Raw genomic sequence first — 144,179 nt, forward strand, 5'->3', positions numbered from 1 at the left:
ATTTACAGAAGTCACTTCAAATTCAGCTCTTTCATCTGTAAATGGAGGGTTATAAAACCTCCATGTTGATTTGTGGAAGAATTAGAGACAGTGCTTAGTGGAAGGCCTGGCAGCTGTTAGGTCCTTCATCAATAGTAGCTTCGACCTTTATAATTTCTATCGTTATTTAGTCTTTTGTATGAGCACCCATTTTCAGTGTGAGGAGGTGGGGTTCCCCCATACCTCCAACAAGCAGTGCTCTAACACCAGCTTCCCTGCCATACACAGCTGGAAGCCCAGGTTATCACCTCTGCTTCTGACCTACTGGCTACAAGTGAGTTTCCGGCAACCTCCTTCTTGAGTGTGATTAATTGGTAGAGCAGCTCACAGAACTCAGAGAAACATTTTATTTACTGGATCACTAGTTCATTATAAAAGGATGTAACTCAGAAACAGCCATATGGAAGAGATGCTAGGGGCAAGGTACGGGGAAAGGGCATGGAGGGTCTGTGCTGTCTTCAGATGAGCTGCTCTCCCCAGTTTCCACTGTTTACCAACCAGAAGCTCTCTGAACCCGTTTCCTTTTCAGTTTTTATGTGGGCTTCATTACATAAGCACAACTGATTTAATGATTGACCATTGGTGACTGATCTCAATCACCAGGCCTTCTCTACTCCCTGGAGGTTGAAGGGGTGGTACTGAAAGTTCCAACCCTCTAATCACCGGTTGCCTCCCCTGCCAACCAGCCCCCATCTTTAGGGCTTTCCAAAAGTCACCTCATTCACATAAGAAAGACGTTTTTTTCACTTTCATCACTTAGGAAATTCCAAGAGTTTTAGCTCTGTGCCTGAAATGGGGAGGAAGATCAAATATATGTTTATTAAAAATTACAATATCACATTTTTCCACTTAATTAACAAATAATTATTGGGTGCTTCCTCTATGCCAGATTTTGGCAAAAGGTCTAAAAGTAAAGTGGTGAAGGAAAACAGACAGTTATTTTCCTGGGAAATTGGTCATCCTGTAGATGAGACAAATATTCATCAATATTCATAATCATTGCACAGATCTATAGAAAGTATGTCTATAATAAGTGCTATGAATGGCAGGGATACAAAGCTGCGAGTGTGTATGACAGCAAATACGGTCTAATCTGGGAGGGAGTCAGGTATCACAGATTTCCTGAGAAGGTGCCATCTGAACTGATGTCTGAAAGATAAATAGAAGTTGAATAGGCAGGAGGAAAGCAAATCAAAGTTTTTCCGAACAGCTTGTGCAAAAGTCCTGTGGCAAATCTGAACATCAAGGGATCAAAAATGTCAGTGAATACTGTGTTCAAAAAGTGAAGGAGAGTATAGTTCAAGATTAATTTAGAGAGAAAGATAAGCGACAGAAATACGAAAGTCATGCTATTTTGTTGGTGGTGGTGTTATTGGTGGTGGTGGTGGTGGTGGTGGTGGTGGCAGTGTGTATGCTTGTTTGGTAAATATATTCCATTACAAATTTTCTCTTCCTGCCTTGAGGAATTTTGTCAAGATTAATGTCTAGCCACATATACCATGAAGAGAATGCTGAGAGACATGAGGCTGCCCTGGTTACACCCTGAGTCCATCCTGTCCATGGCACTGTGGGAAGCTTCATCTATTTGTGGAGCAAAGGAGTGGCCCCAGTGTGGTGGGGTCCATGGCCATGAGGTCATACACCTTTTTCATTTCCTGTCTCTTGTGGGTTTCAACAGTGCACTTGGAGGTTGAATTAACAAATCACTTTGCTGGCCATTCTCTAGCTGAGGCTGTGTCCTGAAAAACTCTGAATCTGGTAGAAAGATGAATTAAACCCTCTTTGTTTTCCATACAAAGTTCTGAAGGTATTTACGTATTTGGCCCCTGGTCCTTCCAGCATCTGCAGAGACTGGTATTGCTGGCATGTTTTTTACCTAGATCATTTTTATTGCCAGTGTCCACTGTTGCTGGAAGACTTTCTAGGATTCTGCATGCATATGGCTTTTGACGGAAAAATGTCTCCCTTGGCACCTCCTCATAGGAACTACATATATCAAAACCAAGCTCCCAGACCACCCTTCCAGCCAAACATTCATAAATGTCCAGGAGGGAAAGAAGTTATGCAGGAAGACTATATCTCTTAATAAAATCTTGAAAGAGTTTCCATTTCATTTCTCATAAATCCTCTGTGAGTGAGTGTCGTACGATACTTTCTTAAAAGGCAAAATTGCCTCCAAATCTTTTCCTGGATCAGGACTACAGAATCATTTGTACCCTTCCAACACATCATAATCCATCTTTGGCTTGACAGTAGGAGACATGATTTTTTTATTTCGTGTATTATATTATTATTCAAGCTCATTTTTAATAAATAGGCTTTCATTGAACACAGCTTCTTCTTAAAATAAAAGCCTAATAAAGTTTAGCATAGATGTCATAACTTCTCCTTATAGTAGAACTTGTTTTAGGAGCCTCTATTCTACATTTTTGCACCCTAGAAAGAGGTGGACATTTGGGAGAGTTGGCATAGCATTATGGGTAGGAAAGTAAACTCTGGAATTAAACACACCCAGGTTCAGATCCAAACATCTCTACGTAATCTAGAGCAAATAACTTTACCTCTCTGAGCATGCCTTTGTTTCCTCATCTGTAGAATGGGGATGTAAGAGATCACTGTAAGCATTTAAAGAAATGATCTAAAAGCTTTATGCAGTGTCTGGCACATCATATTCACTCATTAAGTTGTATTTCATTATTTCCTCATACCGTCTGATCTAATAATAGCCTCAGGTCCTTCTATCTAATTGCAGTAATAGTTACTTTTTTGAGCATGTACTATATGCTATGAACCGCCAAATACTTTACATGAATTATCTCATTCAATGTTTTCAATAACTTTGGAAGATAGGTGTTATTATCATTGCCATTTCACAGATGAGGAAATTGAAAGGCAGAGATATTAAGTTCCTTCTACAGGTCACATGGCTGGTGAGCGGCGGAATTGCAGAATCCTTTAATGCCTGCTCCACATTGCAGGGAGAGGCAGAGCTGCGAGGCTGTCTAAAGTGCCTGTATTAAGGATTGAGCCGCATATGCTAATCCCAAACTCATAATTTTTTCCACCCCCCCTTATATAGAATAGATAAACAATAAGGTCCTACTGTATAGCACAGGGAACTATATTCAATAGCTTGTAATAATCTATAATGAAAAAGAATGTGTGTGTGTATGTGTGTATATATATAACTGAGTCACTATGTGTACACCAGAAACTAATATAACATAAGAAATCAGCTATACTTCAATTGAAAAAAATGTTACTCTGGAAAAAAAAAGAGAAAAGAATGGAGCTGGAAGACCTTTTTCAATGTTCTCTGATTTCCCTCAAGGGCATGTATCGCATCTCAGACTTTGGAGCTAGGGCTTGGCCACTAGACCAGGGCTGCCCCTGGAGGGTCATTTGACCATCCAGTGAAACGCTGGAAAGTGCCTGGAATTTTGACTCTGTCAAATCTGCACTCAGATAGGCTGAAGGGGTGCATGACCTCGTTCAATTGTTTTACACGTTCTGACCTTCAGTTTCTTTATTTGTAAAATGGCAAAAGGAATGCTAACTAGTTCTCAGGGACCTGCTGTGGAGGCTATCCTGTGTTGCCATTTAAGCTCACAGGTTCTGGAATTCGGCCGCCTGACGCTCACACAGGACCACACTGCACTAGCTGTGTGACTTTGGGGAAGTGACTGGCTCTTTCTCAGCCTCAGTTACTTGAGCAGTACCTCTACTCTTACCACCACTAGGGAACCAATGACATTGTTACAGTAACATCAGCAATAAATCAGAATGGTATGACGGTCATATTTTTGCGTATTTTCCCTATGTGAGAAATTCTTCAGTGTGCCCCAGTTACCATGTTTCAGCGAATTTCATTTAAATGGCCGAAGTACATCGTTAGTTATGATGATCTTAAGTGACAATCAGTGAGTCATCTGAAGCTCTGGCATCACACGTGACAGCTTCAGTTAGGAGGTAGGAGTGCCAGGCGGTGGTGATGCAGAAGAAGAGGCTTTTGGGTCGAGGGGGGGGGGGGGGTCCAGCACAGCCCCCAAGTGAAGCGGTTTAGGATTCAGCCTGTGACACTTCTCAGAAGCCTTCCGTTTATTCTCTACTCACTTGGGCTGGCAAACTTGTTCTGTAAAGGGCCAAATAGTACCTACTTTAGGCTTTGTGGACTGTGAGTGTCTTCATCTTTTTGGACAACTGTTCCCACCCACCCAGCCTGACAAAAACAGGCAGCAGCTGGGATTCGGTCTGTGGGTATAGTCTGCAACCCCTGTTCCAGAGCATGGTGGTTGAGAGCGTGGATTCCTAGGACAGATCACCCAAGTTTGTAGTCTGCATTTGTTCATTTGAACCAGGTGACCCTGTGCAAGTTATTGAAATTCTCTGTGCCTTAGTTTCCCTGTCTGTGTAAAGGGGACAAAGATGTCACAGGGCTTCTGGGGGTTAAATGAATAAATACATGTTAAGCACTTAGGGTCGTGTTTTACATGCAGTAAGTGCTCAGTGTTTCTCTGTATGGTGACAATCATCCTCCAGTGTTTCCCATTTCCCCAATTTTGAACACATCCAGCATCAGCCATTCCTTACTTTGTAGCATTCTATTTCTCCATAGTCCTATGACGGCGTTTCTCTGTATGTACTTCCATTATTCTCTTGTGTCCAAACCACCTGAGGAGCTTGTTACAAATGCAGATTCATGGGCCCTTCTCCAGACTTGATGAATCTTGACCTCTGGAGGTGAGTCTTGAAGATACACGTTTAATGTACTTCAGTTGTGGTTGCTCTGAATGTGAAGTGTAGGGTCTACTGACCTCAGAGTTCCCCATATCCTGCTGACCAAGATCCCAGATTGGAGGATAGATAGAAAGGAGGAATACCAACCACTGAATTAACCTCAGCTCCAATCCATCAGCAGTCTTGCTTGAGGCCCAAAACCCAGTGGTTGAATACACAATTTCCAATTTCCTCCAAGACCAGAAGGGAAAGAAGTAACAGATGATTGCGAAAACCAAGCGTGTTCCTGTCCAGAATGTGTGGTTGGACCCAGGGGAGCTAATTCCCTGCAGAAAATGAACTCAGTTGAACCTTGTGGATTTGGAAATCAGCATGGAAAGGCTAACCTTTCCTGGAGACCTGGAGTGGCCCAGGTCTCCTTCCAGAACAGTAGGTCTGAGAGACACATGAGCACCTCTGGACTTCCCCAACCTTCACAATGAAAAGCAAGTACCCCAGTATCCCTTAGAGTTTATTTTTCCTGAGTGCAACTATTGTCATTCATTTTTTAATTTATGCAACAAAAGTAAATGTGTTGGGGTAGATGACTAGTTTTTTTTTTAAGGTAAAAACTTAAAAAATTATCAGTCTGTATAAGGTAAAATTTAAAAGCGTTCTTCTATACTCAGTCCCTCTCACCAAAAATAATCACCATTATTATTTTCTTCTGTGTCCTTCTAGAAATGTCTTAAGCATATGCATAGAAACTTGCTGGATATGTTTGCTAGAGATACATTTTGTTTGCACTAATAGAATCATACAATATTTACTCTAGGCAACTAGCTCTTTTGTCTTAAGTTATATCCTTGGCCAAATGTCCATTTTTTAACTCCCAAGATCCACTGCTATCACTTTTAGGCTTTCCAGTGTACCCGTTCCTTCTTCTTTACATTCTGTAATGTTATGTGTGTTACTTTGAAATTAGGCTAATGGACATTATCATCATCCAAATAAGAATGAATGTCTATAGATAGAGATCTCTTAAAATGCAACAAATGCATAGGCAGAGCTCTCCACCCACTCTGTAAATCAGTCCAGTGCTCTCCTGGACTCTCATCAAACACCGTACTGCTTCCCACCCCTATTTCCCTCTTGCTGTAGGGGCAGCTTCCAGAATGGGTGACATGTGTGTTGGAGCAACAGCAGTATTTGGAGGCACAGGGATCTGGACTTGTGTTCAGACTGTGATGCTTACCACCTGTGTGATCTTGTTCAAGAAGCGTGCTTGTGGAGCCTTATTGTCTCCGTCTGAAGAATGGGAGTAAAGTGACAGTCCTTCAGGACATTGCAATGTGTGATGCAGCCCTGACGACCAGATGAATGAAGACCTGAAGGAGTGCAGGGTAGCAAGACTTGAGTGAGATCCAGAAGGTGGGAGGATTGCCCTCTGATAAATACGGCTCTGAGGGACTTGGACACAAACTCATGAGGTCACCCTGAAGTGGGTACATCTTTCCTCCTTCCTCTCATGAAGGCCTGGCTTTTCCCTGTCCCTTACAACCAGAGTGATCCATCAATTCATGGACTTCCTTAAGAGATGCCGTGATCCCGTTTAGCAGAAACTGGACCATGGAGACACGTGCCCCATCTGCCAGCAGCACTTTGACCTTGGCATCTGTCATCCCCCAGTGCCAGCATCCCAGGATTCTGAGCCCCTGGATTTCTCTAGTCTCCCAGTATCTTATTATTGGCAGAGTCATGATGACATGTCCAGCTCCCACAGCGGAGTCCAGCTTTCACCCAGTTGCATCACTAAGAATAGCTCTAAGGAGTCAAGCGGAGGTTGCCAGGAGAAGGTCATACATACGAACACGAGGTACATCCAGCTCCCCTCCCCAGTGAGTGTGCCACACCAGGTTGGACGAGACGTGGTCCTCACCACAGGACGTTTCCCAAATGCACCCCAGAACAGGATGGGGGCAGCGCTCAGCTCGACTTACCATGTTCCAACAGCTTCCTACCTACCAGGCTGCCATATGTTCAGGATCGTTCGATTGCCAGATGTATGTCAAAGTTTTCCTTTTTAAAATGTAATTTTCCCCAGAATTTATTGGCATCCTACAATGCTGCTTCTTGGCTGCAGAAGTGGCTTTTCTGCCATTTGGGCCCAAAATAGAAACCACACGCAACCTTGACAGTAATCATGACCAAGGAGAGAGAACGCACATCTATTTATAAGGCGCCTGAAGGTGAGTTCTTTTGTGCTACTGCTTTGAAGATAAGGTCAACAAAGCTGGAAATATCATCCTTATTGACCGTGTAATTTTATTAAAAATGGATACAATCACAAATATATAGTAAATACTAAAATATTAGATATTATGGATAAAGCTTATTACTTCGAGTTTTTTTTAGATAACATTATTCTGTGTTTTGTCTTATCCTTCATTTTTTGCAAGATGAGCTCTTAGCATCTCCTGATCTGATGTACACTGCAGTCTGCAGGCATGGGTTCATATGGGTGAGCACACTGCATAGATAAATGGTGGAAAAACTCTCAAGAATTTTATTCAGCCAAAACACCAACGTATGTTTTTGGCATCTGTAAAGCGCTTCTTGGAATGGAAATCACATTCATGTTTAAAAATTCTTACTCACTTTCATTTGAAGAGTTTGGACAAGTAATCAATATTTTTGTTTTCCTTTTCAAATCCTAGAAGTTGAGATGGCAGCCTTAATGGGCCCATCAGGTAACTGGCACCTCAGCTCTGAGAATAAGGGTGTCCACGTGTCTCAGAATACTGATGTTCACTTCCATCCCACCGTTTCTCAAAGCTGGTCTCTTCTTTTCTTTCTGCTACCAGTCTAAGGCTGCTGCATTCCTGGGTCATTTCTTTGTTACCTGGCTTATTTGCTCAAGTACTGATGGCTGGAAAGACATGCTGCCTATCCAAATCTGCGAGGGAAAAAAAATACTGCTGGAGTACCCCGGGGTAGCCACTGGAAAATTCACTACTCTGGAGCTTTATTAATGCAAACTCAATTGTATTTAAGAAAGAACATGCGTCTAGTGATGTTTTGGACCTTATGATAATGTCAGCCCCATTCACTCTTATGCTGCCTCTGCTGAGGATGTTGCTGGAGACTAATTCAGGGGCTCTTGGGCAGGGTCTGGCTGCCAGCTGGTGTTGAGATGGAGTTCTCCCTCCAGAGTTATCAATTATTGTTTCCCAAGATGAGCTTTGGAATGCTGCCAGCACGGTGGGTTGAAGAATCTCAGAGCTGGAACTCTTTCGCAGACGCGGAGGTCATCTCACGTACGTGTGGTGATGGTGAACCAGAGAGGCAGGGAGAAGAAATGGCGACTGTCGAAAGTAGGTCTTAAGTAAAGAAAAGTTATGAAACAGGTAGCAGTGGTATTACACAGATTGCACATAAATTGTTGTTAGCTGGGTGATGCTGAAGAAATCAGAGACAGATTTTCAGGGACCAGTGGAAGGAATGGATCTTAGGTGTAATCTGATCCAGTTCCCTAATTAATAGGCAACTGCTTCAATGGAGAAACTTTTATGTGCAAAACACTACATCACTGCAGAAAAATACAAAGATAACAAGACTCTTTCCTTAAAGAATTTACAAGTCTGGAGTAACATTAGAAGGAACTATAATATATTAATAAATAGTAATAAAACAAGGTAATATATAATAATCATAACGGGTTTTTTGTTTTTTGAGTACTTAACATGGGTCAAATACTTTGCTAACACTTTACACACACAATTTCCATTAATTGCTTTTTAAAAAGCTGCAATTATATTAAAGAATTATTTAGAAAATAGGTAGACACTATTAAGATCCCCACTTTACAGATGAAGAAACTAAGATTCAGAGCAGGGTTAGAATTAGGTGAAGCGAGCGAGGCACTTGCCCTCAGTGTAAAATTAAAGGAGAACCTTCCCCTAAAAGTCAATAATCAAACTTTTAAAGAATCATAAGTAATTTTAAAGAATTCACAATGAACAAAATATCAAAATTTTAGAGAGAGGATCAGTACTGATGACTTTCCCATTGCCTCAGGCTCCAGTCTGGTGTGGGGCAGGGCTGGTTCACAGCATTGGTTAGAAGACTGTCCAAAGCTCATAAGGCATGTGGTGCATTTGGCCTCAGAGATTTGGTTTTCCAGCTTGAATTTTCAACTACTGCTCTGTAAGTGGGAAGGTCAAATGTCTAGCCTTTGCTCATGCGGGTCCTAGGCAGGAGCTGTCAGGGGAAGCCTCCCTTGCCCAGATCTGCAAGTGGATTAAGACAGAGCAGGTGTGCAAAGTCAGAAGAAAAACGGCAGTGGGCCAAGTCCCATGCACTGGAGAGGAAAATCCAGCTGGACTTGGGGAAACTGATTGTGAAACACTGAGATTGAAAGGCTTTTGTAGGGAGCAGAACAGCAGCTGTGCAGGCAAATGGGAGTCAGGACTGGATACATCGCTGAGTTAGGAAAGGGCTTTTATGAATTTCAAGAACAATGATGTGCCAGCAGCTCCATGAAAGGGCCCAAGAATGGAGTAGATGAGCATCTTGGACCACAGGGCTTGGGCTCAAGATTGGCAATCTATAAAGCCAGGGCTCGCAACTTAATGACCACACCATGCTTTCCTGTCTCCAGAGAAAGGGTGATTGCCTTATTCACTTATGTCATTTTGCCCACACCCCTGCCCCAACAAATATTTGACCCCTGGAATAGGACAGGGTAGGTCAATAGCTCCCTGGAGCCAGGGTGGATCCTGGCGTATAGACACAGAGAGATTCCTTTCTGCTGAACCTCTGAAAGCTTGGTAAGAGCATTTCACTAACTGGGGCTCCTTACCTACTTGTCCATTTGTTTTTAACAGCCTTAATCATTCATTGGTGCTCAACCAATTGGGCTTGTCTTCAGAGGGGCAAATGTTATTGCTCAGACTCCAACGATAGCCACAGCAAGGGGTTGCAGGTGGGGAATGAGGGTAGGAGATGGATTTCCAATCAGGGAAATATGGAATTTCACTTACAAACTAATGGAATGCAAAAGCTGTTGGAATTCCACACCAGAGAACACCCCAAGGAACCCTTCCCAAGTGTCCTCACATTACTGCCTGTTGTGGAAATATCCAGGTTAATGCAAGAGCTGTCTCCCCAGATACCCAGGTAATCTAGAAAACATGTTACCCTGATTTCAAGGGGGAGTCACCTAATAGGCCTGGACACATGAAGCTCCAATTTCCTGCTTTTCTCACCATTGCACTAGCCTTCACAAAATAAGTGACTTCAATGAGAAGTATTCCCTTTTATTTTGTATCAGCAGACTTCACAGCCCTCAGTACTGCATGAAGCACTGGGACCTCTCTCCCTCTGGCTCCACCTCCCACACGAAAAAGCTTAGGCATGGAGCCAGCTATCTTGCTTGGCTATTGGCACCTTGAAGTGGAAGTAAATCCCTAATCTTCTGATTTATCATTTCCTGTTCTTCAAAAAGAAGGGAAGACAGCAATGCTTGAAGTATTTAGGCAGTTAGTCACTGTACAAATCCATCTCATCTCACCCCCAATTCAGGGGAATAATATTTTTTTCCCTGAGTTACATAAGGCATGATAGAAAGCATTTCAGAACCTTCTCTGCCTTGGGACCAACGTCTTGCAGTAAATCTCTGGAAAATCTTTCACTGTTTTGAAAATCAGTGCTCGAGCTTTGGAAATAGGTCCTCTAGTACGAGCAAGCTCTAGTTCACACATGTGTTAACCTTGCCATCACTTCTTCTCTCTCCATCGTCTCTCTGCGTTCAGTTCCTGTGTGGTTCCATCCAAATCACAGGTGAACAGCTGTTTGGGTTTGTGTAAGTAGAGCCATGGTTAAGACCTGGGGATGTTTGATATTAAAGCTCAATGTTAAGTTCAAAAAAATACCATAGGAATGAGGTTAAATTTAATATGAACTGGACAATGTCACTGTTAGCCAGGGGACTGAGATCATTACCAACTACAATTTCCCGAATACATGTTGTCCTGATTGAACAAGGCAGCTGGTAACGATGTTAATCCCTTGAGGTTCCCCCATCCCTGTGTTGCTGTGTACGTTCACGCTGGCACTAAATGACAAGATGTACACAGGAACCAAGGCCAGGCGGCACACCTGTAACTTAACCCTGCTAGTGGTTATACAGCGCAGGCCCAACATTTGTTAAGGCTAAGGCGGTCTTTGTTCTTGGGGTAAAAGCCTGATAGCTCTTGGCTTCCATCAGTTGTTTGGGGGCGGGAACCATGGTCCATCAGGGTGCAACAGTAGGGATAGCTGGAGCTGGCCCTGAGCATCTTCCTCTCTGCCCTTTCTCTTCGCCCTTTCTCTTCTCTCATTTGGCCCTTAAACAACTCTTTATTCATGTCCAGTTTTAAATTCATCTCTTTTCCACAAGCTCATCTCTTGACATAGCTTTGGTCTCTGGGTCTCAGAACCCAAAGCCACAGTTGCTGGCTGGTGGCTCACTAATTTTCCACACTTCATCTCTTAATATGACCAACTTTCAATGGCCATTTTGGCTGTCAGCTTCTGGTCTTGTCTCAGATCTGCTTCTTGCTTTGGGGAATGCCAATTCCTGTCATAAAAAAATCCAGTTGTCCCTAATTGGTGACTGTTCAACTTCTAAGTACCCACATGTATTAATAAGTAGTAGAAAGTGATACAGTAGTCCCACTGTACACACGCACATACACACTGACTCTGGCTCGTAAATGGGACATATCTGGACAGTGACTGACTGAGACATATTGGCCTCTGGAGGTAAATCTGGAGGTCTAGCCCCCAGGCTTGTAAGTCAACATCTTCTAATCCTGGCAGTGAAATACCCAGTTCTAGTCATATGGTTCATTTTTGCCTCCAAGTCTAGAATCAATCAAATTCCAAAGCTGTTGAGATCCTGTGTTACCATTTGAATTGCATTCAAGTTCAAGTTCATCTTGAATCCCTTTCTCAGGCAGGTCATCTACTGCCTGGCCTTTAATGGACAGCTTGGGATTCCAGAGACCCACTACTGTACTTCTGATTATACCTCTGCCAGTAGCCTGTCTGCCTTTCTAGATGTCCCAGACCCCATGTGTTAATTTGACTTTCCACTTCTGAGCTTGGATTTTACTAGCATGATCCTAGCCTTGCTGAGGGCCTGTCATTATCAAGAATTGACTTCTCTAGGGCAGTTGGAAGAGGATCAACATGTTCCAGCCTTAAAAGGAAGAGAGGGAATAAACAAAGGATGATATATTGGCTATTATCCTCTCTCTTTCCCTTCCATCATCTCTCTCCCTCCATCCTTCCCCCTCCCTTCCTATCTCCCTTTGTTTCCTCCCTTCCTTCCTTTCTTCCTTCTTCCCTTATTTTTATTCAATAAACATAGTATGTTAATTACATACTGTGTAGGAACCTGTAAATCTAATTGGAAAGAACTTCCCCTACCTCGAGTTTTGGTCACACACACACACACACACACACACACAGAAAAACAATTAAAGGGAATATTAAGCACCAAAATGAATGATACAAATAGAAACAGTTCTAATAGTTGAAAGGAAAGCAAAATAGCATCTAAATGAATCTTAGACTAAAAATTAATAACATATGTCATACTGTCTCTTATTTATTGAGCATTTCTACATCTGTATAAGACCAGGAATTTCTCTATAGCAATCACTGCTCAGGTATTTTCAGTTCACCATATGGTTGCTGTCCCCAAGGAGGGTGTGTGTGTGTGTGTGTGTGTGTGTGTGTGTGTGAATACCTAGAGAGGGTTCTTAAGATTTCTAAAACGCACATCTCTATGAGGTAGAAATCATCTTCAGTTCGCCAAAGAAAAACCAAGGCTTAGAGAAATAAAGTAAATTTTATAACCAGTAAATGGCAGGGCTGAGTTTGCTACTCTGAGGAAACAATGAGTGGTAAGACTTAGAAGGTAAGCCCAGAGTCATCTGTGAAAGTTCATGAATGCTGGAATGAAGAACTCGAACTAGAATCAAAGACAATAAGGAGTCCCATTAATTGTTTGGTAGAGAAGCAAGTCAGTGACCTCAGTTCTAAGAGGATTAATTCAGCCAAAAGAACTAGATGCACTGGGATAGAGAGAGCAAAAAGATATTTAGCAACAGACAGATGGCATCCTTTCTACCAATAAGATCCTCTCCCTTCACAATTCCAACCATTTAGAAACAGAGCACATGACCTTGGTAACCTGTCATGGAAAATACTCCCCATGTGCATTTCTAAGAAAAGTGGGTTTTTGTTTGTTTCTTCAGTCATTTGTCCTTAGATCAATGCCCCAAAATGGTAACTTCTCTCTAATTTTAACTACTAACTGTGTAATTCAACTCCAAATTTTTATTAAGAAAGAAAAGAAAAGGAAGGAAGGAAGAAAAGAAAGAAAGAGAGAAAGGAAAGAAAAAGAAAGAAGGAAGGAAGGAAAGAAAAAAGAAAAAGAAAGGAAGAAAGGAAGGAAGAAAGAAAGGAGGGAGGGACGGAAGGAGGGAAAGAAGGAAGGGAGGGAGGGAGGAGTCATCAAATCAAAATAGAAGTTCTCTCTGATCTCACACTATTTCTCATGAATCAGTATGGGGTAAGAAACTGTACTAACAGACCTGAAACATACTAAAAATTTCACCAACAGCAAATGGAATTTTGCCAGGAGCTGCTAATGATTGAGATGGCTTAGCATTTGTTACTTGATGGAGAGAGTCCCAGGGGAGACTTCAACTAAGCTGTGGGAAAGCTCCCTTTCTGCTCAGGCTGTTTGCTAGGTTATAGGATGGGGTTTCAAAGGACATAGAATGAGTGGGCTTGTCCCCACGGAGGCTTGTGCCTTTCCCAGAAGAGTTAAGCCCAATGGTTTCTTCAGGAAAAGGACACAGAGGAGTCGGGGATGGGTGGGCATGCTGACTAATCTATAAAACCAGTGCCCCACGAGGGGCAGAAGTAGAAACCATTTATTTATAATTAGAGATGCAGTCGGCTGTGTGACTTGAAATTTCACGATTCAACGTTCTTGGTGAACAAGCTCAATAATAATTGAGAAAACAATCAAAAGTTTAGGCAAGAAATATTTGAATGTATATCAGGTACCCCTCTTCTTAACAGCAAGACCAGTACAGGTCTTCTGGCAAGTCACCACTTTGAATTTTAACATTAAACATAACTTTTAAATTCCCCCTTCAGGGCCCCCTGTGTCACTGGGGTTGGTACTATTTAGGGCAAGAGGCTCCCTGGCCAGGGTGGGACACAGGGAGGCAGGTCTGACTTCTCAGGACTTCCTGTCAGAATTGACTTCTGAAAAATATCCCGCATGGGATTCCAGAATCTGGCAACAAATGTAACTGACATTATCCCCCACAACAAGAATTGGAGACCCATGTTTACCATTAGAAAGCATTTGAAGACTTTTCACCTAAAATTCACTGAAACCAAGACACAAGAAAGCGTTCTTATAATAAGCATGCTTACAATATGATGTCAAGTGGGGGAAGAAATCAGAATGCGAACCTCCTGATTTCAAATATAGATGCAGGTGGACAGGACTAGGATAGAATTTGCAAACAGGAAAATAATTTAGGTTTAAGACTTTTAAGACACTAAGAGAAGATGTTTTGTCCAGTGACATTGTGTTACTGATGTATTGATTTTACATTTTTAAGTGGATTGGAAATCCATCCATTTTATAGAATCGAGTTATCATCAGTAGATTGATTTGAAAGAGCTGGGTGTGATCCTCATCCCCCAAAAATTGTTATGAAAAATAAGTAAGTTAACAAAGGACAGCAACTAGCATAGTGCCTGGCACATAGTGGGCCATCTTGTCATTTTCATTAACATTATTATTAGTACTCATCTCAGGTGGAGCCCAAGCTGACCACATCCCCTAAGCTTCTATACTTGATTTGGTTTCCTCAGTGGTAGTCAACTTCAGCGCTGGGTGCTTCCTCCTCTCATTGCTAACATCCCACTCTGGTTTGCCTGAGCCTCCCTGAGTGAATTTTGACGACCCGATCCCTCCTGCTGCTATATGTGCGGCAAGATGTAGTTAATGTAAGCTGTCTTGTTGAATGACACTGTGAATGCATTAGAAAAAGAGAAATGTGCTGAGAGAACATGCCTGCCACAAGATGCCCACCTTTGCCACCACTCCATTTGTTCAAAACATCTGGAGGAGTTTTCTGTTGGCTGACATCTGTGATGTCTGCTATTCTGGAGAGGTCCGTCCGAGTGTTCCAACCTCCAAAGCAAGTGAACATTTACAGCTCCCATTTGACATCTTTTATAGGGCTTTTTTCTATGTCAAAAAAAGTCCTCAGTGGAAGGTCCAAATTCATCAGTAAATATTTTCCATACACCCCAGGACCTTTTACTGTGAAGACCATCTATTCAATTAAAATGAATGTTTTATTCTTTCCTGCCCACTCCAGAGGGCAGGCATTTCACTGAAGATGGCTAGCAACCAGGAGTCAGAGCACGCAGTCTCTTATTAGGAAGAAGTTTCCTGCTGCTGGAGACTGCCTCAGAAGAGGCCAGAGTCCATTCAATATCTACAAAGAAGCAAAATCCCAGCTGCTCCCAAGCCTTCTCATCATTAAGGTCACTTAGGGCGCTGTAAATGCATTCAATCAGCTCCCTGATACTGGTACCCTAGGGGGGACTCTGCAGTGTGAACTTCAAAACGGAAGTGTCATCCACCTTTCATTAATGCAACACATCTTTATTGATCATTACTGCAATTTATTGACTCTAAGACACAATTGTTGTTGTGTTTGTCTCACATTTAAACATTTTTGAAGTCAGGTGTTCAGGGAAACCAGGCAGCCGATGGACATACTTATTATTGCTTGTGTGTGGCCATCAACATATTCAGAGTGTCAGTGGCTTGAAGGAAAATCCCAAGGACAAGAGCTGAGCCTCTTTTAAGACATATTTCTTCATCAATATACCTGAAAACCCAGAAGACGATACTGTGTGAGAAAAACCCAGACAACAGAGATTTGAGGCTGAGACAGAGTGATTCACAAGACACAGACTCAAGTATAAAATATTCTAAGGACACCTTAACCAATTTATAATGCAATTTCTGTTTTTTCAATATGTGCACAGGCATAGTATCTGGAAAATATCTATATCTAAATAAGTCTAAAAGTGTACTTACAAGAAATCATAACTATGTTTTAAAAATAAAAATACCTAGTTTAAAAATAAGAAAAACTGTTTTTAGAACAAAGCCTATTCTATTTTCCACCTGTGGGATATAGTCTGTTCTCAGGCATGAAACAACGATGTGTGTATTACATTTGGTTAATTATCCAGAGGACATTAGATTGGTCAATGCAGTGGTCTTCCTGTAAGTGCCCCTACACCTTGGCAGGGTTGACTGTGATTCCATGGTCTGATGAGTCTTCCACCTCGGTTGAGAGTAGCAGCTTCCTGTGGAATGAATTTTGGAGCAACACAATTTGAATAGGCTACTAACAAAAATGCATTCAAAACGCACTGATTATAAGAAAAATATCACATTTATTGAAAATGTGGTAGATGTTGTGCTAGAAATCGTGTATGCATTAGCTCATTCAGTCCCAACAAGAAATCTGTGAGGCAGATATCCATATCTGTAAATTACAGATGGAAAAAATTGACCAGAAGAGTTTTCTACTTGCTCCAAGTTACACAACTGGTAAAGTACAAATATGGGGTTTGAACTCCAAACACTAGGTTCTTTATTATATATTCTTAATACAAAGTATTGAATTATCCCTTAATCAATCTACGCCAAGAATCATCCCACACACAAACACACAAACTAAATTGCTAAACCCACAAACTAAGAGCAAGTAATGAAATGTTTATATAAGTCAAAAGAAATATTGAGCCAAGTAATCACTTATTTCATCAGAGAATGCATTAAAACATAAAATGATTGATGATGATGTAAAAGAAAGTGATCAGCGGACCTCGGGATCTTGACATTGTGTGATACATGAGCCAAACTTGTTATGGAAAGTCCTGAAATTGTTTAACCTGTGTGAGTGAGGGTGGGAGGTCATGCTTTTCAGGTTGGTGACAAATTTTTCTATTTAAGAGAAAAACCACTTCTATATATGTTGTACTCCCCTCCTTAGCATAAGCTCAAGATTCACAGGGAGAGAAATACTTTCAGAGTGTTCATTAAACTTCAATGAGAATGAATTCTGATCATAAGGTTTCTGAACTTGAAATAGGTTTTGTTTAGAATGGCTCCCATTTTAAAGACCAGGTACAATTACTGCTTCACGAGAAGCTGACCTCAACCACAATTTTAGACCCAGTAGGTAAGAGCAGACATTTGAATAAATGATGCTATTTAAAAAGGAATATTAAAAATACTCAGTCTTGATACCTTCAATGAGGAAGCATTAAACTGCAAAAGTAAGGTTATTAATACACAGTGCAGATAAGGATATGGTGAAGCTTATGTGGACCTATTTTAAGTGAAAGAATATAAATCATATTCTTTAGAAATATTGATGTTAAGACTGAAACGTAGACTTCCTAGTCTGATGCCATCTCCATCACAACATGCTGCCTCTCTGAAACACTGAAGAACCTTCTTTTGTACCTGGACATAGCCAACGGTGTACTATGCATTAACTAAAACCAGTGTAACAAACTCAGGCTTGGTTCAGACTGGTGTGAACCAAGAGAGAAGGTCAAATCTATGAAAGAGGAAAAACAACACAGATCTAGGTAAATGCACCGAATTGAAGTTAGCTGGGAAACAGCTCAGTGGACCCAGAGATAGATCCATGGCGCCAGGATTTCATTCTGTGGCTTCAGGTATATACAAACCTGTGCAGATTCTCTAGGAAGGAGGTTGTAAAGAACAGGTAGAGAGGCTCGGAGGAGAATTAAGTGGGCTTTGCCTCAAGAAACTCAGAAGGGAAATAGAATGCTGAGCAGGGAACACATTCAGCAGTCCAACTGCAGGGCTTGGGGGTGGGAAATGAAGTGTTGTAGAAAAGGGCTCAGATAAACCCGTATGTTGTCTTCCAGGCTGGTGGCAGAAGGACTCACTCTAAACCTCTAGGTGCCCTTGCAAAGATAAGCACCCTGTTGATCTGAGGTTGTAGTAGGGAGTCTCAGTTGCTCCAAATGAGAACCATGTTGTTGGACTGTTCTGAATTAAACTGTCCCAGACATAGTCCTTTAACTTTATGCACCTTCTAGAATTTCAGCCCTTTGCTCTTTTTGTCCTTGGCTGATCTCCAGTGGGTTAGAGGAGGAACATACCAGGCAAGAGCACAATGGGGGATTGCCTATGCCGTGTGCTTTGAGCAAGGAAGGGAGACTCCCTTTGCTTTCAGATCCCTACCACTGGTGTGTTAGTATCTGGAATTTCATTATCTTTTGGGGTTATTGTTACTTTCCAAAGATCTTCTTATATCTTTTATTTATCTGTTTTTCTGCCTACCTTTTGTGTTGTCAGATCCATCTTAACTTGCAGTAATGTCATAGAAGGATGACTCCTTTAGCCAACATATATGATTTTCAGCTTCCACAGAAATAGTGTATCAAATGAGAAAAAGTAGATAGGTACATTTTTTTAAATAGAAGAGGAGAGAGTTTGAAAGTATGAGAATCTGGAATGAAGGGGTATGGAGAGAGAGAAAAAAAGAGAGAGAAGGCGGGGAGAGAGAGAGAAATGGCTGTGTTATGTGGGTTATATGGAAGAGTTGCAGGAACATTGGAAAACTAGTGCAGCCTCTGTCCTTTCGGCATAGCTATTATGTGCCCGGCACTGTGCCAACGGCTTTGTATGTTGCGTTTCATGGACAACTCTCTCAAGTAGTTGTGGTTTTCTCCATTTTAAAGATGAGGGATTTGAGGATCTGAGAGCCAAAGACTAGTTTGTCTGTTAGTGAAAAACAGAGGTAAGGTTCTAACTGAGCTCTATTTTCACTGCTCCAAAATTCTTTCTCCTCCCTTTATGTTGGTCTCTCTACAAAACATCTCCAAAGACTCACCGTGCCTCATGGAATCACAAATGGCAGCTCTGAAAGAAATGTGTGATCCCTGCAACCCAGCCCTCCCAAGGAAGCAGTATAAGTTGCACACTGAGCAAGGGCCTGAGGGGGGCAAGAAACCCAGTCTTCTCTCTTTACTTCCACTTGAGAGTCTTCTTACTGGGCGTCAAGGGAAGAGTCAAGGCCACAACTGAGGGAGACTTGTAACTCAGGGCTGTCCTCCTCCTGCTGTGGTGTGCACAGCTTAGACTGTTGACTTTAGAAACATGACACCCAGCCATTGTCTAAGTCATTTCTTTTTGCTGTCTTCTTTAACACTGCACTCGTTTGTAGAAAAATACCATTTTCTATTTTTTAATCATGATTTTATAAAATAATTGAATAAATATTGAATTTATAAAAAATGTAACAACAATATCCAAAGAAATCGTTTGGCTTACGTCTGTTGCTGTTGTCTCCTTGCTCTTAAGTTCGTGTTCTCTCTAACCCACCAGTATTTTTAAACTCAAAAAAATTAGTTTTTTTTCCCAGCTTAAAAGTTTACTCACAAGTGCTCTGAATATGTTTACCAGGAAAAAATTTAAATGAAAATCATTGTTCAGATGTCACTCATATCAATCATTTCTCTGTAACAGCCATAGAGTATAAATAATTGCAATTGTGTGCCCTGTACTTGAAGGAGGAAAAAAAAAAAGATTACTTTAACAAGAGTCTGGAAGTGTCTAGCATTTTCAAAGACCATTTTCTGCCCATCCACTTCTACAAAAATCCCAATGACTACTCCTCCAACAATGTTTCCAATTACACAGCACCCACATCCCTAGTAATCATCCCCTCCCATCATCCCCATAAGCGTACTCACAAAAGCCCACTCATAGCTCATTTTACCAACTCCCTCCTCATGCCAGACATCCCTCCTGGCAGAAGGACCAGGATGAATCAATGGGGGTGAAGCAGTGGCAAGACCAATCCAGTCCCAGATTTGAACTACACCAAGGCCAGTGGGTAATGTGGGGCTAACTTGCCATAACCACATGAAATTTGAAAGTTTTGTGCCCAGTGAATTCTCCCCACACAGACTTTGCTCATACAAACTATAAGGTCCACAAGAAGAAATTAACAAAGAGTATAAAGAAAATAGCTAAGAGATAGATGGCTTTTATGGGACTCCAATCATGAGTTTTTGCCCCAGGTTGAGAAAACTGATGTCTAGCCATCTAGAAGAATAAGCTCAAAACTTGTGTTAGCTTCGGGACCCTGTCACCTACTGTAGCACTCAGGGCTGTGAAGACTGTCTTCTCTGACTACGAAGTCATTCTATTGGTAACCCTTTGCCCACCTACAAAAGAAAACCTCCCATCCTTCCTCTCTTCTTCATCTCCTCCCTGCACCCAAGAACTTGAAGAGCACCAAGAAGCTCAAAATCCTTACCCTTGTTCAGCTGTACTCTTTCCCTGCAAGGGAAGAAGTGTTTTGTGGTATGTGAGTATGAATTTGGGAAGGTTAGTATTAGACTTTGCATTGGGGCTCAGTTTTACATTTTATGTCACTGGCTGCAAGGTGATTCAATAATCTGAACCTGTTGCTTCTCTAACAGGACCAGGTACTAGGTGACATTTTTTTTACATATGTTTATAAAAACAATTTTAACAATGCCCCATTTTATGAATGAAGAAAGTATCTCAGAGAGTGTACTAAGGTGTAAATAAATTATTTAATCATCTACTTCTTTGATGCTTACTAGAAGTTTGGAGATGTTCTACCCAGACCCCTTGTTAAAGAAAGACTTGCTGTCCAGCTGCAGGGAATGCAGTCCGCAGAGAGCTTTCAGCTTTGGGTTCCTTCAAGGTCGTCTTCCATTGCAGCGTGCTGCCTGGCCCCAGCCCCAGGGTGGCCTGAACCTGTGACTGGGCAAGGCTGGAGTATAGACTTGGCCATTTTGGTCCAATACATTGCACGCTGATGGACAGTACTCACTCCAGAGCTCTCTGCTGGGTTGGCCAAGGCTTGGTCAAGTCTACATTGGTAGTTTGACTTTTCCCTCTGCTCCATCCTGTAACCTTCTTTTCTTTCTTATTACTCTCGAATAAACATCTTGCATGCCAACCTCTATCTTGATGTCTGCTTCTGCGTGACCCCATTGCTAACCCTTACACAACTATTTAACCTCTCTCTCTTTACCCAGATCCAGCCTAGACTCTGTGAATTATCTTGGCCTTGACAAAGAACATACAGATAGTACATAGGTGAAACATTATCATATCCAGCTGCAGATTGTACTACTCAAAGTCCAGGGTCCCAGATCCCTGGGCACAGCCTTCTAACCCAGAAAGTGAATGCCAGATTTTCAGTGACTCGACTCTACTGAATTCCCAGCTTCTAAACTCAGATTTCCCCCAAACTGATTCTCCAGTATCTAATCTAAGATGGTGTTTATGGTGCTCATTATCTTTTATCAGAGGTCTTAAACTCAAATGCCTGCTGAGGATTGTCCCATAAAATTATTAATTGAAGCTGGTCATGTACATGACAATGATTTTTTTGCAGTTAGGCATAACGCTTTCCTATTTGTGTTGCCCAATAAAGCACTGTGTGAGTGAGAACAAACACATCCTATGCACCACCATTGGGTTGCCTCTTGCTCTGATGTTTGCCAAATGGCTACTAGTAAACAACCTGAATTATTAACTGAGTGGATATTCACATCTTTTCTTCACCTCCTAGATGGACTGAGCTTCTGATTGCAGATGTTCTTTGAATATGCCTTATGTACCCACTCATGGAATACCTCGCTCAGGTCTTGCTCTCCTATCCTGTGACAGGAAGACATCAAATCTGTAAAGGAAAGGTTCCTAGTGATCAAGAAGGAACAGCACAAGAGATGAAAATCGGTGAAAATTGATTCAGATTATAACTCTGTATATAATATTCATAGTTGCTGCATATTTGATGGTAACCCAAACTCAGGTCCCCATTTCTCCTCAGCAATATGCTAACCCTTCAGCAATAAACACATTCCATGTTGAGTTTTGGGCTTCTGTCTATAGCTCACTTTTTTTCCCACAGATAGAAAAAGGTTGATAACCATTCCCTGAACAACAGTCTCTTGTTTTCAATTCTTCCAATAACTGTTGTTCAGTGAGTCATTAATTCATGGCATCATGAACAAACAGTAATTCATAACCAACTTGTGTTCTCTAGTTGAGTTCTCTTAACTGAGCTACCTGCTATCTGATTCCCATGCCACCCCTTCCTATGAAAATTTCACATCAGACATAATAGATTTTTACCTTTTTAACTTTTAACTTTCAACTTTCAACCATGTCTTTTCCATTTCGTTAGAAGGATCACATTCACTTAGTTGCTCAAGCCAGACACTTATGTTCTCATCGTTCATTGCTCCCTCTTCTTTATTATCCATGCATCCATTTATCCATCCCAAGATCTTCCAATCATACCATTAGATCTCTTTTAAATCGTGTTCTTTTCTCCAGCCCTGAACTTACCACCCTAGGTCAAGTCACAATATATCTCACTATTATAATAAAATCTATTCTGAAAGCCTTGTTTCTCCTCTTGTCCTCCTCAAATCCATTCTCTACTGAGTAAGCAGACAGAGTGATCAGCTTAAAACCTAAATCAATTTATAAAGCTTTGCAGTTTAATTCAGTGTAATGCCATCTAGTAGCACTTAAAGCAAAATCCCAAATCTGTGCCATGGTCTACACAGTCCTGAGTGATCTAAGTCTTGTCTACCTCTCCTGTCAATCCCAGCCCCCTTCATTCAGTCCTCTACAGGCACGGGGACCTTCTTCTTGTTTCTCAAACTAGCCAAGCACTTTCCAGCTTCAGTGCCTTCGTGTTTGCTGTTCTCCCCACTGGGACCGTCCTTTCCCTGAATATTTCACATTCTTCAGATACCAGCTTAAATGCCACCTTCTCAGAGAGCTTTCGCCAACCACCTTTTCTAAAACAGGCCACTTACTCCCTGTTATCCATTACTACGCTACCTGTTGCTCTATTTCGTAGAATTTCTTCCCATTCATGATTAATGAATGTGTTTGCTTATTCAGTCTCTTTCTCCTCCACGAGACCGTGAGTTCCACAGGGCCAGAAGCATCTTTCTTATTCAACACATATTACTGGGACTTAGCACAGTGTCTTGCCCATAATTTTTTGAATGAATGAACCTTCTTTCTCCTCAGCCCCCTTCTCCGGGCTGGCCATCAGATTTCATGGTGCCACCATTTGTATGTAATCTTCTCCCCAGTCAGTGCAACTCCAGGTGCTTAACACTGCTGCTCTCAGTCCCTTCTGTCCGTCCCCTGCACTACTGCCTTCATTCAGACACTTGTCATTCCACACCCAGACAACTACAGTACTCTGCTACTGGCTCTGCTTTTTCCCTCTCTAGCCTCCACACCCAGACAACTACAGTACTCTGCTACTGGCTCTGCTTTTTCCCTCTCTAGCCTCCAAACCCTGTCAGAGTGACCTTTCCAATATGCAAATCACTTTCAGGCTTAAAACCTTTAAATGGCTCCCTGTTGCTCACAGGATAAAGTTCAGACTTCTTAGCATGGCACACAGGGCACTCTGAGCTCTCACCCTGCCCTCCCCTCTGGCTTAGTCTCTCAGTCTTCTCTGCCAACCCGTCTTCTCTGACAAGCCCTGTCTCCACCATCTCTGAACATTCTTTCCGTCTCCCACCATCCTATCCATTCTACAGTCTGAATACTCTCCTGATGTATTCATTTTTCTGTATCTCCACACTTACCAAACTCACTTATTCCTGGCCTAGATGACCACGCCCATCTCCCTAACTGCACAGCACCCTGACCAATCCATTTCTAAACAGCAATGAGTGAGCTTTTACACACTCAGCATAACCATGGAAACATCTGCTATCTCTCCTCCTTGCTTTAAATTCATCCCTGGACAGAGGTTAACAGGTCCTGCAAGAACTAGTCTCTGGGTATTCTTCTAACCCTTCCCTCACTCTCTGTACTCAGACCCATTGTCATGTTCCTTCCTGCCCCAGGACCCTTGCTCCTCCTTTCTTCATCTACCTAAAATACTCAGGACACTTTCTCCCTGTGGCTTACTACCCCTTTCATCTTATAGCTCAATATTTTCCCTAGGCTAGGCCAAGATTTTCTGAGTATCATCTCATTATTCACTGCATTTTTCAAAAGCTCTTATCTACCCACAGAGGTTTAGGATATAAGAGAAAGGGCAGGTTCTCAGAAAGGGGACAATGAATTTCAGACCATAAATTTGGGAAAGAGTAGAAGGACTTGAGTCACTGGATGCAGTTCTTTGGAAGTTGTTCTGTTGGCTGTGTGTGCTCTGTGTTCCCCAGGAGGTACTCCAGAGGTTTAAAAATCATTGTTATGTATGTTTTCATTTTTTTAAGGATTTGATGTAACAGAGGGAGGCTGCAACATGTACTCAGTTCAAAGCCTGGGAAGAATTAAAATCATGGGATTTTGTTTGTTTAGATTTTATTTTTAAATGTTTTCAGTATGTATTTCTTCACCTTGTTCTTTGGCCTATTAGTCAAATTGATTTCCCATTGACTCCCTAACCTATTCATTCAATATTCATTTATTCATTCACTCAGCAAACACTCGTTGGATGCTGCATCCTTTCCTAGGAGGTAACAATGGTCTTAGACTCCTTTGACTGAGGAGCACAGAGGAAAAAATGACTTCTTTTGCCTTCTATGTTTCAGGGAAATAAGCAAGTAAATGAAAGCCAGGTTTTTCAAGTCCAGGGCAATGATAACAAATAAGAGTCCCATCGGAAGGGGAGAGTGAAGCAGGTACAGAAGAGGCAAAGCCAAGAGTCCTGGGGCAGAACCATTCAGCTGGAGAGAGCCTCCTACAGCTGTTTCAGCCAAGTCAGTGGTTGGAAAAGTATCTCTTTGAGGGCTGGCAGGTTCCTATAAACAAATGCATGAGATCACTAGGCAGTGTCATCTGGCTCCAGATGAATATTATATTCTCAGCCGAATTCAAGTAAGTAGCCAAGACTATTGGCAACCAACATTGTCCCAAGAATATTGGGGCAATTGTTGAGAGAGAATATGGACAAGGGCTGGGAGGAAGTTTAGGAACCCTAAAAAATTCTACCTATGATAAAAGTACTAGACAGGGACACTGGGCAGATTCCCAGCCCTACGGACTTAACCATCAGGGCGCTTGTGTACGAGTAATGTCTAAGACTCATCCAAAAACTGCATCTGTTGTCATGTGGATTCTGAGTACCAGACACAAGCAAGCTGAGACTGCGGATTAGACACACAGCCCTAAGCAGCCCTAGCTCCAGCTGAGGCGGGTGAGGCTACAGATGGAAGGGCAGGGGACACGGGGTGGACACTGTGCACGTCCCACTGCCACCTCGCTCTCCTGTCTTCCTGCAGAATCCCCAGGGGGGAAATCATCTCTGTGAGCCAGGGCCTACTGCCTCCATTTGTTCAGACCTTCCTTCTGTCCTTTTTAAATATCACTGTTAATACCCCCTCGTGGCACTGTCTTGGTCCTTTACCTTTTCATCCAGATATTATTAAAAACTAGTGTCAAAGATGGAATTCTCCGAAGACCTTGTAAAAGTCAGCTGTGAGGCCATGCTCTATAAGAACCACTTCCTAAGTCGTGTTTCTGCAGCTCACACTTTCACTTCTCAGCCCCATGATGGAAACCCTGGAGCTCGCTCCCCTCCCACCCGCTCACACTGCAGTCAGCCTGGGCTTGAAACCATTCTTGGAATTCCAGTCTTTTTTTCCAGCCTCCTATACAATTCAGACTTAGTCCTTCTCTCTTTTTATTCATAACATCCTCCTACTCTCACTCCACCCTCACCCGCACCCCCACCGTATTCTTTTCTACGGACGTTTTTGGAACATCAGGATGTGCCCTGCCCTGGAACTCCGATGATGGCCCCTAAGATATTTTGGTGCACAGATCAGAGTGTTTTGAAGGAGGAGTTTTAACTCAGCAGTTCTGATATGGAAGCAAAATGTATAAATAGTGTTATATAGACAGATAGTGTGCTGTAGTGTCACAAATTTAATCCACAGTAGCCAGGCACAAAGGATAATTACATTGTTTTCCAAATTAAATTAAACCTAGTTTCAATGTGTTGAAAAGAAAAGTTAGCCTGTTATGTTTAGTGACACTTCCATCTCCCCAAGTTCATAAAATAATAATAATAATAATATATAATTTTTAATAATTTAATAATTATAACATTATTTAAATTATTAAATATCATATAAATTAAATAATTATAGTAATATTAAATAATTAAAGTAATATTATTATTTTATCATAATTAAATATGATAAACATGTAGCCCTTTAGAGAAGTATTACAGATAATAAATGAAGGTAGAATGATAAAATCTCACCATTTCACAAGCCCTAGTGAATTAATACATCTAAACAATGATCATGAGTGGCTGTCAATGTCGCCAAAAAGAGGTAGCCAGGCATTCCTTCTGTACACACACACACACACACACACACACCCCAAGCCTGAATCTGATTGAGTCTCTAAATCGGTGCTGTTTCATACAGCAGTCACTAGCCACACATGGTGCCTGGGCACTTGAAATAACCCTAATCAAGATCTGTTATAAGTGTAAAATACACGCCAGACCTGTAAGATTTAGCACCAGAAAAAAAAAAAAAGTAAAATATCTCAATCATCATATTGATTACATATTGAAATGATACCATTTTAGACATACTGGGTTAAATAAATACATGATTAAAACAAAGAAAAATTGCATCTGTAAACCTCATCCCATGCTTTCCTTCTGTCTGATCCTAGAGCCTAATCACTTTCAGAAGCCTTGGTATGGCTCGTAGTGCTAAGAAATAAAAGCCAGAATTGGGGTAAAACTTGGCAACAGGTGAAGTTCAGCATTGGAGACAGTTTTTGTTTTTGGTTTTTGTTTTTTTTTTTAACTCAATAATGTATCCGGAGGTGGGGAAAGATATAGCTCAGGTGGTAGAGTGCATGCTTAGCATGCACAAGGTCCTAGTTCAATCCCCAGTGCCTCCTTTAAATAAACAAACCAACCTAATCCCCCTCAAAAATGTATCAGGTTCTATCAAAATTCCCCTGCTTCAAAGTAGGAATGCACAAATACCACGTACTCAGGGGTAGTGTGATAAATAGGAAGTGGAGACAGAAGGAGGAATCTTCCAGAAGTGCCCCACGGTACTAAGAAAAGGCCAATAGGAATGGTCTGGACTGCTGAGGCTGTACTGACATCCAGGCTTCCTGTTGGCTCCCGTGGGCTTTGGCCTTGAGTTCCTTGTTGGAATTTCATCTTCCCACTTCGCAGCTGAGTTCTGGGCCTCCGCCTTATCCCCACCTCTGCAATAGGGAACATGCTTGGGTATTTGTTCCAAGATAGTTGCAAAATTCAGAAAAAACCGAAAGAAAATTCTTACTTGGAGTGAACATCACACGAGCAGTGGAGCTCAGTGCTGGGTTCAGGTCTCTGTTCCGTTCTCGGCCGGGATAGCACGGCATGGTGGGTGTCCGGCCGCGGCCTGGCCCTGGATTCCTGCTCTATCACTTCCCGATTGTCCAAGTCAAGCCTCAGCTTTCCGAGACTTGTGCACAGGGTGAGTCAAGATAATATTTGCAGGGTGCCTTCCACCTTGCCTGGCTTAGAGGTGACTTTGCTATTATAATGCTCATGAAACTTACAGCCTCCTGGAAGTTCAAGTGCAGCAGCCTCTTCCAAGGCCCTGGGAGGGGCCTGAGCAAGTTCATTAATACCTATTTATTCTCTTTCTTAGGGGAGCTTCAAAAATGTGCTTAAGCTCAGGTTCCACCAAACATGGATCAACCCCTGCTTTGGCCCATTTTAGCTCAACAAATATGTCCATCTATCCTGCCCTCCTTCATAATCTCTTCCCCTTCCCCTATTTCCCTTCCTTCCACTGCTGCAGGGTCAAACAGTACTGACTCTTCCCATTTTCCCATTTTCCACTTTTCCTAGGCCCTTTTATGTATGTGGTAGACAGAATAATGGCCTCTCAGAGACACCCACAGCTTAATCCCTGTACCCTATGACTATGTGAACTAATTTAGCAGAGAGGCTTTGTAGATGTGCTTAAGGTTATGGACCTTGAGACGGAAGCTTATCCTGGATTACTTAAGTAGACCCGTCAAATCACATGAGTCTCTAAAAGCATAAAATCTTTCCTGGCTGAGATCAAAGAGAGATGCACCATTGTTGACTTTGAGGATGTAGGAGGTGGCCACAAGCCAAGGAATGCAGGCAAGCCACTAGAGGCTGGAAAAGCAAGAAAATGGATTGTCTTCTGAAGCCTCCAGAAGGAACACAGTCCTGCTAACACCTTGATTTTAGACCTCTGACCTCCAGAGCTATAAAATAACAATGTATGTTTTTTAAAGTAGCTACGCTCATGGTACTTTCTCATGGCAGTGTTAGATAACAAATACGATGTTAAGACCTGTTTTCTCTTTATTCTTTTGGGGCCTTGTCCTTTGTTTATTGGCCTGTGCTGTCTCTTACTTTGCTTTCTTGCCTCCTAATAATGATCTCTTTTCTCTTTGAGCCACATATGGTGGGAACAGGGCTTCCCCCCTACACTGCCCCCTCCTTATGATTTATAGGAGTCCTCTTCTGACATGGGTTTGCTGGAATTCCAATCTAACTAGATTAAGCACCCTACTATATTAGAAATCCATTACAGTGAGGCAGCTATTGTTTAAGGGACTATACCCTGAAGTCAGTGAGATCAAGATTTCAGTCTCAGATTTTCCATCTTCTACCCGTGTGACCTTTGGCAACCTCACTAACCTTTCTGAGCATTGTTTTCTCTCCCAGAGTGGGAGATCGTCAGGGTATTCCTTTCCATTCCGTTGATTGTGAGTTCTGTGAAGATACCCACTGCCGTTATAAAAAGGGACATTTTACAAGATCCCGAGTTTAAAATTGGCTTTATCTTATTTATATCTTGCTTTACAACTCTTATCTTAATTGTGCTTGTAAGGCTTGTGCAGATGCTAATGGCGAGCAATGCGGTGGTGGGGGTCACTGCCTTTTTAGTAAAGCCTATTTCCCTAGAAGCTCTGGAAAGAATCTAATTGAAGTTTGACACCTCACAGTGGTGGTGACCTGAGGGTTAGATCACGGTGCCTGTGTCACCAAGTTGTTGCAAAATCAAGTCGGATAACTCATGGGAATGCCGGGTCTTGCACACAGGAGGCGTCCGATGATGAAATTCCAACTTAAGAAGTAAGCCTGTCACTCTTCCTTTTGTCAGAAATTTGAATGTATTTGAACACTTGAAAAATAACCTCCTGGCCTTTGCATTTGCAAACTGATTATCTGAATCCTTTTAGTGGATCCTCTAAATGAGCATCTGTATGCAAAAGCTCTTTGGGAAGGTAACAAATGCCAGCTGTTACTGTAAATTTGATGTTCTAATTATATGTATATGTATATATATATGTGTATGTATATATGTATATGTATATATATGTGTGTGTGTGTGTGTGTGTGTGTGTGTATGTATTCATCTTTGCTAATCTTTTATTCCTAGAATAGAAGCACCTTGTTAGTAAGTATGATATGACCCGTTGGGAAGAAAATAAACATTTTCATTTTTGTTGATCAGTTTCTCCTCCCACCATATCAGAAATTCACCTATAGGATGCTAGGAAAGCTTAAGGGAAAAGTTCAACTGAACTTGCTTCTGTTTTTGTCTTCCTAGACAAAAAGGAGGTAATGTTGAGTTTTAGTTTTCTTTCTTTTTTTTTCTTTGACGCATCAGTCACTGTTGCAGAGTTAGTGGTGGGCTCTTGTGGATTTTGACACCAGGCTGAACTGAGATCAAACCCCAGACCTATCTCTTAACCACTTTAGAGTTCAGCTTTCCTTAATGTAAAGTGGAAATGATAATCATAGATTTTCAAAAGATGTTTTGAGAGTGAAATGAAATAATTCCTGGGAAAAAGGGTAGCATGGTGCCTGCCCAGGGGTGTTCCATAGGCTTTACTTTCCTCTTTGTTTGGACTTCTCTAGTCAGATTATTCGAAACAGTAAATTATTTGCTAAGCATTATAGAGATGGGGGTGAAAGGTGACAGCACAGTTCCTCCAACCAGTACTGTTAACAAGCTCAACGTCGAGTGGGAGAAATGACGAGTAAACCAACACTTACAATCTGGTAACATAAATGCTTGGCTCTTATGATCAGAAAAACACCAAGCACAGAGGGAACATGTAAGCAAGACATCTTGATCACATATGAGGGATCAGAGAAGGATCTCTGGAGGAAATAACATCTTACCTAACAGCTCTGAAGGATGTGTCTGAGCACTGGATAAGAGATTTTGTGAAGGTATGGATCCCAGGCAGAGGGGTCATATGTGGATGTCAAGGGCCCAGACATAGGAAGACAAAGTGCTTACAGAAAATCTGAGATCTTCATGTAAGGTGGAGGGAATGCACGGAGGGAAACATTAGAATGCAAGGTGGGTAGGTGGGTTGGGAAAAGTACTGAAAGGTCGGTAGATCATGAATAACCTTGTAATTAGACTTAGACTTTTAGGATTCATTCAAACTGGAGGCTCTGCACAATTGTACATACAAGAAAGACATGATTAGATTTTCCCTTCAGAAAGTCACTTTGGCTGCCCTGGAGGGTCAGGACTAGAGGCAGGGAGAGCAGTTAGGAGGCCACGGTAATAAGCCAGGTGAGAAGTGGTGGTGGTTAAATTAAGATAATGATAATGGCATTGGTAAGAAATAGGTAGATTCGTGTAATAATAAAGCCAATAATAAAGTAAGTAGATTTGATGAGATGTTACCTATGTGGGGAAGAAGTTGTCAGTGGTGATACCTGGATTTCTCAGTTAGGCAACTGAGTGAAAGGTGATTCCTTTTGTTGTGATATTGAAAAGTGACCAACAGAAAATGTCTCTTATATGAGGTTGGATCCCAGGATGTAGAGCTGAACAGGAAATTAATGTAGCCAAACAATTACAAAGTGAGAGTTGGCTACATTTGAAATACACCAACATTTAAGGCACTATATGATTAAGAGACCGTCCAAATGAGGCTGAGAAGGAATGGACAGAAGAATGGGAATAAAATCAGAAGTGTGAGGGCTTGGAAGATGTATTAGTCAAGAATTAAATTTGCAAGCAACAGAATCCAACCGTGGTTGATGTGAGAAAACAAACGAACTTATTGAAAAACCACTGGATAACTCAGGGAATCACCAGGAAATCTTGAAAATTGGGCTGAGAAACACAGATGGAGTTCAGATGCTAGGGAACCCCCAAATAAATCAGTGTGTATTACAAAAGCCCTGAAATCAGACTGCTCTAAGGAGGGCCAACATTAACAAACAGTTTTGAAAGATCAATTAAAAAAAAACTGCTTTAGCACAAAACTGTGCCAGTAGATTTGGTGGAGGCTGAAGCCAGATTTCAAATGGTTGAACCCCAGGAATGTCATGTAGACAATAGATTCCATACCGCTTTTGTTAATTTGTGTGGTGTTTCCAAGCACTGCTTCTCACTTTCACGATTTGATTTGAGGCTTCATGTGTTATGTTCCCTAGGAGATGATTTCCTAGGGAGAGGGGACAAGGGGGATCAGCAGAGGAGACCAGGGAATCTGGTTCCTCTACAAAAACTGTGAAGACATGAGGGGTACCATCTCTATGCTGATTTCTCTCTGATTTTAGCATCATAATCCTTCTTAAAAATTTAAAATAAATCAAAGATAAGAGAGGCAGTTGTCTTCCTCAAAAAAGACACCATTCCTTGAATAATGATTTCTCAAATTTTGTTGTACAATTGCTTCTCTTAAGGAGTTGTGTTATAAATACACTTCCTTGGGCACCAGTGCTAAAGATCTGAGTCAGTAGTTTGAGGTGGTACCTGGCACTCATATTTCTAACATGCTTCCTGAGTGGTATTGATGCATAAGAAAGTTTGAGAGCCTCTCTGCCGTCTTATGCAAAGCAGAGGGATTAGGAATTTTCCCAGTGTTCACTGGCGTTGAAATAAGCATCTGTGAGAAAGTATGCTTTACCTTTGTCAAGCAGGTAACTAAGGTTACTTTTGCTAAGTAGCCTTGTATTTTGCTTTAGGCTATAAAGACTCCCCAACTTTGTTCATGGTTCTCCAGATTTATGAAAGTTTCCCCAGCTGCGTTACAGTTTCTGCAGGGACGTGGGATGTTACACAGAGCTGTGTACGTTTCCCTGGTTGTATGCAAAGTCCTGCAGGTGCCTGTGGCTTTCCCCAGATGTGGGTAAGCTTCCCCACCACCTGAGCAGGTCTGCAGCTGGCCTGCACTTTCTCATCAGAGGTCTCCCGCACTTGAACTCAGGAACTCATGCACAAGGTTTCCCTTTTATCCTTGCTGTGTTGCCTAACCTGCATTTCCCTGCCTGGTGCGTGTCCTCTCCTGAAAGCAGCTGTAATTCACACCCATTTCCTCCAGAAAGTTAAAACAAATCCACTGCCTTGCCCTGTCTTCATTGCAAATAAATTCAGTGCTGAATTTCCCTGAGGATGCTGTTTTTAGATTGTTGTGTGCGAAAAACAGAAAGAGAAGCTCTGAAATGAAGAGAAGTCTTTGCCCTGCTCTGAAATGAAGTCTTTGCCCTGCCTGCACTGGAGCTGTTTGGGCTGGTCTCAACCCACAGCAAGTGGGAAAGTGAAGTCCTGGCTGGATCTGGGACACCTCTGCTCCCTGGCTTGTGGAGAGAGCAGAACGACCCATCTTGCCACTCAACTAGCGTGATCAGGAAAGCTTTCTGGCCATTCATCTGACAATAGATCAATGCCCTCTCCCCGCCCCACTGGCCAAGATCACCAGAGCTTCCTTAAAACCGCGTGGCCTGCCAGTGACTGAAATAGACAGTCTTCTAACTGGAACGGGAGAATCTAGGATTAGGAAAAAAATAACTAACTGTAAGAAATTAAAGCCAGAATAAATGGACAAACCCTCAACAGACTGGGATCTGATGTTGGAGCATCATTTCCCCTGCCCTCCTGAGGACTCCTGGCTCTTTCAGGAGTAATATTGAACAAAGCAGGCAAAGCTGAGCTCTCCCCAAGGAATCTGAGAGACGGGGAGACATGAGAACAGAAGAGGAAAGCCATGGCCACCCTCTGCAGCGACCTGCAAGCAGAGTCACAGGACACAGTCAGAGCAGGCTCTGCTCGGCGCTGAGAACCCACAGGGACAGTGAAGGGTTTAAATCATGGATGCCACTTGGCTTTTGTAGGCAGGGCCTTTAGCTTTCATCCCAGGATTTCAAAGCATCTCACAGCCATTAATTAGTTGTAAGCAATTCAGGCCTGTCAACTTTTCACACCTAATCAAGGGCTGATGTATGTCACCCCCAGGGATCTAATCAATAATTCCTGGGCACTCTCTCCCTCCCTTTACCCTTCTCCCAAGTCAGTTTTTATTTCAAGCCCACCCCCTTTTTTCCCCTCTTTCAGTATCTGATTCCTTTGCCCTTTTCTCACTTCCTTTTACTCTTTTCTCTTCCAAAGATTCCTTTCCTTCTCATCTCCCAATACGGAATTAGGGGGGATTTGCAAACCAAGGGATTTGAGGTTGGGATACAGAAGTCCATACACCCCTGGCTTTCACAATGAAAGGCCCAAGTGAAGATGAGGTCATGATTTTCCATTTCTCAAGGATGATATTTACCTGTGAGTCATTTGTTTGTAAATCCTATTCACCAGTCAGCTAAACCACTGCAGATGTTCAGGCAGGTCCCTGATTATGAAGGAAGGTAAAAATACAGCTCTGTGTCTTTAAACTGGCTCAAGCCCTTTTCATCCCCTCAGTAAAGGCAAAGCTCCATTCCATGAGAGTAAATCACTTAGACCAGGAATAATAAATCCACTGCGTGAATTGTCACTCATCTCCACACTCATACAGACATCACTAATCAAGCATCGACTTTCCCCTTGAAACCAACCTCAGAGCCAGAATTTCTCTCAAAAGGAAATATGAACCTTCCTTGTAACTAGTAGAAGAATCTTAGAGTTCAGTTCAGCCATTGCCCTCTCAGCTTAAACACTGCCCTTACCCACTGTTTAAACCTTGTGCTTTTAAACACACAAATTAAACATCAGTTCATTAGTAGTGTATGAAGATAATCATTGTTTATATTTACATGCATATTTATCACTTTATTTGTTCACTATTACATCTTACTTCAAAGATAGTTCTCAGGAATATTTTTTTTCTTAAAGTACATTCTTTATCATTTCCCTTGGTCTTGGTCTGTCAGTGGTAAACTTCCTCAGTTGTCCGTGAATGTGTGTGTGTTGTGTGTGTGTTCTTGAAAGTGCCTTATTTCATATTCATCAGTAGTCTGAGGGAAATGCAAACACATGGTCCAATTCTAAAGGCAAAAATCAAGGCAGAGCTTGATATTTAAACAAGAGAATAAGGTACAATAAAAAATAATGCAATTTTAAATAAGAAGACAGGGGTTAGATTTAAGTTCTTCTTTTGGCCTTGGATAAATTATTCAGTAATATTCATTAATTTATGTGTGAAATAAACATATGGTGTACGTCTGCTAATTGCTTGGCTCTGTCCTAGGTGTTCATGATTAAAAACAGAAAGCATGGTTTCTGGCTACAATGAGCTCAGTCTATAAGGAGAGTCAATCACATTAATCAGATAGATAAAAGATTTTTTTTTTGTATGTGGAGAAATAGGAATATCTATTTATAGTGTCATGAAAATATCCGTGGGGGACATTGGATTTGCAGTGGAGAGAGTTGGTGAGGGTTGGCTTCTTGGAGGCCATGTGAGTAGGGGTATGAAAGGTATTCCTGGAAGAGGAAGAAAAGAGAGGAAAAAGGGAAAAAGAAGAGGGAAAAGGCATAGTGACAAAAATTAGAATGACATGGATGGTTAACTAATAACATGAAAGGGGGGCGTAAGCTTGAGGAAGGAAGCCACTGGACACAAGGGTGGATGTTTAAGCATGGACCAGGTCATGAAGGGCTATCACTGCTGTGCTGAAGTACTTAGACTTTATCTTGTGGGTCATGAAGGCTCATTACTGAAGTGAAAGGTAGTGACAGGTCATATTTGTGTTTCAGATGACTGACTCCAGCGAGTGCAAAGAGTCCAGAAGGGGGCTGGGGAGGCAAGACTGGTGTCCCATCCAGCTCTGAAACCATTTGACAACCCAGGCAAGAGCTGCCGAAGACTTTAAGGGAATCAGTGATAATACTGATGGATAAAAAATAATGAAGAAACAAAACCCTACAGACAGTGGTGCTAAAACCGCATGAGTGGTGCATAAAGGGGAGAAGAATGAACAATACCCATTGACTTCTAGCTCTGGTGTTGGGTAGACAGTGTAATCACTAACTCACCAACTAAGATAATTTAGAAAGAAATGCAGCCTTAAAACAAAGGAGTAGAGTTCAGTTTGGAATACCTTGAGTTTCAGATGCCAGGGGACATTAAAGTTGAAAACCTTGAATCTGAAACTCTAGTCTCCAAGATTTAGTTTTCTAACACCGGAAGCCAAAATATTAACCAATCCCATGGCACACCAACAGCATATGATTGTAAGAGAATACTGGAGCCATAAATTCTTGGTAGAATATTCCCCTTGATAGGCTCCAGGGTGGCAAAAGCCAAGGCTTAGGCTCCCTGAACTCTTCAAACCAGCAGAACAAAGAGGGAGGTATTTTGTCAGCCAACACAGTTGTAGTATTTTTTCTCTCATAGTCTCTTGTCTCTGAGAGTTAAAGCTCATCTGGCTTAGATGGCCCAGTTTAAAGTCACTGAGGGCTAAAGTCATGCATGCTTTCTAAGGTGGTTGTACAGGCAGAAATTTCACCTACAGCCACTAACGGTCACACTTCATGATGGAGCTTTACCTATACGCTTGAGAATTGTATATGGTCTATAAAACATAAGACAAGAAATTGTTCCAAATGCCTTCTTTGATATTCCTTGCAATGCCTATGGTCCCTTATCCAGAACAACTTAAGCCATTTTCTCTGATACATAGAATATATTCAGTTAATCAATGAATGTATCCCCCCATTCATGCACATATTAGAAGTTACCCAGAACCCCTTTTTGTAATATTGTCTGTAAGCTTATCAAACTTTACCTGAAATCCTTCCTCCCTCCAGAATTTCTTCCCATTGAGTTATCCCAGACTAAAAAAAAAAAAAAAAAAAAAAAATGGGACTCTCTCTCTTCCCTCAGTAGCAGAAATCCGAGTGCATCTCCTGTGGGTCTTCACTATGATTGAAACACTGCCTCTGAGAAAATCTCTGTGTGCCATCCTTAACCTTCTGGAAACCAGAGCAATGCAATAGGGATGGAAATTTTGATGTCCCAACCGATGTTTAATCAGCCCAGCCTCCCAGCAAGGATTTATCCACTTAAATATTGTGCTTTGATAAAAGTTCTGCTGAGAATCTGTGATTATTGGAGTTTTTTTTAACAGGGTACTTCATAAGCCATTACATAAAACACTAATTATCCAATATTTCTACCAGCAGGGTCTCTTGTACTAATTAAATTCACACGGAAAACTGCTAACATCATTGATTAAGAGTCTAAAGTGCTGTATATCAGTAACAATTAGGACACCTTCATTTTGGGCAAAAATTCAATCTGCTCTTCTTTTATCCCAGGAGATTGATTATCATCTTTTTCTAGTAACCAGGGTTCTCACCTGGGAAGAGGGACTTCTGTGACGTGTCCCTGTTTGGGTTCCCGTTGTGGAGCCTGGTTTAGAGATGGCAGTCTTCAGTTTCAGATCTGGCTTCAGATTTGGTCGAACGTGTTCAAGCCTCAGCCCTGCCACTTAGCAGATGTACAATCCTGAGCAAAGAAAGACCTTCTATTGGGCTCAGTTTCCTTTCCTATGATATGAAAAGAGTCCCTATCTTAAGGGTGGTGATAATCACCAAATGAGGAAAGTCCTGTAGAAGAGTTAGTTCTGAGCCTGGCTCATGAAAAGGGCTGAGTAAATGGTGGTTTGTTATCATTATCAGCTGTGTTTCTCCTTCTTTCATGCTAATGATCTAAGACAGTTCCAATATTTCTTCCCAAAGCCTTAAAGTTGGAAGGGAGGCCTTAGAGGATTGCCTTAACTAATCTTTAACTTTTATTGAAAAGCAGAAGTGCTGACATTACTATGACCCAAGAGAGACTCAAGTGGTGGACCATTGTACCTGGATACTTCTCTTTCTATGAAATCTTTGTGGAGAACATTGAACCACAAATGACTATGGAGCATCAAGGGGCAAGAATTCCCAGAGCTGCTGTAGAAAAGGAGAAAAAAAGCATGGAGGTCACTTCCAGCCCAGTCACTCTGGACAATCCTCATGCTCCTTTGACTTTGGCTCACAAATATAGAGACTCCTTGGAGATGTTCTGGAGAAGTTGTTACTGAGAATTATTCTCATAACAACAATTTTTTTTAAAAAAGCTTCAGTTTAATTGATTACCCTTTTTGTGCCAGTCATTGCAATAAGCGTAACTGCATTACTGCATTTCATCTCCGCATGAAGTATTTAAAATTATCTCCAAGGAAATGTGATTATACCTATTCTACAGATGAGTAAACAGACTCAAAGAAGGTAAGAGGGTAATGATTCCTCCAGGGTCACCCAGCTAGCACAGGATCAAGATAGGATTTAAATCCATGCCATCCAGACTCCGGAATTCAGCCCCTTCACCACTGTGCACACCACCTCCATGTGTGAAAACCCTTCTTCTTCCTCTCGGCATCCCTGGAAAAACCCACACCCAGGAGTTCCCGAGTACCAGTCCCTGGCTGCCCTGATGCTCAGGGTCTTTGATGAGATTCAGTCACTCTTCGATGAGTTTGGGACTTGTCACCAAATCCCCAGCAGCCCCATTGCAAAACAACACAAATGACAACATAAAACATCATTAAACTCTTCAATTTACCCTTGTCCTTCATTCCTCTTGGAATTTGCTTATGAGAAGACAGGGTCTGGTACCTAGATGCTTACAAATTACTAAGTCCCCCTGTCGCCCCCTTCTATTCTTTCAGGGACCCACCTCTTCCCTGCTCCCCCTTATGTCTTCATCTGAAGCTTCCTTTCTAATTCTTTTTCCACCAGAAGTTCTAAGACTCTTTTTCAAATCCAGCCTTTCCCAAACTGACCTACCCCTGTGAGCCCCCAATCCTCTCCTTCACTCCAATTCTCCCCCTAACTCCTTCTCAGGGTCCACCTTCTTCAGTTTCCCTTCCCCCAGCACCCACATTCCAGGCTCCCTCTCCCGCTCAGCCTCCCTTTCTCTGCTTCTCTGCCCACCCCTCCCACATGCTCAGGCCCTAGAATTTAAGCACTCCATCTAATGGACCTTCTTACTCAGCCTCAATATTTGCTTTCCGATACATTGGATTTATAGAGTGTTTGCCTGAATTAAAATGAGAAATTTTAGAGCAAACTGAGGCTTCTCAGCTGCTAAGCTCCATCATGTACTTTAAATAAAGAAAGGGGAGAGAGTGTGTGTGGAGGGGTGCCTGATGCATCCACCTCCCCCTGAATTACCGCTGCATCCCAGGCTCTTCCCCTTCAAGCCCAGCTGGCGCCTACCTGGCCCGGCTGCCCCCCCGCCCCAGCTAAGTTAACAAAGCAGTTACAGCTCATCCGCAGAGCTCCCTCTAATCGACTCCCAGTGAAATAATATTTGCTTTCCATGCCTACTTTGAATCCCACTCACTTTGTTAAAAGATTGCCTCTGGCTGTCTCTGCTGGCCTAATCTAATAGTTTCTAGTTTGTACAAGCAAAGTGTTTTCAACCACCTATATAAATAACTTAAGCAGAAGAGGACACTTGTGCGGCCCCAGCGCAGGGCTGTAGGACATGACAGAGCCCCAAAATGATGCCTCAGCCAAGCTCCTCAGCGGAGGCCCCCAGCTGAGTGGAGGCAATTACCATATTGCATCAGGCTGGAAGGACAGTCTGTGTTCCTATAGAAAGGCTGTTGGGGAAAGACATTCCTGTCTGGTTTCTCCAATGCAGGAGACCATCCTAAGTGCCTGGGCCCTCTCTGCCTCTCCACACTGCCAGCATCCACATAGCAGAGGGAGCCAGGGCAGAGTAGGGAGAGGTGAGAGGAAATAGTCAAGCTGTTTTTTTTTTTTTTTTTTCCTGTAAAATATCTAATGCAATCAACTTGACTTTTTTTTTTTTAAACTGTGGTAAAATACATATTACAGAAAATTTACCATCTTAACCATTTTGAAGGGTACAGTTGAGTAGTGCTAAGTACAGTTCACATTGTTGTGCGCCCAATCGCCAGAACTCTTTCGCCCTGCAAAACAGAAACTCTACCCATTAAATAGCAACTAACCTGCCCACCCTATCTGCGCCTCCCCCAAGCCCGGCAGCCACCATTCTAATTTCCGTTTCTGTGAATTTTACTGCTCTAGATGTCTCATGAAAGTGCAATTGTACAGTATTCGTCCTTTTGGGAGTGGCTTATTTCGCTTAGCATCATGTCTTCAGGGTTGATCCATCTTGTAGCATATATCAGGGTGTCCTTCCATGTGGAGGATGGCTATATTCCATTGCATGTGTATACCATCTATTGTTTATCCATTCACCCTTCGATGGACACTTGGATTACTGTCACTTTTTGGCTATTGTGAATAACACTGCTAATGAACATGGGTCTACAAACAGCTCTTTGAGACTTAGCTTTTAATTATTTGGGATATATGCCCAGAAATAGAACTTCTGAGTCAAATGGGAATTCTACTTTTTTATTTTTACTGTCATACTGTTTTCTATAGTGGCTGCGCCATTTTCCATTTCTACCAACAGTACACAGGAGTTCCAGTTTCTCTACATCCTCACTAACACTTGTTCGTTTCTGTTTGTTTGTTTTGATACAGCAGCGCTGATGAGTGTGATCAAGATGTTTTCTTAAAAATCTTTTTTTTTTTTTTTTGGATGAAATAAGAAAACTCAAAAGCAAGTCAGGTTGCAGAAAGGGTTTCTGATAGAAGTGAAGGGACAGCTCTTCCTTTGAACAGAGTCATCTTCCAAAACAGAGGTTGGCAAACTATAGTCACAGCAGCCGATTTTGGTAAATCAAATTTTATTAGAACACAGCCATACTCATTTGTTTACCTATTGTCTATGACTCTGTCCACACTACCAGGGCAGAGTGAGGGAGTTGAAGCAGAGATCGTATATGGTGCACAAACCGAAAAATATTTAATATCTGGTCCTTGACAGGAAGTTTGCCAGCCCCGGTTCTGGAACAAATAGAATCACATGATAAACACCATATCAGAACTCCCATAATTTCCTGTTGTCAGAGGATTAAGACTAAATTACAACATCAGCAGGATGGAGCCCTCAAATCAACATTCATATGTGTGTGTGTGTGAGGGGTGGGGGTCTCCCCGAGAGCATCACTGAATCCGGCTGAAAATGGGGGAAATAGATTCAGAGATCTTTGCAGATGCTGGTAAGAGGAAATCAATTTTGGATTGAAGGGGTAGCAAAGGATTCTTGGGGAGCTGGAGCAAGGGATCCAGAGCTTGGGCTGAGCTGAGAAAAGTATTGGGATTAGGTGGGCAGAGGGAAGCAGGGTATGTTCTTCAGGGTGGGGGCTAAGCACCTTGCCCAAAGTCACATTTTAGTTAGTGAAAGACTAGGGATTTAAATCTTTGGTTTTTCTACTGTCTACATGTCTCACTTCCTCCAGGTACAAGGGAAAGAAGAGGTTGCTTCAAGGTTTAGGAGCAGACCTTCATTTGCTGTGGCTGTCATTTGGGACCCTTCAGTTGCAAACACCAAGATCTCTTATTCTCTGTGTCTGACTCACATTTCTACTCACTCTCACCAATACAGGAGTGAGTATGTCAACTCTCCAATGGGACTTAATAGCAATAATTTGCAGCATCTTTTTTGTTTTCTAATTTCCCTTTAAAAAATCAATAAATGGTTAGTGATGCCGTTAATAGAGTGAAAGCGGATTTCTCTTTATTAGGAGAGTTGATATTTGTAGCATTTATCACATGTACACACACATGAGAAATGACTGAGTTTGTAAACCCTAAACACTTGCGTTTAAGTGCCTGTAGCCAAAAGGGAAGGTAATGCAGTAAAGAGAGGGGATGTCCAGGGGAGGACCCAGCTTTTGCTTGTTCACAGTCCTTCAGCTCTAACTTAGTTTATCGGCTTTATTTTATCATTAACTGAAATTATACCGTTTTTTTTTTTTTTTTTGCCTACATACTTAGTTGTCTGTCTCCTCTAGTCAATGTAGATGCCACAGAAGAGTGACCTTATTTCACTCATTTGCTCTGGAATCAGGTGCAAACTTTATCTTCTGTGCTTAGGACAATGCCTGACACCAAGAAGGTGCTCAGTGAGCACATGTTGAATGAATAAGTGAACTAATAAAAGAGTTAACATGATCTATGCCATTACAGAGACTAACTCTGCTGAAACTAAATCATTAGTGCGGATGGTTTCTCAGAGCAAACAACATTTGATCAGGAAGACTGAGAGTTTTCCAGCTAAAAAGCATACCAGGCAGAGGAGGGAGCGTGAGGGAAAACATGCGGTTGTGCCTGTGTCATAGGAGACAACCCAGGATGGGCAACTTTGCTCCCAGTCACCCTGGCAGATGCTGCTGAAACCCTATGCCTGGTCTGGGAGTTCACAGAAAAAATAACACCCCAAATTTATGACTCTGTCTAGTCCTCTTTAGTCTTCCAGAAGCGGAGGACCAGCCCTCATTTGCATATAAATGGTCATAATTTTTTAATCTTAGATAAATGCCTTTCTGTTTGCTTGTCCTTGTGCCTCCCTTGCTGGAGAAACAAGAGTGACTTACAATTCATGTGTAACAGCAATTAAAACACATATACACTCAGCACTCCCTTGCTTCTTGTATCTCTCTCTCTCTTAAGTTCTCTCTCCATTTCTCCTTCTCCCACCCTTGAGTGATGAGCGGCAGAGAGAATGCCATGTTGACTGAGCGGAAGTGGTTAAAAGTAAGGCCTCTGGATTCAAAAGGTTTGCTTTCAAATCTCAGGTCTTCCACTTACTTTCTGCGCAGTTTTGGGCAAGTCACTTCACATCTCTGTACCAGCTTGATCATTTGTAATGTGGGCAAAATATAAAATCACATCGGTTTGCTGATTTGATTGAAAGAAGGGATGCACTTAAAGTACTAACATAAAGCAAGCCCTCAAAGTGGAAATTATTATTATCATTTCATCGGTGTTATTACTATACTGGATGGAGAAATATATTTATAATATATTATAATATTATATATATATATATTATATATATATATATATATGTATATGTGTGTGTGTGTGTATATATATATATATAAAACTCCAGGTACAAAGGAAAGAAGAGGTTGCTTAAAGGTTTAAGAGCAGGCCTTTATTTGCTGTGGCTCATTTGTGACCCTTCAACTGCAAACACCAAGATCTCTTATTCATATTATATATATAAAACTCAATTCAAACCAGCAAGAGAAGTCAAAAATCTTGCTCTCTTACCAGAGAAGAGCAAGAAATGAAGCCACCATATTGGAAGGTTGATACAGATTGGACCTCAATGACACTCATATTGAGGAAATCCATAATTCAGCCCTGGAGAAATCTTTATTTGGAAAATGGCCTGACTACAACTCAAGAGAAGACCTGGTCCCTGAATCTCACCGACAGTTGACTCCGAGAACTGGACCAGAAAAAGAGAAATCAGCCATCAGTGGACAGAGATCTCTCTGATGCTCATTTTAAAGGAAACTGTTTCTGTTTTAGCCCTTTGTTCTGAGATAATCTGTAGAAGAGAGGGGTGGAGTGTGGGTGGGGGTGGAATAGACACATACGAGTCCCTCCTGCAGATGTTTTTCTTGCTTTATCTCATCTCTTTCTCACACAACCCTATGAGGCAAGAGTTATTATTCTAATTTGCAGAGGAGGAGTTTGAGGCTTAACAAGGTTGAGTAATTTGCTCCCAGCTGACGCAGGAGACCCAGGTTGAAGTCAGCCTGCCCGAGCACTTTCGTTTGTAGTGTGTTTCCTGTTTTTCATGGAGACAGAAGGTGTGGGACTATTTGTAGACCCCGCTTATGGATATCTTTTTGCCAGAAATTATCTCCTAAGAATCTGAAAGCATTTATGTGACTGCATACTGGCCCTCTGCTGATGCAAGTCCTAGCACCAAGAGCTCAACATGTGCAGAACTAAACCCAGCCCCTCCCCACTCCCCCATCCCCACCCACCCTCTAACCATAGACCTGTTCCTTTTAGATTGTTAACAAACTGTCTGCCACCACGAGTCACCCTAGAATCCTCCCTTCACTCACCTCCCAACACCCATAAGTCTTACCCACTCCCCTTTTGAAGGTGTTTAGATTTGCCCCTGCTCCGGTTCCACCATCAAGCCCATTATTTCTCACCTGAAGCAGGTGGCTGCAGTATTTGCCACCTGGGTATTTGCCACCTTGGGTATTTGCCCTCTAATGCATCCTTTTTACTCTGCCAGGATTATTGTCATAAAAGCAAATGTAACCATGCCATAGCCCACTGTCTACATGTTAAAGATCAAATGCCTTAGCAAGGCATCTCTAATATAACTCAACATTTCAACATTATACTCCCATCTTGTCTCGTCTCCCTCCCATCACAGAAATTTCTAACGATTTCTCTAAAACGTGATGCCTTTTCATTCTCCCATGTTTTTCCCACTTAAAAAAATTCCTTCGTCACTATCTTGTCTTTTGACTCCTAGTTAATCTCCAAGCCCACATTAAATGTTATGACTATCTCATGCAACTTCCTCAGACAGATTCTGCTCAGCATTTCACACATACACCATCACTGCCCTTACACCACAGTAACTCTTGCACATACCTCTCTCCCTCAGTGTAACCTGAGCCAGGGGCTTCTTAGAGATAAACATCTTTTCTATTCTTCTTCGTCTCCTTAGCACCTAGCGTGAGAGTTTTTAGACAGAATCATAATGCAGATACCACTTTGCATGCTCACATTAAACATATCAAGCACATTTCAGCCAAGCTATGCAGTCTTCCTAATTAGCTTTTTAATTGCTGCATAATATTTCCTCCTATTGATGTGCCATAATTACTTAAACATTCAATTCAAGTCATTAAATTCAACAAACATTTGCCAAGTAACTAACACATATCAGGTACTGTGCTAAATGCTGGAAACACCGAGAGGAGGAGGATATGGTCTCTGTCCCCAAAGATGTCACATTCTGTTGCAGACAACTTCAGGTGATGGGTGCTGTAAGACAGGTATGTCACCAATGGGCTGAGAACACCAGATAAAGAAGGACTTTTTGTTTCCTGAAGAGGTTGAGGGAAATGACATAGGTGACAATTTGAGTTTTAAAAGTTGAATAGATATCTAAGAGAAAAGTTGAAAAAGAAATTATTTAAAACCTCACAGCTCGCATAGAGCAGAGCCAGGATTTCACGCAAATGATCTGATTGTAAGACCCCACTGTCATCTCTTTTCTGCGGGTGAACCCCCTATTTGCCCAGCAAGGCAAGACTTGGCTTTAGCCAGCTCTGAATCCTTCGTTCATCTGAGTTCTTTTTATTCCGCATTTATGCACTTCACGGAGCTGAGCTGCACTAGCAAATTTTCTTCAACCCACCTTTTACTCAAATTTAATAACTGGGGCTTTGCAAAGTATGAATTTTTTTAAGTTTTAAAAAATGAGTTCCCTAACATGATGCATTCTCATCCTTTGTTCCTGTTTTCTACTGTTTTCTGTAAGAATTGCAATGCTACCAAGGAAACATGATTCTAGAACAAATTCCTGGTAGATACTAGGCTCTCAAAAGGTATTGAATGACTAAATGATCAACTGCAGGCTAAATGTATGAGTTAAGCATGTGAGAAGGAGAGAAGAATCAGTAGAAGGTGAAAAGCAGTGGCAGGTAACGTTATTACATTTGCCGAAGTTAAAAAAACATATATATATATATATATATATATATATATATACCCAAATTAGTCTCTTGGTACCACGCCAGATGCTTTGCTGCTTACGGGATCAATGAACCAAGTTTGTCAAGAGCTATGAAATCAACCCTATCCCTTGACTCACCACTTAATCTAAGAAACTCATTCAAAATGGAAAAAACAACCAATTCTGTATGCACCATTTTCTATATTAGTAAAAGTCTGGAAACAATCTAAATGTCCACCAATAGGGAGTGGTTAAATAAATTACAATACGTGAACTGGAAGGAGTATTATGAAGTCATTAAAATGGTAATTAGAAAGATTATGTAGCCGCATGGAAAAACATTTACTATATAATATTAAGTGGGGGGGAGGGAAGCGGAATACAAAATTGAATCTAGGCCATCACTGCAATTATGTAAAAATGTGAGCACATGAATCAAGACATTGGGGAAGAGGCATGCATGTGATCAGCTGTTTTAACTGGTATCTTTTTCTGTTTAAAATATCCTTCAATTTGAGGTGTGTATTCTCTAGTCCAGCCTATGCTCTCCTACCTCTAGGGGGCGCTCAGGTCTTCCCCTACTGGGGCCTCCTCTACCCACAAAGGGAAGATAGAGAAGGTCTCCGAGGAGAGCCAGCTGCACAATGAAGTGTCAGGGGCTGGGCGGCTGGTGGATGACTGAGAGGGGTTATGAATAGAACTGAACTGGAGCAAACCCTCCCTGGGCCTTTTTCCTCTTGGTTGTTTCTGTTCACAGCTCCTGGTCCCTCTTTCGGAATCATTTACTCCCTTGACTTTTTCCTCTTCTGGGCATGTACCTGTTTCTCTTGCTTGTCTCTTTTGGCCACTGCGTTAAGAGGTATCTGGAGTGTCTTTCATCTGGGAAGCAAATACCATCCATACCTCCTTTAAAAAAAAAAAAAAGCAGAAATTATCCTATAGAAATATTTGCACAAGCAAGAAGTACATTGTGGTCCTATAATTTTTTGAAAAAGGGATATGGCTTTATAATTAAATACTAGGCAGTTATTTAAAAAAAATAAAACAAGCCTATGTGTTGATAAAATTCTGCAAAATACAATATTCAGTAGGAGCAAAAAAGCAAGACACAGTAATGTCTGTTGGTGCATGTATGTGTGTATGCAAATTACCCAGCTGATCGCGAGAAGCATTTGTCTGTATGTGCTGGAGTGAATAAGCACTGAATATGTGAGAAATTGATAGTCATAGTCACCTATGGGGAATAGAAGTTGAGAAAGACAGAAACTGTTACTTTTTACTTATATTCTTTTATATTGTTTAACTTATTTGCCCTGTATGCATATTAATTTTTGATTTATCTTCTTAACATGGGTTTAGGGTAGGACCTAAGGATCCAGAGGCTGGGATGCGTGATTTAGAATCAACGGATTCTATGCTATTCTGTGCATCTATACTAAGGAGCTTTCATATCTTCAACATATATTCTAGTCCAGCTCACTACAATAAGACACCAGCTAGGGCTTTGGATCCCCAGTTGCACAAACCCACCACCGCAGCTACTACTATTCTTATTACAACCAATAGTGCTGTTACTAATAATGATAATAATAAATGCCATAGCAATACATACATTGAAGATAGAACATTTAGTAATAATGCAATAATAATAATTGGATGGAAAGCCAAAGAAACAAAATAACTGTAAATATTTAAAGTTCAGTACTTAAAACTGTATAAGATAGTCTAGTTTTTTAAAAAATTAGGACAGGAGAAATTTCACAAACAATTCCATTTTAATCAAGTCACATTTAGTCCAGGACAAAGGAAATAGAAAGTCCATTTTAAATAGGACAGGGCTAGTCCCCGCTTGTGGTTTCAAGTTGACTTCCTAATAAACTGACTAAATGGGCTTTCACTGGCTTTGAACTTCAAAATTTGCTTTTCTCAAATGTCCCTTGCTCCTTTTTGAGCCTCTTTTTTGCTTCTTCTGCTCTCCATGAGGTTTCCAAGTTTATCAGTTCTGCTGTTTTCAATGATGGCTCTGGTAGGGGTGCTGGAGAGAGAGGACTGACGGTGGAAGCCGAGGCTCAGGGACAAGCGCAGCTTCATTATGGTCAAGGCCAGAGTCCTGATGTGGCCTTGTCCTCGAGTGGTGCCAAGCCTGATCTCTTGTCCGTGTGTAGCCTCATTAAAGACCTCTGGCTTCTCGGGCTGTCTGGGGGAGGAGGCCCTCCACTGATGACCCAAAGCCTATTCCTCCAGCAGAGCTCTCTTTTCAGAAGAAAACAGAAATGTGAAAAGCACCTAGTGTACTGACCGGGGTGCTTTGTGAAGGCAGTCACCGCCAAAAGGAGTCACATCTTCACAGCAGTTCCTCTCCTGGCACGTGGCCCAGCACTTGCTCCTCAGTGCGGCCCCTGGGGAAGAACATGGCATGGGACCCAAGCTCATCTGGGCCTCTCGTTCCTTCATTGCCTACAGATTCCTTCCCTAACCAAGCCTGAGACAGCATCTCATTGACACATGGTTCAATGTAGAGTGAATGATGCCTGACCTCCTTCACCATAGGGTCAGTATCTGAATCGAATTGGTTTAAAAAAAAAAAAAAAAGTTGATTCTAGCCAGTACACAAGAAGTCTTCATCCTTCAATGTCTCTTTTTTGGAATTCAAAGCATCTCGCTCCATAAAAGCACTATTACAGAAGGATGGTTAGAACTACAGTATAACTCAGAAAAGCATTTTGCGTTACCTTATTATATAAATGCATAGTTATGCATGAACTGCAAGCCTGTGACCACATCGCCAGCTTTGATGTCTAATAATCAGGGTGATCTGGAACGAAATATTGAATTTCCGTGTTCTTTTCTGCAAACGTGGGGTTAGTAACATTGACCCTCTGAGGCCACTGAGGAAATTACAGAAGCTGATGTGCGTGATGGTGCCCGAGCGCGTGCTAGGTAGATGTGCTCACACGTGTTCCCCCACGGCTGTATCTTCCAAGTATTCTTGAGGCACTGGCGGAATGTCAGAGATAACCCTAACTCTAGCTATTTCAGAGCTTCCTAAATCATCAACAAAATGTCAGCATTAAGAACAAATTTGTTTGTGTTTGAACCAAGTTTGCCATAAGGACTGTCTTGCAAGCACCCAGTGCCAACTGACTTGTCGCTGAGCTCACCCCCAGGTGAAAGTATGCAAAATATCCATTTATAAAATGAATAAATTTATTCATCCAGCTAACTTATTTTGGAAAGCAACTCCATTTGTCTTCAAATAAATATTTTGTGAGCAATTGCTATATTTCCATTTCCATTACTCTATAATTCTATAACCAAAATACAATGTGCAAACCTGTTACTTACCTATTATATATATGTTAGAACTGGATAGCATACTTGCTCCAGATGTTACTAGCTCTGTAATCTTGGACAATTTCACCAACCTTTCTGATGATTCAGTTTCCATATATGAGTAATAAGGGTAATCCTATTTTCTACAAAGCTTTGTTAACAGGGTAAATTATATGCTATCTACGCGTGCCCAGATAGCAGTTGTTAGTGTTGTTGTTATTGGGTTTTTAAAAATTATCTGTTTCTTTATGAGCCTTTTTTAATATTTTCAGCATTATGAAGGGTGTGACTCTTCCCTCTATTTGATCATTTTTCTTTGCCATTCATACCACAATTAATAGAATAATAAATTATGAACATTTAAGATAGATCTTTAAAACCAGCACGGTATCTAGCATAGAGCATTGAATGTAGTGGACTTACTGAATATTTGCTGATAGGGTGAATAAATGATGAAGTCCAATCACCCAATCTGTATTTTGAATGCTCTCTAGAACATCCTTGGAAAGTGGTTGTGAGACCTATGTTTGGACACCCCTAGCCTCCAGGAATTTGAAGCCACCTTAATTGCATCTCTAATAGGTTTAGCAGATATGTGATTTGTGAAGCCACTTTCTTACACCCATGACAGTCTGCAAACATCAATCAAGGCACCAAGACGGGCCCCAGAATCCTTAGCTCCAGCTAGATTATCAACAAATTAGAAAGCTCTTCAAAACTCCGAACTTTAGAGAAGTCTGCTTTCCACTGAGTATCTCCAACCTCTCTCTTTTCTCTTTCTGTCTCTCTGCTTCTTGTTTGTGATCCTAAGAGCCAGATGTTAAAAGCCTGATTGCTTTCCTGTATGAGGTGGTTTCTGAAATCTGCAGGCAGTAATCAGTTTTTCAAATCCACCCTCAGTAGGAAACATGGTTGATCCTTGAACCACATGGGTTTGAACTGCTCAGGTACATGATATTTTTTTCCAGCAGTAAACACTGCAGTACTACAGGATCAGCAGTTGGTTGAATCCACAGATGTGGAACTGGAAGTACAGAGGAATGGCTATATGGAGACCCTACTGTAAAGGTATATTCAGATTTTTGACTGTGCAGGGGTCATTCCCCCTAAGCCCGGTGTCATTCAAGAGTCAACTGTACTACTTTGCAAACACCACACACAGACTCCAGAGATGTTAGAAACAGAGGAATTTCTCATGATTTGTTCATGAAGAGGAAAGAAGAGAGGTCTCTTGATCTCAGAAAAGAACTATATAATATTTATATAACAGCTATATAATAGCTCTTATCACAAGAGCTATTATAAAATAAATATGATTGGCTAAAAGGCCAGAACAGTTTGGGGACCACTCAAGCCAATGACACTTCCCCAGCTGCACCATATCATCCCTAACTGGATATTCCAACACTCTCTGTGGCATTTCATAGAAGTGTTTCCAGACCAAGTGATAGAGTGTTCACACAAGCATATCACAGGTGTTCCCTCCAGATGGTTCTGAGGAAACACCAACAAAACAGCAAAGGACTTTTCTTTCCTCCAGTCCCAGATTGGTTATTTTCTCCCAAGTCTGTCTGTCTGTCTGTGTGTCTGTCTCTCTTTGGATGGGAACACAGGAAGGTTTTGCTGGATCTCAGAATCATGAAACCACCATTTGAAATAGCTGCCGTTCAGGGTGTAAGTGTCAAATCCAGAGGGCCCTGCTTCAGTTTGCTTTGGATTGAACACCTCCCCTGAGAGGCATAAAATTCCGGAGGTCATTTTTTTGTAACTTTGCTTCAAGCTCAGTCAGGATTTATTGTAAAAGGTGACACAAAAGTTGAGCTTGAACGTTTTCAGAAACTCGGGGTAGAAAGTGTCTCAGGACTTCTGAAAGATGAGCTCTGCTGCTATCTGTAAAGTCATAGTCCCAGAAAGATGTTATATTTATTTGATTTTGCTAAAACACAAAAGGCCTTTTTATGAAATTACTGGGGAGAAAAAAGGTGCTTAAATGTTTGGTTTCTGTCAACCTGTTCATTCTGTTCTGGGAGCCCTAACCTTCTCGCCCACCAGAGAGAAATGATCCATTACAGTCGCTGTTCCGTCAGCCTCTCTGAGCTCTTTAAGGCAATAGATAGCCAGTAGTTAGAACCACTTTCCCCACATACTCAAAACACATACAGCCCAGCAGCCAGGGCAGGGCTCTACAAAGATGCTGTATTCATTTTCTATTCATGTTATAACAAGTTAGTGCAAACTTAGTGGCTTAAAGCAACTCAAGTGTATTATCTCACAGTTCTGGAGGTCACAAGTCTGAAATGGGTTTTGCAGGGCTAAAATCAAGGTGTCGGCAGGGCTGTGTTCCTTCTGGAGGCTCTCAGGGAAGACCCATTCCCTTGCCTTTTCCAGCTTCTGGAGGCTACCTACATTCCTTGACTGGTGGCTCCTTTCTTCATCTTCTAGGCCAACAGTATATCATCTCCAAATCTTTCTGTGTGACCTTTTTCTTCCGCTTATTAAAAACCCTCACATGATTGCATCGGACCCACCCAGATAATCCAGGGTCATCTTCCATCTAAAGATCCTTCACTTAAATCACATTTGCAAAGTCTCTCTTGCCGTGTCAGGTATTATACTCACAGACTTTGGAGATTCAGATATCATTGCAGGGCCATTATTCTTCCTACCACAGATGTTAAGACAAAATTATGATCTGGGTTTAGATCTAGGAAATGAGCAGAGCAGTGAAGGAGAGGGCTCTCAACGTTGATGGACAGCTTGCTTTTTTGCCAGGCCGATTATGTTGTCATCATACAAGCCAAGGGACAAGATGGGGAGGTGTCCCATTTTCAAGATATGGGACTGAGACTCAGAGAGCTTGCATGGTCTTTCCAAAACACACAGTCACCCTAAAGAGAGAAAATCCAAGCTCTTTCCACAGCACCAAGCCGCTGGTTTACTATGAGCATTAAATGGCAGGTGTGTTTAGCAAGGTTTTATGATTCAGAGTCAGGGCTGTGCACTAGTATTAACTTACAGTTGGTGACTTCTCAAAGCTAAAGGTTGACATTTTTGATGTTATTCCTCAAAGGTGAGACTTACTTCGCGAAATCGTTTTTCTCTGTAGTGGGAAGTTAAGTGAAAACATTCCTGTATTTTTGGCTGAGCCAAAAGAAATGCTGTTTTCAAAGAGTAAGTAGTTTTCACCTGTGAATACTGTATTACATTTCAGTGCTTTAGACGGTGTTTTAAGGAATATCCAAAAATATCAAAAGGTAAAACATTTCTATATGGAAAATTATTTTTAAATAAAAGGTTAATCAGGGGTGAGAGAAGCAGGGTAGAATTAAATAACTGGTATCCTGTTCCCCCAGCCTTCTATTTCTGAGCCAAATTGTATTGAATTTTTGAAGAAAGAGACTTGGCATTTCCACGAAATTTGGAAGAGAGGAAAAAACATCTCATAGAAATGCTGCAGAAATAAATCATGCTTTGGGGCTCCTGGCCAGAGCGCACAGCCCTTTCTGTTCACCCCACATCAGGCTACGAGGTTTTCTTTGAAATAATATGGACCTTTGAAATTCTGAATTATTAGAGTAACTCAAATTACACATTTAGAATTCCGAGGAAAGCCAACAAGAGTTTCAGTCTTCCCCCCCCCCCCCATTTTTCTATCATACGATACGGTCTCCTACGTGGTTCTGGGAAGAGGCATGATGGACAACATTTTATAAAGACACATTTTGCTTTAGAAGCTTTACATTTTGTTTCAATGCCAAATGTAGGTTTGAGCTTGTGAGAAAAGCACCTCACTTCTGGAAGTTATTGCTGATGTTACAAATAAGTCAATAATTCACTGATTTCAATAATAAGGCTGAAAGCTTAATTACCATGCTGCCCATTTGCTATATTAACCAGAATGTTCAGCTTATCCAAGGGCCAAACACAAATCTCAGAAATAAAGGAGGACGCATTACTTTAGGTGAGCTATTGTAGTCCAGAATAAATGTAAGAGGGCGTCAGAAAGACTAAGCCTGGCGGCGGGTGGTTATGATCTCAACCTACAATGGGAAAGATGGGGGAGAAATTAATAATTTTTAAAGTATCTTCTCATTGCCCTTATCATTTATGTGATCCTCATAATCACTGTTTGAAACAGGTATAGTAACCCTTTTAACATATACAGAAACTGAGATTCAGAAAGCTTAAGTGACTTTTTCAAGAACATGTTATTAGAAAATAGTCAACCAGGTCTTTGAGACACAACAGATGTTTTTACTGCCTCCAGTGTGAATCTATTTACTGTAGTCTAATAAAAGCGAGGTAAGGTTAAAATTCATAAAAGCACATGGAGGTTTTACTAAGCTTCTTTACTTGCTACACTGAATTATTCCGTTTGGATCAGAAGCATTTCCAGCCTGGGCATGAAGACAAATCGTCCTAATATTTGATGAGGCACAGGTCACATTTACAGAGACACGGTATTCAGCTGATGGTTGATTTGTTCTAACTCTCAAATCTCATGCGGCTATTGCACACACATCCCAGGGCTTCTCCAGTATTCTTGGACTCTCCGTCTCTGGCATTTGAACTAAAATGTTTGAGTTCATTGAGCACATGTGATGTTCAACTTAGCTGATATGAGAACATCAGCTAAGAGGCTATTTCAGTCCAGAGCTGGGGTCCATCTTGCTGCATGCTGATCAAAACAGGGAGGGTCCATCTGTAGACGGGAATACAGAGCCCAGACCTGGACATCAGGGACGTGTTGGCCTACATATATATATAATGACTAATACATACATTCATACATACATACATATATATGTATATTTATATAGTCGTACAGGCTATATATACGTGTATGTATTATTACTTAGTTACATAAACCAGTTAGCCTATATAAAGGGTAGTTTATTACACATATATACATATCATATATATGCCTATATAAAGTTAGCCTCTATATATAAAGCCTATACATATGACATGTATATATGTTTAATATACTACCCTTTATATAGACTAGCTAGTGTAATGCCCTACCATAAAACTTACTCTGTGACACTAAATCTGCCGCCTGGTTGTTTCACTCAAAATGTCCCATGAGATGGGACTGATAATACCTATTTCACAGAACCGTTGTGGAGATTAAATAACCCGATGTATTTCAAACAAGCTGTGCTTGCTTTATTCCTAATACTTTTTTATGGTTCAGGTTCACCTGTCACCTCTTCCAGTAGCTTCTCGTGGTTCCTGCCCACTCCCCAGCCCTGCCAAACTGGGCAAGGCACTCTGCTGGTGTACTTCCCTCCTCAGTGCATACCCTGCATCACTCTTTAATTGTCTCATTAGACTGTGAGCTCTTTGAAAGCAGGAATAATGTGTCATTAATCTCTGGACCTTCAGCAACCATTCTTGTCTCTAACACACAGTCTGTGTTGAAATGAATAAATGCAAAATGCCTTGCACACTACCTAGAACGTAATATTAATGCTGTCCTATTTTATGTTCAGAAAGCACTAAAAATGCAGTGAGCATTAACTACTAAAAAATGTTTTAGTTATAATTCAAGTTATGGAAGGTTTTAAAATGATTAAAACAGTGGGTGTGAAGAATCTTATGTTTCACTTTTATAATGACTTGTTATTTTTGAAATTCACAGCTTGGATAGTAAAAGCAATGAAAGAGTTTGAGTTCCAGTACTTTCCATGCTCCACCACAACATTGTAGAATAAAGACTTCATTTCACTCAATTCTTTTTTTCAAGAGTTTTTATGACCTAACAGAGAAATATGTAAAGGTTATTTTCCCCTATTGTCACTACTTACTAGTCTTAGGGAAACATTAAACATTATTTTTGGAAATCTGAATGGGAAGTTTTGGCCCATGAAGTTAATGTCCACTGTCCAGCAGGACTGACTCCAGGTGAAGCCCATGTCTGTTCAAGTCAACAGTCAAAGCCCTGGAATATTCTCAGCCAGCAAAGGGCAGATGTGGGCACACCCTTGTAACAATCCTTGTCTTTTCATTGAAAAATCACTTTCATCTCTATTGACTTTTTCTTTGCCCATGAAGAGGTCCAAATCTTCCAAAGGAGTCTGATGGTCCCGAAGGATATAGTCCAGCCTGACTTTCCAGAAAGTTCCGTAGACTCACTCTTAATAGACCCACCCCGGGCAAATCAGGTAACTGACAGGCAGAAAATGTAATGAAGTTAGCATTTTTCCATTTGCAAATCTAGGAGCCCACATTCACAGAAACATTTCTGCAATTTGACAACGAAGAAACACACCTGCTACATTCACTGTGGAATTCTACAGCCTTAAAGGGCTGAAGGCAGTGGTTCTCAATATTGGCTTGACACCAGTATTGATGTCATCTAGGGAGGTTTGAAAAATATTGATACCACACTGGAGAGGAGATGCCTGTGTAATTGGTCTAGCAGCCTGGGCATCTGGACTTTTAAAACACCTCCAGGTGTTTCTCCTGTGCAGCTGAGGTTAAGAAGTGCTGCTTTGAGGTCTGCCGTGCGGTTCTCATCCCTGGGTGCATGTTGGAATTCGCGACACTTTGCAGACACCCCAGTCTTCACCACCTCCCTCTAAATCACTGATTCTGAAAATTCAGCGGACATCAGAATCACGCAGAGGGCTTCTTAAAGCACAGATTGGGGCCCCACGCCCAGAGTCGCTGACTCAGTTGGTCTGAACTGGGGTCTGTGAGTTTGCACGTCTAACAAGTTCCCCGATCGTGCTGTTCTTGCTGGCCCTGGAGCCCTCTTTGAAAAATCGCTGCCACGGGTATTATCACTTATTTGGTTCAGGGTATTTTATATTTCTAACCTGAGAAATATCTGAAATCCACACCAAAGAACTATCTCCCAGTCATTCCAGTTAGTCAAGATGCATTGTATGGAGATGCCCCACGACTCCAGTTGAGTAATTTCTTATAATCCCTCCTCTGCGGCTCTTGAAGGCAGTATGACAGAACGAAAGTAGCGCAAGACAAACCTGCTTTCACCTCCCGGCTGTGCCACGTAGTAGCAGGTGACCACGAGCACATCGTCAGCCTTAGAATGACCAATTCATGCCTGTTTTCCGAGGACTTTACCGATTTTAGCACTGAAAGTCTCCCATCCCAGGATATCCCTCAGCCAGATAAAACCAGGATGACTGGTCACACTCACTATACAGCGTCCGTTTTTTAACCGGTGGTAAGGAAAACCATGCTGACCTTGAAGAGTCTCCTCACGCATTTGAGATAGTTCCTGTAAAATGCCTTGCACAGTGCACTTGCTTCATAAAGAGTAATCACAATTATATCCATGAAATCTTTTAAGATGGATTTTGTGTGGGGGAGGGAAACGTCATGCTTAATTACATTTAGAGGGAAGATAATGCAAGACCAGCCTTACAGAACAGTGGATCTGAACCTTGGCTGCACAGTCAAATGACCTGGGGAGATTTTTAACCACCCTCTCCCTCAGTACCCAAATCAGACCCCGGGCGATTAAATTATAATCTCTGATTACATCAGTGGTTTTGAAAGCTCCTCAGGTGTCAATGTGCAGCCACGGTTGAGTACCACTGTTCCATGCAGTGCTTCTCAAAGTGTGCTTTCCTGACTGGCAGCACCCAATATGATCCAGGAACTTGCTAGACATGCAAGTTCTCAGCACTGTCTCTCTCTCTAGTGTATAATTAGAATCGTTGGGGTTGCGGCCCAGAAATCACTATTTTATCAAGCTCTCTCACGCATACTGAAGATCACGCTTTTGAGTAACACCAACATGGTATTTCCTTGTTGCGCTACTCATGTGCTTATAGTTATTGATTTGCTAATGTTACATCTTTCCAGCAGCCTTAGCGTAAGACATATTTTTATGGGATGTTCCTTTTTTAATGTACTATTAAATTCTGTTTGCAAGGATTTTACTTAAGATTTTTGCATCAATATTAAAAATGAATTTGATCTCTAGTTTTTATCCTGTGCAATCTTGCCCAGCTTTTAATGTGAGTGATATCCTACCTTGGTAAAATTCATTGAGAAACTTTTCTTCTTATTTTTTGTTTTGGGCCAGTTCACGTAACATTGAAATTATCAGTTCCTTGGCAATCTGACATTCACTAGTGAAAACATATATGACTCTGTCACCATTCTTGGAAGTCAATTTGTTACACCTTTTTTATTTTTATAGGTTTTGGTCCATAAAAACTATATTACCTCTGTTATTTTTCTTCATTTATATTATCTAGAAAAATCATCCACTTTGAAATATGGTTTTCAGAATTATCAGCCTAGATAAAAGTATAGTGTTTTAATTCTTTCAATACTTATATCTGAATGTTCAGTACATGAATGTGTGCTTTTCATTATTTAATATTTAAATGCTTAATTATATGAATTTTCCTCAGAGAATTCTTATGGCTGATATCCAAACATTTTGATAAATTCTTATATTATGAATTTCTGCTTATGGAAGGTGCCATGATAGATAATCAATTTTAAACGTTTTTTGAGCAATGAAAAATAAGATATTCCTTTGTTTTCACCACACAGGAGTATACATACATAATGTATATACATGTATCATATATATTAACTTACAAATGAATACAGGCATAGAGCCTGTAAGTAATGTTCTGATTGTACCTGCTATCATTTGTTGCAAATTTTATCAGTGTAAGAGAGTTTTGTAAAATTCTTAAACTACAAAAAACATAAAACAGTCCTCTTTTTTCCATAAAAATAACTTTGGTTGTTTATGTTGTGGAAACATTTGCTTTGTAAATTTTAATTTGCATCTGCCTAGCATGTTAAAGTAAAACATTATTCTTTACTATTTTAAAAATAATTATTTGTCTTTATTTTCAGATTTTATGCATGCTAAATGTTAAGATTTTTAGAAATATAAAAAAAATAAAAGCAAGAGATTTTAAAACATCATGAACCCAACCCATTGATAGTTACTACTTGGATAAACACTACATATTCTTTAATAATCTGATTCCCTCCTTTCAATTTAACAGTATATACAGCACAAGTTAGTATATCAAATACATTTCTGAAATTTATTTTAATATTAATTTAATAGGATATTAAGTCAACTTCTTATCACATAGTTTTTAGTGACTTCACAGCATTTTACATTACATATGTTTGCATTTTAACCTCACACATATCCTGGGCACTGTTTTTAATTTTTGATATTTTAAATAAAGCTTCAACTGATATTCTTAGATATCTATGTGTACATACATGATTGTTCTCTTGAAAGAAATGTTTAAAATAGAAAATTACTTGATTAATGAATGTGAAACACATGGCTAAGTTACTCCATTGAAATAACTTTATTTTAGCTATGTTTCTTTTGGGCAGCAAATAGTAGCAGTTTTATATTCACCCAAGTTGAAAAGCTTTTTTAAAAAGAAGTAGTTTGAGGGGGGAGGGTATAGCTCAGTAGTAGAGTGCATGCTTAGCATGCACAAGGTCCTGGGTTCAATCCCCGGCACCGCCATTAAAAATAAATAAATAAACCTAATTGCTCCCCCCCGAAATGAAAATAAAAAAGGAGTAATTTGCTTTGGATAAATATATTGTTGTAACTAGAATTGTTCACGCTTATTGTTGTTACTGATTTCTAGCTTTGTTGATTTTCATTTTTGCCTGTTTTGTATTTTATTTCCTTTTTTTTTTTTTTTTTTGTCTGAACACTAAACCCTTTTATCCCCTAGTAATTCGGAAGATATATTCAAGTATTTATACACTTGATTGATCTTTAGTTTTCTGATTTCTACATGTGATAAACAGAGAAGTCAGTCTTCCCTGTAAGATGGAGAAATTAATCTACCCTCATTGTCCCTGGCCTTTCACCCTACTAATTTCCAGGAGTATTCCCCATAGAATCTTGGACCCAATAATTATGCTACATTTTTCTTTATATTGTTTATTTATCTTTTTGTTCATCTATGATTGTGTTTATGAAAAGTCTTTTATTTAACTAATCTCTCCGATTGCCAGTATACTCGTTAAAGACCTGGTATATGAATGGCTTATTTGGGGGAAGTTACATACTGACATGTGTCTTTCAGCCATTGCTGAAAATGAATGAGAGTCAAAGGAACATCTGCTCCGGCTCCTCAATCACAATTCTTTCTCCTCAAAACTGTAGCCCTTTCTCTTGTGTTTCTCATGGATAATACTTTGGAAAACTTTGAATTCTGTAAAATGTTTCATAGGCCACTTTTTTGTTGTTTTCTGTAAGAAATCTTACAGAAATAGTTTTTTTTTTAACCCTCCAACAGTAGGGGTTTATTTGTTTGTTTGTTTATGCCAGATTTTATTTAGATAATGGACTTTACTTATTAATTGTTCCTGGTACTTTTAATCCACAATGTCCGCCGTTTTGTTATCTGCCTTTAGAAGTACTACAGATCTTTACATCTCCTTCACACATACCACCTTTGGTTTAGTGCAGTAGATTATAAACAGGCCTGGCTTCTCAGCTAGGCTCAGAGCTATGTAAGAACCTGTGACCATATCCCATCTCTTAAGGCTGGTATCATGGAAGATAATCTGAACCTTTAAAGTGAGACTCTGCGGGACTTTATTAGCAATACAATACGGCAGTGACTAAATCACGGGCGAGGTTCATCAGAGCCTCCATGCTTAAGAAAATTCTCCAGCGTCCTTACCTTCTCCCTGCCCCCGAAAGGATGGTGCTCACCTGCATCTCTTCAGCTGCCGGTCCACAGTAAGAGCAAGAGGGCTGCTGCCCCGGTTCTCAAAGTGTGGTCAGGATCATTTTAGGGTGATTTTTAAAAACACATTTTTAGAGCTCAATCATCAAACCAGATGAATCAGAATCATCTGGGGGCATGGTCCAGGCATCTGCATTTTTATAAGGAACCCAAATAAATCTTGGACGCATGCAGATTTGAGAGCCTCTGATTTCGATTTTTTTTTTTTCCTGGAAGGATTTGTGGAGATTACACGGAGGAATGAAAGCTGAATCCCCCTCTAGTAGTGCAAGCAGCAGAGTCAGTGGTTGCATTGTGCTTTGATTACTTATCTGAATTAAAATTAGACAGATATTTGGGGGATGGCTAAATGGAAACTATGAGCACTCTGTTTCTTTAGTGGCTTTTAAAGATATTCTGTGTCTTCTTAATGAACCTCTATGAATGACCTCAGTCCTGAGGAGAATTAGGCTGCTTCAAACCCACCACTTTCCTTACTTATCCTGAAGACTAAGTAACTATTAGAGCAGACATTAAACCCTAACCACCACTAGCTATACCAGATGACTCAACTCAGGTTATAATTAGGGGAAGAAAAAGCCAGAGGGAGACTGATGGGGATTAGGGCAGGACAGCTAGCTGGGGAGAAGAATGTTCCAGGTCTTCCCCCAGAGAGACAACTGGGCTCTCAGGGGTCAGTCCTGGTCAGTCTCCACAGTCACCCCCTGGTATGAAATGCCTGAGACTTAGCAGGGGAAAAGGAAATAGATTCAGATATTAAGATATAGTCTAAGGCTGGAGGCACGAGAAGTATTACATGGGTAACGTTCGAAGAAGTGGCAGACCCAGCGTTTCTAGTGTTGGAGGAGACTTAGGAAGGACAGATTATTTCTGGAGTTAGGGATAGTCCTACAATAAGAAGCCCCCACATGTAGTGAGAAGAATCACAGAGCCAGGAAGTGGGCAGAGTTTAATTCCTAAGGCAGTTCACCTTAAATAATATTAACTCATCTAAGATGGGAAGGTTGGGGTTGGGTAGTGGGGGGAGGACTGCACAGAGGAAGTCTTGGAAAATCCTTAGCAAAGCTTCAGACTGTCTGTCTACCATCTGAACCCTGCTCACATCTCTGGTCCCAGCTTCCTATTGGCTCTGTGCTGCAGCCATGCTTCCTGAAAGGCCCTGACCACACCCTGCTCCCACCAGCCCGGGACCCGGTAGTACTGTTCCCTCGGCAGGGACTGTTTCGCCCTCTGTCCCTTCCCTCTGGGCACGCAGTTCAGACACCATTTTGCTAGGGAAGGTAGACCTGAATCCGAGCCTGGTCAGGCCCTCATGTTAGTGTCTTCCATTGCACTGGCTAGAGTTTTCACTATTTTCATGGCAATGAATAGAGACAAACTTTGCTTTGATGTCTGTGATGACTTGGTTAAGAGCTGGTTCCAGACCACAAGTGTGAGAAGGGCAGAACCTGAGCCCTCGGGCTTTATTTACCATTGTCTCCACCTGCTTAGAGCAGCACTTTCATTTATGGAATGTGTGAATGGAAGCTGCCAATCCATTTGGTAGCTTCCATTCACAGAAAAAGACAGACCATCTCATTTTTTAAAAAATACTCACTTTCGTATATGTGTGCAAGACCCAACAAAGATTTTGATTTGTGTTAGAGAATAAAATTCAGTCTGTACTTTAGCCAAAGAGGTTTGCTTATCCTCAGATATGATTCTAGTTTTGAATAAATCCCATCCTAGGAAAATACAGTGAGAGCCATACATTACCCACATGAGCAGTCCCAGACTGTGATTGCAAAGGGGCCAGTGCCTTGGAGAGCCACGTCTTCAGGAAGGAGCCAAAGCGTGATAGACAGTAGTGAAAACACTGCCGAAGCACAGGGTCTTCTTTTGTAAGCTTGTCTCTATGAACTTGTGTCAACTGCTCGCTGACCCAGAATCACCCAGTTAAATAAACCAGGGATTACCCATAAACTCACACAAAACCAAACCTGCCAGGCCCTTTATAATCCTTGAGACAGTCTCTACCTGTTCACATTCATTTCAGCTCTGATAAAATGGCAGTGAAAGAGCCTCCTTTCCAAGATTCTTGGGATACAGAGATTAGCTCAGTTTTCCCATCAGAATGACATTTTCCAAACCATACCAGCAAAGTTTCCTTTTCAGTGGCCCATTGAATTGCAAAGGAAACCAACCAACGGTCCATGTCACTCACAAGCTATTCTAACCTCAAATACTTGCCCCAGAAATCATGGCTGGACAAATTTGAAATACCCAAACCTGGATTAAGCCTGTAAGCTTCAATTGACTTCAATTCAAGCCCAGCTCCCTAGTTTTATCATGTATGACATTACATCACTTCATTGCAATGAAACGTATAATCAAAAAGCCAGACTCCACTTTCCTCTGAGGTTTTGGGAGAGCAATTCCTTTTTGGGGGTAAAAATATGAGCTGTGACCTTGTTCTCTATGTTGTCGGTCAAATATCAACCCAAACATCCATTCTTTTAAAGAGAGGTTGTCATCCAATCAAGCCATTGCCTGGCCTGTTGATTTGTCCCTCACCACCCAAATGACTGTATATACAGGTCACTTTGTGGGAAATATCTCGGCGAACCAGCTCCACTCTTCTCTCATTTGACCTTATTGGAAAGTTCAGGCAGGAAGAGACAGGCTTTGGGAGATGAAGTTTCAGGGATTATGAAGCTAGATGCAGAGTCAGGGGTTGGGATTTTTAAGAAACCTGTTTCACAGGCACTGGGCTAGAAGTATGAGGGTATGAGACGTTGTCTTCAAGGCACATAAATTAGGAACAGAGAATGAAGTTCAAGAAGATGGACACAGAGGAACTTGAGAGCACCGTGCAGAACTGAAGTTGGAGGTAACAGAGTGAGACTATCATTACGGCAGAACCAACTGGTATCAGGAAAGAGGTGATCCATAGCCGACCAGCATGAGCCACAGTTCTTGTGATTGTGAATGAGCCAACACCTTCCAAACTCCCAGCTCAGGGCCAGAGCAGGACGTGCGCCTGGGCAGGTCTGAGGTCACAGGTCCGAGCATGTAGACCCATGTGCATGGAAGAGAGGACTCCAGGGCAAGAAGCCAGGCTCCCAGCACAAGCTCAGGCAATAACCGCTCTCTCCCTCCAGAGGAGCATCCGAAAGCCCGGAGAAAGCCAGGCGAAAGCCAGGCACCCCAGTAATCCTTCATGATTCCCAAGGAGAGAGGGTGTGTTAGAGATTGAATATGAAGAGAACCATTTAAAATATGCAAGGTGTTCCACTCACAAACAGTTAATAATTTATAATAATCTGTATTTGCTAAAAATTTGAATATTATGAACTGCAGAATGCCAGAAAGCATACTGATACGCTTCTCTAAGAGCTGCAGATGTATTCATCTTGGAGTTTTACTTCTCAGTGAAGGAGCTACCTGTTAAAGGATGATAAAGTAGGCTCATACCTTTTCACTTCAACAGGAGTGAGTCTAGTTTAGCCTAGGTCAATAATGAGAGATAAATCTATTTTCTGCTGGGTACTATGGGGCCACTAGGACCACAGGGTGAACCTGACCCAGTTTTCCAGGTGACTTGGGCAAATCATAGCGCACCAGCTTGGGCAAGTCATTGCTGCACATCCGTGGCTGCCCTTTGAGACAACCATCATTTCTCACGTTGAGGCAGGAGCATATTGAGAAAGGGGTATTATTGAGTATTTGCTACATCCAGACTCTGTGCTAAGTATTTTATGTTTATCGCCCCACTTAAATCTCATCCCTGTCAAGTAGTGTTTTAATTATCCCAAATTAGCACGTGAGGAAACTGAGGTACAGAGAACTTAAATGGCTTTCCCATGAACACTACTGATTGGTGTATTAGTTTCCTCTTGCTGCTGTAACAAATTACCACAAACTTACTGGCTTAAAACAACAGAAATGCATTGTTTTACAGTATGATGCAGTCTCACTGCGCTGAAGTCAAGGTGTCAGCATGGCTGTGTTCCTTTCTGGAGGCTCAGAGGGAGAATAGGTTTGCTTGCTTTTTTCAGCATCTAGAGGCCACATTTCTTGACTCATGGCTTCCCTTCTCCATCCTCAAAACCAGCAACGTAGCATCTCTCTGACCTGCTTCCATCACCTCATTTCTTTCTCTGACTCTGACCTCCTCTGCTTCCTTCTTCTACTTTTAAGAATCCTTGTGATTACATTGGACCCACCCAGATACTTCAGGACCATCTCCATATCTCAAAAACAGCGGTTTTGCAAATTTAATTCCATCTGCAACCTTAATCCCCCTTTGCCATGAATCCTAAGATATTGATAGGTTCCAGGAATTCAAATGTGTGCATCTTGGCAGGGCCATTATTCTTTCTAACACAGTGGGACTCTGGCTTCAGAATTCATGCTCTTTAATCAGGAGACAATAGCAACTGTTTAGAACATGTGACAATTTACCCAGCATCAACACCCACCCATACAGTTTGTACAAGGTACGTCTAAATGAAAAGGTACTATCCGAGCAGAGAGAATTAATTTTACTAGCTTTTCCCTATGTACTCCTTTTCAGTTCCATGTTGTTATCCTTGTCAAACTATGCTGTTTAGACTGAAAACTATTTTAGACTCTGATGCCCCTTCCCATTTCGACCCTAACGACTGTCACTCTGTTTCTCTGTCTCTCTGTCTCTCACCTCCAACAGACACACACACACACACACACACACACACACACACACACTCACACACACTGCACCATAAGTATACATGCATAGTTTCACTTCCAATCTTTCCCTACCCACCTAGTTTCTCACTACGGATGACTTAGGAGCCCCCCTCAATTTTTTTCCCTCTCTTGATTACCCACACGTCTAATCCTTTAATAGATACCATTAGCCTTCCAAAGTAGATCTCTGCCCACGTCTCTCCCCCTCCACTGCCCTATCCTGATCCAGCCAACATCATCTCTCACTGGGACACCCCCTGTCTTGTCTTCCTTCCAACACTCACCCTTCTCCAATCCATTTCCCATGTAGCATATGTAGGGGTTCTTATTTAACACCAGTAAGATTGATTCCACGTTGCTACTCGAAACCCTACACTGGCTCCCCAAATGTTTTGGGACAAAGACCTTCTACTTATAACATGTCTAATAAGCCAGAAGGATCTGGCTCCTGCCAGCACCTCCTCCTTCACCCTGAACTCTGCTCCCCTTTGCTCACTCTTCTCATGCCTTCCTGGCTTTTTTCAGTCCTTGACCACCACAATCATGTCCCCCTCCAAGCCTTCTCGTATGCTGTCCTCTCTACCTGGAACATTCTTATCTACACACTTCATCTGCTCACTCAAATCTCCATACACTTCAAGTCTCTGTTTAAATACCATGTCCCTAGATAAGTCTCTCCTGAAACCACACACACACACACACACACACACACACACACACGTATGCGCATGTGCATTCATGCATACACACACATCTCTGATAGCACCCTTTGTTTAATTGTGCTTATGAAGGAAATATTGTTTCATTATATAATTATATATACATGCAATTAACTCTGTGAATATTCTTTTAATGCCATTCTCCTTCCACTATAAGCTATTTGAGGGCAAGGGCTATGTCTGTCTTTTCCTCACTATTGTATTCCTAACTTCTAGAACCTGGCTCGCAGGTGCTCAACAAATGCATGTTCCGTAAATACATCAGAGATGGTAACCCATTCCATCTGTCATCACGTTGTCATCCTCACCATCATCATCACCACCACCAATGTCATCCATTCTTGCATTCCATGCTTTTGTGTCTTATAGATTACAAAAGGGAAATTCCTATTTGCCTTTCATCGTAGCACTTTGAGGTGAACAGAACCATGATCATTCCGTGGCTACATAAATCAAAGCTCAAAGAGAAGTAAGATCTCCTCTGGGAACACAATGAGGAGGGATATAGCCTAGTTCAAACCTGCTGTACCCCTAGGTCCTCTGGTCCAGGATAAGGATGCCATAAGGCTATAGCCAGGAGAGAGCAAGGAGGGACCCCAGAAAGGGGCAGTGGGGATCCTGAGGCCCAAGACTCCAGAGGGAAACACCAAAACCAAATTTGATTTTCCCTGAGATTTGATTTTCCTCTCACTATTCATGATGACAGGGAAGAAGGATATAGCCCCACTCAACTGCTCTCGGCACTAGCATGCGGCTATGGTAGAGTGATTATGAACATTTCCCTTCTGTGAGCTTCTGGGAGGAGTCTACACCTACAGTCAGCAGTCCTCCTGCAGAGGGTCAGGTCCATGGAGGTAGAGGGGAAAGGAAAGGCATGAATGGTTATCAGAGATTTCTGTGTCACTGAGGATAAAAACTAGACCCACAAGGTCCTGCATGTTCTGTTTCTACCTCCATGTTCTGTCATATTTCCTTTTTCTCTTTTCTTTCTATCCCCACAAGTCTTCCAGATCTTTCTGCATGAGCATCCTTAGTTATACACTCACCTGGAACCAGGTTCCTTTCATTTATTAATATGATTATTTGATTGCCTTCTGTCCTGCTAGACCAGGGGTTGGCAAACTATGACCCATAGACTAATTCTAGCCTTTCACTTGTTTTGTAAATAAAGTTTTACTGGCACACAGCCATGCTCACTTATTTACATATTGTCCATGGCCAGCTGCCTTGGCACTACAACAGCAGAGTTGAGTAGTTGTGACAAACACTACATGACCTGCAAAGCCTAACATATTTGCTATCTAGTCTTTTGCAGAAGTTTGCCAACCGCTGTACTAGAATATAAGAAGAGAACCATGTCTGTGTCTGCCTTCAGCCACCATTTTTGTCACTGGTACCTAACAGAAGACCTGACCTCTAGAAGAGCCAAGAACTATTTTTGGAGTAATGGATGAATGAATAAAATTGTAGCCTGCCCAAGCTATTTCTATACAAAAATCTCATTCAGTCTCCCACGTAAGCATGGGAAGCTTAAGTGCTGCTATCTCTATTCAGAAATTCAACTTTGGAGAGGTTGCAAATCTCAACCAAAATTATATATATTCTGGGGTAGCTGGGGCAGGAGACCAAGTCAGCTCTCTCATGACATGACACACAGCTACAGAAGGCAGCATATATGGAGGTCTCGAGGTGCACAGTATTGTGATTCCATCTATGCTCTTTTTCAATCTGAAGGCGAGCTCACTGTAGTAACTTCTACCTGTTAGACACTGTTCTAAAACTTTACATACTTTGGGAGAAACCAGTAGGTTTGTCTTCCTTATATATCCCAGGGATCAAATGGACCTGTATCTCTTCTTTCCTTAATTCCTACAAAACCCTTTATTTCAGCTGCTTAATACAACAAGGAAGAGCTTCTTTCTAAAACCTTGGGGGACTGTGTCAGGAAGGGGCCTAGTCCTGAGCCCTCGCAGTCTGTGGAGGACGGTGCGTGTCTGCAGCACTGTAGCACAGGGAAGGCTAATTAGTGCATGCAGGACACTGAAAATAACAGCATGCGGAGTGCAGACCAGTCAGAGAAGAGGAGAGGTACTTGGGTGTATCACCAGCCTGTGATTAGGGAGGCAGAGTTTGGGGCTAACCTTTGATGAGGTAAGATCAAGAGAACATGAAGCTCATGATTGCAGTCATATTTTACGGAATGTGGGAATTATATTTTACCCTGGGTCTCAGAACACACACAGAAATCAGCCCTAGGGCTTTCTTGAACAAGGGAGGACCCACAACCTCTCGATGCTCCTCCTGTCTGCCAGCCAGTGGGTGCCTGGAGCTAAGTTTAAGTAATCTGAGGGGCCTATAGTCTAGGTTCCTGGAGATAAAGCCTGAAGAACATGTGGTTTATATGACTTTGTAATGGCTATTTACAGGTATCTCTGACTTAAATAGTTTAATCAAATCTCTCAACTCCCACAATAATTCATATTTGTAATCCTTATGCTTGGTCAAGAGAGTGACTCGTCAATGTGTTTGGCTTGATTAATTAATTTAAACTATAATGTAATTTGCTTGTTATTTTAGCAACTGTTACATGCCAGGCACTATTTCAGACATTTTATGGACTTTGGGGAAGGGGAATTTGGGGAGGGTTTTGGCTTCCTTATAAGTTGAGTTTGCAATACTTGTGGATTTCCAGATAAAGATTCATTTGCTTTTTTAGCAGACATTAATTAAGCACCTAATATAAGCCAGGCCCTACCCTAAGCACTGGGGAAACAACAGTGAAAAAGATATGGTCCCTGTACTATAAGAGTATGCAGTTTAGTAGGAGAGGCAAAAAAAGTAATCGTCATGACACGTGGTTAGCTACTCTACAATAACAATGATGACAGTAACAGTAATAAGAATTGCTATAACTCACTCAGCACATATTCTAAGATAGATATGTTATATAAATCATCTCATTAAATATTATTAACCACCCTGAAAGATACATATTTGTCTTCCCAGTTTACAGATGGAGAAACTGAGGCTTAACTAGGATAAGCTACTTGACAAGAATTTACAACTAGTCAACTTAGATCCATCTGACCCCAAAACCTCTTATTGCTATCCTGTATCACCCACCTTCCCCACCTCCTATTAAATTGTCAGAGGTTTGTGTGCAGTGTGATGAGAGCACAGGGGCTCTGGGAGCTAGAAGGGGAGGAATGGAAAGACTTCACAGGAGGATGAGATTTGAGCCAGGCTTTTAAACAAAGAGCCAACATTTGCTGAGTTGTGAGAGATGGGTCCTGAGTAGACCAATGGAAGACTATGGTAAAGGCTGGGGACAGGAAAGTTTCTGCCTTCTAGGGAACAGAGAGATTAACACAGCTGGAAGACAGGGTACATTGAAAGAAATGGGGAGAGATGGCAAGAGGGATACACTGGAAACAGGTCATCATTGTCCCTGAAGACCAGCCCTGTTAAAGGGCTGTGATTCTTTCATAAGGAATATTCATTGAGTCTTTCTAGGCAGTGGAGCAACAATGGTCCATAACATTTAGAGTATGGAGTCGAACCCTCGCTGCCTCTATTTCCCTAGTGCCTACTAGAGCGTCTGGTACAAGGTCGGTGTTCAATAATGGTCGGATAAACAATATACATTCTTAAAATAACCCCCTGGACCGCGATGTGGAAGATACATTGGAGAAGAAAAGGCTAGTGGCAAAATATAAGGCAGGAGCTTGTAAGAAAAATATAGAAGAAAGTTGAGTGAAGGTAAAGAGGCTGATGTGAGAGAGACGTCTGCAGTAGAACTGAAGACCTGGGGACAGAATGACCGTGTGGGCTCCGGCAGAGAAAGCAGCTGGACAACTTTCAACATTCCTGTGTGCGTCTGAAGTCTCCATGGGGAAGACGGAAGGGTGGAGTTGGGAATTTTGAGTTGGAAGTGCCTTTGGAGCATCACTGCACCAATTGGGGGCCTGATATGAGTGACAGAGAAGCCACATTCAAAGTGGCTGCCAACAGGTCGCGCTCTTCCCTGGAGGCCCCAGAGGGTCCTGATGGCAGGGAGGGCCACCCCTGCCTCAGCGGTCACACAGTGTGAACAATGGTGATGAGAAGACAGGAAGAAAATCTGTTATCAGAGATCCTGAAGGTGAGAGGAACTAAACTCGGCAACCTGAGCGTTACAAGCACGTACTGACACTCAGTAGCAACTTGAGGCAGAGCCAGGGCGGGTTTTTGTAGCCTTTTTCTATGGAAAATTTATGAAGCCAAATTGGAGAAAATGTTCTGATAGTTTTCAGGCTGGCATTTTAAGTTGGAATGTCGTCTTCAAGTAGCACAAAACGGCACAATTCAATAACTCTGACCATGGTGGAAAAATGCCATGTGCCAACAGCGATTTTCCATAATTTTGTTCAAAAAATCTGAAAGAAATGCAGAAAATGGATTTGCAGCCCTGGCAGCAGGCAGAGAAACAGTAGCAGAGGGCTGCAGGCCAGTAATTGATGTTTCAAATATCACTAAGTGCTCTGCCTGTAATTTTAGGGGAGAATGATAATAATTAAAAGCACAAACTTACAAGTCATTTCTGAGGAGGGAAAATGCTGAATGCACTTAAAGTGAAGGGGGTTTGTTGAAATGCTTAACTTTTTCCAGAGAGCTTTAGATAGCCAGTGATTAGTTTTATGTTCACAGAGTGACTTTCTCCCCAAATGTTCCAGAGTTGCCACAAATGGGAGATTATTAACGCGTGGGATTATCTGCGAGCCTGTCATAAGGCTATGCCCATTTGACATTCCCCAACATTCAGACCTTCGTTACCCGACGGTACTGGGTTTTGTCACAAACAGAACACTCTTTCAAAGGAAAATTAAGTCTTTCTTCCTTCCCCCAATTATGGGATCAGTTGTTATAATCATTCATAGGGAATTAGATTTGGGACTTTGAGACAAATTTGAATCTACACTCACCCTTATTAGTGCATTACTTGACTTCTCTGAGCCTCTGTTTCTGCTTCCGGAAAATAGGTATAACTATAGTCCTTACTTCCCACAGGGCAAGTATTGAGAATTACTTTGTCTGAAAAGACAAAGCTGTGAGTTGACTGGGAAGCTGCGATTAACGGATGAAGTGACCACACTAAGGAAAGGCTGGAATCGTAGCGGCCCAGCATCAGTGCTGCAGTCGTTGTGTCTTGTTCTTTCACACCATCAAGCCTATCAGAGTGAATTTTGTTCTCCAGACCATGTTTACTCACTTCTTTAGTTTTGACAGATGTGACCCTACCTGTTGGTTCATCATTCTGAATATAGACTAGCAATCAGCAGGAGATGAGAGGCAGGGCTTTATTTTTTTTCCCCCCAGCTTAACACAGGACCTCAGGTGCCCCAGGAAATAATTTACAGCATGTAGAGGCACTGCATAGAGGTAGATGAGTGTGTTTTAGGCTGGTGACCTGTATCAGCCTGAGAAGTGATTCTGTCTTGACTAGCATGGCTTGGAGGAAAAACAGGAAGTCGTCCTAAAAGCATCATATAGTTTCTCAACTCCTCCCTAAATAATATGTTCGCAATCTAGCCCAGCTGTATTTTTGTGCAAGAAACACCTTTATCCAAATTCAAGACTAAATGCTCTAAAAGCACTTACAGCATTTTGCTAATTCAAAAAATCTAGACACTGAGTTGAGGGTTGGGGGAAAGCTGTGTTTTCTCCCTGGAATCTGTGTGCCATGAAAAACTGAGGTTTGAGGGAATAACTATCAAATTCAAAGAATTTAAAGACCAGCCAAGCAGCAATCAGACAAGGTAAGAAGTACCAGATAGTCTGGTTGATTTTGATTCACCAGAAATAGCAGAATTTATTTCTAGTTCAATTTTCCAAACCAAATTCCATTGGATTGTAATTATATTTTAGTTTTAAGGTGAAGGTAGCTGAGCACCTAGGAGGAGTTAAGAATGGTGGTGTAAGTAGTTTAAAAATAAATAAATATGATATAGAGCCGAGCTACAAGGGAACTCTCAGCAGGGAGAGATTTTCTGATCAGTCTACCCTGATGACTTGGAATGCTCTAGATTGGACCAACATCCCTGCACCTAGGGGGTAGGTGTTTCTATTTAAGACTCAGAATTATTGTTATTTTCTATGCCTTTTCTTTAAATAGAGGGATTCATCCCAAACTGCATGTATTTAAGTTGAGGGGTTTAAACCCTAAAAGGCAAATATGGAGGGAATGAAGGGAATAAAATGCCATTTAAACAGAGGTCCCTAAAGCTGGATGGGAACCAGAGTCACCTGCTGGTATTGTTAAATATTATGAGATCCCACTCAAGACTGACTAGATACAAACCTGTCTCCAGTGAATTGACTTTGAACCTTTGTGAAAAGTAGTTGTCCATATGTGTGGGGGTCTATTTCTGGACTCTCTAGCCTGTATTACTGTTTCATCCATCTATCTCTACACACTGCCACGCTGTCTCAATTATTATAGCTTTATAATTAAGTCTTGAAATCACATAGTGTTATCCTCCAACATTGTCCCTATTTTTCTGAGTTGTTTTGGATATTCTAGGTTCTCGGCATTTCTGTATGAATTTTAGAATCAGTTTGTCAATTTCTACAGAATATCCTGCTGGGTTTTTTGGGAGTCTATAAAATCTGTAGCTCAATTTGGGGAGAATTAACACCTGAATAGTATTGAGTCTTCTGACCTATGAACACAGTATGCCACTCAGAAATGTTTTTTAGCTCTAAGCTTATAGATGTTTCACATTTTAAAATCAGATTTAATCCTAAACACTTTATATACTTGATGTTATTATGAATTACATTGTTTTAATTTCCATTTCTGATTGTTTGTTTCTAGTATATGAAATAAAATTGTTTGTGGCATATTGCTCTTGTTTCCTACAGCCTTGCCAAACTCAGTTATAAGTTTTAGCAGCTTTTTGTAGATTCATTGGATTTTTTACATAGACGGTCACTTTGGTTGTAAATTTTGCTTCTTTCTTTCAAATGTTTTTCTGTTTGGAATTTTGGTAGCTATGTTCATGAAGGATATTGGTCTCTAGTTTTAATTTATTGTAAGGTAATTTTCTAATATCAGGGTAATGCTGGCTCATAAAATAAGTTGGGAGACTTTCCTTCCATTTAAGTCTTATGGAAGAATTTGCATAAAATTTGTATTATATCTTTCTTAAATATTTGGAAAAAAATTCACCAGTAAAACTATCTTGGCCTGAGGTTTCCTGATGAGAAGGATTTTAACTACAAATTCAATAAATTTACCTTACGTAGAGATATTCTTGTTACCCAGTTCTTCAGGAATGAGCTTTGGTAATATGTGTCTTCCAGAGAACTTGTACATTTCATCTAAGTTGTCAGATTTACTGGCATAGAGCTGTTTATATTTCCTTATCAGCCTTTTACTATCAGTAGGCTTTTCAGTGATACCACTTCTCTCATTTTTTAATATATTTTTTATTTTTTTTTATATTGCTAAATAGGAGTCGTTGATCTGTTTTTCTGATTGCTCTAGCTAGAGGTTTATCAGTATTATTGATCTTATCTAAGGACTAAAGTCTGGTTTCATTGATTTCTCTTTATTAATTTTCTATATTTGATTTTGTTTATTCTGCTATTATCTTTACATCTTTTTTTCTACTTACCTTAAGTTCAGTTTGCTCTTTTGTTGTTGTTGTTGTTGCCATTTTCTTAAGTTGGACATTGAGTTATTGATTTGAGATCTTATTTTCTAATATATGCATTTAATCCTATACATTTCCCGTTCAGTATTGCCATAGTGGCACTACAAAACTTCTATGTTGTACTTTTATTTTCATTCTGTTTGGAATACATTCTGATTTCCTTTTTGATTTCTTCTTTTAGCCAAGGATTTTTTTTAGAAGTTTCTTATTTAATTTACAAATATTTGGTGATTCTAAAAAGATCTATATATTATCAAATTTTAATTTAACTCCATTTTGCTACTTTGTATGACTTAAGTATTTTTAAATCACTAAGACTTGGTTTTTGGCCCAGGATAAGTTCTATTTTGGTAAATATTCTGAATACACTTAAGTATAATGTTCATTCTACTGCTGTTGAGTAGAGTGTTCTATAAATCTTCATTAGGTCATTGTGTTGATAGGGTTACTTAACTCTTCTATATACTTACAGATTTTCTATTTTGTTCTGACAATTTCTGAGAGAGAAGTATGGACATCCTCAACTATTCTTGAGGACTTGTGTATTTCTCCCTGATGTCCTTGATCAGTTTTGACCCCAAATGTTTTGAAGCTGTATTCAGCACAGAAACATTTAGAATTGTTATATCCTGCTGATAAATCAGCCATTATACCATTATAAATGAAAACGTTTATCCCTGCTATGCTTTACTCTGAAATCTACTTTGATACTAGGATAGCCTTTCCAGATTTCCTTTGATGGCTACTAGCATGTTAACATATTTCTACCCTTCTGGTTTTAACTTATTTGTAACTTCATTTGAAGTGTGTTTCTTTGTAAGCAGGATAGAGTGTGTTGTTTTTATTTTCTCAATCTGACAATGCCTGCCTGTTACCCAAGGTATTTAAACCATTGACATTTGATTATATTATTGATAAAATCACATTTTAAAGTATCATCTTATACCATAGGTTCATAGGTCTCATATAGTTTTTCTTCCCTTTGTCTTTTTTTTTTTTTTTGCTTTCTTTGAATTAATTGAGTATTTTTTAAATATTCCATTTCCTCTCCTTCCTTGGCTCACTGTTAGCGAAAAGTCTTTGTCTTGTGTCTATTGGTTGCTTAACTGTTCCTTGTATGAGTTATACTAAATGTTAAAGCTAACATGGGCTCAATAAAATTCAGCTCTAACCCCAGTTCAAATGAAATTCTTTCCTGCCTTTCCTGAAATTAAGTTGTTGGCTTGTTTCCCCTCTGGATTCCAGAGACTTTGCACTGGAAATACAAATTGAACAACTCTTCCAAAAGCTACCTGGTCTATCTTGGCTCTATTTAGAATCTTGATATGGAGTCTTTCTCTTTTTGCTGGTCAAGTTTCTAGAACTACCCCTCTTAAAATATTTCTTTATTGGTTGCTTTTTACAGTGTCCACCCAACTTGTTTCTTTAAATGAGATCCCTAAATTTTTTATTATGTCTGTCTGTCCTCCCTCAACAGCCCTGTATTGTTCAAACCCATCCTTTTACTTACCCATCCCCCTGGGCCCATGTAAATGGCATTCTGCTAACAGACTTTCCTGTGAGTCACCTCCCAGCTGCTCACTACCAATGTTAACATATAAAAACCAGAGTGGTATTTTTGTTTTCCTCATTCCAGCCACATGGAATTACAGTCAAATTCACATACAGTTTTGGTTCTATGTTTTCATCACATCTGTCCCTGGCCTTGACCTTAAAAGAAAAACTAATTATTCTTGATACTCCATATATATTTGATTCATGCCGTGGCTTCTTTCAAACCTTGGAACAGTGCGAGGAGTAGAGGTGAAATAAAGGACATCTCTCCATCTGCCTGAGACATCTTCTCTGGACAAGAACATTCAGGAAAGCAAGACCCATGTATTAGGGGTTAAAGATTTCCACAGTGCACAAAGGCACCTTTAGTAAATGATCTCATTTAGCAACCATCACTGGGAAATCACACCCTGATTTCACACCTCTTTCTTAAGCATTCACTGGGACACTGGGCCGCTGTGTATTGATTATGTCCCAAGAGAGCAAAGACACATACAAAACTGCAAACAACTCAACAAAGTTGCTAAAAATAATTACATTTCAGGAGATGATTCTAAGCAGAAAGGGAGGAAAAAATGTATTTAGCAAAACCAGAAATACCCAACAGACAGCAGAGTGGAACTGAGCAAAACTGTATATAAAAATAACATTTGGGTCCCATCTGAATTTAGCAATAAGGACAGTAACAATACAATACAAATGTACCTTATGTAGCATTTGTCATCTAACTTTGGCTCTCAGACACTTTATAGCATTAGATAATGCAGTTATAGAGAGATCTAATAGCAGAGGGACAGGAAAAAATTAAAAGACAAAGTCAGGTAGGCACAGTGGTATGTCGAATGAGATTTGCAAGTGGATTAGTAGATTGACAGGGCCCACGTGATTCAGAAAGGCATGTTAAAATAGAGTATATTTTAGAAAGACAAAGACTAGGTCCAAGGAGCCTCAGAAAGGAACAAGAAGAAAAATTCACATCCCACCAACCATGTGTCTACCATTGCTCTGATCCCTTCCACACATTCTGTTGCATTTTAGCATCACAGATCTCTCCGATCTAAACATCAGCATCTTAAACTTACAAAGGAAAAGGAACTGATGCTCGGAGAATGTAAGGGAATATCCCAAAGTCAGGTAACAAGGGCGAGAAGCAGGATTCAAGCCGAATCTTCTAGCCCATGGTTCTTAAACTTTAACGCTCACATGGGCACACACACGTGCGCACGATTTCCAGCCACCGCCCCCCACCCCCATACATTTTGACTCAGTGAATCTGGAGTAGGAGTGTTTAGAGGGTTTGAGGCTTTGGAGCTGATTAAAGAAAAAGCTAAGACCCTGAGAGGCCATAACATATCACACGTTTTATCGGGCAGCACTTGGATGGGGTTGATGCAAGGAGAAATCTCTCGCAGCATGAGACCAGCCAGAGGCTTCAGGGGATCACCGTGCAGAAGAGGAGGAGATCAAGAGATCTTCTAGGGTAGGAGGGGCTGAGAGGGGACTTCAGTGTCTAGGTGAGGTCCCTCAGCAGTGCTGCAGGGAGTCCCTGGGTCCCAGCACTCCAAAGGGCAGCAGGGGCTCAGAGCCTTGTCAATACAAGGTCCTATCTGATCAGTGGAGAACAGTGGTCAGGAAGGTTTTCAGGGGTATGCAAAGCAGGCAGGTTCTACATGGCTGTAAGCCTGCTTGTTTGGGTTATTTTTAAAATAACTGGTAGGGTTAAACTTTGGATTTGGCCCTGGCAGGCTTTTGTGCTAGCAGGTCTCAGCCTGTGATTAAGAGCGCCAGAGGGGCCAAGAGACAGAGGCCAACTTTGGCTCATTTATTGAACAGAATGAGACCCCTACTGAGATAACTCTGTTAAGGTACATTACAGACCACATTTTGAGGAAGGAAAAATGCTTCAAACCCCATGTTTGGGGCTCTTTACTGCACCACAGCCAGCTAAAACAATGAATGAGCGTGTCCATTGACGGCTTCCTGGGAAGACACTCAGCGCCGAGAATCAGTGTTAGCACTAGTGCTGGCTGGGCCTCAGGATCTGGCCCTGGACGGCCAGCGTGCCCTCATAGCCTTACTGAGAACAAATCCCCTCCACATAAGCTCAACGTCTGCAGGGCTTCTTTATAATCAACATGAGAACGGGGCAGCTTTGGGCAATGAACTCTCCAGCTCGGTTAGGAGTGAACAGTGAAGTGTACACCATATTTTAATCATTTCATAATTCATCACCAAATATACATGAAACTGTAAGTATAAGCCCACTGGTGGCAGGGACCTGGTTTGTTTGAGGCATAGTGGTACCCCCAGCATCTAAGGCAATGCCTTTCCAGGGAGGTAGTTAGGAAATGAGCATCAAGAAGAGTATAGAAACATCTGTTAGTGGGTCCCACATATTCAGAGGGGTGCACTGAGAAACCCACCTGGAGGCACATAACTCCGAGCAATTCTCCCATCCTGGCTGCCAAATGGGGACTTCAGATTCTGTCCTTATCAAGGGCCTGAGTCACAAATTGAGGCTGCCATGAGGGCTGAGGCATGTAAGACTGTGTTCACTGAGGCTGTAGGAGGATTGGGGTGGGGGGTTCCTCAGGGGGAAGTAGGATTGGGGGACGGGTAGTGAAAGAGAAACACTGATTGGAAAAAGGCTTGAGGGGCACTGTCCTGCCTTCTCTTACAGGTGGGGGTGAAGAAGGAAATTCAGCCCTTCCCTGAAAATTGTACCTCTCCTTCCCTGTCCCCACTTCATTCTTTGTGACTCAATCAGAGCCTCCCTTCTTTCTAAAATCTGTTCTCCACTGCCCAGGAATCACCTAATGGGAAGCTAGTGTTTGGTTTTGACATCTAATATGCCACCTCAGCCTCAGGCTGCTCCACCCCCACTCCCTCCAAGCACACTCAGATTTCAGCCCACACGGAAGTGTTCCAGGTCCCAGCGTTAGCGTCAGATAGTGCCGTAAACACGGGGAGGCTGTGGTTCTGCTCACCTCTGACCCACCCAGTGAAATGAGAAATACAATCATACTAAATTCTAAATTGCAGCTGCCAGTAGTGTGTTTTACAATAAATATATATAATATATATATATATATATATATAAAATTTATTTTTAATACGTGACCTGTACATTTTGCTTCCTTTTTCCTGAACTTACCAATGTGTATAAAATATGGTTCATCTTTGCCCCAGTGACCCCTCATTGCTAGGGATGGGCCGTGTGCTTAACTATAGTTATGTGTGCAGAGGTGATGTTAAGACAGTGTGGATGCTTGCAGTTTCTTATGTCACCCACGGTGTTCCTTACGTAGGGTAACATTGCAAATGCCCTCTTCTGTACCAGGAAGCCCTTTTTGCCCTGGGTAATTCCTGGTCATCCTTTAGACATCACCTCCTAGACTCTTGCTTTTCAAAGTGTAGTCTGTGGACCAGCACACCCAGCATCACCTGGGAGCATGTTCGAAACACAGAATCTCAGGGCTCATCCCAACCACCTGAATCGGAGTCTGTATTTTAAATAAATCTCTGGGGGGCTTCATGCACAAGTCAGAGATTGAGAAGTACAGTCCTGGAGGGCATCATCCTGGCGATGGTGACAACTCACCTGGCACTTCCATTTATTTCCTTGTACATTCTTCTCATTGTATCCTGTGGCTTTAGGAGGCCCTCTCTCGTTCTAGACAGTCTTTTTCAAATTGCCTTCATGTAATGAGTTGTACTAACTGTGACTCATAACTGGAGTGTAGAATCAATTTAGTGGGTCATAACTAGATTTTTTTTCATGAAATTAAATAGGTTACTCCACTCTAGAATAGAATGGAAAATGTCACTCAAATAAGTATTGTTTCATAAAACTTTTGAAATAGTACATATCCATGTGTGTGTTTATGTATATTAGATTATCTATATATATTTACTATGGGTCATAAAAGCTTTAACTCCACTACTTCAGAGTCTAAGCTCCTTGAATTCAAAGACTGTTTGAGCCATTCATTGTGTATGTAAGACCTAACACAGGGGTGGTACAGAGTAGATGTCCCCACAACGTGGAATGTTGCATGGGATGCAACATCACCTGGAATGGCATCCACTGTGAGTAAAGACACCCCCCACCAAGAGGACGGCAGGAGGCAGAGGGGGAGGGAGGGCCTGGCACAGCCCAGGGCGGAGGAGAGCAGCAAGGAAGCTGCCAGCAGATCCGAGTCCCTTCTCTGAGACAAGCACGAGTCCTGAACCTACACGCACTTCTTGTTAACCAGTCATGTGGTTTTTAAGGGAGCCCAGGCTTCATCTCACTGTGGAAATATCCCTGGGGATGCATAGAAAGCCTGACACTCCACAGCCATTGGCCTGAGCAATGCTCACCAGAAATAGAAGTTTGAAAAGAGAGGGGGATGAAAAACCCTGTGGGGAAGATTCAGATATGGCCCCAGGCAGAAGCTTACATTGTGAGATGGCCAGATAAATATAAGTGAACGGCTTTCTGGCGACCAGTCAGATATCCACCCATTCACTCCAGTTACTGATGTAGCACCTGCTAAGGACAGACACTGTACTCCAGTAGAGGTATAGAAGTGGACAAAATGGACAAAGTGGCACTCTTCTCATGAGCTGGCATTCTAGTGAAGGAGGAAGATGTAAACAGAAACCTCATATTTGTGTTTATTTTTATATTGTGTTTATATTGTACTATCCAAAATTCTGCATTTAATTTGTATTATATATTATATAATACAATGATTGCAGGTGGTATTCTTGGGAGAACTGATGCAAAATGAGAGACAGTAGCTCATAGATCTCCTCCCTGATTCCCCCCACCTGTGAGCTAGGAAAGCCTGGGATGAGGTGAGAGCCACCCCGAGAGTCTAAGATCCAACTTGGTTCAGGCTTTTTGTGGGACTTAGTTTATTTAAAAGTTTCACTTCCTTTTGGTTTAAATCTGAATAGTCTGAGATCAAAGAATGGTAGCACTCAAAAGAAGCTTGAAACAATCAAGTCCAGTGGTGTTAGCACTCTGTTCGGCATAGCCCTAGGACATCAGCAGCTGGAGGCTTGGAGGTCAATAAGGATGAGCCAAGAACCCCAGCTGTCTCACCACCCCTTCTCGTTCACCTGAGACATCTGCCATCTCTACGGGGGTACCATGGAAAGCTGTGTTTGGCCCAGTTTTCCTGATTCTAAAAAATTTTTGACAAAACTCTCCAATACTCCCAGCTTTCGTATAGAGAAATGGAGATTTAGCCATGTTAGCTGATTTATCAAGATGACATATTAGGGGTGGGGTTATAGCTGGTAGAGTGCATGCTTAGCATGCATGAGGTCCTGGGTTCAATCCCCAGTACCTCCTCCAAGAATAAATAAATAAACCTAATTATCCGCCCCCGCTAAAAAAAAAGACAAAAAAAAGATGATATATTGAAGAAAAGTTGGGGATATAATTATGAATCATGCTTGGTTTTCCAGCTCTTGGTCAATTATAAAATAACAGACTTTGTAGAATGTCTTACTGCAGGCAGAAGTTTTCCATGCTGTGCTTCCCTTGGTAGACAGAAGGACATGGCCTAGGCCAAGGATCACCCACTCTAGCTGGCTTTGGCCTTACCATTCCTTATCTGGCGATGGAACCTACACATACCTCACCAGACACTACTTAACTCTTGGGCAATGTTGTTGTTCACATGTATACTACCTTGATCTTACCCTCTGTTCTCAACCCTGGTCTGTTAAAATAGGATGGATATCATTATTTCATTTGCCTGCTTCTCAAAGGGTTTTCAAATCTTTGAAAGCAAAGTGTCCATTTAAGTGTCCTGCTTTGAACTCCTTCTTTACCCTGGTTCAGACACCAAGATGACTTTTATTATCTTTTCACTCTGCCAACTGCAGGAAGGACTTTCTCTTCTTTGTACTCAAAGCTGTCCAGATGCCAGTACTTTCTCTAATGGGCTTTTCTTGGGCTCAACCCCATTTCTCATAAACAGAGAATCAACCGGGCCCACATTTCAGTACCAGCCCTTGGAGGTCTCATCCAGTCGGGGAAGTGTCCTTATGATAAACATCCGTTGACTTCTTCTCTGCTGTTTTCCTCTTCCTTGTAACCCCTTAGGAATGAGCAGTTCCTGATTTCTGTGGGCTTCTTGTTTACTGACCTGTGTGTCCAACTTGAATTGAGAAGATCTAGTTCCTAAAGTGCCTGATTTTTGTGTTTGCGCTTCTTTTTTTCCCCTCCATCTAAGCATTTTAAATACATATGAACAGATGGAACTGTTTTGCAACAGAATTGCAGAGCTTTTCCTCACAGACACATATCCACATTCTGGTAAACTAGTTGGGTGACCCGGTTAACCTGTCAAAAGGATCTGATGGCCATTTTCCAACTCACCCAGAGCCAAGGTGGGCATGGTATGGTTTGTCTCACGGGTGCATAGTTTTCTTTCTTTCCCTAATGGAGCATCCTGGCTGAAGCCATTCTGCTGGCTTCTCTGATGTCAGCCCACAGGAAAGTTTCCTCCAACCGCTCTCCATAAACTCTCCGTGACCACACTGGGGATGGCTGCTGACTGCTTCACAGCCACTCAGGCTAAACCTCTCTTTGATTCGTGTCTCTAAATATCGTCTTCCATCCTTCTGGGATTGGAACTAGAACCATCACACATCCCCAAGGCAGCAGCAACATCCTTGTTTACTTTAGAATACATTTTGATAAGGACCCAAGTCTTTTAGCTGAAACTGAGGGACATTTGTGTGAGGTAGCAGATTGTGGCAAAGATTTATTTCGGCAGACTCCAGGGAAAAGAAAAGAAAAGAAAATGACTCTCTTTCCTGGAAGAAAACAAAAGGAAAAAAAAAAAGAGAAAAGAGAAAATAAAAACTAAAATGAAGAACATGCCACAGAAAGACATGCTGAGGGAATCCCAACAGCATAGACTTCTCTGGGAAAAAAAAAGAAAAAAAGAAAAAAAAAAGTATCTTTTTATCCCCCACAGAAAGCCCAGACTCCGGGAACTGTGCTGGGGATGTTGGAAACGACTCTTGTTTTGTGATTGGGAATGAACTGCCCTTTTTCTGTAGGAGGCCAACGCCGAGAAGTATAAATGCAGAAAGCTCCTGCTTTTCTGAGAGGAGCAAGCTCCCCAAAATGAGTGTGAAAAGAATAGGAGCAGCTGAAAATTCCAGCCCACAGCTTCAAGTTTTCCAAAGCCTGTTTGCTTTGGCCCGCCTCTGCCATTCCTTTCTCTTTTTTCAGAAGTGTGAAATGGGTTGGTTGCTGGTATTTGTTCTGTGGTCTCAGCTAACTCTCCCATCTGTATAAACTCAGCTCTGCCAACCGAGCCCTTTAGCAGCGCTTTCTCTTCAGCTGGCCCAAAGGTCCTATTAGGTGGTACTTTGAAAGCTTGCAAATGTGTGATGCTGGCCCTGTGATCGAGGGTGTGAGGCTTAACTGTGCTGCCCTCCCAGGGGCCAGCCCTTCCTCTAGGACTAGTAGCTAAACAGGATGAGGATAAAGTGAATCCAAGTCTGGATTTGACTGTGTGCCTCCCCAGGAGCAGGGAAGCGCTTGAGGTACTGCTAATGTGGTCACGAGCAAAAGCCACTGAACGTGGGGCATTGCCCCTAGAGGTGTCTTCCTTTCTCGAACGAAAATCTTTGTTTGGGGTTGAGGAGCACCATCAGAGCATCTGTATTCCCGTTTCTTCCCACTTCTCTTCTATATTTACTGTTTCTGGGTTAACCAGTTACTGTCCTTCCAGAAGCAAAAAGTTAGCTAGCAGTGTGCCAATATTTGTTTTTCTGTTCTCAGTGTAACAACTGAGTCTATTTAATTAACTGTTCTTCGCTAGTTGCTATTGCATAGCAAAAATATTGTCAAATAGGACAATTTGCCTTGGGATCAGAAACTAGAAATGTGTAGAGCGGTTGGCTTTTGCCAAGCTCAACAAGTATCAGTGTGAAATGTAAACAGCTATTAATGAAAAGAGTAGCCACAGGTAAATAAATTATGAGGTAGACAACACACGTGCCAAGAGAACTGCTATTTGTTGGCACGCCTGCTCCCAGTGTCTAAGGCTAAACGCAGCGCCATGGGGTCTTCAGTGGAGGGAGACTGGGATGAGCTCTTCACTGGGTTCCCCAAGCTAGAGGTGGCAAGCTCTACCCCAGGGCTTCTTGGGGAAGTGTCTACATAAACCACTGTAGTGTAGATGTTAAAGCTTTAAGACCCTGCCTCTCCTTTATATCCCTGACCTGCATCATTTATTAATCTAGTCATAATGGGGCAGCATTAAACTCTATAAAATGTATTCTGAAGTTGTTGTGTTTTTTTCACATCTGTGCAATGTATCAAATAATACATACTTCCCAGGACTGATTCAAATAAAATTACCTTTATAGAATGTGCAACGAGTTATTAGGAACAAAGTAAGTCCTGAAAAAATAGTAACTAAAAAAAAAATAAATAAAGATGTGGGCCTACAGTGATGTGGGCCCAGAGCAATACTGTAAGAAAGAAAAAATATATTTGTATTTCCTAAAGCTGCCCTTGCACTGTTATCTGTAATTCCAAAGAGGTAGACAGGAGCTTTAAGCACAAGGAGTAGTACTTTTTTCATGGAAAAGCTCTCCCCACCCCAGAACTTTTGGGCATATTTTGGGCACACCAGGCATGTTTTGGATATTTCTTGGGCACACCAGGGGGATATTAGACTTGGGGCCTCGTGTCATGGAAATTGACCATGATGGAGTCAGGACAATGGGAATTACCAGGAAATATTCCCATAAGACCAGGAGAAGGGTTTAACTTATGCTCTGAAGCACACACAGTTACTTTGTCAAGGCAGGGCCATCACTCATCAGAAGGTAAATTGGCTCATCTGCTTTTGGTTCTTTCTGGATAATAGAACTCTGAGCTCCTAGAGGAAAGAGATTATGCATTTCCAGTGTCCAGAATAATTCATAGTGCATAGTGAGTGCTTAATAAATCAGAGCAATGACTTGGGTTCAAATCTTGCTTCTGCTACTTCCTACCTTTGGTATGTTAGCCTTCCTAATCCTTAATTTCCTCTTCCATTAAATAGAGATCACTTTATAGAGTAGTTATGAGAATTAAACGGGTCTGCATGTTGAGTGCTTATAGAAATGCCTGCCATACAGTAGAGATCTGTAAATTCCATCCGATGTGATGATGATGATGACAGCCCATTGGTTACTCACTATTAGCCATTCACCTTTCTTTCTTGCTAACAGAACCACGCTTTGTCAAAATCAAACATGGAGATCCTATTCCACATGGCCTGAGACTGGTCTGGCTTGTGTCCCAGTTCTGGCCAAAGAAATATAAGGGGGTTTCTGCTGAAGGTATATTACTCTAGTTCAAGGCAATGAGGCCATTTAAAGCTAGATTTTAATCTGTACAAGGACTGACTCTTTTTTTCCTGGCTTACTCTTACTTCTAGATGTAGCCCTTCCAAATCCCAAACCAGACTATGATGGGAGGTTATTAGAGCTCCCCATCCTTAATACCCTGGACTCCGGATTATGTTCCTGCAGTTCCATGAGGCTATAAAAAGCTCAGCTCAGTTTATCAGTCTCTCAGCTACCTATTCAGGTAGTTCAGAGGGCTGTGGTTCTCTGAGTCTCCTTCTTCTCTGAAATTGTGCTGTAATTCAAATTTTAAAACCACTCTGATTAGCTGTTCTAATTGTTCTCAGAGAGAGGCTGACCTGCCTGTTATAGTCCAGTAGAGTGAAAGTCAACTTTTAATATTCTTGAGGATTATATTAATTTTAGATTCAGAGATGTCTGAGAAATGGGCTAATATCAAACTGGAAGATAGTAGTTTCTGGGCAGGAAAAGGCAAGAAAAGATAATGAAAGAAAAGAAGAAAGAAAAGCAAACAAAAAGATGAAAGGTAAAAAGTCAGAGACCTCAAAAAAAAAAAAAAGTCAAAGACCTCATGGTGTAGGTATCCTTATTTATCTCCATTTTCTAATGAGAACTGGCATTTAAAGTAACTTGCTCAAAATGTATACATGTCATAGATATTGGAGTCAACTTTGAACTCAGGATTTTCTGACTGTAACTTATATTTAGCTCTCTTCTCAACATGCCTTCCTGGCTTTATACTTTTGACCTCTCACAGTGTTCTAATTCTTGAACCCTGGGAACCAATCTGAGCTCTTTTTTTAATTGAAGTATAGTTGATTTACAATGCTGTGTTAGTTTCAGGTGTACAGTGAAGTGATTCAGTTATATATACATACATATATTCTTTTTCAGATTCTTTTCCATTATATGTTATTAGAAGATATTGACTATAGCTTCCCATGCTATACAGTAAGTCCTTGCTGTTTATCTATTTTATATATAGTAGTGTGTATATGTTAATTCCAAACTCCTAATTTATCCCTCTCCCTGACCCCTTTCCCCTTTGGTAGCCATAGTTTGTTTTCTGTGTCTATGTCTGTGAGTATATTTCTAGTTTGTAAATAAGTTCATTTGTATTTTTTTTTTTAGATTCCACATGTAAGTGATATCATATGATATTTATATTTCTCTGTCTGACTTACTTCACTTAATAGGATAATCTCTAGGTTTATTCATGTTACTGCAGATGGCATTATTTCATTCTTTTTTATGGCTGAGTAATATTCCATTGTGTATATATACATCTTCTTTATCCATTCATCTGTTGAAAGACATTTAGGGCTCTTTGATCCAATGGAAAACCTTGGCTATTGAACTTGACCTTTCAATCTCTCTCTACTCCACTTTGACTGTATAGAACTGCCTTGTCCCATCAATAGGGATCAATCCATGCTAACTAATCCTGGCTCTGATCTCTATACTCTCCTCCAGATTGTTCTCTCCCACAATTGGAATGAACATGAGGAATTCAAAGGATTATAAGAAGGCAGATTTAGAGATCATTAAGTGAGTGGAATGGACATTATCTATCCCTTTCTCCCTCCCTTCCCCCCTTCCTTTCTTTTTCTCTCTTTCTTTCCTTAACAAATATTGGCTCAACAAATGCTGGGTTGAAAATTGCTATGAACTAGATATACAAGGTGAACTAAATGGTGTCATTCCTATTCATCTGGACCGTGGAAGGCTTAGGCTTAGGCTGTGTCTCCAAGTTTATCGCCCTAGGGCAGAGGTGCAGATCCATAGAAAACCAAGGAAAAAGTGAAAGAGTCTAAGTTATGGAGGAGGCATTCTGTTGGTACGGAAGCCAGCCTAGAGTGCCCCAATTTCCTAGAGATGTGTCCACACCATCAATGCACAAGAAGAGCTTTGGCAATTGCTTCATGACTCCTCATTATCTATGAGCAATAATGTCACTTTGGGCTGAATTGACCTAGTTTCTGAGACCCCATTCCACCAGAACCTTCCAGCTCTCCACTTCCCTTGGCCACAACCCAGACTGCATAGAGACATGACAGCTGAGCAGAAGCCCTGCCAGTTGGAGGAATCTGCCCTTCAGCATCCCTGGCAGTGGAGAGCCAGAACATTTGACCCAAGAAAGAGATCGAGCCAAGTCTTTAAAAATGTATGCACTTTTTTTTTTTTAATTCTGAGAACAAGTTAGAGCCAAACTGATCAGATGACTAACTAAGGATTGCGTGTCTTCAAGTGCCTGGATGGAACCCATTGAAACAGTATCTGCCGCTGGCTTCCCATCCCCCTAAGCCTCCTCAGTGGTTGTGTCCAGTCTGACTCCGAGGGTACTGTTAAAGGCAAGTTATTTGTGGTTGTATATAATTAGTATGGTTGAGTTTTAGGGCAAGGGCACTTCCACTTGTTTTGAAGAAGCTCTGCCCTTTGGTCATTTTTTCTTTCATTAGTTCACAATAGAGCCAAGTGTAATATAATCACATCTTCGTGTAATAAAGTGACTTCATACATTTGATACTATCCTGATGTAAAGCCTACCATTTTTTAAAATGAAACATGGATTTATCCCTTTAGTGCAGGCAAGACCTCCATCACTAGAAAAGAAATTTCAGGGGAAGGAGAATATAAATTTGTGGGAGGGTTCTTTCCAGGATTCTGGAAATAAGTCTGTGTGGGAAGGAAGGTGGGACATGCAAAGCTTGTTAAGTAGAGTGGCTAACTTCCTCAGTCTTTGAGCTGAAATTCACTCCTTTATAACTTGTGTCCATTTGTGGTGGTGGTTCTTTCTGAAGTAATGCCAACCAAGGTTCTTTCCCCATAACAACCTTTCAGTTAATTGAATACAGATCTCATGCCCTCTTATCCTTTGCTTGTGTCTTCTGTCCCTCAGGTTGAACATTTTCCATTCTTTCACCTCTTTCTGATATGGCATTTTGGCAGGAGGAAACAGGGGTGGAAAAATTGTGTAAATAAGTACTCCGTGTACGCTTCAGCAAATGGCAAATCTCTCTCTGACCTGTAAGCCAACATTCTGACACCAGATCAGAGAACACACTTGGAGTGGCATGTCAGCAGGCAGCATTCCAAGCCTCCTGCCTGTGAGGGGAAGCAAGAGAAACTGGCCAAAATATTTTTGCCTGTATTAATTAAGAAATGTTTTTCCTTCATTGATTCTCATATGGAACTGGCAATTCTTTCTGGTCACTCTGTAGCAATATTAAAAGTTTTATATTTTAAGCTCTTAATGAATCTTTCCTTAAGATGCATTTGGGGTTTTTTTTTTTTAGTACTTAAAACATAGCTCTGCAAATGTGCTTTAGAGCCTCATGGCCTTTTTATTTATTTTTATTTCCTGAAATAAAAATAAACAACTACTCTTAACAAATGTCTCTATTTTCTGAAACTGTGGAACCAGGACAAAACCAGACATCAAAATGGGTTCCAAGTCAGGCACAAGTTAGTATTTTTTTTTTAGTTGAATTTCTGGAATAAAGCTCAAAGTGTAAGCCCTGGCATTTCCCAGCCCCTATTAGCTATAATGGTAACGGCACACCTCCATCTGTCTTCTCTGACTTGTTTAGCCTGAGAAAAATCAGATGAGGATGAGGAACAAATGGACCGCATTTCCAACTATTAGGTGGGTTCTGGGTTACGTTTGTATTTATTTAATCATAGAACTGTACTCCTGTGTTCAGTAAAATTGAAATTAATATTTCTTCTAATATTACTACTAATTGTGTCAACAACAGAAATAGATATAATTCTCCTGATTGTGTATGAAAGTGATTTTAATATTTCACTATTAATTATGATGGTGGCCCCTACTTTAAGATAGATTTTTCTAAAGCATTAGATATATATTTTTAAATAACAGGACCATATGAAAAAGAACAGGTGAATTTAAAAAAAGAACCAACCAGAATTTCTGGAAATAAAAAATAAGTAGTTCACTAGCAGTTTAAAAAAATGAAGAAATGGATTAAAAAAGAGATCAGATGCAGCTGAAGAGAGAAGTGATGAAATGGAAGACAGATCATAGAAATCATTTCAAAAACACATAGGACATTTACAAAAACTGTTTTACAACAATTAAAATACCCAGTAATCTAAATTCACTTTCTCTGATAACTATATAATTAAATGAGAAATAAATGATAAAATAACAACTAAACAATCCACATACAACTGTAAAAAGTGTTTTAAATGCCCAAGAAAAGAATCAAAGAAGAAATAAAAATGGAAATTGTGAAATATTTTGACTTGAATGGCAATGAAGGTAGCACAAATGAAACCTGTGCAAAATAGCTGGAGTAGTATTAGAGGGCAATGGAGAGCTTTGGACATAAATATTAGAAGGAAAGGAAGATGAAAAGTTACTGGCTAAATGTTCAATACAATAAATTAGGAGAAAAAGCATATTAAAACTAAAGAAAACAGGAAGTTGGAAATAACATCAGAGGAGAAGTTAATGAAATAGGGAAACCAAACAAGATCAACAGAACTGAAGGCTAATTTTCTGAATGATCAATAAAATAGACAAAGCTCTGTCAGTATGAATGAAGCACAAAAAAATGTTAAGGCACAAATGAACACACTGAAAATGACAGAGACACATAAATACACAAATGGCAGAAATTTTAAAAGAACATTATGGACAGTTTTATTCCAATACTCTTTTATAAAGTTATGTGAATTGGACAACTTCTTTTTAAATATAATTAAAAGAAATACAAATTGCAGTTGAATTTAGAGATGACTATCCTTTAAAGAACAGCTAATCCATATATTGTATGACTCTCCCAGTCACAGGAAAACACTTTTTTCAAAAAAAAAAAAAAAAAGAAGAAGAAAGAAAGAAATACTCTTTAAAATTCTTTCATAAGACAGATAACTTCAAAACCAAAAATGGACCAGAGAAACATAAGAAATAATCAAAATAATGATATTGATAACAATAGTAGCTTCAAGTTATTATGGGCCCTTTAAAAGTGATTTACATGTATAAATTCTCCTCATAACAAATCCATGGGATAAGAAATATGATTGTCCTCATGTTACAGATGAGGAGACTTTGGCAGAGATGTGGTGACTGACTTACCCAAGGTCGCACAGACAGGTCATGCTATAGTCCCCAAAGTGAACCCAGACAGTCTAGTTTCAGATCCTCTGCTCTTAACCACAGACTCCAGATTTTTAAATAAAATATTAGAAAAATAAATGCAGTAATGTATTCTTAGTACAAAATGACGACGTGGGGTTGGGAAAGATGTCCAAAGCTATTCTTAGTGGCTAATTCACATTCCTGTAATATGCAATCTCCTGTCCATCTTCCAAGTCTCAAAAACATTTTATAAGCTGGCAAATAGATCTTTCTCTTCTCCAGCAACTGTTGCATCTCAGATGTGTTCTCCTTCCATCGCATTCTGCTCTAGCTTTATAGACATACTGTTTGATGATCCTGTCCACCTGCTTTCCATCCACCTACCCTGCTCAAAATCCTTCCATGTTTTCCATTGTTTTTATCATAACGAATAAATCTTTCATCATGGACTACAAGGTCTGTCCACAGCTGACCTCTCCAGCATCATCAAAGATTATGTTCTCTCTCCCTTTCTTCCTATACTTTAGCCACACTGGCCTACCTGCCTGCCTAGAACTTGATCCCAGGTGTTCACTCACGCTGTTCCCTTACCTAGAACTCCCCACACTGAGCTTTGCCTAGTTTTCGAATTTCACCTTGATCGTCACTTCTTGAGAGAAATCCTCCCCTGTGCTCCTTACCTCCCAAGACTAGCTTCCCTTATTTAACCTCTCATGACACTCTCTACCTCTCTTGGGTAGCGCTATGCATATCTGTAAATTTGTGTGTACTAGTGAGATAATTTTATTAATTTTTCTCTTCCCCACTATAATGTAAAGTGCAAGAAGGCATGGACTATGCACTTTCTTTTCTAGCATTGATTCGTTTGTTTCCAACTCAGTGTTTTTACTTTATTGGAATATTTTATAAATTATTAACAGGGAAGAAGGAAGAAATATAGATTAATTTTTTTTAATGGCTGCAATTATTCTCCTGCGTGTATTCGTTCTCCTTGCAAGGTAGCCTTCTCTGGAACTGGATACCAGCACCATACTGCTATAAACCTAGATTCTGCTCAGACATTGTCCCTCATGATTTGGTTGGCATTTTGAACACCAAAACTAGACCTGTTTGGTGTTCATTACCCTGCAATGGCCATAGTGATTGGAATTACCCCCCTGACACCCTCGGGAGTCCAGCCCTACATCCAGTCTGTCCTGTAACCCCACCTCTACCAACCACTCTAGACCACTGAGTCTTTTCCCACAGCCAGTGAAGTCCCAACACATCTCATGAAGAGGTACTCACAGGTTAGGACTCAGACGTTGCTTGATTTAGAAGAAAAAGGCTCTGAATTGTAAAGAACTCCACAAAGTCTCAGTGTTATCATCATGGTTATGTCATGATCATCCAGCCTCTCCTGCCAGAGATACTCTGTGTCGAGGAGCATCTTAAGAGGGAGACTGGATCTCCAGGAGCCTTCCAGGGCCAAGAAGTCAAAGTCCTGTGGATACACTGAATTTCACTGAAAAAAAAAAAGAAAAGAAAATCAAGACCCATGCAAATTAGGTAATATTCTGTTTTCTGCGCTAATCTCAGTATTATTTGATTTAAACTTTTCTCTTCTTACTTGGCTATGTCAATCTAGGAGGTATCAATTAAAAGATGAAGCAGCAATTTTGTCAGCTGGGTGGGTCTAGACTTTTTTCACCAAAATCAAAAAGTTGCAAGCGAATAATAATATTAGCAACAAATGCTCTACATCGCACTCACCTTGGGTCAGGCAGGGTTCTAAGTGCTCCACTGGACTCATTCGTTCTCATGGCCAGTTTAGGGGTGAATGCTGTGATGATCCTTGTTCCACAGATGATGAAGCCAAGGCACGGAGAGGTCAGGGTGTTACCGGAAGTCACAGACCCCAGTAAGTGGGGAGGCAGGACACAAACCCCCCAGATCTAGTCCAGGAGTCCATGCTTTTAAATCCTATGCTCTTACCCATAGATGCTCCAGTCCTTCCCTCCCCAGTGCTCCTGCCTCGTATTACAGAGATGGGACACAGCTTGGTTGCCAGGCAGACTCTCCCTGCAAGGTGGAAACTCCCATGTCTGCTGCACACATGAACCTGAATTTTTCCAGTGGCGCTGGTTCTGGCTCCCCAGAGAGAACGCAACAAACTGGGAAGGCTAGAACTGTCTCCTGCCCACTCTTGCTAATTAAACTCCTCCAACTGACACTTTTTGGCTGGTTCCAAGAGGATATTATTTTTAGCTTGCGAGGGTTAAAGGGGATGGGAAGTGTGCCAAATTCAGGTTGTTAGAGAGAAAGAAGGAGGAAGGAGCTCAGAAAGATGTATTATGCTCATGACTCCATTTAATAAGAAGCGAGGAGCATTGGGAGCTTTTGGTCTGGACCTTTGGGCCAGAAGGAAAGCTCCTGAACTCTGTCAACCTCCAGTGACCTCCACCACATTTCAGTGGGTAGAATATTTCTCTCCTCACGCAGTTGCAATGGGACAGCAACTGCAGATGTTAGAAGGATCCAGAAGTTTATTATTATTGTTGTTGTTGTTGTTGTTGTTGTTGTTGTTGTTGTTGTTGTTATTCCTGTTTACTGGGGTGAGAGAATTGTGAAGCCTTGCAGGCCAGGATGGAAGTAGTAGCTCTCCACTTCCTGCAGCCCATCTTCTCTCGTAGCTCTCTGACAGCCCCACCCTGGCCCATCCTCAGAGGCAATAAATGATGTACGAACAATGACCCTGATTAGGAAGCTGGGAGGTTAATCTGCAGGGCTCCTTCTTATAAAGACCAGGCCAGACCCTGCCCCATGGCTCAGCCGATTGATAAACCCTGAGCCTGCACGACCACAGACCATCTGAGAGTACAGTCGGCCTCCCAGGATTCCATCCATCTAAGTCAGTTTCACTCTTCCTCCCACTGCTTCTTTCTTCCTTCGGCTCCTCCCTCTCGGCTTCGGTTCCAGTGATTAAAGATGCAAGATCCCCAGTCATTTTCCAGTGCTTCTGTAAACTCTGGAAGCCCCAGCGGCTCAGCCCTGTTAAGCTGAGGCATGAAACCCTGCAGCCCAGTGACACAAACCATGAAACCCCTAAGACTCAATTCACAGGAAAAAAGAACTTTTTTTTTCGGTCCCGCTCTTCCTGTGATTAATAGGTGTCATTGTTTGGTCTGACAGCAAAGGCTTCATTGTGGGACAAGCTAACACTTTCGCTCCCGGACAGAGCAAAGAGAGAAGGTACTCCTGACACTCAGAAGATCGTTTTTCTCAGAACTCAACGTGTTGCCATTTTTTAAGGGCACGTTGATGGAATTTTCAGCGTGCGCATTAAACGTATACAGTAGAATGGAATCTACTGGCCTGGGAAAGCAGCTGTGTATTACAAAGGTGGCTGTGAAATATGCCAATGAAGAGGAGGTAAGAGCCAGACCTGGATTTGAATCTCTGCTCATCTTGCCTAAATGGCCTTAGGCAAGTCATGCCACCTTATGAGACGTAGATCCATCTTTGTAAAGTGGAGTTAATAACAGTCACCTCAAAGGGATGTGTGGAGGATGCCATGAGATGATGCTATTAAAGCTCTCAGCACAGTGCCTGGCACAGAATGAGTGATCCCCTAATATGAGCAGCTGTTACTAGGTGATCCATGAACACAAGGGACAGGGAGAGGTCTGAGGCAAGACCATATCCACCACATCATCTTTGGCATGATGGAGGCTCTACTTTCCAAATCTCAATAAACTGGAGTTCGAGTTTTTTGAGCGAGAGCCACTCCTCCTTGCTTGGCCCTGCAATAAACCTTTCTCTGCTCCAAACTCAAAAAAAAAAAAAAAAAAAAAAAAAAAAAACAAAACCCAAAACCCTCAATAAAGCAGGTTCTAATAATTAGTGGGTACACAACACAAAATCATTACTATCAGTCGAAAACAATTGTTCATTGTAGGTGCCTAGCTTTTCCTTCAATTGGCAGCCGCTTATTTAAAACGGACTCCCCCAACAGTAAATAACAAATTTATTTAGGAGACACTTGGTAAAGACTACAATAAGTTGAATTGGAATAGTGGGCAGTTGGTTCACATGCAGTAGGTTTTATAATAAATGAAATAATAGTTTTATTACTCTATGTCTCCCAAGAAAATGGAAAAAATGCTTGAACAATTTAAATGATGCTAAATCAGGTGTTCAGTCGTTCTCAGTCTGGGGTAAATTTCCATACCCCACAACGCACGCACACGCACACAAACATTTGGCAATGTCTGGAGACATTTTTGCTTGTCACAACTAGGATAAGGGCAGTTTCCACTGGCATCTAATGGGGGAGATCAGGGATACTTTGAAGCATCCTAAAATATACACAAGACATCCCCTCACAGCAAAGAATTATCTGACCCCAAATGTCACTAGTGCAGAGATTGAGAAACCCTGGTCTAACCAAACCTGCAGGGCTGTGGAAGGAGTCTAAAAAACTTCTTATTGTGTGAGGCAATTTAGTGACAATGTAAATCACTGACATTAAGTTGAACCAAATTTCATCTAATAACTTATTGGAGAATTATTAGTAAACACTGTAGTTCTTAATTAATTTTTTTTTGCATTTTAATTTTTTTTCCAAGTACGAAATGCAGTGGTCTGCTGGATTATCATTGTTTCAAAAGTTGCTTGAGTTCGTTCTTATGATTCAGTCTTTCAAGGAGGGCATGAAAGTCAGAGGCTGGACAAATACATTTCCATTACTCACGATGAAATTTCTTCCCACAAACCCCTTCCCTGGGGCCCCCAGAAAAGAAAAGAAAAGAAAAGAAACTAATTGCTAAGATTTTACTTACCTTAACTTCAGCTTAAAGATTTTTCTTCCTCTAAATTCCCCAGGAACGTGGTTTCTAATCCAAGGATAGGATTTCCCCCAATAACTGCCAAGGTGGAAACCAAAACATTCAAAATACAGGAACAAGGTATAGGTCCCATTCATTGTTTAGTTTTCTTTACCTTTCTGCCCACGGAATATGGCTTGGCCCACCTGAGAAAGTCATTAGTGAGGGAAGAGACTCCATAAGCACTTCCTTAAAAATGGGGCATGTTTGCTGTTTCTGGAAAGAATCAGCCTGGAAGAGACCAAATTCAGCAGAGGGCAAAGCTACCAACGTAAAAGCATGTGATCCTTTGATTTCAGAGGCTGTTGGGTAGAGTTTGGCACTGTCCTTCCCCTTTCTTCCCTCTGCTTCCCACGGGGCCCCCACAGCCGTCACGTGGCTCCGGAGGCCCACAGAGGCCTGAATTCCACAGGGCACGGCTGGGTAGAGCAGCATCACGACCTTCATCCACAACCAAGGGGGGAGACTGGCATTTATTAAATATGAATTCTGATCCAGGAACTGTGCAAGGTGTCTTAGAGACATGAGCTCCTCCAAAGGAATTTCAGAAGCCACAACTAGGTGAGCATTAAAAAAACAGTGATTTGGGTGGATTCTTGTTTAAACTAACATAAACCCAAATTTGGACGAATGAGTATTCTTTTAAAAAGATGTCAGTGCAAACACGGAGTCACCATCTTATTTTCATATTATCCCCAGCCTGTTCTTTCCTTCACGGGCTGTGATTCCCTCTGAGCCAAGACCTCTTGAAGACCAGCAATTTGTCTGCACCTATTTATTCTCATACCTAGAAAAATGCCTGACTGATGGCAGGTCCTCAGAGATGCCTGCTGAATTATTGTGTTTTAGTCCTAACACAGGTGGATGTTTCACACGATGCCTGGCTCATAGTATAAACACCAATACATCATGTATTTAAATTTAATTTATCCACAGTGTAATAGCATGAATGACAGTTACACCATAGCGTGGGTGCCAAGATGTAAATGGACTACCATCAGAGACAGGGCCTAGCATGGTCCTTGGTGAACAGTGGGGATTCACTTACTTTGCTAGTGCAGCATTAGTATAGGGAAGGGCTTCCTGGAATGCAGAAGCGATGTATTTGCACAGCGATCCAGCCAAGATCTGCTGGCACTGGCCCTGCTCTGAGAGGCTCTGGGATGCAGCTGTGGGGCCCACACTTCCCCTGTGTGACTTGTGGCCCTTAAGCCTGACAGGTCAGAACATTCTGCTGGGATGAGACCTGCAAGCTGTGAATAATTGAACCCTCTTAAGTAGTGGTTGCAAAGTAAACATCCTGTAACTGAGAGGTGGATCTCCAGGGATTGGATATAAATATGAAATAAAATTTTTTAAAAATAATCTGTTTAAAAGTGGGAGAAAAGCTTATGTAGGACTTCCCAGCCTTCTTTGAGGAGACTCTCTGACAACTGAACTTTGCTTCAATTGAGTCCCCAAATTGCACAGTATACCAAGTGTTTCACACTTTGCCTTTGCTTCCTACCCTCTGGCTTTCTCTTCTTTCTTTCTATCTTTCTATTTTTCTTTTCTTTCTTTTCTTTTCTTTCTTTTTTTTTTTTTTTTTTTTTTTGAGTATTCCTCATGCCATTGTGTTATTTACTGGGCAAGTCATCACCCCTACCTTGGAGGAAGAGTATGGAGAAGCTGGAGATCACTCAGCAGCAGTGTGATAATGACAGTGTTAAGAACAATCACAGCCATAGCTGACACTGGTTGAGACCCCTCCATGTGCCAGGCCCTGTGATAGGCGGTTAGAGCTTGGAATAGCCCTTTGCAGTTGGAACCCTGGGATCAAGGCTCAATCCCTACTTGATTGGTGGTTCTTTCTAAGGTTAGAAGCTACATCTCCTTATGCCCATAAAGGACCTGAAAGACAGACTAAGCACCAATGTTGCAGCAAGCATTTTGCTAAGTTCTTTCTCCTGTGGACCTACTTCCAGTAAGCTCCTTGAATCATGAAGATTTGGGAAGACAGTAAGAACAAGTCCATTCAAATTGCATCGTTAGAATAATAAACAAATCCATTGATCATGGTGGTCCACTAACTTAGCAAATATTTATTGAGCATATACTATGTGCCAGACACTGTTCTAGGCCCCATATCTACATCGAGAATAAGGCATAAGAAGTCCCTGCCTGCAGGAAGCTGACATCCAAGTAAAAGAAAATATGGCAATCAGGAAAGAAAGAAAGACAGAGAGAGACAGAGAGCAAGACACAGAGAGAATGCATAAATGAGATTATCCAGATTATAATTTCTGGAAAGAAAATAAAGCAAAGCCATGTGATTGGATGTGCTTAGAGTAGCAGAGAGTAGGGCAGAGTCAACTGAGGACGGATGATCAGAGGAGGCCTCGTGGTGGAGGTAAGATTCCTGCTAAAGGAGGCAGCAGCGCCAAGATCGATGGAAGAGCATTCAGAAGGAGGGATGAGTAAACAGAGAGACTCAGAGGCAGAAAAGAGTTTTGGTGTTTGAGAAACAGAAAGAGGACCAGCATAGCTCAAGGGCAGTGAATAAAGGGACAGTGGTAGAGAATGAGGACAGAGGGGGCAGCAGGGCACCAGTCACAGGCCATGCTAAGGAGCTTATACAAACCATGACAAGACCTAAATAAGAGTGTGACACGGCTCTATTTACCTTCCATAGAGATCACCCAGGATGCCATGTGGCTGCTGTCCCAGGTGGTCAAGTAAAAGTTACTATTCGTCATGTTAAAGACCATCCATTATTCATTTACCCCCAAAGGAGTAATTATGCCTCCTCTATGGCCATGAACTTGGCCAGATCCTGAGGCTGCAATAATGAATAAAAATGCATACAGTCCCTGCCTTTGCATAGCTTAGAGTCTTTGGGGGTTTACAGCCCCACAGGCGGGTAATTCATTACAGAACAGTGGTTTCCTCCATTGGGGAGCTTCAAAGGCTTTTGAAGACATAGCCAGACAAGGCTTTCTGGAAAAAAAAGTTGATACTTGATGGTTATCAAGACTCATTCACGTGAATAGAGAGAAGAGGGGGAAAAGGTGTTTGAAATGAAGGAAACGTCATTGGCAAAGTCCACAGGGGACAAAAAAGGTATCTCACAGGGGACAGGGACAGCAGTCCAGCAGGGCAGGAGCAAAGCGTAGGAGTGGTCAGGGAGAGGTTAGAGAGGGAGGCAGCCCCACAGTTCAAGAGTGTTTTGAGCCAAGAGATAGGTTGATGCTGAGTACAGTGATCAGTAAAAAAAAAAAAGAGCCACAGGAAATCCTGAGTCCACAGGGCAGAATTCAAGCACACAATAGTATAACATCGAAGTGCTCCTCGGGCTGTATGGTTGCTTAGCAATCAAGATACCTTGCCCCCAGCACAGCCTCCACCTACCTTCCAGCCCTTTCCTGCAGGCCCTCTGGCTCCCGGGCCAGAGACAGGAGCCACTCCCCACTTCACGGAACCTGTGGTCATCCCCTCCACCAGGCTGCGCTGTGGTGGCTTCAGGTCAAGTGCCCAGATGGAGGAGGAGGAGCTGTGACTGATGCTGCTGCTCCCAGCGCTGCAGGGGGGCTGTTTGCATGACTCTGGGCCACACCCCATCAGCCCTTCCAAACAAGGAAGGCGCGATGGATGGGGGGCCCTGGCCCAGCGGCACAGGAGAACAGCAAGAGGCTCAGCCCCTAAAAGGAGGCAGCGAGGAAGAGCTAGGATTATTGGGAACACATGTCTCGAAAGACGGCAGGGGCATTTGCTTTTTGCAGACCCACAAGGCTTTCTACTGTTGGTGAAACAGCATGGTAGACAGGCCAATTAGACCGGCTTGGGCGCCATTTGGATCGAGTCAAATCCTGGCGCCTCCACTTCCTGACTCTGTGACATTGGACCTCTCTGCCCCTCATTTTTCTCATCTGTAAGTTAAAGCCAAGCGTAGTATCCAGTATGATGTTGTTAAAAGGACTCAGGAGTCAATAGGTGTCAGGCTGTTAGACCAGCGCACAGCACATGTTAAGTGTGCATTTAATGTTAGCACTCGTTATTCCTTACTCTGTGCCAAGTTTTGGAGGCTAAGAAATGGATAAACATCGTCTTACAAACAGCACAGCTTAGTCAGACAGAGAGAAATATCATTTATTGATCACCTATGATGTGCAGGTATTTTGCATATATTGGCTGTAAGGTCACAGAACACACACTGGTTTATTTTTGACTGTCTGATACCCAGGTGGGGCGCATGTCTCCTAAACACAACAGCACACCACCAGTTCTGCACTGGAGACACATAAGTAGCAATCTCTGTATGAAGATGAGTCCTCAGGGAATTCTGACCGGGGAGAGGGCTGAGGTCTGGGTGGGAAGTAGTTTGCTTACAGTTTGGTACTTGTTCTCCTTTGATCATCCCTTCATAATTTTCCTTAACCTGACCCCCTCCCTTCTCGAGACTGTCAGGCTAGTGTTTACATTTGGATTTTGTCCAGGGGTTTAGGTTACTGGAGCAGGTGGAAACATGAATTCCCGCCCTGCAGGACAGAGTCCCGGGTCAGAGGAGCCCAGCGTGAACTCCAGACTTACCTCTTCCAGGCGCGTGGGTCTAGGCACCTCACTCAACGCCCTAGCTTATCCCCCGCCTGCGCAGTGGAGCGTTGCTATCTGATGGTCAGGAGGATTAAAGGACAAGGTATCGGAGCGTGCAGAGCACACAGAGAGAGCATAATGCACACCGTAGTGCCCGCCTTCAGTGACTCGTTCTTTACTCACGCCCGCGATTGCGTTGGACATTCAGCATGTGCTAACCAGGCCAGTGACCCAGAGCGAGGGGCATCCCCCAGGAGCTAAGTCACGTGACTGTGTGTCATGGTGCCTGACGGGAGCAGCAGTGGGCACCTGCCCCCAGGGCAGCCAAGCCTGGCTCAGGACCTCTGAGAGGCTGGGTGCAAGCCATCCCAGATGGGAAGAGGTGGGCCCACAGGGTCCTCCCTATTATAAAGTTGGGTTGGAGATGGATAAGCAACAGGGAATCAGGAGTTGAAGCACAGGTGAAAGTGTGAGAATGGAAGCCAAAAGTTAGAGAAATGCTAGGGCAGCGAGGGAGGGGCCGCCCAGGAGAGAGCCGGGCAGACCCGGGGGTGAGCGGAGTTCAGGGAAAGTGCCGGAGCAAAAGCATCGGCCTCCTCCGCCGAGGACACTGATGCTCGCTTCCGCAAAGGCCTTGCAGGACAGGAGCCCCGGGGCCTCGTTCCGCCATGGCCCTTGTCCTTCCTGAGGCCTGGCCATTCACTGTGCCCTGGGGCCCACGAGGCCCAGCCACCCTCAGGTGCCTGGCTCCGTCATGGCCGTTTGTAACCTTAGAGCAGCGGTTCTCCACCAGGGGTGATTTTGCTCCCAGGAGACAGTAGGCAGTGTCTGGAGACGGTCTGGTTAGCACAACTAGGGTGGAGAGAGTGTACGGGCATCTAGTGCATAGAGTCTGGAGTCACTGACCACCCTACAGTGCACGGGACGGCCCCCAGAGCGAAGAGCCATCGGGCTCAGTGTCAACAGGGCTGAGACTGAGAAACGCTGCCTTAGAGTCAACTCCACATTACTTGAAGCAGCAGCAGCCACTCTCTGCCTCTCGAACCCTAAAGAATCCATGAAATGCAATGCTTTTTCACTTCTGCCATGTTGTTAGTACTTGAGGGCACTTCGGGGAATGATAGATTTGTATCCTCTGCAGTTTGTTGCTTGGCGGCCTGGTGCCGAGCAGTTGTTCAATACAGTGGATTTGCCTTGCAATTGAAGTTGATTTTAACCTGTGGTTTAGATCACATAGACAAAGGCACCTTGGTAAAACACTCAAATCATACATTATACTTGGTCCGTACAATATACGTATTGGTGTATAGACAGAAGGGCTTGGCTTGTGTAGGTTTTCATGTTTAAATTTTGAAGTTTAACTCTTTGGATGCACGCGTATCGAAAGGGCTTCACATGACACGTACTCTATGATGCACAAGCCCCTGAAAGCAAGGACTGGGGAGATCTCTGAATGAACTATTGCTTTTCCCACTTCCACTACGTAATATAGGGACAATTAATAACATACATCACACAAGGTGTTGTCTGGATTAAGTGACCCAGAGTACAAGAGGATGCCGTGTATCCTTTCAAGCTGGTATCACAGTTTCTATCTGCTAATGGTATTACCTCTAAAATGCAAACTGGAGTCTCTCAAACCCAACGTGATCTTAAGAAGAAGTGTTTTCCCCCAGCAAAGAGTCATAACTTCAGCATTCATGTTCTAGGGAATCCTTGCAGCTCTTCAGAAAAACTGGGGGGAAATTAACCAAGACTGAATTTTCACATCCAGAAGGAAAGGGCTCTTGGATTATGAGAAAAAGAAAATATTTCTGTGAGATCTAAGGCTCTGTGGGAGAAGGACTCTAAAAAGAAAGGAGGCAGATGGGATTCACAGATTCAAGAAAGGAAGGCAGAGGGAAACGATTCCACAAGAATTTATCTCAGAGCAGGACTGTGACTGGTGAATCTGAAGGAATTATCTTAAACTGAGGTCTGAAGATCAGGAAATGGACAGGAGCAAAACATTTAAACAATATGAAGCAATGAAAATTATTTTTACAATTAGCTTTAGCTATCTTTTATTCAGAGTCCATAAGATTTTAGAAGCCAGATTAAGTGCTTCATATTTATTAACTCATTTAATACAAATAACATTAGGGGCTCTATTTTCAGATCCAAAGGGCCCCATAATCAGCTAGTCATAGAGTTGGGGCACAGAGCCTAGCATTTCCACTCCAAAGTCCAGGAAAGGATCTTTCCCTTAAACCCAAGCCTTCCCCTGCTCACAGTCCAGAAAACTTGATGGGAAATCCGTTTCTCTCAGTGTGGCTGCTAGGCTGTGTCTGCAAAGCAGGAGGAAGATTCGTTAACATATTGTTAAATGATTAGGGAGAAATAAAGAGCGTCCTTCCATATTCCCAGCCCTCTTGGATGGTACCATGTATACATTTGGCTATGTTCTTCTGCAAGTTAACCGGCTATGAAACACTCATAGCCAAGTACTGTCATCTTGTTGTCACTTTTGTGAATGAGATGTGGAAGTAGGTCAAAGTGGAGATAGCTGGATGTGGAGGAAAACAAAAGGAAATGACAAAATTAAAACACACACACACACACCTATTTCCTAACACAATATTTAACCCAAAACTAACCGTAAAGGACTTTCTTTTTAAAGGGAATTCTATACTTGTGAGAAATCTCCAAAAAGTCTCCTCTGGCTGGAGGAGGAAGGCACATCATTAGAAAGGTAATTTACCCTTCATTTGTAATAAAGTCTTGAATTTTACCTGTGCCTTTCCAGATATGACCTCTGACCCCCAGTTGTCACGCTGACTTGCTCCTAGCTTCCTTCGAGTTGATGGTCATGCCATGTGCTTCCGCATTCAGAAAATTAAGCCCTAGGTCAAATTCCGTACCTCTGTGCAAATCTATAGAAAATTACCTTTCTAAATAACCTGGGATTAATGTTTTAACTCTTAAGTGACTGATACTTCCTATCAGATGAAGAACAAAAATGAGTTTTTCAGTAATTGCCTGGAATCTTATGTGCTCAGGACATGTATTCCATCTTATTCTACTCTACTGTATTCTGTTGCTAAAATCTATTATGTAATATATAATCTGCAATATGTTGAAATATGTAAGTTATAATACATTATATTATTAAAAATCTATTATGTAATAAAGTGATCTCTTTTTTTTACAGATTAGTAGGCTTTAGAAAAGGATTTGGCCAACTATGGTCCACAGGTCAAAGCCAGCCCACCATTTGTTTTTGTAAATAAACTTTCAGTGGAACACAGACACACTCACTCATTTGCATACCATCTGTGGCTGCTTTTGCCTTACAACAGCAGCCTTAAACAGTTGCAACAGAAATAAGATGGTCCACTAAGCCTGAAATAGTTCTGATCTAGCCCTTTACAAGAAAAGTTTGCCAACTCCTGCCTTAAAATAACATAGGAACTGTGATATTGAAACACATTGTTTTGAGTTAAATGAGGAGTTCTGACTGAATGACAGCTGAAACTGAGATTTATTTCCTGCACTCTATTTTATCCAGTACAAATTTGGGATCTGTCTTGCAGCTAGGAGTCCAGTAAAATGTTGGGGCTGTGTCCCCTAGTATCCTAATATCACTAATGATGCTTTTGGATCCCTTAACTTCCCTAAGACTTTTGTAGGAGGAATGACACCTTCTAGGTTATGACCATTCTACATTACTGGAAAATGTAATATTCCTCATACCACTAAACTTTAGACTTAAACTCTTCATCCACCTCTAAATGCCCTCGCCTATCTCATGTCTGCCTCTTCCTATCTCTTCTGGCATTAATGCCATAAATTCTAAAACCTTCTAACATAAATTCTAATACTCTTCTGGGAAGGGTTAGATGGTTCTATTCACTAACATGTTTATGTCTTCCATAAACCAGGGTTAGCGTGATGTAGCACATGATAAGAACAAACCCAGTTTGTGCCACATGAGCAGTGGGTCCACTCTGTGCCTACACTTTGTCACCACAGAGTCTTCCCCATGGGCTAGGCTGCCAGCCTTTCCTTTCTTCTCTGTCTTGATGGCCTGCGCCTCTGGTCTTCCCCAGCCATTACTCCAGTATGGAGCTGTGTCCTTGCCATTTGGTATTTGGACTGACCCCAGTGACTTCTGGTTTGACCTTGATGATCTAAGCTATTGGATTGTCCCTGTGGAAGACCTAGAACATGGTCTCGACTGACCAGGCCTGTCTCCACCGTGGCTCTGGCTCCAGCTGGCATGGGGTGAGAAGTGTGCAGCTGCTGAGAGGCCAGGGGCTGTTAGAGCAGCTAACCAGTCAGGGGGCCGTACAGAGTGGATGGCAGCTGGGCCAATAGGGCAGTTGCTGGACTTAGAGGTGCAGACTGTGCAATGATCCTGATATATTCTGCTAAACTCTCTGCTTCATTCCTGGTTTCAGAAAAGCAAGAACCATATGTATTGAAAGACACAACCAGGGAAAGTTCTTATGAGGAATCTCAGTGAGGACAAGAGCAAAAAGTCAGATTGAGATGGAATTATTAGAAGCCTGGAATGCCAGACTAAAGCATTCCTGAATTTCTGGCTAACCTACATTACAAGCATTTCATCTTTAAGCTTTTAGGTAAAAAGGAAAACACACACACACACACACACATACACACACACACACACACACACACACACACACACACACACACCTACCTTACTTTAATGCTTTAATACAGAGGTGGTTAGGAAGATGAACTTTGGAGCCAGACTTCCTGGGTCCAAATTCAATCTCCACCCCTCTCAGGGTATATAATCTTGGACGGGTTTATTTGACTTCTCTGCACCTCGCTTTCACCTTCTGTAAAGCAGAAATAATGGCAGCAAGCACGTGTTGGGTGACCCTGCAGAGCCCTATTTGCTAGAATTTAGCATTTGCTGTATGTTAGGCAGTGAGCAATGTCGGTCGTCCAACTCACTTACTTTACACAATGGCTAACAAAGTAGGACCGATTCGCATCCCTGGTTTACAGATGTGGAAACAAAGGCTCAGAAACTTTAAGTAACTTGTCAAAGATCAAAGAGTGAGGAAACAGCAGGATCTAGAAACTAACTCAGATCTGTCCAGTTCCCAGCTGGAGCTTTCAAAGACTCTGCTATATCTCCTGGTTTGGGTGGGGGAAAAAGTATTTGCATCAAAGGTGATTCTTTTAACTCTAGATCCTGTGGAGCCTTGTTCCTAGAAGCCACCATCCATGGCCTCAGAGATAAATGCACATGGTAGAGGCAAGGGCCGGGGCTGGTTTGTATTCAGTTTATATCCTTCTCTTGGAAAAAAAATCAACCACATGTAATGAGTAAGCAAATCTAGGAAACTGTGGAGAGTTCTTTTTTGCTTTTTAGATTTGTAATGAGTCCTTGATTATTGTGCATACTTTGCTAATCCAGGGTATTCCCCCTGTTATTTGCCACTTCTCCTCTTATCTTCTCACTCCTTTCCCTGTGCAGTTTCTGCAGTGCCCCTTTGCACACACCAGCTATTGTTTGATGGATGTTTCATAAAGAAGTCTATCCAGTTCTTATAAATAGGGAAATCTAAGAACACAGACACACACACACTATGTCTATGTCTATATACATAGATAGAGATAGAAATAGAAAAAGAGAAAGTGAGAAAGAAATAAAGGAAGGAGGGGAAGGAAGGAAGGAAGGAAGGAAGGAAGGAAGGAAGGAAGGAAGGAAGGAAGGAAGAAAGAAAGAAAGAAAGAAAGAAAGAAAGAAAGAAAGAAAGAAAGAAAGAAAGAAAGAAAGAAAGAAAGAAAGAAAGAAAGAAAGAAAGAGAAAAGAAAGAAAGAGAGAGAGAGAAAGAGAGAAAGAAAGAAAAGAAAAGAGAAAGAAAGTCCACTTGTGGCTCAGTCCACAAGTTGGTATGGAAACACATTGCTCTGTTGTTCATACTTACCAAAAGCTGGATCCCTAGGAGAAAGACTTGTTGTTAGGTGATGTTGAGAGGGAAATTATGAATTATTAATTTACACATTTGTAAATCTCATTTTGACTCTGATAGAGAGGAATAAGGGGACCATGAGTTACAACCTCTATAGATTCATTTAACCCAATTCAAAGGAGCAAAAGCCAGGAGGAGAGCAATGAGAAAGGGGCAAAATGAGAACCCTTCTGCCTGGGTTTCCCTGGAAGAGCTTCATTTATTGAGCGCTTGCTCTGTGTTGCCTCTGTGCTAATCTGTTACACAGATTAACATATCCCATCAACAATTTGAGTCAGGTATTATTGTTGTCCCCATTTTCCAGATGAGAAAGCTGGGGCTAAGAAAGTCTCAGTAACTTGCCCAAAGCCACACTGCTCACCTTTGGTTGAGCTGAAGCAATATGACTCCTAACTGGCTTGATTAACCTAGAAGGTGGTCTTAAGGTTGGAAACTCCTGGAACAGAGATGCTCTGAAGTATAAATATCACTCACTGGAGTCTCAACCCAGCCAGGATTGGGACTAGATTAAGTCTAATACGGGTGGATGCTGTGAGTTTTTTATGTGTCTGACTCCCACTCTGGGCCATCAGCTCTCTGTGGACACAGATGTGCTGATTTCATCCTTAGATCCCTGCTGCCCAGCAGGAGTGGTGCTTGAAAATGTAATACAGGACGTCAAATCTCAGCTGAACCAGTTCCCTAGGTTTACATGTTTTCCAATAAAAGCCAGTAAGTGATTTAAAAATATAGAGAGACCAGATAGAATTCTTCCATCCTCTTCATCTCAATAGCAGAGGCATTTTCTTCTATACGGCTTGTACCTTTTGAGAGGGCGCAGGGAGCACAAAATCCTCTCTCCCTGGGGATGTGTTTAAAAAAGCTCTAGAGAATAAAATTGAGGCCAAGACTTTGCAACACCCTTAATGTTGGAAGCTGGATGCACACATTGGTTCTTTGTGTCTAGCAGACCAGCAGAAATCAGTATTGCAGGCCATGAAAACAAATTGATTGTGGGTAATACTCCCAGATCTACTTTGTCTCAAGCATAAAAGAAAGAAAGTTGCATTTCACTAAGTATCCTCATTGTACTGGATACTTTTAATGAAAATACTATTGATAGAAAATAAGATTATTTAAATGCTGGCCTGCAAGATCTCATTCAGTCTTTGAGAGAGATTTTATTGTTATACCCATTTTACAGATGAGAAAACAGAAGCTCGGGGGTAGGAAGTTATTCGTCTAAGATCGTATGGTGGATGAGTATCAGAGACAGGATTTAAGCCAGGTCAGTTGGTCTCCAAGGCCTTATGTAAGTGTGTAAACTTACTACTTTAATTTGGCTTCCCCTGATGGTAGCAAAAATTAGAGTTTGGGTGCAGGAAGTTGTTTGGAGAGTCATCTCTGGAGGCAGGAGTGAAGGAGCTGGGAACAAGTCAGGAGGAGAGGCATTGCCAACATCAGGGTGTGTGCTGTGGTTTCAGGTCTTAACTCCGTGGGACCTCTGGGAGCTTGGGGTATTTATCCACCTGCCTCATTCAGTTCCCCATGGGCTTGAGGATGGCTCCTGAGAGTGTTAATTCTCCTATCCCTTCAGGATGTATCCGGAAGGACTGAGTAGGCTCCAGAAACTTTGAAAAAGACCTGGAGTCAGAAAAGCAGTAAGAAGGTCATCAAGCACGTAGGTGAGGCGCTGTCAGCATGAGTCTTGTAACCAGGACTTCACAGCTGCGCCTGAAATCACAGGTGGGCTGAGGGCATTGTGCTGGCCACCTGCAGCTGTGCCCACAAGCTCAAGTTCAATTCCATTTCTTCTTCACCAAGACTGGCCTTGTGAGTTGGGTGTTTTCTACTTCCCAGTGGGGAAAGACTGAGGTCATGAATTGTCAAGGACTCACCAAAGGGCACACAAATGGACCGTGCCCTTCGAGCCTCGATTTACAGGCAGGTCTTTACATTTGACTTCCTTTCTCCTACACCGCTCTGTTCAACTAAGTTTGAACAAGGCTTGGTGCACAAAGGATGCAAGAAACCAGGCTGGAGAAAGCGCAGCCTTCACCCTCAGGACGACGAGAAGGGCATGAGACGGGGTATCACGACTCTGCGGTAAGGCAGAGCTCATCTAAAGAAGGAAACACCAGGCAGACCTCCTCGGAGGTATGTCCTGGGAGGCAGGAGGACATCACTGTCTCTAGACACAAAGGTAAGCTCAGTCTTACTGATATTATATCTTTACAGTTCACACTTCGAGATTTCATCAGTGCTCAGAGATTTGCCTTGAGTACTGAAGAAGTCACAAGCATTTTCATTTGCTTTTTAATCAGTTAATGGCTCCAAAATTACTTATTTCTGTGTGTATATAAATATACAAGAGTCTTTGTGGGGGGGGGGAGCCTATGCAGCCCGTTTGTGCCTCCTCATCCGTCTCTCCCCCGGCAAATGTGCAGAGGGGACCGAGCGATCCGTGGCCCTGTAGGCTTCTGGTTTTATCTTCACTCTCAGAACAAGAGAAGAAAAGACTTGAGGCAAGTCCCTATGTTTCAATCATCCAGGAAGTGATTCTGGATGATAATAAGAGAGGATGGCAGAGAAGGGGAGAAGGGGGAAATTACTGGCTTGGTCAAAGCTTGCAAAACGACACCAGTGATTAAAACATCTTATGCTGTCCTCGGGCTGCAGAAACTATCTCTGACAAAAGATCTCATGCACACACACACAAAAGGAAAGAAATTAGCCATTAAGAAATATTTCAGCATAATGCAATTATTACAGCTGTATAATTGAATGGGGAAACCATTGATCTGTAGTAGAAAGGAAATTGCTCTTCTCATTGTGTTCCTATGAATATGTGAACATTAATCTCCATCTATAATCAACGTTCATTTCAAATCTGATTGCGTGCTACTAAACACCCGTAGCTATGCTAACATTATGTTAATATGGTTCAACATCATAGCTCCCAGCTCCACAGCACAAATATTTTTCTTTGGCAATCAATAGTAATTTCAGCTGAGTGGATGGAAGTCACGTTTTAATGGTAATCTTTCCTCCAAGCCTCCAAGTGGAAACTCAGTTGGTGTCTTAACATGGCTGCAGTGCGTTGCATATAATCAGATAAATTAACCTGAAAAGAAATGGAGAGAGAGGAAGGAAGAGGGTGGGGGTGTGGATTGGAAATAAGAAGCAAGCTTGGCAAAACTCTAAATCTACCTAATAGATGAAAGTGTTCATTAGGTAGGAAAGAAGTGAGGATGGATGGGTAGACGGGACCGGATGAATGTACGTTGGGGCGGGGGGTGGGGGGGTGGAGGTGTGCAGAAAGGGGGCCGGGATTGTGAAGAAATAAACTGTTCCTTCTCTCTGTAAGCCAGGGATGGAGCAGCCAGGTGCCTGTGCTGCCTGAGTTTTGCCGGAGCAGCAGAGAGGTGTGAGGAGGAAGTAGGGAGCTTCACAAACCTGTGTGCGTGACACAGGGACTCACGTCTGCTTTTGAAGAGAACACTCAGGTGTTTCTTCTTTCTCTTACTCACTCATTCCTTTGTGTGTATCATTTCAAGCAAACAATAGAAAACATAGAACATTTTATAAATGTTTATATTTATTAAAATGAAGACAATTTTGAAAGTGAAGCTATTTGTGAAGAAGACATGTGCGTTTTTGAGCACCACCCCTGCTGGGCAGCAGGGATCTAAGGATGGGATCGGCACATCTGTGTCTGCAGAGAGCTGACGGCCCCAAGTGGGAGTCAGACACGTGAACAACCCACAGCATCCACCCGTCCTGCTCTGGGAGCTCTCTCCCCACCCCCACCCCCTAGCCATTGTCATCCTTTTCCTCTCTGGAGAAAAGAGAGAGGAGGGGAGACAGAGAGAAGAATTTTTGTTACATACATTTGTCAAGCATTAATTCCAACCACCAAAGACCTGTCTGTTGGAACTCTTAGATGAAATCACTGGCTCAGCTCCTGCATCCAAGGCTGCTGCCCTCCAGGGCTCCTCTCTATCCCCTCTCCTCACCCTCCCACAGCTGCTTATATCATGGGCTCATTCTCTGAGAAGGGTCAAGGTTATGACCTTCAAGTGTGCCTGTTGTTTATTATAAGGCAAAGGAAAATAAAACAACACAAGAGGGTTCCCAGCCGCTTCCCCTTCCCCTAATCACGGAGGAGAGTTCTGGTGATGTCCCTCCCCTCTGCTGTGCCCTCAAGCCCTCAACCCCCCACCCTCTCCTGCCTGGGTCCTATTTTGAGGATCAGAGGAGAAGATTCTCTGAAGGACAGCAGGGTAGACACTGAAATGAGAAGAAAAATCCAGAGAAGAGATGACAATGGGCCAGTGAGAAAGGGTGAGGAGGACACTTCCAGTAAAGGCCTTCACCATTAAATATTTGCTTGAATTCAGAACGAGGAGAAATTTGTGAAAGAGAAACTGCCATGGATACGGGAAGTACCGAAAACACGAGATAAAGGGAAACAACTGCAAAACGTTTTCGTGTGTCGTTTGCTGCCCGTGCCCCTGTGTCGGGCTCTGCAGACACCTCAGGACAGAAATGAACATCTTTTTTGCCTATTTGTTTTCCCCCTTATAATCCCAAAGCGAGTAAAGATTTGAATTACTTTTACTTATTTATTTCTTGCAATCTCAAAGTGCCTTTCTTAGGATGATGGTGGTTATTATTATTATCAAATGTGACTTGCACACCACAGCTGGAACTATCGGGGCGCCTCTCTCCGATGTATTCTTTACCCCTGAAACTCCTGCTTCACTTTAATTTTATCAGCTCTGCTTGGATTATTGGGACAGTCTCTCCCCTGGCCTCCCTAAACCTTGGGTTGGTCCCTTTTAATCTGTCACCTACAAGATCAGCCAAAGAGCAAGACGTTTGAACACTGAGCATCCAGAGCACGGAAACAGAACTATGTATTTCCAGGCACGTTTAAAGTCACGCCAGTACTCGACAAAATTTCACTGAACTTATCATTAAATGTGTAGAAGCCTATTTTGAGTTTTACTGCTTATTAGCAAAGCCAAAAAAAAAAAAATAGTCACTGGGGAAAATACTCAATCTTCCCAACACGAGAAAAACAGCTGAAAGGATGTACAGAAAACGATATGGCGACGAATAAAAACGGATCCCTTTGTCAGCAGGTTCTGTTAGAAGATACAAAGGAAAGCTTTCCGAAGATCTGAAGAGTCAAGCGTTAAAAGAATTGACTTGGTGTGTGAGGTTTGCTATACAGTTGGGTGAAAGTACAGATGTTTCTACCATTTCTTTCCTTGTGGAATTTGCAACATGAAATACAGAATTAACTTTTTTTAACACGAAAGAATATATGTAGCGGAGAAAAAAAAATATTTTAGCAATGCATCACTTCGTTATGAAACCAGTATTTTGCGAAATAAGTACAAGTGAATCTCCCTGGAGAGTGACTAAGTGACTGGGATTTATTTTTTCTTTTTAATGTCAAGTAATGTTACAAAGAAAGTTCTAGATATGAAATTCATAGACTAGATCATTATGTCTAGAGCAGAAATAAAAATAGTTGAAGCCATAGTTGTGCAAGAGTGTTTACGGTCTGTCATCGTGTGCTTAATTTTGGAAGAGAAAAGATCTTTAAAATACAAAAGAGCAGTTACCTTTCTAATGAGATAGTGACAATAAAAATATTTTTTTATAATGTAGCAAGGAGCTTCAGAGAGTTGGTAGAGTTAAGGTTATTTATTTTTCTTTTATTAAATGACAAGTGTTTAAAGTTTACTGGACATTTTTTCTGCCATTGCAATGCCTGTTGGTATAATGTCACTTACCAGATAATTAAATAATACTAATAACAATGATATTAATAATAATAAATATAATCCCTCACTTCAAGGTTAAGGTGACATTTTAAAAATGAGGAACGAAGTGTCTATCTGTTACGTAAATGAATCAGGCTATAGAGAGAAGTGTTCTGAAATGGATTTTAAAAACTTTTTGTTGCTGAGAACAATATAAAAGCATTAATTATAAACTCCTCCTACATACTTGGGAATACGTAACAGAGTTGCTTCACCTGTATAAAATTCTTCTAAACCTAAAGTTGTAGTGGAATTTGAAGTGTTTACATTAACATATGGGGGTAACACCTTCTGATGATTTTGTGAAACTACCAATTGGCCTCATGGAAGATAGATTATCTCTAGGTTGTATCAAAAACTGCTGCATAATTGGTGGATGAAATATGATTGACGAGTGCGTATGATGAGGAGGAACGCAGAGCCTGGGGTGCCCTTCTTTGCATTCTGATCTGTGTGTCAATTCCAATGATCTATTGCTTTGTAACAAGACACTCCTAAACTTTATTATCTTCTTGCGCAGTTCTGGGGTTTGAAATCCTCAGCTGAACAATTCTTACTTAGGGTCTCTGGAGCAGTTGCAGTCAAGTGCAAGTGGGGCTGGAGATACCTGAAGGCTTCTTTATTCAAACGTCTGATGCCTGGTCTCGAGGACCACGGGGGTAGCTGAAATGACTGGGTGCTGGTTCAGCATCTCTCTCTCCAAGAAGCTACTCCACATGGCTAGCTTGGCTCCCGTACAGCATGGTGGGCCCATGATGGGCGGGCTTCCCCCAGCATGAGCATTCCCAAGAACTCAAGTGGAAGCTCTGCGGTTTCTTCTTATAGCACAGTCTTGGAAGATCCAGAAAGTTGTTTCTACCACATTCTGCTGGCCAAGAAGATTGCCAGGGCCAGTCCAGATACAAGAGGATGGGAAATTAGACTCCATCTGTCAGTGCAAGGGGTATCACACGCATAGAGAGAGAGAACTGAAAATAGTCATCAGTGTCCGCATGAACTGACATAGCGCATCTGAAACCCCTGATGCCGTCGCTAACATAGAATCGGCATTTAGATAATGTAAGGAACGTACAGTCAAGTACTTTTTAAAGCTTGAGCAGAGCCTGCGTGGTTACGATGACTGATTCCTTTTCTGTTTTCCTTCAACACACATGGCCTAACATGGGATTGTTTTGCTTTGTTTTGTTTTGTTTGAGGCAGTGTGATACTAATAGCTAATGGCTATTGTGCTTTTCTGACATGCTGAGCTCTTTTCACAAGTGATTTAATTTGATCCTCTCCACAATACTTTTAGGTAAGTACTCTGTATTTGGATTCCCCAGATACTAAAGACAGAAGCACAGAGAACTGTGTGACTTATCGTAGGTCACATAGCATATAACACTAAATGGATGAGAGCAAACCAGTCTAGCTAATAGCAGCGACCGAGCTCTGCCCTGCCATGTGGTTAAAAGATAAACATGTTAAATTACATTTTATTATGTGTTTCAAGAATTAGTTTCATTTGAGTTTATTAGAACAGACCACAAAAAATTATGGTATATCCTATCTATGGAATACTATATAACTGTCACAAAGGATGAGGTGTTTATGTGTTTTTTATATATAGCTGTAGAATATATATACTACATATATTCTATATATATATAATATATATACAGGGAAAGAGAGAGAGGGAGAGATTCCACAGAAAGGTACGTTAGAAACTGTTACATGTTGTTCATACCTGGAAATGGGAATTGGGTTTATTTGACAAAAAGAAAGAAGAGCCCTTTTTCCTTTTCTTACTTTATTACTTGTGCCATGGCAGACGCCGCTCCTGGCCTGCCTCAGCCCACCCTAAAGATTACCTACAGCTTTGCCTGCAGTTCCCATATATATGACTTATTTTTTCCCACCTCAAGGGCCTCCCACCTTCTCTTTCTGTGTCTCTCTGTCTTTGTCTCTCTGTCTCTGTCTCCCCTGGGACGTTCCTTGCTCTGCCAGCTCGGGTCGGTTCAGAAGCCCCCAGGAGCAGACGTCTACTCCTGAGAGGCAGCAGTCATGGATAAACACTTTGACCCCTCTGAGGTGTGCTCTTCACAGCCTCTCACGGGTACCCTGGGACTGCACCCCAACAGCGCCCCCTCCCCCGTTCACGCCTCCGTTACTGCCATCCTCCTTCCCTGTCTCACTCTCCACTTTCTCACCGTGCTTCCTGGGAAATAAACCGCCTGCCCCGGAGTCCTTCTCGCAGCATCTGCCTTAGAGAGAACACAAACTACAACAAATACTGTTTGAATCTTTTGCTCTGTGCTCATGTGACTTTCGCTTAAACAAGCAAACAAACACAAACCCTCTGCATTTAAATGCATGACATCATCAAAGCGTGCACCATTTTCAGGCACCAGCACGGGTCACGTTATCCCTGGTGCTCACCCTGGGCCTGTGGGTGAGGCTCTGAGTAGCCCTCGGCTTCTATTCACAGACATGATCACCTTCTGAGGCCACAGCTGCGTCTGAGAAAAGCCAGGCTCAGGGCAGAGTCTCTCCAGCGAGGCTTGGAGGGCAGGATGCCAGCTCACCTCCTTGCAAAACTGTGGCATGACTTGTTTCTCTGTTTCCCATCCCCACTCCCCTCACAACGATCTTTGATTGAGCACAGCTTTATGCTCATCTCTGTGCCACTGCTAAGGGATGCTTGCTTCCCACGAGCACACAGCCTGTGCCTGGGCCGAGAGACCCCGCGATTCATTGTCTGGCTCTGACTCAGTGCCCTGGGCCCTGGCCCTGGGGAGCCAAACTAAGTCGTCTCAAGATTACAAGCCATTTCAGCCCAATCAGGGGTTACGGCCCCTACTTTTTAACATGCTGCTTTTATTTGCAGGCTATGAAGTGTAATAGTTCACCATTTTGGTTTAAGTATCACCATAAAAGTCAGTGAGATGGAACAGGCAATAAGTAGTTCTTTTACATAGTGTGGCTGAGGCTGGGAGCTTACGTCTTCATTAACCCATAGAAACGTCTCTGAAATGAGAGGCCGGGTGGGCGCTCCTCCACGGCAGGAATCCATCAGATCTTGGGGAGTTGAGCCCACCTCCTGACCCCATGTGCTTCACTTTGTCCCCTCCTGGTGCTGATGCTGAGCGAACTGGGAACTCGGGAAGGAAAAGAGCAGATGAACATCATAAGACGATCTGAGTGCACGGGTGAAACACCCAGCTTTGGGATGGAAAGTGGAAAACTCTTCCCCAGACAGAAGTGTTCACCCAGCAAGGCACAGCTCGTTACCATGCACAGGCCGTCAAGCATTCTGGGTCGCCAGAATCTGTCCCAGAGGCATGGAATCTATAGGCTTATACTATGGTCTGAATGTTCATGTCGCCCTCAAAATTCATACCTTAAAATCCTGACCACCAATGTGACAGTTTTAGGTGCGGCCTTTGGGAGATGCCTAGAATATGAGGCTAGAGCCCTCGTGAATAATATAAATTATTTCATAAAAGAGACCCCACAGAGATCCCTAAGCCCTTCCACCAGCTGGGAACACACGAGAAGTCAGCAGTCTGTAACCCAATGCTGGCTGTCCCCAAAACTTGACCATGGCGGGACCCTGATCTCCAACTGCCAGCCTCCAGAACTGTGAGAAATAAATTTCTGTTGTTATAAACACAGACGCTTCCTAGTCTGATATTGTGGTATAGCAGCTCAGATGGACTTAGACACATGGTACGAGGAAACAGTTTTATTCTGCTTATCAGGGCGGTATTTGCTTATGTCAGAATTCCTGGGGAAATTTTCTATAGAACACCCATTCCATGGTCCTATGAGGGGAAAAAAAGTGTTCTTTAGTGAAATAATTTGGTGGAAAATGTTCACCAGGGCTATTTTCACTGTATAAAATGTGGGACTCCAAGGACTTTAATATGTTGACATGCCCACAAATTGCCAAAGATTTTTATTTGCACATTTTCTGGAAGAATTTCTCCTGGAGTTCAAATTCCATGCCTAACTGGCATAAGGGCACTTTCTTTCCAATGTGGTAAGATTCAGACCCCTGTCCCATCCACAAGGACCTAACGCTTGAACACACCAGAACCAAACACGTGGCTACGCAAAGAGATATGTACCATCCATCTTTTTGCAGCTGTCATTCATACACTGTTTCCCAGCCCTCCTGCTGAATCCTTCCCCTATCCCTAAATGATAGGATTCATCCCATTGCTGGCTTATAGCCAAGACAAGTTGGATTCCTTTTCTTTATTGCCAAGTCATTATTATCTATAGGATTAGTATTCCATCTCCTTTTTCTCTCCCAGCACCCAACTCTCTAGATCCAATTCTACCCAACAGATTTTTTTTTTAATTAAGAGATCTACCTTTGTCTTATAAAAAGGATCATTCAACATATCTTCTCCCATGATCAGAATTTGGTGGGTCTTCAGTACATGTTAGTGTCTTGTCTTGTCTTTCCATTCTTTTCTTTTCTTTAAAAAAAAAAAAAAAAAGGAGAAGTCCTAAGAGTTAAAGCTCTGCAGAGTGGCTTTCGGACTCAATGGGACCAAAGACCCACATGACCCAAGGATGCTGTGGCCATGTAGCAAGACATGTGCAGCTCCTTCATATTTGCACATTTATACCAGCAACACTGATCAATCCCAGCATAATCGACCTCTTTCCATTCCTCCTATGGCTGCATTATCCCTCAGAGATAAAAAACATTTGACCTCCCTGTCTTGACAGTTGCTTTCTCAAAAAGCCTTTCTCTTGAAACGCCTTTCTAATCATCTTTATCTTCCTCATAAAGGTGAGGTCATGGTCGTGTGGCCATAACCTAACAAACGCGTGTTGTTTAAGCCAGAGAGCCTACTCCCCTGCCCCTTGTAAGGTCTTTGCAGAAACACCTCTGTTGTTCAGTGTCCTCCAAGTTGTCAGATGTCTCCCTTCCTGATCCCTAGTTCCCATTCACTTGCCCAGAATAACATCTCTAATAAATTAATAGTAGGTTCTCTCCAGAAAAAAAGTACGGTGCTCTCATCAAAGAACCATTTTATTGTCCTTTCCCCCAGAGTTTTGCCGTTTACTATTTTTCTTTGTGTTTGAGGAAGCTTGACTTCTTCATCTTTGAATTATTCCTCTGGAACAGTGAGCTATGCCCCGGGCCTCGTGTGCACAGCATTAGGATGGTGTATTTTCCCACAGGAGTGGGGATTCAGCTTGCCTCTACCCATCGCCAGATGACTGATAGGGGCTGGTTTGTGTCCCCGCAGTGTTACTCTGAGACATGAGTTAAGATTTAGCTTCTTCCCCATCCTCCTATATCCCAACAAAGACTTCCTTGAACTGGTGACCTTATACCTGTGATTCATTTCCTTGGGCTTCAGACGACAGAACAGGACAGCATTAAGACCAAGGGCAGAGCAAAGGGCAGTGGGTGTTCCGAACTTGAAGCAGCAACCACCGTCTTCCTCAAGTTAACCTTTTGAGAACTCCCTGGGGAGATGAACTCTGTTCCTAGGACTCATTTATCTTCTTCAAGATTCTCATAACTGCCTTTCCATCTTCCTCCTACTTCTTCATAATATTCAGATCTGCTCCCCCACTAGCACTAATCTCCCTGCTGATGATTTGTGGACCTTCCATCACGTGATGTGCTTCCATCTGCATCCATCTCTCTGTCTCTCTACCTGTTTCCTAAATTATTTACCTGTGTACTCATCCAGATGTGTGGAATTGCTGGAAGCCTGAACTCTGATTTACAGAGAGAGTGTTATTTAATTCAACCTGATTTGAAGTGTCACACAATCTGTCTATATTTGGAAATATCTACTCTCCTGGCATCACACAGAACCAGACACAGCCTAAAGCCTTATGTTTCCTGTTTAACTTAACAACCTACACAAATGTCTCTTTTACATATTATCAGTGTGTCTTTAATAGTCTTGCAATTCTGGAAGCAGTCTCAGAATGATTTGAATAAGAAAAATCCTGCAGGCTGTAGGATGTGAGGACACGACTGGCTCACACAACCAAGTGCAATTTCAAAACACACACACTAGCCCAGAAAAGTGTTTTTCACACCCTTTGAAAAAAACCTATTCTCTGTTGTATTTGACATGTGTTTAAGAATCATGCTCTGCTAAGGGATCTTTTCATTTTGTTTTTATTTTTGTTTTAACATCAGATGGGGTGGGGTGGGGCGTGATTTACTAAAACAGCTCAGTGAAATATCACATCAGTGATGCACTTTCTTTTCTTGCTCTGCCATATTGGTCTCCAATCTCTGTCAGTAAAATATTGTCTACAAATAGTCTCTACAATTCTCCTTGAAGGCTTCCAACAACCACACAGAAAAAATAACTGGGTTGAAGAAGACATTTTCCAGTCGTAGGAAGAGGTAGAACCACTCTTTTGGGTGAAAGTAATAAACTGTGAATCCCATTGGAGTAGCCTCGGTGAGCCCTCCAGACTAGAAATTCAGGCTCCCCACCGGTATCATGCCTGCCGAGTGGATGGAGTGGCAATGAGGAATAATACGAATGAAGCCTAGAAAAAAAATAAAATGGAACAAGAAGCAAGATGGCCAGAGCTATTCTCTGGACTAAATAAAGTTACCCCTTAAGATCACCAAGATCACCATCTCCAAGTTCACTGAGCAACTTTCTAATGTTTTTGTTGAATGTTGACACTAAGAAAGAAGTAAAGGAACAGATTCTTGATAATAAACAAAGAAATCTGTTCACCTGAAAGATAGAAATGACTCTGTAATCTGGTTCAGTGTTTTCTGGTTTATAAATCCATCATACATGAGTTTGGTTACTGTGAGTTGGTTCCAAGGGTTTAACCATCAGAAGCACAACCACCAATCAAATTACATTTTAGGACATGCAAAATTGAGGAGTTGTCACTTCTTTATCCTGGCCCATTGGACTCTCTCTAAGTGAATTTTGAATCTTAAGCCAAGTATGAAAAGTCATGAATCATTGGAACTGAGTCTTTCTAGAGGCACTTTTTGAGATTTTGCATACATTCTTGTTGCTGAGATCCCTCAAGCTCTCCTGATTTCTGTCCTCAAGTTTGGGAAGTTCAGTCTTTCCTTTCCCTCTCTGAACTATGTACTTCCAAAAACATTTTTAAAATTTGCTGCCATTAGCCTGATGTGGGTTCTATTTCTTGCAACCTTGGGACCATAAGTCATTCAGGAACCACGAGGCCTTTTCCATTCGGGTACGAACCGAGGTACATGAAAGCCACAATTTCTTTAACTGGATTTCAGGACCCAGGGGCAGGGTAACTAACATTTTATTAGGGAAGCTGCGAGCCCTGCCTCCTCCTCTCCAGGCAGAGACAAACAGTTCTCCACCCAGGCCTGACTGAGCAATGTGATTGTCTGAGCCCACATGCGTTTGCACAGGAAGGAGCTGCTGGAACTTGTTCAGGAGGCCCTGGCCAGCACCGAGTGCTCGAGGGCCCGGGTGGAGGGCTCCTGCCTCACCCTGGGCGGTCGGGTGGAAATAAACTGTGTCTACCGCCCGGTTCTGGCAGCAAAAGCAGCACCAGCACCAGAGAAGGTTCGGACTCCAGACCCCCCAAAACCAGGAAATTCCACACTGGAGCTAAAATTGTAGCTGGCCTCTCTCAGCTTGCTCACTCTGCAGCCTCAGCACAGCGCGGATCCACACACCAGCTTACCCACGTGGGTTGAATTACGGAGGCAGAGAACTGCAGAGGCCGAGGGCTCCCACCCTCTGAACCCTGGGGCAAGAGGGTCCTTCACCCTCCAGGCACTCGAATACTTGGACCCAGCTGGCTGTTTATTTTAACCACGGCATCAAAAACAGAAAACGAACATGTGTTACTCTGGGCCAGGCACTGAACTAGAGAGTTAATGAAAATTGTCTATCCACGCCTTTTGATAACATTTTGCTCAAAGTAACCTAGTCCCCACTTCCCAGAGGTTACCCTGGTTTACCTGATGTTTATGTGCCAGGTTTGGAATGTGAGCCCAGATTGCTTGTGTCTGAAGCCTAGGTAACTATTTGATTTTTTCTGATGGAACTGAGAGTGTTTGCACTGATGCTACGTTCAAGTGCCTTTTGAAAATTATAAAACCAGACCCCACCACTAGACTTTTCTATTGGAAGAGCCAGGAAATGCTATCCTCTAGGCCAGGAGATTTCCCTCTGCCTGTCCTGGCAAGGTCATTGTCATCATCAGTTCACAAAGGATATGTCTTGGGAGAAAGAGCCCTGGATTAAAAATTAGGAATCCAAGCCACCGTCTGCAGGACATGAGTTCTGACAGTTGCCTTTTTTGTGTGTCAACCCATCACTTCTAAGACAGGGCTTAACAATGTCTAGCTGCAGTAGCTGTGTGCTGTGTGAATACAGCAATGACTTTTATCAAATGGTAGGGGAGGAGGCTGTCTGTCCCAGTGGAGATAAGTTTTGATTACTAACATTGTTTAGACTTGAAAAAGAAGGTGGCTTTTAGTTAGTTTTATGATTGCTTTTAAATTGTCTATAGACAATGCAACCCTTATGACCTGCAAGGGGGAGTGGGATGATGAGGGAGTGGGGTGATGAGGGAGTGGGGTGATGGAGTGGTGGGGTGGGAGGCCCTCTCAATTCTCCTAATTCTGCATGTCCCTAGATCAAGGAATTTACCAGAAAAATTCAAGGCTGCTACTAGAAAAAAGACTTATAGACCATAAACATCAAATCCATCACTTCCAAATCTAGAAGTTGAAGCCCCTAAAAGAGAAATGACTTGCCTAAGATCACATAGTAAATTAGTGGCAGAGTGAAGGCTGAAGCCAATCTTCTCAAGATAAGAGGGAATTTCAGTACAAATGTAAAGTAATGTTATCCCAGTATCTTCTGGCTGGAAAAAGACTCTCTAATATTTCCAAGAAATCCAGCCCTTTCCGATTCTGACCCTCAGGCAGAATTTACGTGGGTGGAGGGAGTGCTAGACTTGGAGCCTAAAGACGTGGGTTCAAGTCCGTGGTGCTGATGACCTCATTGTTGGGGGATGAAATAGCAGCTAACTCGCACTATCAGGTAGAAATGACTGCCCAGGACACCAGCCCAAGCGGTGTCCCAAAGAGCACATGATGAGCTGTCAAATTAACAAAACAAGAAAATGATACTCCGGGAAGGCAGAGGCGAGCAACCACTTTGCCTCTTCCGTGAACCCTTCCCAGCTCACTTCGTGTTCCTCCAGCTTTCTAAGTCCTTCATCCGTTACTTAAACAGGTGATTTGCTTGGTAATGTTATGTTTATGAAACATGATATTTTAGGGGGAACCATAAGAGATTTGGAGTCAGTAGACCTACGTTTATAGCTCGTGGCTATCATTTGCTAATTGAATGATTTTGGACAAGTTCCTTTACCTGTGAAACTGCACCTTCTCTTCTGCAAAGACGAAACAGTAACCCATCCTTCTCATGACTGGTTGAGAGTTAAATGAGAAATTAGATAGAAACCATCTACCACTCTGCTTGGCTTGTGAAAGCAGAGTATCTCCTTTGTCTTCAGCTGGACTGCTAACTACTCAAGGTTAAGTTCAGGCCTTTTTATGACTGCATCTCTTCTGACTCCTTCACGGTGGTACCAAAAAGCATTGCTGTTGAAGAGGAGGGTCCTTCAACAACAGACAAAACTTGGATTTCCATTACTTTTCATTGGATATCAATCAGAGTCTGAGTTGAGCTTCCTGACAACTCTTCATGGCCCTGAGTCACCGTGTGGTTCCCTCTTTGGCTTGATGAAGAGTCATGCCGACAACCAGAGAAGAAAAATGACTTCCCCAGACATCTCAGAACCCAGGTGGTTTTAGTGGTGAGCTCTTTAAAACTTCCATAGAGGGGATCTCTACAGCCTATTCATTTCCCCAGGACATAGAAACTGATAGAAAACTACAAACTCAATAAAGTAAGTGGAACCTTCACGGCAAAACCTGACAAATTAGTCCCCCCAAAGAAAAGCACCACTTATCATTATAGCCATAAGAGTGCTATACCAAAATTAGTTACAAGTGCTGAATGGTTTATGAAAGAAATTATTATTATTTACAGGCATACCTTGAAAATATTGCAGGTTTGGTTCCAGACCACTGCAATAAAGCAAATATTGCAATAAAGCTAATGAGATGAATTTTTTTGGTTTCCCAGTGCATATAAAAGTTACAATTATACTAGACTGTAGTCTGTTTAGTGTGCAATTGCATTATTCTAAAAAATCTATGTACCTTAATTAAAGAATATTTTATTGCTAAAAATTGCTAACCATCATCTTAACCTTCAATGAATTATATAGTCTTTTGCTGGTGGAGGGTCTTGCCTCGATGTTGAAGGCTGCTGACTTACCAAGGTAGTGGTTGCTGAAGGCTGGGGAGGCTGTGGCGAGTTCTGAAATAAGACAACGATGAAATTTACCATATCGAGTGAGTCTTCCTTTCACGACCAGTTTCTCTGTAGCATGCAATGCTGTTTGATAGAATTTTACCCACAGTAGAACTTCTTTCCAAATTGGAATCAATACTCTCAAACTCTGCTACTGCTTTCTCAAGTTAGTTTATGTAATACTCAGAATCTTTTGTTGTCATTTCAACAATCTTCAGAGCATCTTTACCAGCAGTTTCCATCTCAAGAAACCACTTTCTTTGCTCATCCATAAGAAGCAACTCTTCATCCATTCAGGTTTTATTATGAGATTGTAGCAGTTCAGTCCCATCTTCAGGCTCCACTTCTAATTCTAGTTCTCTTGCTGTTTCCACCACAGCTGCAGTTGCTTCCCACACTGAAGTCTTGAACCCCTCCAAGTCACCCATAAGGGTTGGAATCAACTTCTTCCAAACTTTTGTTAATGTTCGTATTTTGACTTCTTCCCCATGAATCTTGAATGTTCTTAATGACATCTGAAATGGTGAATATTTTCCAGGTTTTCAATCGACTTTGCCCAGATCCATCTGAGGAATCACCATGTATGGCAGCTATAGTCTTACAAAATGTCTTTCTTAAGTAATAAGGCTTGAATATCCAAATGACTCCTTGATCCATGGGCTGCAGAGTGGATGTTATGTTAGCAGGCATGAAAACAACATTAATTTCATTTTACATCTCCATCAGAGCACTTGGGTGACCAGGTGCATTGTCATTGAGCACTAATATTTTTTTAAAGAATCTTTTTTTTTCTCCTGAGCAGTGGGTCTGAACAGTGGTCTTAAAATATTCAGGAAACGATGTTATAAACATCCAGGCTTTGTTTTTCCATTTATAGAGCATTGGCAGAATAGATTTAGCATAATTTTTTAAGGGTCCTAGGATTTTCCAAATGATAGATAAATGAGCGTTGGCTTCAACTTGAAGTCACCAGCTGCATTAGCCCCTAACAGGAGAGTCAGCCTGTCCTCTGAAGCTTCGAAGCCAGGCATTGACTTCTCCTCTCTAGCTATGAAAGTCCTAAATAGCATCTTCCAATGGGAGGCTGTTTCATCGACACTGAAAATCTGTTGTTTAGTGTCGCCACCTTCGTGAATTGTCTGAGCTAGATCTTCTGGGTGACCTGCCGCAGCTCCTGCGTCAGCATTTGCTTCACCTTGGACTTCCGTGTTACGGAGATGGCTTCTGTTTTAAACCTCAGAAACCGACTTCTGCTGGCTTCAAACTTCCCTTCTGCAGCTTCCTCACCCCCCTTGGCCTTCACAGAATTGAAGAGAGTTGGGCTTGGCTCTAGATGAGGCTTTGGCTTAAGGGAATGTTGTGGTTGGTTTGATTTTCGACCCAGGCCACTAAAACTCTCTCCATATCAGCAGTAAGGCTGTTTCAACTTTCTGATCATCGGTGTGTTCACTTCAGTAGCAGCACCTTTAATTTCCTTCAAGAAATTTTCTTTTGCATTCACAGATTGGCTAACTGCAAGCAAGAGGCCTAGCTTTCAGCCTGTCTCGGCCTTCAACCTGCCTTCCTCGCTAAGTTTAATCACTTCTAGCTTCTGATTTAAAGTGAGAGACGTGCAACTTTTCCTTTCGCTTAGAGGCGTCACAGGGTCGGTAGTCGTCTTAACTCCATTATTGCTGTGTCTCGGGGAGTAGTGACGCCCGGGGAGCAGGAGAGACATGGGGAAATGGCCGATTGGCGGAACAGTCAGAACACATAACATTTACCAATTAAATTTGCCGTCTTATATGGGTACAGTTCACGGCACCCCAAAACAATTAACGATAGTAACATCAAAGATCACTGATCATCTTAACAAATATAATAATGATGAGAAAGTTTAAAATGTTATGGGACTTACCAAAATGTGAGACAGAGACACAAAGTGAGCAAATATTGTTGGAAAAATTACACCAATAGACTTGCTGGACACAGAGTTGTCACAAACCTTCAGTTTGTAAAAAACACAGTATCTGCAAAGCACAATAAAGTGAAGCACAGTAAAGCGAGGTACCCTGTATTTTACCATCCTGTTGTCTATTACAATAAAAAGAGGACTTTGTTCCAAACAAATTAAAAAAAGTTTTATGTTAGGGGACACACATACATATATGTCTCTGTTTATATATACACTAGTATATATGTATCTATGTCTGTGTGTATATTATATATATTATTTACACGTATCTATCAGATTGGTTATCTTAATCAAGGGTAAAACATTAATTGTTTACTGAATATGATGAGAATTCCAGAAAATGTGCAAAAAGCAACATCTCAGTCAGTCAGGGTCTAAACAGGAGACAAAAACCATGTAATAATTCGACCAGGAAAAGTTTAATACAAAGAATTATTGACTATAACATGGGATTATACTACTAAGGGGTAAAGAGAACTCCAAAGACTATAGAAGTAGCAGAGTAGGAAGCAGCCACTAGCTCTAGGGCTGAGGCAAGAAAGGGACAAATCTGGAAGACTTCCCAGAGTGGAATCCTGATCTGGTTCACAATGGTGCTGCTTTGGCCCATGTGAAGTTTCCCGAAGTGGGCACCTCTGGGGTGCTAGGGGAAGCAGCCCATGGTAAAACATCATGCCCCCAGTGGTGAGTGTCATTGGGTGTCCCCTAGGCTGCCTCTCACGAGGGAAGCGAGACTCCGTACCAAAACCAGGATAGAACAGCCCCTTTCTAGTCCAGTGTCTCTCCAGCGCCCTCTACTGACACATTTTACCATTGTGTTGGCTGATGGAGGAACGGCATGCCTGTGTCACTAGTGGGGCAATGAAGTGTGCATGTGTAGCCAAGAGGCATAAATTGATAACTAGCACATACAACAAAATATAGGAAATAGAAGAAAATAAATCAAGATCACCAATAATCCTAACAACCAAAATAAATCTCTTGACATTTCAGTAGATATTCTTCTGAAACTTCTATTTATTTGGAAGAGAGGATGTCTTTTCATGTTTTTTACATAAGATTATATTTTAGATACAACTTAACCATATTTCTTTTTTTACTTAACATCACAAGCCATGCTTTACATCCTTAAAAACAAAATCCCATTTAACATCATTTTATTGAGTGCATAATATTCCACAATGGAATACTTATTTAAGTAGCCTTATAGATCAGTGAGAAAAACACAACACCCTAATAGGTAGAAAGGCAAATGACAAGAACAAAAGGAATGTTTACTAAATATGTAACCACTAAACAAAGATGAAGAAATGTTAAACCTCATGAATAATCAAAGAAAACTGTTCCTGTGATGGAAAATACAGCAAAGCTAGGCATCCACTTGTGGTCATGCTAGACTTTCTTGTTAGAACCATCTGAGTTGCTACTCAAATCAGTTTCAGACAATGACAAATTCTCCAACTCCAAAACTTGTTTTTCTTCAAGCAAAAATTGCTGGCAGTCATAATTTTTCAAATGTGCGTATGTTGTGTGAGTATGACATTGCTATGTTCTAAATAGGCACCCAGACAGATGGGAACCATAACACGACCTTCATCTCTCCTGGGGTTGCATCCAACACAATGATTTGGATTTGTTTTGAAATGTCTGCCCCAGAGAGGGATTCCCAAAAGGCATCTCATAGACTAAACCTTTGGCTTTGCTTGGCGCAGTGCCTGCAGTGGTCAGGCCCTGGGAAATGTTGGAGATCCCTGGAGGGGACCTGAGGAGGGGCCCCGCTCCAGGCCCACAATTCCTAATTTGTTCCTCTTCTGGCCTCAGTGCTGACATGACCAGTTCTGCTGACTCTTCTGTGGACAATGAAGAAGTTATGAGATTCCTTTGTGAAGCTGCCACTCAGCCCCTTCAAAGCTCATCTAGCTTTTGGAATAGTGGAAAGAATGCTGGATTTGGAGGATACCAGCTCTGTCACTAAATTGCTATATGATCATGATTAAGTTACACAAACCCATGAGTGCTCAGTTTCTCACCTGGAAAAGTGGGTGAGGTCTCACTCTGCCTATGTTACTGGATTATTGGGAGAAATACACATAATTTAGAGGCAATGTGCTAGATGGTTTAGACACTGAGACAAATCGGACATTTTGGATTTGAATCTTGTTTCCACCGCTGTGCATCCTTGAGAAATTCACTTAACTTCTCTGTGCTCAATTTCACCATCTGTATAATGGGAATGATTTCTTGTAGAATTATTATGATAATTAAAGACCATAATACATGCAATCCCAATAACAAAGCCTAGAACTAGTCCAATTGTTATTAATACCCTCAGTTTAAAAAGTCCTACTATTCAAGCATTTTTTCCTATAGTCTCTTCTTAATCCAATGGTGCTCCTCCATGACCTCTTTCCCAATTTTACCAAGCAGCTTTTTGTATTTTGTATTTTTAGTACATATGATACCATCAGACACAGTAAATGGCATTTTCCTAGCATCACCGTCATCTATCTGAGGTCCAGGATGCCATTCCCACCCCTCTCACTCATTCATGTACTCATTCAATAGGTATTTATTGAGCATCTACTAGATCCTAGGATTATGCTAGGCCCTTGAGATGTAATTATGACTTACACTCAATCCTGGTCACCTAAGTCCTACTGCTCAAGTTCTAACTTGGAAGGCAGGCAAGTAAACAAATGATTTCAGAACCAAGGGGTGAGTAGGTAATAGAGTTGAGAACAAAGTTCTGGGGGAAATGGAGTGAGATGGATTAGCTCTTCCTACCAGGATTAGGAAGGCTCCAGTGGGTCACCTGAGCAGGGCTCTGAAAGTGCCCAGCAGGCAAAGAGCACCCCGGAGTAAGGGGACAGGATGTTCAAGGGCACGGAGGTGTGAACACACAAGACCGATGCAGGAGAGGCTGGAGTGTGGACGCCGGCAAAAGTAAAGGGTATGTGAGGAAGAATGGCTGCAAAAAGTTGAATGGGAAAACACACACACACACACACACACACAACTCAGGGATCAGAAGAGACTTTGAAACCTGGGTGAAGTTTGGACATTTTTCTAGAAATTACAGTTTTTAAACACATTGCCACCTGACAAACCTGATCTAATGAGGTCAGTATGTTTAAAATTTGTGTCAAATATGGCACACACACTGCCTGTTTAGCCACAGAACCCACCATGCCATGTTACCTTCTGCTGAGCCCCTTCCCACGTACCGCTGAGGGCTTTGGGTTTGCAACCCTACTTAGTAAGTTTACTGAAGAGTCTGTAGCAGGTATTGACTTCATCAAATCCCTCTGGAGGCCAGGAGGAGAAGGTATCATATGTAATAGGGCATGAGACTGTATGTAGAAGCAGCAGCTAAAGAGCTACTGCAATAAAATAAAAAAGATTAAAAAAAAAAAAAAAGTAAGTGTTTTCAAGGACGTAGAGTAACCAAAACTCTCGTGCACTACAATGACTGCAAGTATCAGTTGGTACAACCACTTTGTAAAACTTCCTGGCAATAGCCATCACACTGAACATCTGCGGGCCCCATGACCCAGCGATCCCAGTCCCAGATAGATGCCCAGCCCCTACGTGCCCATGTGGGCACCCAGAGTCACATACGAGACTGCTTATGGCAGCACAGTTCATCACAGCCCCGAGCTGGAAGCTACCCAGATGGGCAATACCTTGTAGATAAATCACCATATGTTCACACAGTAGGTGACTCTACAGCTGAATGCTCCTGTGCCTGTGCTCAACAATATGGGTAAATCTTATAATGTTGAATGAAAGAAGGCAAACTCAAAAAGAACATGTTGAACAAGTCGATGCCTAAAAAGTACAAAAACAGGCAAAACTAGGATTTACTATTAGGTACAATGATTAGGCTTGGTTGAGGGCAGTGTCGGTTTGGAAGAGGGCAGCAAGGGGGCTTCGGGGATGCTGGTCATTTTCTTTTCCTTGATCTGGGAACTGGTTTCATAGTTTTGTTCAGTTTGTGGAAAAAAAACGTTGCACTGGAAAAAGTGCACTTATGGTACATACACTTTTCTGAATATATTTCAATGAAAAAGTTTTCACAGATTTGAAAAATAAGTCAGAGGTCACTACAAATAATGCTATTGCAGTAGAGCAGCTGGAGTTAATAGGACCTTAACCAGGGAAGATACCGTGGCAGTTACCCATTTATTCACCCATCCATCCATTCAATTTTTGTTAAGGGTCTATGATGCATCCAACCCTCTGTTATAAAGGGTTAAGGACACCAAAAGCTACAGTCCGTGGAGGAGAGGGGTAATAAACAGTCAGCCTCTCAAACTAATACTTTCAGGGAGGGAGAAGCAGTTGATACACCAAGCAAGGTGGTGAGATGCAGCGTAAGTGGGCAGCAGCGAGGGGCTGGGGGAGGGGCTATTTTAGACTGTAATCACCATGTTTCCTCTGCCTCAGGCTGCTAGGATCAAGTACTTCTGCACAATTAGTGGTGTAAAACTCACAGGATGCTAGTGTGTCCCAAACGAGCAGAGTCTGCTTCTTACTGACAGTAGGAAAGGGTATCGACAACACTCCCCTAAAGAGGGTGTCACAGGTAATCATGGGGCGTGATCTGCACGTCATACATGGCACACAGCATCCTGTTAGCACAGAGCTCTGAGGATCCAGGGTTCATAGTGTCAGCGCTGGGCACTGGGAAGTGTCTTTGGCACAGTTTTCAACGGACATTCTTCTCCACTGCTTGGTTTGTCATTAGCTGTTTGCCTCCAAAGTGGACGATGGTCCAAGGATTCCTTGACAGCATATTCAACATCCCCTTCATCTTAACATTTTTTCCTGAAATGTTTTTCTCTCCAACTCCCTGGTAGTTCTAAACATAATTGGTGTTTCTTTCTTACCAAGGCTTTTCCAACATGCTCTACTTTTGAAAGATTTCTTAAAACTTATTTTTAATTTTTAATATCTGAATAATTTGAGATTTCACAGTTAGTCCAAACAGCCCACTAACTTGCATGCGAGTCAGAGAGCTCCTTGGGAGAAAAGGTGCACGTATTTTGTAAGACAGAGCAACATTAAAATTGAAGGTTTTAGTTTTTAATAATATCGCTGGAGCCTCTAAAAATAAATGTGCTACATTAATGTAAAATCCTAATCACAATTTTTCATGACAGAACGTGCAGCCAAGACAACCTGAAAATGTCTCAGTTTTTCAGAAGGAGTTATTGCCAGATTTGATTTTGTTTCGACATTGGTTCTACCAGTCTGTCCTCACATCCCCAAAGCCTACACATTTCAAGGGCCCAGCTTAGATATTAGTATTTCTTTGAAGAATGTTAGGCAGGAATGCTTTCTGCCAGCCAGCCTCTTGTACCTGTTATTTATACCTTTCTCTCACAGGACTTTCTGAGGCATTAGCTAGAGCCCCAACTGGCTTGTGAATGTCTCGGGGAAAAGGGACTATGAGTTAGCTTCATATTTTCCATGACAGCATCCTCATCACCACTGTGAGCACCATCATCTTCACAGGTGATACCTAGGGAGCACGTACCTTCTGTCAAGCATTAAGAGCCTTATCTCATTTAATTCTCCCAAAAGCCACATGAGGAAGGTACCATTACTACTTCATTACTATCATTACTAGTCTTCACAGATGAAGGTATGGGAGCAAGGAGGGACTCAGTAACTCTCTTCAATTCCTCGGCGCTAGAATTGAGACCCCAAGGAGATTGGCTCTAACCCAGGCTCCATATTTTCAATGGCATCTTGCCTCTCACCCCGCACGATGGAAGTTCACAAACACGTGTTGAGTGAGTTGGCTCCAGAGCATGGCAGTGGCTGTGAATTCATTTGGACAGAAAGAAATTGTGAATTCCAGCCTTGCAAGGGTCTTGGGGTGAGATCAAGAGGACGACTGAGGGTACAGCTTCCAAGACCACCAGTAGTCGCTTTGCAGAATCGAGGGCTGTGATACATCCTGCAAGCACCGTTTTCCCAGGATCATGACACCCTCAGACCAAGCAGCCACACAGCCACTTTGTCCTGTAATGTCTACCCAGCTGCTCGGAGGACTCCCCCAGAGGCACGCGGTGAGGACAGGTGGGGCTCTCGGGATGGAATGGATACACACTTAAGCAGTTGGCAGCGGTGTGCTTTTTCCATTCCCTTTATTAACTCCCACTGACTTCCATTATAAAAATGAAGATGCATTCCCACGGGATGAAACACTTGGCCTCGCCACTAGACAGAAATGACCTGTACGAGCAAACGGATCCTTTCCAATCAGCTGCTCAAAGGGAAAACGATAACGGATGAGAAGGCCTGAAGGCATAAGGATGACCATCTTTGGGAAGCAGCACTGAACTACACAAAACATCAAGCAGGAGAAAGAATGCCTTTTAGAAAAAAATAAAAGTGGAAAGAGGAGGCCCGCGAAGGAGTTTAAGCCAATGTGAACTTTTATCTACTTACTTTTTTTCACCCATTCATTCCCTTATTCCACATACAGCACTGATTTATGCTGTATACACTCTGCCTGATGAAAAAGACAAACTGGAAGACACTCAAGGAGTAACATCCAGGGAGCTTGCGCTTGGGTGGGTGTGGAGGTGTTGTAACAGAGTAGTTATGACGCGGACTTTGTAATTTTCAAAGACTGCACAGCACCGACTCAGGAACAGGACAGCATGGACAGGAAGCCTGGGCTCCGCTTTACCAGCCAGTACCCTGAGCCGGGCACTGAACGTCACTCCACCTCAGCTCCCCAGTTACAAAGGAGGAGAGTAGCAGCCTCTGACACAAAAAGTTGTTATAAGGATGAAATGAACTAGTATTTGTAAACCAGTTAAAAACAGAGTACAGATGCAGCTCTGCCATTTGTTACCTGTAACAACAGATAAAATCAGTTACTTCATCTGTAAAATGGTAAATTACATATCTAAGGATGATATATGTAAATCATACATGTATACATATATATGAATCTATAACATATATGCACTGCATTTATACGCACATATCTAGATATACTTGTGTGTATGTCTGTATATTTACATTGTATATATGTGTGTGCAATATAAATATATAAAGTGCTCATCAGGGCCTGACGCCCAATACCCAGAATGCACTCATGTTTGCTACATGTTACACGCGCTATGCCAACCTCTATTTATTGATTTAATTCATATTATTTGATTATTTGATTATTAAATAGAGAATGAAGCAGAAGGAGATAATAAATCTTTTACATAAGAAAATGTTAAAAAAAGAATTTTGCTGAGCCCCTATCATGTGCCAGGCACTGAGGTTCCACAGTGAAAAGGGACCGATGTGGTTGCTGTCCTCAAGGGTGCTTATTTTTCAGCCAGTCGGTCTGGCGTGGGCAGATGAGTGGGCAATGGTGTACAGTCAGATACAGAAGACAAGGGCGAAGAACAGTGTGGCAGGGGAAGTTCACCAGGTCAGTCAGGGGCGCACAAGGGTAACAGAAGAGGTTGACAGGAAGACACTCGGGCCTGGAACTGGGGGAGAGAATGGGGTGTGTAATGAATCTGAGTGTTATCAGGAGTTTGACCAAGGGCAGTAAGACCACCCAGATAAGCAAAAGGAGAGAGAAACCATAGAAGGTTAAGAATAGAACTCTGGATAATGCTAAATTTTTTCAGAGAAAAGGTTGAAATGATGGAGACTGAGAAAAAAGCCAGAAAAGTAAGAGATGCAGGATTCTGCAAGGAATATAGAGAAATTAGAGAAGGGTGGAATAAACAGGATCGTGTCCTCACAGCGAAAAGCAAAGACATTCACCAGCAGCTGAGAGTTACACGGGTTTGGTGACATGCGTGTTGTGAGAGCAATTTACAAAGCTAGACTGTGAGACACTCCCAGTATCATGAGGCTCCTGCCATCCTGCCGCGTCTCATTTCCTCAAAGTTGATCACATTCTGCTCATAACAAGTCCTTACTTTAGAGCTCTCTCCCTTCATCTCTGGGCCTCACCACGGAGAATCAGGCACGGCCGTGATCTTTATCACCATTTGCAGATGAGGAGGAAATGGGTTCAGAGAGGCTAAATACTGTCAGAGGTCTTGCAGATTTATTGACATCCTGCAACATACTTGCCCTTCTCTACCTGACCCTGGTCTTGGAGAACTGTGTCTTCTAGATCTATTTTCAGAAATTATGCTCTGTGGGGTCTTTGAGGGGCATTTTGGATCCACATGACCCATGACACATGGAGAGTTAACTTCCTGAAATCCTTTGGAAAGTGAATAAAGAAAGAAATGCGTAGGAGACTAAACCAGGTGTGTGTGTGGGGGGGGGGGGGTTCACAGTGACAGAGAGTGAAAGGCAAAGAGACACATCACTGTGTGTCATTATGTCCCACCTTCTCCCCTGCCCTCAACAGACAGAGCAGCCTGGTTGAGTCTCAGGTGGCCTGGCCAGCAGCCTGCACGTGCTCCCTTCCCGGGGATTGCATTTCCTCCGTGCAGGGGTGCAGGGCTCCTGCCGTCTCTCCTGTGTTCACGTAATGCTGCTGCTGACCTAGGACCTCAGCTCTGACTCAGGCTCTGTTCCTCCTGTAGTTCAGTCAGAACTTCTTCTCTCTTTTTTGTTTTAATTGAAGTATAGTTAATTTACAATGTTGTGTTAGTTTCTGGTATACAGCATAGTGATTCAATTTTATATTTACATATACATATATATATTCTTTTTCATATTCTTTTTCATTATAGGCTCTTACAAGCTATTGAATATAATTCCCTGTGCTAAACATTAGGTCTTTGTTCTTTATCTATTTTGTATAGAACTAGTTATTTCTAAAGCCAGCAGCTTCTCTAAAGCGTAGGGATGTAGGATCTCATAACTCAGATGCCAAACAGCAGGAGCTGCCAGGGAGGGAAGGAAGGGATGAAATGGTGCTGGTGGTCCAGCCGATCAAGGCATGTACATAAGTTAGAGCTTTGAGGGGAATGAAACGGAGAGTGTCAAGGACAAAAGCCACTGTGTTGTGTGTCCAGCTGATACCTCATGTATAAAGTCCAGTGCGTATGGAAAGGATGTGGAATTTGGAATCGGGGCAATCAGAGCAAGCAGGTAAAGGAGCTGAATCCAGACCCTTACTAGACAGAGATGGTCAAGAGGTGGGCGGGGCAGGCTCTAACAGGACATTGAAGCACCTGTGGATGGATGGAGCCCATCAGAAATGTAGGCGATGGTGGGATTTGCAGGCTGCACACCAACACCCAAGTGCAAACGATGCCAAGAACCTGGCAGCAGACTCCTTTCACATTCCACAACCTGGTGGGCCTGCAAGATTGCTCAGGTCAGGATTAATGAATCTGACCTTGTAGCTCACGGCAACCAGGACTCCGCAGGGCAGAATCAGGAGCTGGGAGGTAGGGTCCCAGAGAGGGACAGGGGCTGCAGTCATGCAAGACACCAGAGAGAGCCCAGTGTCCTCCTGTCGCATGCATTGGGAGTTAGCACATCCCACTGCATCTCCCAACTCAGTGTATTAACATGTGTCACAGTGTCCTGGTCTTGTTTCACAGAATCTTTACATTCATATGACAGGCGTTTGGCTGTGACTTTGATTAAATTATGTTAGATAATGACATTGTTTTCCCTGTAAAAGTTCAAGTTTTAGATCACTTGCTTCATTCTTTTTAAAAACATTGTAATATATATATAGAAATATGTATACATATAGTATACGTATATATAAAAGTATAATAAACACATAGAAAAGCATAATATGCATACATGAGAGTATGGCTCGCTGAATTTTCACAAACTGAACACATTCATGTAACCAGCTCCCAGATGCAGAAATAGAACATGCCAGCACCCCAAAAGTCCCTGTAACACTTAACTCTAAGTATATATATATAAAATCTCTTAGCAACTCTGCCAACTCTGAGAAATACCTTTCTGATTTAGCTTGGAAATGGATAAGGAAATACTCTGCACACTGTAGGATTTCACTGTCCTGCATGCCTCCCAAACAGATCTCTCATACAAAGGGAATTGCACACCATCTTCAACTTGCCCAGAAAAGCTCCTGGAGGTTGGCTTTGACTACACAGAAGGGACCCGTAGCCCTTCGCGGTGGCTGCTCTGCTGTGCGGTGACTCAGAAGTCAGCCTGGAGCCTGGCTGAATGGCCTGAGTCCTTTTGATTAATTGTCCTGCACAGCATCCTCCTCAGCTCTGAGACAGCAGCCAGCATGGAACGGGTGGTTTCTACAACTGGCACACACTTCCTTTCACACGGGTTCCAAAAGAGTCCTGGGTACCATTTCCTTTACAGGACAGGGGTACCTTGGAATTACTAAAGAATCTGCTTCCAGGGTATTTTGAGTGCAGAGTCTTTGCAGAGGATCAGGAATGGGGGGTGGGTGTAATTATTCCTCTGAAACTTTACGCATGGGCTCCAGTTTTTTTCTGGAGAGATTCTCAGTTACATGGTGATTTCCACATCAGGCCCTTCCTTCTAAAGGGTTGAGAATCTTTCTATTTGACTGTGAGTTATTTGAGAGCAGGGACATTGATCTTCAACTTGCATCCACACTGAGATGTTTTTCCTACATTCCCAGCCCTGCGTAATGGAAAAAAACTGGGAATTTGGAACCAAACCCCACTGTGCTCCCTCTGACTCTGAGTGACTTTTTCAAACTCTCTGAGCCTTAGTTTTATCAGCAGTAGAGTGGATATAATAATTCCCACTGCAAAAAATATACATACATACATACTATATGTATGTATGTACATATGTATGCATACATATGTGTATATTTATGTATATATGTATGTATGTATAAGTCTGCCAGGGTGCTTGGCTCACTGAAGGATTTCCACAGATTCCAGCTCCCTCCCCCTCTCTCTGATACATCCAGGGCAAGCTTGATGAGGAGGAAAGTTGGGCCCAGGGTGATTTGGATCTTTTAGACTCATAGAAATTATGAAGTGGAGGCTGGCCACAGGATGATATCTTCACCCAGATGGTACCAGAACTGGATATCCTTGCAGGGCTCAGGTGATTACAGATCTCACCACCTCCAGGCAGGAACCTTTTCTCCCCCTCTGGATGGTCCTTAGCCCTTTAAAGGACCCCTCCTGTGTGGCCCTGCTCAGTTCTGGCCATGGTCTGCAGTCTATCAAGTTCACGATTTCCTGCCTGAATATGGTGCAAGTGTTTTGAGAGCATCAACTTTATCTGCGTCCGCCACTGGAACCAGCACAGTGCTGGGCACGCAGCAGGTACTCAGTAAGTGCCAACTGAATGTAAAGTTCCTAATAATGAAGTCTGTCACTGAGTTTAGCCTGAAATTGTAAGTAAAATGGTGTATGTAAAACCCTATATAGTTCCCTCTGGTCCCCAGAATAGGGGACAGACAGCTTTCATCAGATTATCAAACGGTGGGAATGTTAATGGTGGTCTTTGAAGGAGATCACCCCTTAGTCATGCCTTGATGCTCTTAAATACACCAAATACTCAATACACATGAGGTTTGGAGACTTCATCAGACCCTCCTGATCACTGGCAATGGACTTGCAGGTGCTGAATGTTCAGGGTCCCCAGTAACTGGCTTCTTGTCCCACTAAACCGCCACCTGACCTATCCACAGGCCCAGCCTCTGAGAGAAGTGACTTCTGTCCTGAGGCTCCCTCCTACAGAAGACGATAAAAGGGTACCTGTTAATATCTCCTAGAATGTAACTCAGATTTTCAGGTATGTAGCCATCCAGATGGTAGAGAGGACCGAAAACAATAGCCGGCTACGGAAGGGATAATAGCAATAATAATAATATCTATGACTTACGAATACATGTAGAGAGCCAAATATTGGACAGATCACTAATTATGCACAATCTCATAGTATTTTCTCAAGAAGGCAGTAAAATAAGTACTACTAGGGCAAGGGTGTAGCTCAGGGTAGAGTGAATGCTTAGCATGCACAAGGTCCTGGGTTTGATCCTCAGTACCTCCATTACAAATAAATAAACAAACAAACAACAAACCTAATTACCACCCCCACCCCAAAAATAAGCATTACTCTTATCTCCACTTTTCAAATGGGGAAACTTGGCTGAGAGAGGTCAGGGCCTTGGCCAAGAACACAACCACAGAGCCCAAACCAAGCCCGGATCTGCCTGATTTCAGAGCCTGTGCTGGGAACTAAAAAGTAAATGCACCACAGCCAGCGTCTCACCCACCGCTGGGTGTCGGTGGTGGTGCCGGGAGCAGACTGCATTACTCCTGATTCCGAAACTCTGCTTCCACACTTTGGGATGATCTCTGGATTTCCTTCCAGAGCCACAGAGGGTATCCAATTCCAATTTTAAGTCAAATCACACAATGGCTGGGCTGGCTTCCCAAACCCTGGCAAAGTTTCCAGTGCCCACAAGATGGCGTTCAGGGGTGAACCAAAAACCTCTGGGTCTGGATGTCCCACGTGCGCAATTCTACCTTAGCCTAAGTGTTTGTCATTCACCAGCAGGATCTGCTAACAATTTTGGACCAAGGAAGGAGAAGGGACCTAGTTAGCCATGTCAGTTTCCTGTCGTGTGCCGTGTTCTCCATTAAGTGCTTTGCATCAGAGCAAAGGCTCAGAAGCTCCCTAGGAGTTCCCTGGCCGGTGTTGCAGGTACTTGGTAACTGTGTGTTAAACTAAACGGGGTTGGTTTAACCAAAACCTCCTTCAGAACCCTGGTCATCTCTCCCTCACTTGAGTTTCCATTCTAAATCGACAACTGTAGGCACTTAATCTGCTGAGAACTGATGAATGATATCCCCTCCAACCCCTTGCGTTCTGGCCTTCTCTGGATGAAGTGGGACAGATTTCAGATCCACGAAGTAGTGAGGTGGCCACTGACAGCTGAGATTCTGGAGAGGAAAGAATGGGGTCTGCTGGAAAGACACCTGGACCAAGAGAACCCTGATCAGCAGCTCTAGGTCTGCTCCGCAGGACCCTTGAACAAAGCACAATGAGCCTCAATGTCCTCATCTCAAAAATAATTGTGTTTGTCCTGAATACTTTACATTATTAAAATAATCAAATATGCTAAGGAATAATAAAAATGTTACTATGCAGAATATAAAGTGCTATACACATGAAGAGAGCATTATCTTTCAGTAGGTGACACCAAATAGGGTCATACTTTAAGATTCTAGAGTCAGGTCTGAGTCTGAATCCCAGCTGTAGCATTTATGAGCAGTGTGACCTTAGATAAATCATGTGATTCTATGAGGCACAGTCTCCACATCTGTAAAATGGGAGTAATAGTATGAACTTCCTGGAGTAGTTGTAAGGACTGAGACAAATATAAAGTATTCAGCACGATGCCTAGCACGTAATTAACAGTGCACATGGTGCTGCTGATAATGTCAACGTCGTGTGCAACCTTTATTTCCTGTGCATCATGAGCTATGGCACGCCGTGCTTGTACTGACTCCCGTAAGCCAATTTTGTGCATCTCTTTCGAATTTTGTGTTCAGTGTCATCACATCAGTAGCTTGAGATCGGCCAGCATAGGACTTAATTACACCATGGAAGTTGGCAAATTTCACAGATCAGAGTTGTTGTTGTTTGTTTTTATTTCTAAAAAGTCAGTTTGCCATCAACCCACTGGTTATGAATTTTGAATGTGTTTTAGTTTAGGGCCACTAGAAACAGTGCCTGAGACAGAGATTCGTGTGCAAATAAGTTCTTAGGGGAGTGCTCTCAAGTAAAATCCGCAAGGGAGTGAGGGGAGTTACCCAGGGCATGGGGAGACGCCAGGCTAAGATGCGGTTTCAGCGGAAGGCTTGTCTCAGCCTGATCCCACAGTCAGCTCTGCAGACTGGATGACACCACAGAGTTCCCACCTTGAGTCAAGGGGCCAGGTTCTTAACCCTATGTTGGCCACTGGCCACTGACCACCTTCTGGGGGGAACGTAGCTTCTCAGGTTTTTCCAGGTGAGACGTCTCCTGATCTTACTTCTCTAGAGACGTGTCCAGCTGTAAGTCACTGAAATCTAGTACTGCTGAGAGATGGATGCCCCCTGCTCAGTAAAAAAGGACCTGAGCAGGGCACCAACAGCATGTACTACGATATAGAAACAGTTCATTGTCCTAGACATTTGAGCTGGGTTTGGGAAGTCTCCTCTCCTATGTACGTAAGGCAATACAGAAGGGTCGCTTATTCAATCAACAAACATTTGCTCTTTACGAACTACATTCCTGGTAAGGGGGTAGATGCTGGGGATCTCAGGGCGATACACTCAGATGTGGGATCCCTGCACTGGAGGAGTTTACATTCCAGCTCTGGAGACAGATATTAACCAAATGCCTCTGCAAATAAACATACATTTACAGCTGTGACGAAGGCTGCTGTGAAAGGGAAAAGGAATGTAATATAGTCCACCCTCCGTATCCATGGGTTTCACATGTGCAGGTTCAACTAACTGAGTATCAAAAAAATTTTGAAAAACAATTCCAGAAATTTCCAAAAAGCAAAACTTGAATTTGTCCTGTGCCAGCAACTATTTACACAGCATTTAGAGTGTATTAGGTATTATTAGGAATCTAGAGATGATTTAAAGTATATGAGAGGATGTGCATGGGTTATATGCAAATACTATGCCGTTTTTATGAGACTTGAGCATCCATGGATTTTGGTATCCACCCAGAGTCCCAGAACCAATTCCCCTGTGGATACCGAGGGACAACTGTACTCTCGGACGCTCAGATGTAAAGAGAGGGGTTTGATAGACAGGAAGTTCCCCAGCGGGATTCCCTGAGAAAATGACAGCTGAGCCGAGGTCTGAAGCAGGAGTTGGAGCTTTCTAGGTGGCAGCGCAGGGTGGATCTAGAAGTGGGAGGGGCTGACACCAGGCAAACGGGATCTTGCCTGGGGTCCAGCTCCAGGGCCAGGTTGTGAGTGGAGATTAGTCCTCGAGGCCCAAGGAGCGGGATGGCTCCGGGAGGCGGAGGCCCAGGGAGTGGGGAAAGGAGGAGTTGAGGAGCGTTCTCTTTGCTCGGAGAACAGAACTGAGAAGGCGGCTGGGCTCTTCTCTGTTTTCACTGAGATTCCAGAGATCTCTATTTTGAAAACAATACTATATATATATATATTTTTTTGCTCTTGGTATTTTCTAGGATTCGTTACTTTCTATTTTACTTTACTGTTTAGAAAAGTGCCTTTTGAAAATCCCTGCCTGATTTAGCTGTGCCGAGGAAGGGTGGAGGGGGTTGTGCATCTTACTAAGACCTAAAGCTGGAAAAACGGGGAGTGATAAGTTTCTACACAGGTACATGGATGCGTATGATGTATCGTATGATGTATATCAACGTGTGTGATCCTGTGAGCACATGTGCATGCATGTGTGTGTGTGTGTGTGTGTGTCTGTGTGTCTGCTTTGGTGACCAGGGCTGGGACGTGGAGAGTGGCGGTGGGGAAGAAGGGTGGACGGCGGAACAAGTCGTGGAGGAGGGGGAGTGTTGGTCGCTGCTGCTCAGCCCCGTTATTAAAGAGAAACAGCATTCCCAGCAGGAGGCAGAAGGGCAATAAAACCAGTGGCTCCACAATTTATGATGCTAACTGAGATTCCACAGTTTGAAGCTAGATTACCCCGGAGCATCAAGGTCAACAAGCCAGCAATGCCCAGGCTCCCAAAGAGCTCCCCAGTGCCCGCCTATTAATCAACCCATTGCTGAAAATGCACCAATGAGCTCTGCTCTGGAAACATCATTAATAAGCAAGGACAGGCCAAATTGCTAAGAATTCCAGGATAAGGGCAGGAAGGCAAGGAAAAAAAATATTTACATACACATATGTGCGTGTTTGCCTATGGGGTGTAGCCTATTATGTATACTGGCCCATCTATTACAGAGGTCATATGTAAGTGTGTCTATTCACTTTCCATCTATTTCATATTCTATGAGAAATTTTCAAGCTTTAGAACCTTACCAGATGGAATTAGAGCAATTGTTCTTCTGCCTAGACTTCGGGAAATTAATGAGGTCCTCACGCAGAGCCATGAGAAAATAGAAAAAAATTTTTTTCAAGTGCCCAGTTTCCAAAAATACAGCAGCCACAATCCCAGAGAGAGCGATCAGTTTAGTGGCTAATCTTGAGACCCCTCAGTGGCCCCCCGCCTATGTTCTGGGTTTATTGCAATTCCAGAGGGAGCTTTAATCAGCATAGCCCAGCCTGGTCGCCGAGGGCTTCAGGCAAAGGGCATTTTCCTACAAACCCTCCAGAAACCATCTCCTCTTCTCTCAAGGAAGGAATCGCTCTTTCCAACTCCATCCTGGAGCACAGAGCTTACCTTTCCTTTGTGTTTGGGAAAGAAAGCAGGGAGGGAGCCTTTGCAGTCTGAATCCAAAAGAGTGTTTTCTTTGTACTAAGGCTTCCATACTGGGTGGGGGCTTGGACCCCAAGATGGAAACCTCAGCCCCAAAAATGTGTTTCTGTTTTAATGTTCTATCATCGCAACTTTCCCTGGCTGCTTGGTTGCCGTCAGAGACCACCCTGAAAAAAGAACTCCGTGCCACTTTTGTCACACTCCAAGCCCCACAGGACAAGTCTGGCCAATAGGGTGACCTCCCATTCTGATGGCTTCCCTCACAGAATGCAAGCGGTAGGCAAAGGAGAGCTCAGCCCTGGGTCCCTGCCTCTGTCAGATGAGCCAGCTGGTCCCCAGCTAAACCAAAAAGCTGGCTTGCTTCCTCCCTCTGCTCCAGTCACTCTTCAGTGTGGAACAGGAGGGGCTTTTTGTCAGCAGTTACCCCCAAAGGGTGTTTTCCTATTGCTTAACAGACCACAGGAGCAGAAATGCTGTCTGTTTGCCCAGTTCCTTGGCCTCTTCCAGCTCTGTCTTTTGTTCGGGGCTCTCTCAGAGGAAATTCAGGGAGTCTATAACATGTCATGTCTGATTCAGAGTGGATTCTGTGTCCCCATGAGTCCTAGTCCACAGTCATCAAATATCAGAATTTCCCATAGACAGAATTAAGCTCACTAAATTTTGACATTTTTGCAGGTAGACAGTTGAACCTGTCAGTTGGTAAGGAGTAGGAAAGAGACAAGAACTCAAGTAAGACAGGGCTCTTTGTTCTGTGTGTGATGAAAAAGATGGCAGACGAGAGCCTTTCTCCTTTCGCTCCAGTCTTTGCAGAAGGTCCTTACCTTCCTCACTGAGCAAATGCAGAAGGCACCTGTTGAACTACCAGGAATGGAATCCACACATCCCATTACCCCCAGTGTGTCCTGGGCAGGAAGATGGCATCTGGAGGACCAAAGGCAGCCTGTAGTCCAAGAGGTCCGGGTTCTCTGCACACACAGGCGAGCTGAGTGCATCTTCCTTGGCTGGCGTCCCTAAGAATGGACCCTGGTTCTCAGGCTTCCCGGGCTGTGGAGCCAAGGGAGATGGGGTGGACAGCGGGGGCTGCGGGTATCTCTTCCTCGATCTCATTGAGGCTGGTGGAGGGGGCACTGTGCTCTTAATGGCTGCTGAGATAGGCGGTATGTTCACGGAATGGAAGCATTTTGATTTTAATTAAAAACACAGACTGTCTGATCTTAACAAGGTGAGCTGGCGAATGAGGAACCCAGAGCCAACCTTCAAGGCAACTTCGGGGAAACTGAATTTGAGTCCTGCCTTACAGTTTAATGACCGTGAGCCAGCTCTATCATGCTGTGCTTTGGTTTCACCATCCATGTGGCCGGCACTTAATAATTCTTGTTGATCTAAATACAAATATAGGATTTTCCAACCCAGCCCTGAGCATAGACTTTGGTTCCGTGGAATCGTCATTATTCATCCTGAGCCTCAGAAGGGAGGGAAAGGAGGCTAATCCTCGCTGAGGATTTACTCCGTACCACCCGGTACCGTATCAGATGCTTTGCAGGCACTGATTCAGTCTCACCGTGATCCTGCATATCTTCTGCCCCTCGTATGAATGAGTTTCAGAGAGGTTCTGAATGTCATCTGAAGTGAAGAGCTGCAGTCCAGACCCGAGTCTATCTGATGCTACACCCAACCTCTCTCGGACCCTTGGCATCACACTTACTCATTCTCACACTCACATCAAAAACAGGGGATGATTCCTTTTGTGCTCCACGGTACTCTGTCTTTCTCCCTCTACATTACTTCCATCTGCAAATGGACCCCCTTTTTTGATACTATCACTTTTAATGCTCTATAAAAAGGGAAAGGCTAATTTCTGCCTAAGAGTCTTAGTGTGGTCAAGAAGAGACTGTGTACCATAGGATAGGCTGCGTTCTGATGGACCTCTTCCCTCAGGGTTGGGCGGCAGAGCCGGAAGCGGGCTGGAGTTGGACTTCCCCTGTTCACTGCCAGCAATGGAGCTGTCATGGGGGAAGGCGGGTAACTCAGCCAGGCCAGTTTTTTTTCAAATGAATGTCTTCATGTCCAATTGTTCACCCATCTCACTCACCCAAGGCTAAAGGACTGCAGAGGACACTTCAGCTGTCTCCTTTCCCTTGAAGCTAAATGCCCCAGATCCCTAGCTAAGTCCCCAAAGCAGAGGAGGTAGGAGTGATGTTAGCTGGGTGCAAAGGATGAGCAGGCCTCACGTCACCCTCCCCATCCACTTCCCCTCCTGACTTCTCATTTTGGGGTGGATGGGATGATACTCGATCACCAGGGCCCCATAAGTCCTCCCTTGGCCAGGGCCTGGGGCTCAGGAGCTGCCCAGATGATCCCAGCGTCCTGGATGGGGGTAGCTCAACAAGCATGACAGTTCAGGTGTGCAGCAGTTTCAGGAAGGGAGAACTAACTCAGCACCAAGCGGTCATTTATCAGTAAGAAAATTAATGACTCAGACTTTCAAGATGAAACAAGCCACTCCAGGAGAGAAGACTAAGAAAAAAAAAGAATAACCTCTAAGGCCAGATGGGGCCCTTGCACATTCAGCTTCACACTTCCATCTGGAGATTTTTCACTGGCTTCCTCCCCATTTTCACCATCTCCCCTCAAACCTGTTTCCACGTGATGGCGCATCAGGGTTTCAGGCCACGTGTCTATTACTTTACTGTTTCCGGAGCGACAGCATATATAGCTCAAGGAACTCTGGAGTTTTTAGAGTTTGAGTCCCTTTTTTTTCTTTCGGAACAACAGGCTCCCGCTCTGTCTGGCCCTCTCCGGTTCTGTCTGGCCCTGCTCTGTCCTCTGAAATAACTTCCCTGCATCAGTTTTCCTTCTCCTTTCCGAAGCCAGTCCCTTCCTGCTTGGCCTCTGGTTTTTCTAGTGGAGCCCACGATGCCTGTTTGAGCTGTTGATAATCACCTCCCTCGGACTTCCAGGGGTGAGTGACTCAGCACTCTGCCTTGTTTTCTAGTTTTTGTTTTTGGATTGCATGTGGCTTTTGTTTTTTAAAGGAACCAGATAGTTGTTTAAATTAGTTAATCCCTGCAACGTCATGGCCACTAAATTGCCATGCATCCTTCCCTTCTATAAGCAGCTCCTACAGTCCTCAAGTCACTGAGTAAAGAAGCCCGATGTTGGAATTAGAAGTAACTGAACTTGAATTCCATCTCTAACTATATGTGCTAGTCATTTAGCCTCCCTGAGCCTCAGTTTTTTCATCTGTGAATAGGGCTCATGGCATATATTTCACAGGGCTGTTATAAAGATAAAATGAGAAAATAGATGAAAAGGCTTACTGGAATTTTTTTTTTACTCCCAACATATTACTTCTGTTTTGTCTCAGACATCCAATCAGCAATTAAATTAGACAGATTCTTCCCTCCAAATGCCTCCCTAATGCTCCCAATTCTCTCTTATTTCTGTTACTTCTTTTTAATCAAGGTCATAGTGCTTAATTAGTTCTGAACTTTGGCAATAATCTCCTGAATGATTTTTTAGATTCTCATCTTTGCCTTTTTTATTATCAGATTAATTTTCATAAATTATATATTCTATTCCTGCTCGAGGATCAGCACCCAACCCTTCAAGATCCCTCTTAGCTGTAGGTCTGAGTTTTCCTGCTGTGGGTTCAGCTCCCCTCAGCACAGTGCTCTGAGCCAGCTTCTACCAATGCAGGGGACCTGGGTTGCCTTAAGGTCAAGCATACCAAAGGGATGTTGTCAGAAACTCCATTGCCACAAGGAGTTCTCCCTGGTCCCTAGACTTTCCGTGACCTTGATCCCCATCTGTCCTGCTCTCCTTGTCTCCCATTTTATCTAGTCTATCTTTGCAGTCTGGAGTAACTTCCATCTTTAAAACACTGAAACGTCACCGGAGAAAGTATTTGACCCACAGAGACAAGGGTTTGACTCTCATTTCTAAGGAGTGACTTCTACAAAGTCACGTAGCCTGTCCATCATCAGTTCTTCTGTGTGTAAAATGAGGATGCTGATAGCCATTTTGGGTACTATTGTGGGGACTAAGTAAGAAAACAAGGCCAAACCACCCAGTGACCAACAGAAAACATTCAACAAATACGCATCTTTCTTTCTTTCCACTTCACGTTACATTTTGTCTATTGCAGATGGATAGCATCCTCACAGTTGCCCACATTTTGTGTCTTCTCTTTGCTTCAACAACCACCTGTTTTTCATGTTCTTTTTTCCCCTACTAACTATATATGTTAAACCAACCCCCTCTGTAATGACAACAGGAAAAATAAAATTCAGAGCAAACACTTACAGATCTCTGGACACCAAGTAGCATACTACCAAAAAGTACAATGAAGCAACTATAGGAAGAACAAGGAGGCATCAATGGAAACACACTCATAAGATCAAGGGTCTTAACCTCACCTTTCTCACCCCAATATACCTTTGCAGGAAATATACATAGGCTAAAAACAGACAATACTGGTTTTGTAAAATATCCCTGGGACGTCAAATATCATCCATATATTAGCCAACACAAAAACGTTCAAATCAATTAAACAACAAAAAATTGTTTGCACTATTCAGAGCCCAACTCACCTTCTTCCTCTTTTAGAAGGCTTTCTGAAAGCCTTCTCTTAAAGAGTTCCATGCAGTGTGGACAAGATTACTTCTCTGAAACCCAATTTGCCTCGTCTCTCATTTAGATGGTTCCTAAATGCACCCCTCGCTTGTGTCCCATCTTTAAAAATTGCAGAAAGTTTGTTTCATTCATACATTAATCCATTTGCTCATTTGATCATTCCTTCATTGGTGCAATCATTTATCCATTTAAGACATTTACCTGTTTAAGATAAGCGACCACCAGAGGCATCCCTGATAACTAATGCTTCCTCCAGGAATCATCTGCATGATGACTTGCAACTTAGCAGCTCTGTATAAGCAACCCATACTGGGCAGGGTGTTTGATAGGTTTTAGAGTGTTAAGAAAAGCAAATTAGGACACATGCTTCATGAAGAAGGTGAGAATGGAGTTAATGTCACATCTCTGAGTGCTTTTGAAATATGAAGGGCACCTTGACCACTGGCCTCTTCTCTGGAGCCTTGAGGCCCCAAGTCTTCCATGTCGCCTTTCATGGCTCACTGAATGAGCATAAGAAGCCCACGTGGCCGTGGGTTCTTGTCTGGTCTTTTCATGATCCCATCTCACTCCACTTCATCTGCCTGCCTTCTCTTCTTTGTTGACCTTGTCACCCGAGCCAGGACCAGCCTGGCCTGGAAGGACTTTATCTTCTGGGATAAGGTTTCCCAGAGTTTCCTGCATCTGGTCATCCTAGCCCTTGCCAGGTGGTATCTCTGATGCTCCCCAGCTGCAGGCTCCATCTTACGAAGGAGTGGTCTCTCCAATGAGTTTTGCTCTCTTAGGCCAGGCTTTTGCTGCTGTGGTGTGCCTTGATCCATTTGGTAGCTAATTAACCATCACCGAGTAAGTGCTAGTTGGTGTTAAGGATCTTGAGTTCAGAGATGAATAAGACACAACATGCGCCCTTTAAAGAAATATTACATTAGTGGGAAAGAGAAACTCCTTTGCGAATAATTACAATAAACACAACACAACTTGATAAGGGCTCAGACAATGAGATATACAAGTTTTTGGGCTTCTTCCTCCAGTTAGGAGCTACGTCTGCTCCTAACCCTCAGTCCTTCACTCAGCAACAAGTGTTTACTGAGCACTGAATATTCTAGGCACTAGGGATACGGCAATGAGAATACAGACACAGTTCTCACTTGCACGGAGGTATAATCTAGTGAGAGACGGAGCTAGTCAATGATTCAATATGCAATTACGACTTGTGATAAATTAATTCAAGAGATATTTATTGAGTGCCTGCAACGTCTCAGACACTGTTCTAAACACTGTGGACATAGTGACAAAACTACATCCATTTCCTAACTTCCCAGACCTTGTTAGAGAGCAGTCAAGAAACAAGATTAAAAGGTAACACATGTCGTAGTGTAGTGGTCAATGCTAAGGAGAAAAGGGGGGTAATAAAATATTGGGGGAAGGGGAGGGTTTGAATTGTTTAATGACGGGTCAGGAATGCCTCTGGGAGTCAGTGACTTTGAAAAAAGGCCTTGAAGCAGTGAGGGAGCAAGGCCTATGGATGTCTGAGAGAAGAGCGTTC

General features: G+C 42.3%; 1 long non-coding RNA gene across 1 annotated transcript; it reads right to left on the bottom strand.

Annotated features, from left to right (window-relative positions):
• Nucleotides 1-15,556: 15,556 nt before the first annotated feature.
• On the bottom strand, nt 15,557-90,217 carry LOC116658016. Its single transcript, XR_004313238.1, has 5 exons — nt 89,838-90,217; nt 89,373-89,589; nt 45,664-45,751; nt 16,090-16,224; nt 15,557-15,737 (listed from the first exon to the last, which is right to left on the bottom strand). It is a non-coding gene; the product is annotated as an uncharacterized LOC116658016 (long non-coding RNA).
• Nucleotides 90,218-144,179: the final 53,962 nt, after the last annotated feature.

This window comes from Camelus ferus, chromosome 19 (assembly GCF_009834535.1).
Source record: "Camelus ferus isolate YT-003-E chromosome 19, BCGSAC_Cfer_1.0, whole genome shotgun sequence".
In the NCBI taxonomy this organism is placed as follows: Eukaryota; Metazoa; Chordata; class Mammalia; order Artiodactyla; family Camelidae; genus Camelus; species Camelus ferus.